This window comes from Carettochelys insculpta, chromosome 2 (genome assembly GCF_033958435.1).
Source record: "Carettochelys insculpta isolate YL-2023 chromosome 2, ASM3395843v1, whole genome shotgun sequence".
Lineage (NCBI taxonomy): Eukaryota > Metazoa > Chordata > Testudines > Carettochelyidae > Carettochelys > Carettochelys insculpta.
In genome coordinates this window covers 161,205,807-161,349,985 of record NC_134138.1, presented here as the reverse complement: position 1 = coordinate 161,349,985, position 144,179 = coordinate 161,205,807, and the positions used below count along the sequence as shown (strand labels likewise).

General features: G+C 45.5%; 1 protein-coding gene across 1 annotated transcript; it reads left to right on the top strand.

Moving 5' to 3' along the window:
* The first annotated feature begins 38,381 nt into the window (after nt 1-38,381).
* Nucleotides 38,382-129,315, top strand: SLC9A3 (solute carrier family 9 member A3). Its single transcript, XM_074987925.1, has 16 exons — nt 38,382-38,571; nt 83,961-84,263; nt 91,576-91,736; nt 93,487-93,565; nt 94,701-94,878; nt 96,805-97,025; nt 98,781-98,983; nt 99,883-99,972; nt 103,259-103,329; nt 108,852-108,981; nt 116,616-116,731; nt 121,331-121,460; nt 124,834-125,010; nt 125,685-125,760; nt 127,692-127,799; nt 129,068-129,315. The coding sequence occupies exons 1-16, from the start codon at nt 38,382-38,384 to the stop codon at nt 129,313-129,315; spliced, it is 2,481 nt and encodes an 826-aa protein (XP_074844026.1).
* The last annotated feature ends 14,864 nt before the right edge of the window (nt 129,316-144,179 follow it).

Genomic DNA, 144,179 nt, shown 5'->3' with positions numbered 1-144,179 from the left:
AGCTGAGCCAATAAGTGCCTTGTTTTACATTTATATTGCACTATGTTTCTTCGCACTGAATATTTGTTCACGCCTTAGCCTTCATTTTACAGTACCACCTTCCAACGGTCGGTCCTCTCAGGTACCCACATAGCCAGCACTAAATCAATGTTCAAAAACAACAAGAATTCCTGTGGCACCTTATAGACTACCAGATATTTTGGAGCATAAGCTTTCCTGGGCAAAGACCCACTTCATCAGCTGCAGGAGTAGGGGGAGGGGTTCAGAGGAGGATTTAAAGAGGGCGGTCTCAGTCAAGGGGAGGGCCAGAGCTGGCTAGGTCTATTCAGTCTAGGAGGATGCGGCCCATTGTCAGCAGTGGATGTGGCGCTGTGAATATCAAGAGAGGAGAAAACAAGTCAGTGCAGTCAGAGGGGATGTGGCCCATTGTCAGGTGCTAATGTGGAGGTGTGACTATGGAGAGCGGAGAAACTGCTTTTGTAATGGGCCAGCCACTCCCAGTCTCTGTTCAATCCTGGGTTGATGGAGTCAAATTTGCAATTGAATTGCAGCTCAGAAATTTCTCTCTCCATTTTATTTCTGAAATTTCTTTGCTGCAGAACTGCTACTTTTAAATCTGTTACTGAGTGTCCAGGGAGATTGAAACCAATGCTGGTTTCTTCCTAGCTCATAGACAAGGTTTTGCAGGTCAGTGCAGATGTGAAGGCAGCTAATTGCACAAACCCCACCTGACACCCTTGTCCCGTGCTCCACCCATCCCCGCCCTGATGCTTCGCTTTCTACTCATTCCATTTCCCCTCCCTCCATTGCTCACTCTCCTGCGCCCTCCCTCACTTTCACCGGGATGAGGCAGGGGATTGGTGTGCAGGAGAGGGTGAAGGGTGCACAGCTTTGGGTGAGAAGCTGGGCAGGGTGCTCCCTCAGGGTTCCTGCTCGAAGCTATGCACTCTGGCAGCCACCCAGGTGAGATTCGGGTGCCCCCCAGCTGATTAGCAGCGCACCCACAGCCAGCAGCGTGTGTTTCTATGGGTGGTGCACATCTGTACCTGACTTGGTGCACAGAACAAAAGTTATTCTGCACACAGATGGAAAATATTAGCGGGAACATGGGTGCCCTGGGCTGGGGTAAGGGAGCGGGGAGGCAGGCTGGGGGCTCACGGTTGGGGTAGAAGTGCGGGGTCTGGACGAGAGTTTGGGTGCAGGGGAGTGGGGCTCAGAAGACGGTGTGTTGTGTGAGCTCTGGGGGCATCAGGGCTCAGGCAGGGACTGGGGTGCAGTAGGGGATGTGGGGTGTGGACTCTGGGAGGAGGGCTTATGGCCGGGCCGGGGTGGAGGATGTAGGAGGGAGTTTGGGTGTGAGGGGGGACTCCAGGCTGGGGATCTGAACCAGGAGGTGGCGTGGGATCGCGGGAGGTCAGGGCTGGGGCAGAGTGTTGGGATGCAGGGCTGGGGGCGAGTGGTGGGGGTGGCAGCTCCCACCAGGCAGCACTTCACTCAGGCAGCTCTGAGTCCCAGTTGGTGGCACAGCACGGTTACGACAGTCTCTCTTCCTCCCCTAGCCCCACACTGCTCCCAGGAGCAGCCAGCACATCCCTGCGGCACCTAGACAGGGAGGCCAGGACGTGCTGTACACTGCCTCTGCCTGCAGTCACTCCCCCACAGATCCCATTGGTCACAGCTCCCCGCCAATGGGAGCTACAGAGTTGTCACTTGCAGCAGGAGCAGGACCCTGTCTTACCCCTGCTGGGCGGGTGGCGTCTTAGTGACCAATCTCCCGGGCTGGCTTCAGGCACCTCCAGAAGATCGAAACCAGTTCTGGGAGACTCCTGGCAAAACCAGAAGGGTGGACAACACTGTTACATGCAGTTAAGTTGCATGTGTACTCTGGTTCATTGCCATGAAGAATGAATACTCCCCAGCTGTTACGAACATGCGGTCGGGGATACACACAGATTTTGTCCCCATATCATTTTGTGGGGTGGAGCTGCAGTGTTTTTTATTGATGTAGTTACAACCCTTCACGTGGGCTCAGTCCTAGAGGTGTAAAGGTGCCTTATATTGACGTAGCATATTCCCCTTCCCATATATAGCTTTGAGTACCTTTAGCCCCCCATATGACTGAGTCTGCACTACAAGGAGTGGTAGTGGGATAACCAGATCAATAAAGAAACCCACAGCCCTACAGCTATGCCAAAATAATGAAATCACTACAACTCTTGTGTCAACAAGGCATAACTCAACATGCTACATTTTTATCATGCACGATCCAATCTACTCGTATGTGTGCTCTGTTGCTTGGTAATTGACAAAATTCAGGAGCTTGCAAACTAGACCCCACTGCTTATTATTAATGAGCTAGAATTCATTGTAGTTGTACTGCTGGAGGAAAGTAACACAATGCTCTTGAAATATTTTGGCGTAAGAATGAATGTGCTAGGAGCCTGCATTACCATCTATGTCCGATGCGTAAAGTGTACCGTACATCTATGGGCGCCATCTACTGGTGAGAAATGTGGAAATGATCAGTATCAGAGAGGTAGCCGAGTGAGTCTGTGTCTTCAAAAACAAGAAGTCCGGTGGCACCGTATAGACTAACAGATATTTTGAAGCATAAGCTTTCATTACTGCAGTGCTGCAGAATGCTTATGTAGGCATCACACTTTCGGGACAAAACTAAGAAAATGTCTCTGCCCTGAAATGTTTTCAGTGTAAAACTCCAGTAGCAGTTTCGGCCAGAGAAGAAAGAGAGGAAAGCTACCTGTCCATGCCCCAAAAATGAGCTGAAATCCTTTGTTGGGTGATACCACCCTCTAGCCCACCAACAGAGTGGGGAAGGGGAACAGGAGCAGTTGCCCTGGGCCCTGGTGATGCAAAAGGGCCTGGGGTTCCCAGCAGTGGCTGGAGCACCACACAGCACACTCTGGGCTGCTCTGAGGGCTGCAAGGGGTGGGCGGGGGACAGTGGCATGACGCATTCCAGGCATTCCAACTCTGCCCCTTCCACCCAGTGCCCTGCCCCTTCTGGGAGCTGAGAGTCAGGCCCCCTCCCCTCCACTTGCCCCGGGGCCTAACAAATCTGTCCCCTCCCAACCCCCACCCATCACCACCCTCAGGATCTTGTTGTTGCTGTGGGAAACGTGTAGGTGCACTCAGGTGAACGCCAAACCTCTTCTCTCCGCAAATTCCACTCTCCAGCAGAAGAATGATCTGAAACTCTGTGTGGGTTGAAACAAGAGACACACCGGAGCATTTGGCCCTAATGTTAGAATATGTCAGACATTGAAAATAATTAACAGGGATCCTCCTTTCTCCATAACCTTTACCGGTCATTGAAGAGGTGTTCAGGAAAAAAAAAAACATGTCAAAAGCTCCAAAATGGTAACAGTCTGACTACACAACACTTACCTGGTCACTTTTCACCTTCTTGGCTGTTACGGTATCACAGTTTCACTCACTTCCTGCCCAGCCTCGAGTGTTGCACAGTAGACAAGACCTGAATTTCTAATGTGAAAATAAAAAAAAAAAAGGCGGGTAAATAAACCTAACAAAAGACTTACAGTCTCTCTTCCCACACCATAATGGAGTAAAACAAAGGGCACCGGCCCATTTCCACCTCGTTAGGTTCTCACATGCAACCCATCTAAAGTTTCTCAGTATTGATTGTCACACCCTGATTTCAATGCTGAGATTGCGCCTGGGGCTGTGCACCACAGTGAGGGGTAAGGAGGAATATGAATTTCCTTATGCTTTATAACCCTCCACAGTCTCCCTGGACCTGGAGTTGGGGCTCACAGAAGCAACCTACAGTTACCCAGGCTTGTAGAGCATGTGCAGGCCTGCCATGGGTTGGCTTCAAAGGGGGTAAGTGCACCGGTGTCCGGCATTTCAAAGGGGCCCAGAGCTCCGACTACCACCACTGCTACTTTGGTTGTGACCAGAGCTCTGGAGCCCGTTGAAGCGCCAGGGCAGCGCTGGTCCACAGCTCCACGCAGCTCTGAGGAGGCGCCTGCACCTCTGCCCTAGGCCCCACCCCTTTCAGGGGCACAGAGCCAGGCCTCCCTCCCACCTTGCCCCAGGGCCTGCAGTGCCTGTTGGCCCTGCTGAGCATCTGGACGCAGAAGCAGCAGCGCCTCAGTTTCTGCAGTGGGGCAGCTGGCACTGCAGAACAGGGGTCAGAGGTCTAGGTCTGGAGCCGATTACAAGCCCTCTCTCCCTAGAAGCACAGAAGGAACTGTGTCACGCAGGAGCGTGTTGCAGGCACACTATCTCGCAGCATGACCGGAGCATAGCCAACATCCCTCCCTCAGAGCCTGGCCTGAGCACCACCTCTTGCAGTCAGACCACGGCTGGAGGCCCAGACCTGGCAAAGTAGGGGTTCTGGCATCCCAGCTGTGAAATGCCGGTCACCCGCACACAATGGGACAGCAATTCTCCTCTGCTATCTGAGAGCGCCACAGTCAGCAACACACACAGCACTGTCGCGTTCTGACCACCTCAGCTCGAAAAGAGCTCCAGCCCCTCTGCTTTGACTAAACAGGGAATTTAGGAGAAAAGAAATCACCCAAACTGAGCTGCTTTCTCAAGCCGGCCTTCTCGTCAAGCACCTACCAAAGACCATGAACCAAAAACCTGAATGGTAACAGGAATGAGGAAAGAGTGCAGCTAAAAAAACAAGCAAAGAACTTCTAATCCAAGCAGAAAGTTTCTATGGCCTTAAAAGTTAATGAACCCGCATGTTATGGGGAGAAGGAGCTCCATTCAGATGGGGTCAGAGCTGGCCCAGTGGGGCTGGGCCAGTGGGCAAGGCCCAAGGTGGCACACTGACAGTGGGGCCCAACTGGTGCGTGGTGGATGTTCTAGCCAACAGGAGCGTGGGGTCCTGGAGGCCTGGGCCCCTGGCAACTGCCTTACTCGCCTTGCCCTAAGGCCAGGCCTGGATGGGGCAGAATATGCAAATCCACACTATTTAGAATTAGTCAGTGATACAAAAAAAACAATGGTGAAATTCTTCCCCTTCTCCATTGTTAAAATCAACAGCAGCCCCCCCACCCCCACCGCATCCCCACTACCTGCCATAAGGCCAAGATTTCACCCAGCATGCAATTCAGAGCTGATACCTAGACAGCTCCAGTGAAGGTGGTGTTTCAGAGTGGTAGGCCTGATATGCTAGAGTCTGATGCTGCTCAGAACTGGTTCCTTCAGTCGTGTTGGGAAAGACCTGGTCCCTGAAGTCTACTTTCATGTCAATAAGTGAAATTAAAACATTCTTTGAACATGACTTACTCTGGGTAGATGGGATTAAACCAACAAACCTATGCTAGAAATCAGATTTAAATATTGTTTTGAGGTCTGTTAATGGCTCAGGTTTCTGAGGCTTGGTCTGCACACTAGGGAGTTAAGTCAACTGCAGACACAATATTCTAGCTACGGCAATTGTGTAGCTAGAGTCAACTTATCTACAATCGACTTACCTGGCCATCTCCCATCGACCTCCTTTAATCCTCGTGATATCGAAGAGTGCAGGGGTTGACCACCAACCCCACACAGTTTGATTTTGCCTATCTTTACCAGGTGTGCAAAATTGAACTCTGGGAGATTGACCCTGACCAAGTCAATCTTCCAGGGAGCGTAGACATATCCTTAGTTGCAACAAGTCTATAAGTTCCCACGCTATTTCATTGTATGCTCAGGCCCCACCCCTTTCAGGAGCACAGAGCCAGTCCTCCCTCCCACCTTGCTCCAGGGCCTGCAGTGCCTGTTGGCCCCGCTGAGCATATGGACGTAGCAGCTCAACTACCGTGAGTGAAGGTTTGTTACTTTGCAAGAGCCGTCTGTCCCTAGTGTTGTAGATGAAAGACAACCACTCACACTCGCGCACAATCCTACCAGGGTGTAACTGCACAGCAGAAGCATTTGCCATTGCCAGAGGATTGTGCTAGAAAGGGATGTTCCCCCCACTACTTCACACAGAGGTACTGTGGGGGTGGCATAAAGGGAAAGGGGAATTTCCCATTACACTTCTGTGGTAGCCTACCTGGCACGCACCTATAAATGGGAGCCGTGCAACTGCTCTTCTGTCACCATCCCGGAGCAGAGAGGAAATGGAGAGGAGACAGAACTTTGACTTTACGCCCTCCACGGCAGCGAGCAGAGCAGAGACAATGTGTGCGTAGGGTAGTGACTTGTTGCTGATAATACTCACTGGAACAATAAAATTATGGCTCGTGCCTCTGAATCAGCCGCCCCAGACTGCTGCTGGAGTGCAGGAGCTTACGCACCAGTCTTTGCTCAGGGCAGTGCCCTAAAGCACAGCCTAGGGCCGTGCGTGTGTAGGTGGAGTCAGCCATGGTGCTTACCTAAGAAGGCTTCATTTCCCGGAGGCCCTACCCTCGTCCATTGGTCCCAGATGGTGGTTTTGGGCAATTGCTCATCTGCCACACGATCGCTCACGTTCCACACGGCAGCGCTTTATGATTCCTTTTGTTCACGGTGTATTTAAAGCATCAGGCAGCAACGCTGAGGTGCTCTGGGCTCGTACCATCATCAGCGTGCAGCCATCATGCACCATCATGGCCCATTCTCCTCACTGACTCTGTTTTCCCACTGCCTGGCTGAGATTTGGCCTCGGACAAGGACAAACTAGCTGAACTTTAACCTGGCCAAGAAGGGAGTGATGTGCGTTCGTGTGTGCGCGTGGGGGAGTTCTCGAAAGTAAAGCAGGGTGCATCCTTTCCCTGTTATTTAGAAGATGCCACCTCTTTCAAAGAAGCCTTGATTTGGGGCTGCTTTTGGACTCTGTCTTTGCTTCTAGATTGGCAGGTGGCTTTGGTGGCTAGTTATGGGCTTTTGTGTCCGACTTTTCTGGTTTTCTCACAGATGTGAGTCTTGCCACTAATGCTGGCCACTAATACTGTTCTATAACCTCCTGAATACAGTCTAACAGTGCTAATTCATTACATAGGTTATTCAATAAAAGGGGAGGTTCTGGCATTCAACCTGCTCTCCTTTGCTATGTGTTTTGTAGCTTTTAAACTGGATCTCTGCAATGCCATTTGCATGGGACTCCCTGTTAGCCATGCAGAATGTGGCTGCTGACTTAAACGCAGCCTCAGCGGTAGCGCACTTATTGGGTCTGAACTGCACTGGTTCCCTGTTTGCTCCTGCAGCCATCGCATTTGGTCATTTTGATCTCCAGAACCCAGAATGGTTTGAGGCAATGTGAGAACGTGCCTCTCTCCTTTCTTTTCAGCAGCAGTTGTAATCAGTCGGAGCTCTTCGGCTGGAAGTCACTACAGACAACTGTGTGGAGGGAGGGAGATGGCTGGTCATCCACTGAGCAGAGTCTTGGAGGGGTAGCCGTGTTAGTCTGGATCTGTAACAGCAACGAAGGGTCCTGTGGCACCTTATAGACTAACAGAAAAGTTTTGAGCATGAGCTTTCGTGAGCAGAGACTCACTGCATCTGATGAAGTGAGTCTGTGCTCATGAAAGCTCATGCTCAAAACTTCTGTTAGTCTATAAGGTGCCACAGGACCCTTCGTTGCTGAGCAGAGTCTGTGATTCTGCAATTTGCATTTCCCCGTTGGTCTGAAGGTGGTGGCTGGTAGCAGGGCCCAGCAGGGCGGGGTGAGTTCACAGCCATCTATCTCAATGAAATGTGTCTGTGATTCACTCAGATGTACTTAGGACCTTGCTCTGTGTTTAACAGAAGGAAACAGGTTTGGGGAGCAGCCGTAACTCCGATGACCCCGGGTGTGGGTCACCTGTGCTACTCCGTATCCCCAGGAGGCAGCTGTCCAAGCAGTCAGAGTAACATTCAGATTTTAAAGCACTTAGAAAGGTTGAGTTTTAAAGCTCATAAAATGTCAGGAGTCAATGGAAACCTTCTGCTGTTCTTCTGTAATTTGCCAGCCCCGGTGGGGGTGGTGAAGTTGTGGGACCCTAGCTCCTGGTACTGTGGGGAGGGGAAGCCCAAAGCTGGACCCTGCTGCTGGACAGCTGAAAAGGCAAGGAAGTGGGTAATAACAGCTGCCCTTGCAGCCTGGAGCCTGGTGGAAAGGATCCCCCCCAACACACACTCACACACACAGTGCTGGGAGAGGGGAGAAAGGGCAGTGGAAGGCGGAGGTGTGGGGCACTGGGAGACACCAGTTTGGGGCTGCAGTCAAGGGGCCCTGATGGAGACTGCAGATCCCCCGTACTGGTGGAGAGTCCCACTGCCATAAAAGGGAAGGGTCCATCCCTCCAACTCTGCCCTGTGCAGGCTGCTAGAGTGGCACTAGGACGGTGGAGCAGTAGGAACCTTTGGCAGCCAGCAGGCAACTTCCGCAGCTGGAACTACAGAGAATTGCTAACTGAGCTGCTTGAGCCTGGGGGCTGGGGGCAGAAAAACAAAATAAATGGAGGGGGGGAGAAGGGGCTGACCCCTGCTGCCAGCACCAGCCCCTCACTGCCCCGCTCATACCCCTGGAGCACAGGGCCCCCAAGGCACAGGGCCTGGGGTGATTGCCCCACTTCGTCCTATGGGCAGGACAGCTCTGTTGGACCTCTGGGCCAGGTGTGGGGGTCGTTGCAAACCCCTGGGGCCTCAGGGAGGAGCAAGGCGGGGCTAGCACACCTGCAATTTAAAGGACTGGGGGCCCTGGCCATTGCCACAGCCATGCAAGTGGGGGGCAGCCAGAACCCCTGGGCCTTTTTAAATCACTGGGCCCAGGGACGGTTGCCCCATTTGCCCCTCTCTCATCAGCAGGCCTGATCTATGGGACGCAGTGCGAGAGAGATCTCTTCTCCTCAGGCTTTTTCTTGAAAAGGTGGGGAGCCGGGGAGTCAGTTGCTGTTTGTTTTATCTTGGGGGAGCAGCTTTTCAAATCGAGCATAGTTCATTAAGGTGTATTTACCTTCCAAACAGTAGGTGGGTACATTTTAGAAAGCAAATCACCATGATTAAGGAAAGAGTAGAGGCCATATAGCTTCCTGAAAATGGTAACTACCTCTCCTGCCCATGCACACTACTTTCAGAGATTCCCAGGGGGACAAAAAGACCTAAGCTGTGAAATAGCACTTTGACCTCCCTAGTAGATGACATACTGGCCTTCAATCCATGTCTCCATGGGAATAATCAATGGAAATATCAATACCTTGAGTTCCGAAAAAAACAAAAGGTAATGAAGCGTTGAAACGTTATGTACAGTAGCACATGATAGTCCAAGTGAATGAAACGTGTGCCATGAACTTATTCATGCAACATAAACTAGTCTGCTAAGTAACAGAGAGTAAGCCGTGCTAGTCTATATACTATCAAAACAAAAAAGCAGTAAAGTATCACTTTAAAGACTAACAAAATAGTTTATTAGGTGAGCTTTCGTGGGACAGACCCACTTCTTCAGATCATAGCCAGACCAGAACAGACTCAATATTTAAGGCATAGATAACCAAATTTGATTACTATTTTTGGTCCTCTGTGCCTTAAATATTGAGTCTGTTCTGGTATGGCTATGATCTGAAGAAGTGGGTCTGTCCCATGAAAGTTCATCCATCATCTAATAAATTATTTCGTCAGTCTTTAAAGTGCTGCTGGACTGCTTTTTTGTTTTGATAGTCTGCTAAGGCAGGTACTGGGCACATTTCCCATTCTTTAGTTTCAGGTATGGTTATTAACATCCCAATTCCTTCGGGGATGATTCTCACTAACTCAGAAACCCATCACTGCAACAAACCCCGCTGCCAGGTCTGCCCATATATCTACTCATACAACATCATTAGAGGACCTAACCACATCACCCACACTACTGGGGGCTTTCTCACCTGCATGTCTAATAATGTGATATGTACCCTCATGTTCCAGCAGTGACCCTCTGCCATTGGCCAAATCAGACAGCGGAAGAATACATGGACACAAATCAGACATTAAATGGTAACATACAAAAACCTGTAGGAGAACACTTCAGTCTCCCTGGACACGCAGGAACAGATTTGAAAGTGGCTAGCCTTCAACAAAACTTCAAAAAACAAACTTCAAAGAGAAACTGCAGAGTTGCAATTTATTTGGGCCGTGGCCACACTAGTCCCTCCTTTCGGAAGGGCTATGGTAATGTGGCACTATGGACTATGCTAATGAGGCATTTCCAGGAATATGCAGCACCTCATTAGCATAATGGGAGCTGTGTGTACTTCAAAACTGCTGATTTCAAAATGCACAGTGCCTATGTAGTTAGAGGGGGGCTTTTGAAATGACCCTCCTGCTTTTGAAAGCCCTTTCTTCCCAAAACCAGATGGGAAGAAGGGGCTTTCAAAATCAGGGAGCCGTTTCAAAAGGCCTCCGTCTACACAGGCACTGTGCATTTCAAAACGGGCAGTTTCCAAGCGTGTGAGGCTGCCATTATCCTAATGAAGTGCTGCATATTCATAACAGTGCCTCATTAGCATATTCCAAAGTGCCACATTACCATAGCCCTTCCAAAAGGAGGGGCTAGTGCGGCCACAGCCTTGCAGACTTGACACCATTAATTGGGTTTGAATGGAGACTGGAATTGGCCTGCCTCACTACAATAGCAATCTTCTTTCTCTTGGTATTCACACCTTATCAACTTGGGAGCGGGCCACATCCACCTTGACTGAATTGGCCTTGTTAGCACTGGTTGTCCACCTGGTAAGGTAACTCCCTCATTTCTATATCCTAGTATATTTATGCTTGTGTCTATATTTGCCTCTCCATGTATTTAGCAAAGTTGGTTTTTGCCTATGAAAGCTTAAGTCCAAATAAATCTGTTCGTCCTTAAGGTGCTACATGATGCCTTGTGGGTTTTTTTAGCATATCATTGTTATGTTAAGAATTACATGAGTCTCCAGAGAATTTGCCACCGATTCTTCAACTTCATAGATCTATATTAAATAAGCCACAGAGACTGAGTGAGGAATTATTTAAAATTAAAGGTCTGTACCATGACTGTTTGGCTCGTGTGCAAGTTTGTTCTCTGTATGGATAATATAGTAGGGTCTCAACATTCACCAGGGTTCTGGGTTCAGAACCCTTGCAAATGTTGATTTTCCCAAATGTGTGGGAGGAGTCGGGCTCCAAGACTCAGGAAGCAGCAGCCTGGGCGCCCCCTGCCCCGGAGCCCTGGGGAAGCCGTGGCAGCCGCCAGTGCTCCCAGCCCGGGGCCCCGGGGAAGCGAGGCCGCTTGCAAATAATTAAATTTGCAAATGTGGCTCTCGCGAATGGTGAGACCCTACTGTATATTGAATTGTCTGGAATATCAGATACAAGTATTTTCTGTGTATCTTCCAAATTGTGTCTGGCAGCTGCGTTTTATTCCAGGAGATATAATTCAAAGCATTGTCTGGCTCCCAATTCTTTTTAAGCTGGATAGCTTGGCTGGGGTGAGTGCTACCTGGAGTTCCTGTATGTTTGTTTGATGGTTGTACATTTTAACAATATGAAACTTATCATTGTAAAGTTTACCTAAGAATGGGCTGCCCCCTCTTACTGCTAATACACACCGTGGGCACACCTTTTATCAGGCCCTTTTACACTGGATTTAAGGGGCTTTATTATAAATGGAGGACCAAGCCCAGTGCGCTTTCAGCCATCTGCCTTTCATTAAGTCTAATGATGTTATTTTCAGTCATTTCCCTAAGACATGTAGTCAGATTAAAACATTCCCTTTACTCCCATGTCAGTTTGGTTTAGTTAAGATTTAAGAAACAAACTGTATTTTAAAACATTGCCTTAACAAACTGGTGCCTCAGATGAGTAAGAGAGCTAAAACTGCCACGGCTCGAGGGCAGGGGTTAGCAAACTTTATGTCAGGCCCCACTTTTTGTCTGTGTAATTAGCAGGGCCTCCCCAGCCTGTCTAATGTAATCCAAACCGATGGAAATTTCAGTTATGTTCATATGAAAAAAAAAAAAAAACAACAACAACAAAATGCTTTGGGCATATGTCAGAAAATAAGTCTGTACAATGTAAAAACTTTTTAAATTGGTATCTAAATGTGAATACACAGACCTAAAACCTGTAACGTATTTCAAAATTTCTAATGAGATGGATGAGTCTGAGACCCAGCAGCGGATCGTGCTGTGCCCCCTTATGAAATGTCATGTCATGCCCTCCTGTGAGGGTCCACCCCCACTGTGCACACCCCTGCTCTAGAGAGATCTGGGAATTCTCACAGAGGCATAGTCTGCCCTGGAAAAGCAGCAGTGCTAAAAAGGTTGTAACTAGGAAATAGAGCCTCAACGTGAAAAATTAGCAGATAAAAAAGAGAAGGTTGACAGGCAACAGGACTTAGGATTGTTGTGCTGGGAACGCACGCTTTGCCCACCCTCCAACATGCATCACTGAGAACAAGGGTGAGACTGGGCCATCTGTTCCTGAAAGGCCATGGAGCCTAACGTCCAGCCCTGCCCATCCCATGGCACGTCTACTTCAGAGCTGAAAGGTCTGATTATACGAACAAGGATGAGGGAGAGAGGAAGTGGTCGTGGGGAAATCCCATTACTGTTGTCTTAAGCCAGGCATTGGAGCCAAAAAGGGCCAGGCAAAGTTTTCCTCTTATCCAACCAATTGGGAATGAGCTGGGAGAAGGCGAACAGCGTAAAACTGCCTCTCTTCTCATACTAAGGGTGTGCCTACATTGCACCTGAGACTGGCTGGTGCCTGCTGACTTGGTCTGACAGGACTCAGGCTAGGGGGTTGTTTAACTGCTGTGGGGAAATTCAGGCTTGGGGTGGAGCCTGGGTTCCAGGACTTGTGAGGTGGGAGGGTCCCAGAACCTGGGATGCAGACAGAGCCCAAATGACTACACACACATAACTGTTCAACAGACTCTTATCCCAAGTCAGGCTGCCTAGCTGTAGTGTAGACATACCCCAGGACAGAGTTTCTCAGCCCGTGGTTTGGAAGTAACAATTGAATTGCAGGAATGTTTCCTGGGAGGCTTCACTCCCACTGCCCTGTGTAGCTGTGAAGTAATCTGAGGCCTTGAACAGATGAGGGACCTCTGGCCATGGCTTTCTCTGACCTCAAAGCCCAGATCTGTGCTACCCAGTGATTCATCTGTGGTGTTTAGGAAAAAGTGATGACAACCTCTCAACCCTAGTGATCAGTTTGCATCAATTTCCATTTTCAAGGCATTTCCCTCAGAAAAATGGCTAGTAATGTACCTGAACTAATCAGACAGCCAGGAGTCTCCTTTAAACTTTTAGGGCTTCCAGATCAGGGGAAGCTGTGGCTCTGAACTCTGATCTTTGAAGGGCAGTTCTGGGCACAACCTGTTAGGGCAGGCTATGATAAGTGGTCAGGGCTGAAGTTCACCTGGAGCTGTCTGGAGTGCAGCTCCAGGGAATATTTTCCATAACTGTCTCCAGCCTCAGGCTTTTGTAGTTTTCATCTGGGGGTCCGTGGCCCACTGTGGGGCTGTGAGCTGGTATCAGGGCACCTTCAGGGCTGAAGTTCTGAGTTCTGGCACCTCCTGCAGCAACTGAGGCATGGTGGGCTCCAGGAAATACTCTGAGAATTTAAGGCCTGTCAGCAGTAGTATTGTATACTTATTTCATTGTTGAGCAGTGACAATAACCAGTTATATCGGTAAAGCTGTGATATTTTAACTAGGAAGAGGTGGGAAACATCAACAGATTAAAGCTCTGCACAAATAAAACACATCTGTGTTTCAGCTACAGTACCGTCTCAAGATTTGCAAACTTAATGTTAGCAAATTCAATTATTCACAAGTGGCGGAGGGGCCGCTTCCTCCAGGGCTCTGGGCAGGAATGTCAGCAGCCGTTGCTTCCCTCCGCGGCCCCGGGCAGTACTGCAGCCAGCCGGGCTTCAGGTGGGAGCCATTTTTGTGAAATTCAACATTTGCAAGGGTTCTCAACATGGAACCTTCGCCGAATGTTGAGACCCTGCTGTATTCCTGTTATTGATCAGTGTCACTTCATTTACCTTGCTGCGCAATTCAGTTCACAATGGAATGGTATTGTCCTCTACTTTGCTCAATGAACCTTGCCAAATCCTTCTGTGTAATCTTTAATCAGTTTTTCTTGGAAGGACTTTGATTACTAGAAAGGAAGTTGGCACCAGGAAGTGCTCCTTAAGCCAAGTTATTCCTCTCCTCAAGATGCTGAGAAATGAACTGGAGAACAGCAAGGGGAACCAAGCCTGGATTTGTTTCTGAAACTAACTTAGCCAATTGATCAGGGCTGAAAGTTGGAAGTCATAGGAAAAAAGCAAGGATTACCTATTAGCAGACACCGCACGTGAGGGTCTGCCATCTCGCAGCTGACAAAACAGCAATCTCCAAATGAGGACTGTAATCACAATTTTTAAATGATGAAACTGAAACAATAATAATTCACACGGACCATCTTTCTCTGTATCATGTTCACCCACAGAGTCAAGAGGGAATCAATATATAGTAAACTCTTTCATGCCTGGCGTTCTATTATTCAGAATTCTCAAATAACCAGCAATGTAACCATAAGTAAATTTTAGTTACATTTTCCGTAAGTACAGTACAGTGAAGTAAATGCAAATAAATACAGCAAATACAGTATACGTGTACAGCATACAATACTACTGTTGCTGGTGAGCAAAGTACTCTGCATACATTTTTATTTCTTAATATCTAATCTTGTTTTGCTTTTGCATTATGCATTGCTATGTATGCCTCTCTATTATCCAGAGTATTTGAATATCCGGCAACCTCCCGGTCTTGGGGCTTCCAGATACAAAAGAGTTTGCTGTATTATCTGTATGGATGTCCTTTGTTTCTGCAGCATTGAATAAACCATATGAGGCCACACACTGCAAAACCACTTGGGATATCTTAGCATGGGTGAGGAGAAATGCCACTAAAACTTCTACAAAATCTCCAAAGAGGCAAAGGAACCTCGCTGCTCCCCAGTTGCCCACAATGGCAAGTGGATGAGGAGAACAAAGACATCCAGTCGTCAAAATTCACTTCTGCAGCCTCTTCAACATCATCCCGACTCAGGAAAAAATTAGCTGTAATACTCTGTTGTCATACGCCCCTGCTCATGTTTATTTACCTTCCCCAAAGCTCTTCCTCCTTATCAGCACCACTGTTATCACCACAGTGGTGATTATATGTTCTGAAACTGGAGAAAGATGTGAAAAGGAGGAAAAATTGTGAGCTGTAACTCAGGTCTCAGGTAGGAAAAGTTGTTCTGTGAGACTACAGCCGACTGACTACAACAGCAACCCAAAGGCCAACCCTTCCATATTTAGGAACTACCTCAGTGCTTTCTATCTACTGATGTGAGCAGGAGTTCTCATGGTGTGAAGCGGTACTCCTGGTTGTGTTTTCAGGTCCTGGCCCAGGCCCTGGGATGTCATTAGTTCTTAGTAAAGGAGATTTCTTATTAAGTGAAGAGAAAAGAAAGGAAGTCCAGTACTGTAAATGTAGAGTAAGCAATGTTGTAAGCAAAGGAAAGTGGGAAGAGAACATGACGTTGCTATTTCTTGGTTCTGAACAGACTGTTTCAGTTTGTGTCAACAAAGAGCAAGTGGAGTACAATTGCAGAACATTGGCATCCAGCAGAAACTGGTAGTACTGGGGACAAAATAAACCCAAGAACTTTCTAGTGTAATTAGTCAATTACACATGTCAATTACATGTGACTACCTGGAGCTGGACTTCCACTTTACATTACTTCCACTGGACTTCCACTTTACATTTCCATACATTTGCGATGGTTAGACTGGGTCACTTCAATGTGCTCTAGATAGAGCTACCCATGAAGACCCAGATGCTACAGCTGATCCAGAATATGGCTTCTGCCTGGCTTGGCGGCTTTAGGGGAACATATTGGGTATCTTCTCTGACAGCTGCATGGACTCCCTGCTGGCTTTCAGGGGTATACAGCTAGCCTCTACAACACAGGTACATAGTGCTGTTACTCTGTCCTTTCTTCTTCATTTGTTCTCACGTACTCATTGCATCTAGCCTTACCTGAAGGGTTGCCTACATAGTAAAGTTGCATCAGATTAGTTGAAATGTTTGTCTGGATTTATTCAGACTAGTTTGAATGCTTGGGAACAAATTTAAACTATAGCACAATTGGTCAGGCTTAAGCCGCAGAGTATCTGTCATGGCTCCTTCCCCACTCTAGCAAGACAAATGCAGAAGTGGGGGCCAGCAAAAGTACCTCCAAAACCTTATCTACCAAGTTTTGGTATAACCACCCCCCCCCAAAATCCTAAAAACCTTAGATTTTGGGGATAAAATTCGCTGCCACCACCCAAGTAATAATAAGGAAACCAGGGAGACACTACTTGGGAAATCTCAGCCCCAAAAGTGAAAATCCAGGACACAAACATTAACCAATACCAGGTTAATAAAAAGAAAAAGAGGGAACTTTTATTATTACAACAATATCCGTGTTGCAAGCCTCATGACTAGATGGAAGAGTCACAAAGTAAAACACATGGGGAGTCTCCACCATGGGCCTAGGACTTAGTTACAAGGAGAGTAAAAGAACATTTCTAAAAAGTGCACAGACATCAGATCCCACTTCCCAAACCATAAAACAATAAAGCCTAATGGATCTATCTAAACTTTACCCTACTTACAGAAGATTGGAGGGCCTGCTCTTGGCCGGAGATATTCTGTGTCTCTCTCCCTCATGGCTGGAAAAGAGAAGAAGCAACAGAGGACAGAAAAAGGGAGCAGCCAAAAAATTCAATTCTTACCTACATTCCTATAGGCCAACCCCACCTGGCTAAGGAGGTTAACCCTTTTACTCCCAGGCTGCTGGCTAACACTCATGATCATAACAGTATCCATGAAGGGTTTTAAAATGGCTTAACTAAACCAGCGCAGGTATGTGTGTAGACCCTGCCTCAGACTGAAAGCTCTTGGGAACACAGACCCTCCTTAACTGTAAATGTTTGCATGGCCCTTAGCACCACGAGGCCCTGAACTAACTGGGCTCTGCCCTAATACAAATAATAAAGTGCAGTTCAGAGCAGTGCCAAACAACTTTTCTTCCTCTCTTTTTCCCCCACCCCTGTGAGCCAACGGACATCCAAGCTGAGCTGCCAGTCCCCAGATTTCACACTTTGGGGACTGGTGGTTAGGTGCTTTCATCTGTCCCCTTGTTTGTCTGACTGCCTGTTAGGTCTTGCTTCTTGTCCTAAAAGATTGTCTTTTCCCCCAGGCCCGTGAATCAGGTGGGTTAGCTATGTTTCTTGGTGGGCAGTGCTGTCTACTTACCGTGGAGGAATTTCTTGGTTCATCTGTCCCAAGCAAGTGTTTTTAAAATAATGTGCTAGTGTCCTGCTGTAAACAACTGGTTGCATCTTGAATCTGAATTTCCTGACGATTTATACAGTCCCATATTTCTGAAAATACAGTTAGCAAACAGGAAAAGTGAATATAGCATGAACTTGAGCAGATGTGCCTTAAGTAAGAATAACAACAGTGCAAGGCATTGGTGCAAACTCTGCAATGGGATAAGTATAAAATAGAGCTTTATTTTTAAAATTAAAAAGAAAATGGGAAACATTTGCTATTTCCCAACACAAATGTAACATTAAGCCTTTTGGGGGGGGATGTCATTCATTGCTAGTCAGTTTCTCAGGAATTGGAAAGTAATCTTTTATTGCTAGTCATCTTTTATTTCATTGCAATGCCAGAGAAATTGACTAGCAATGAATGAAATGTAGTGAAAAAAATGCTTTGTGTTAATGTTGTGTTAGGAAATATTAAATGTTCCCATTTTCTTTTTAATTTAAAAATAAACCACTATATTTAGTTCTCCATAGCTGATTTTTCACATTAAGTGAATTTTATTCTACAACATTCTTTATAATGTATAAAGAAGCTCTGGAAGTTGTCTGTGATGTGTATGTTGCATGTGGGATATTTTTCTGATTCCTGTTTATGTCTTTAAAATACTAGGTATGTCAAATCTCCTCTGTCTTGGTTTGGGAATTATTAGCAGTCAGGCCTGATCTTTAACATAACACCCTTTCTTCCAAGTTTTCATTAGTCATTGGTATTAAACAGTCGTTAACAAAGACAAATATTTTTAAAGAGTTTGATTAAATCAAATCCCATCCCTGTTTATTTCTTCACCTGTCAGTTTCTTGAGATATCATAATTACAATTGCTGTAATCTCTACTCAACCAAAATTTGAATTTCTGATGTAAAAACTAGCAGGGATGGCAGGGAGAAGGCAAAAGCGAACTTTTTTTAGGTTAACTTTAAGATCTAGCTTAGACAATATATTAGCCCAACTATAAAATATGCGCTCATTTACCTCCCCTGACATAAAGCAATCATTTGTATTTTCCATGAACTATCAATCTGTATTAATCAAAAAAAAAAACCATCGTTCTGTGACAAATATTTAGGTGGCCACAGAGGAAAGTAGGCATATTTTCTGCCCTAAATTACATTAGTAAGGGTCATTTTCATAAAAAAGATGTAGCAGTTCAGTCTAGCCAACAAACACCTTCCAGAAGACGCGTGATAATACTGTACTCTTGTGAATAGAATTCTGCTGCTGTTGCCTGAATATTTCAAATATGCCAGATAACAATGTGATTACTAAAGCATAATACGTAGGAGGTAAAAAATGTTTCCTACAAGTATGGTGATCTCTTTGCCAAGTGTGCATTGCCCTTTAGTATCTTTGGAGAGTTAGTCACTGTATTCAATTTCTTAAATCAATACAATTTACAAAGACCCCCAAATGGGAAAGGAATGACTGAGATTATGTTTTGCCTCATATTTGATATCTGAGAAATGACTTCTGGCTTTAAAGAAGAAAAGCCCTTAGAAGTGGCTTTCTTGTTGTATTTATTAGCTTACCAAGATGAGAATTTGTTGATGTGTTATCAGCTTGAAAGATAAAGTAACACGTTGGTTGATCTTATTTTAAATATAACAAACAACATGTCATTTCCAATGAAAATACAAATACATTTTATATAACTGAGCAACAGCAGACATTTTTTTAAAAAATGTTATTCTGGAAACCCAAACCTTTAGCTAATAGTTTCCTGTTCTCAAATGAGTAAGGATCTGAGTCAAAGCCCATTGAATCAATGGGAAGCAGCCCATACTTTGACTCCTTAAAATAAGAGATTATCACTTTTTTGTTAAAGACGCGTAAAACTTCACAATTAACCTAATTATAGTGTTCTTCAAATTTTTCAAGTGACTGAGTTTACCCAAACTGAGAGAAGACAATGAGGAACTTCAGAGGGACTCACTTAACCAGACTAAACAAATGGGCAAGGTGATGACAAAGGAAGTTCAGCATTGATGGATGCAAAGTAATGCATGTTGGAGAGAGGGAGAAAAAATTCAGAACTCTCATACCCCTCTCTGGCTTTTACATTAATTCTGTCGTTGCAGGAAAGGTAATGAAGCATCACTGAGGACTAGTGTTCCCTGCAAACTGTGCACTTGGTGGCCACCCAGGAGAGAGTCACATGCCTTCCAGCTGATTAGCAGAGTGCCCACAGCCAACAGCATGTCTTTCTATTGGTGGTGCACATCCACACATGCCACTGTGCACATAACAAGAATTATTCTGCACAAAAAAATTAGAGGGAATTTTTTGAGCATTAGAGGGAATTGGTAGCTGCAGCCAAAAAAGCAAATGATGCTAAAATGTGTAAGGAGTGGCAGGATGACTAATACGGAGCATGTTATAGGACTACTGAATGAATACAGCTTCCTGTAAAATGATCTATGCAGCGCTGCTCACCTCATATCAACGAGCATATCGCAGAATTAGAGAAAGTTCAGAGAAAGGTCAGAATAATAATTAGGGGCCTGGGGAAAACACCCACAAGAAGAGAGTGGAAAGACTGGGACAGCTTATCTTAAGCAGAAGACAAGTCAGAGGGGTTGTGATAAAAGCGTATAAAATAATCTCTCTCTTCCAGAGCATACACGATGCTTTTGTGTTCACTCACTCTCATGGCAAAAGAGCAAGGGGATATTCAATGACTTTGAATGGCAGCAAATTCAAAGTAAATAAAAGGAAATACTTCTCCCACACAATGACTATGGAACTCAATGCCACAGAACATCACTTACCAGGATTCAAAGACAGAGTGGTCATTTATATAGCAAAGAAGTATATTAGTTAACGCTAATATATAGGTGCTCATAGATAACAAGTATATTAGTTTAGGCTAACAAGAGTATTAATAGGAAGAGAAATCCTTATGCTTCTCAGTTTAAACCCATCTCTAGTGATTAGAGATTACAAACACCCCTGCATTCCCAGACTCACCTCCTCTGCCTCAAACCTGCTCCCCCATTCCCAAACTTAACCCCTTTCAGCCCCAAACTCACCTCCCCATCCCCAGGATTAACCCACCGCAGCCCCAAACTGGTCCCTGGGGACTAACCCATCCATGGTGCTGGCTGGGGAGCTTATGCCAGGCAGCCACATTCACCCAGTGGAAGGAAGGCTGGCATGGAGTTGTTCCGCTGGCAGGGGTGAGCTGAGCCATGCCCACTGGAGGGGTGCAGCCATTTGGGTAGAGGGGCGAGTGAGGGGCTCACTGTGGCTCCCTGTCCTGCCGCCGCTGAAATAATGGAATTAAATTCAGTTGGTTTAATGTCCAGATACCCCACACCACCCTGCCGGCCATTAAACCAATTACATTTAGTTCTACTGTTTCGGCAGCAGTAGGGCAGGGAGCCACAGAGGAGTCAGCTCTTGTAATGGAATTTTCTTGTGAAACCCTGATTTTTATTTCATGAAACCCCAGGGTTCCACAGAACTCCATTTGGAAAACACTGCTCTGAGGCATCTCTCAACCCTGGGTCTGATCCACTATTGCGATCCCTGTATTCCTAGCTTATAAGAAAGCAAGCTTTTGAAATTGTTTCTTAAAAACACAAAGTGGATCAGTGGAATGGGGACATTTTTAAGAATGGGAGTGCTGACACCCTCCCTTCCCCCATCCTCCTCTTTTCCCCCAGCCTAGCTGAGGTTGGCAGCAAAGCCCTAGGATGTGGGGCCAGCAGCCAGGACCTGTGGCGTGGGGCTGAAATAGAGCTCTGGGCGCACAGTGCCAGCAGCAGAGGCCCAGATGCCCAGCAGCAGCTAGGGCCCTAGGGCGGAGTCAGCAGCAGAGCCCTCCAGTGCAGCGGGAGGCAGCTGTGATCCTGAGTGATAGGCCAGGACCCCAGAGGTGCTGCAGCAGCCCGCACTCCAAGTTCTCATGCCTCTTAAATGGATCACGGGAGAAAGTGGTACATGATAGCCCAGATCCTCAGCTAAATAAGCGCATAAAATTTTTTGAAAAGTTTTTAGCATGATGATTTAATCACAGACTCGGAGAAACTACAGCTGGGCACGGCAGTGGGATCATCTTGCCCATACTTCCCCACAGCTCGACTGTTCCCAAACAATGTCATATATTCCTGAGTGCTCTGTTCAGGAAACCTGTGCCCTGTTGCTTATGGATCATGGTGTCTTCCAGAAAGCTCCAGCCTTGTCCTTCACTGAATCTTGCTTATTTAGAGTTAGATCCCTCAAGATGCTGAGTTACCTCAATCCTATTGATTTTCTTAAATCTCACAAATTTACTTTCCAAAAACCTATTCTCATTGTGCTGCTGAAGTCTAGCAACTTATTCCCCCACATTCCATTCCAAAAAGTTTTGATTTTGAAAAGTTTAGAGTTTAGTTAGCCAGATGACCACTTATCATGGGTGTGGCCAAGTTTCCTGTGGTCCCAGAAAGTTTGTTTACAGCCACTAGTCTTGGCTCTGTGTTCTCTGCCCTTATTTAGCTCTAAGCTACCCCTAAATGTCTTCTCACAGACCAGTAAGCAGTGGAAGTGTTGGTAATGTGCTAGACAATATTGACCTCCCCTGGTCTGGCAAATTCTCTCTTTCAGAACCAATCAGGTCCCAAGGATGCCAGGCTAGAGAGATTCAAACTGTATTGTACTGTATACATTTAACAGGTGTGTTTTTCAATACCTTCATGATTATATTGCAAACTCTCAAAGTAATATGGTCCACGCATGGTGAGTTGAACTTCCTTCTTTGAATCTGAAAAATGTCATCAATGAACCTGAGGATGAGTTCTGATTTACCTGAAGAATTAGATTTGTGACATGTGGCTTGTATGCGCAGGGACACGTGCTATAGCCGAGATGCTGCATCCTTGGTACTCGCCACAATCTTTGCCAGACTGACACATAGACATATATTTAATGCAAAAATATTACGGCAATGTAATGTCATTGTAGAGGCGTTAAATACATGCAGTAAGTCATAAAATTCAAATTTCTCACACTAACTGCTAATTGGCCTTCCTGTACATAGAACTGTGATTCATTGTACTCTCTTGGTGGTCACCCAATAATGAGTAGAATGTCTTCATGTCACCCTCCCATTTGTGAGTTATTGTATTTGTATTGTACACGTATACTCTACTGCACAGCTCCATGTCTGAATCTGTATGTGCAATATGGCCGAGTGATGTGAGCACCATAAATTTACTTATTTTAGAGTACTTAAAACATCATCCGTAACCTTACAGCGGCATAGTTTGTTTCATTAAATGTCATTGGTATTCAGCAGGAAATTAAAACCAGGGAGGAAAATTTATGGGAAAGCAAAATAATGGTACCAATGCATTTCTTTGCACACAATTCAAATGTATCCCATTGTAGAATGTAGTGATCTCCTATTTGGAACAGGATGGTTTATTGCCACAACCAGTGGGGCCGACACCTGCCACTGTCTCAGAAGGCAAAGTGGAAGGGGGGCTCAGCTCTGTGCCAAGGGTAGAGGGGTGGGGCCAAGGGCAGTTATCTCTCAGCACCACGCCAACCACAGTGCTGGCCTCCCCCCCCCACTCCCTCACAGCTGCACACAGCTGGAGCTGCAATGCTGTGGTACTTCAAAGGGGCCCAGACCTGTGTATGCCACCACTTCCAAAGTAGCAGTGGTGGTGGTCATAGCTCTGGGCACCTTTGAAACACCAGGCCGGGGGACAACTGTCCCCATTGCTCTCCTCCCACCCTCCACCATATCTCTGCCCACAAATGCACCTATAAATATTGATTCACCTAATAAATTATTTTGTTAGGCTTTAAAGTGCAACTTCATTACCTATAAATACATGCTAGTCATGGAATAACATATTGATTTCAGAATTTAAGCATAGGTTTCCCCTGTTTGTCATTGGAAGACTCTTAGCTAAAACAAGCTCGGCTACAGTTCCTGCACTGGGCTTCCCCTGCATCCACAAAAAGGCTTTGTTGGAGGTACACCCTTTTTTTGTAGTGAGTATAGCACCAGCCCTCCTTACCGCTTACTCCTTACCGCTTGCATGCTGTGAGGACCTTGAGATTCTCATTAAGTCTCTCAGTTCAACATTTTATAATGGGGGACACAGAGTCCTAAGAAAGACCAAATACTAGGCATAGACTTCTGTAAAGAAATCTGTCTTCAGTTTTTCGGGGAGGAGGGAATTAATTAAAACACTAAATTCTTACAAGTCTGTGCCCTTAAAACAGAGGGAGAGTCTGCTTTCTTGTACTGCACCTTAAATGTGGTGGAGGCCATTTTCTTTTTCTTTTCAGATGCTGACTGATACAAAATGAGAACAACAAGAAGTCTTGTGGCACCTTAGAGACTAACAGATATTTTGCAGCATAAGCTTTCGCGGGCAAAGACACATCTGATGAAGCGGGTCTTTGCCCACGAAAGCTTATGCTCCAAATATCTGTTACTCTCTAAGGTGCCACAAGACTTCTAGTTGTTCTTGAAGCTACAGACCAACATGGCTACCTCTCTGATACTTGATACAAAATGATTCATTCTGCACTCTCTCTCTGTCTCCCTCTCTGCTTGCCCTCCACTCTGGAGAGTTTGTATTTGTTTTGTTCTTCGTTGCTTTTCTTTAACCTGAAGCAGTCGCCTGAATGTAATTATTAAAAATTTCTCTCTGTAGCTGTGAAACAACAAAGTGCTAGGACAAAACTAGGACTGTAAATCGCGCAAGAGTACAGAGAGAATAAGGAAGTCCTCTTACGTTTTCCAGTTAAAAAGAAGAACAGTACAATGGCAAAGTAGCGCTTTACGTAAATAGGGAAAGTTTTCAGTTTAGTTAAAAGAAGAAAATTATGAAGCATACAGAATGCTCAGAACAGTATTTTTATGCTAATGTTATCAAAGATAAGAGTGAGAGATCTTTCTGCAGAGCTCTAGCAGTCCAAGTGACAGATGCAGTTCTCAAGGCTGGTGTTTTCCAAGTAGGTGAGATGGAGTAGAAGGAGTGAACATGGGTGTCTAGCAAACATGGTGGACTAGAATGGGGTCTTTATCTTCTACAGCCATACAGCACCTACAGTCATTTACACCCAGATTTGCAAAGGGAGTACACAGTGCTACCAAGTTCCAGTGGTAATGTTGTATGCCCACTTTGCATAGCTGAAAGTACAAAGCAGTTGGGGATATACACCCAGATTTTCTAAGTGAATGATATGTTGCAAGCAAGGATCAAACTAGAAGGAGAAAATATGTCTGAATTTCTATCCTGACTTTAAAAAGGTTTCCAGTGCCTTTTTCGCTGCAATTTTTGGTACAAAAATTTGACATTTTGACATGTACGTTGCCATGTCACTAAGTCTATTCTCTCTATTACACCTTTAAATTTCAGAATCTTTTGTCTGTTAGAAGCAGGATACCATTTCTTGATTTTATTTCCAGATGAGATGTAGGTCAATACAGAGACTTTACTTTTGTTCCTTCTTGCAATTAAAGTCATCTAGTCTGAAATTCTGGGATTATTTATTGTGTTTGCGAAACATAAGAAAGAATTGTGGCAAGGAAGAAGATGAAGGGATCAGAAAGACAGGCAGGCAGGTAAAATGGTCAGTTGTACAAATATCAAAAGTTTCCAGTTTCATAAAGAAGGAGAAAGAATTTGGACCAAGTATTGTCTGAAAACTGAGCAATAAAATGCTATCAAAGACTTTGCTGCTGATCTCTCAGCTGCGTCTACATGTGCCCTTCCCTTTTGGAAGGGACATGTTAATGAAGCACTTTGGAACAGGTTAATGAGGCACTGACATGCATATGCAGTGCCTCATTAGCATAACATCATCCAGTCGCACTACGAAAGCGCTGCTTTCAAAACACAGACGGGCTATATAGATTCAGGCACTTCAAAATAATTGCCACACTTCTAAATCCCCTTATTCCCAAAACAAACTGGGAGCAAGGGAATTTTGAAGTGTGGGGTTTTTTCGAGGTGCCCACATCTATACAGCCAGTCTGCATTTTGAAAGCACCACTTTTGAAGGGCAACTGCCTGCCATTATGCTAATGAGGCACTGAATATGCATGTCATCACCTCATTAACCTGTTCCAAAGTGCCTCATTAGCATACCCCTTGCAAAAGGGAGGGGCATGTGTAGACACAGCCAGGGAAAAAAATACACAGTGCTCCTTAGTGAGGGCTGATGCTTCTTCCAGGTGGCCAGAAGTGAGACATATGGACAAACATTCTTGCTGATGATCAGACAGTTGAAGCATTGGGGAATATGCTTGCTGCTTATAGATTCCCTGTTTAGCATAATGGTCTTCAGTTTATTTCTGAAGCATTTAAAGCATTCCATAGGAAATATTAATGAAACAGACTAGACCAAATGCTTGTCTATACTAGAGCTACCATAAGGGTTAACCATAACACAGTAGAATCCACATATAAGAGTTTTTTGCTAAAATTCATGAATATACACTGGAGCTAGTTGGGAAAAGAGGTTTATTTACAGAAACATGGTGAAAAGGAAAAAAAAATCTAAATTTTCCATGGCAAGTCTTCATTTTCAGTAGAAACTCAAATATTTAACATCAATGCCAAAAACAAATATTTCAGCCAAAAATTTTCAGTTTAGAACTGATGCAATGTTTCTCCCATGATCTAGCTCTTTACAGGCCAAACTTGCTGGTTTTGCTATGTCTCCCATGATGTTTCACAAGAGATGTTAACTTGGAACAATGGTACATAACAGAAGAAGGGGGACAGGAGGCAATCAAACTATAACTCCTATGAAGTGCAAGGCAGAACTTCAAATAAAAATATTTCAGTTTTTGGTCAAAATATTTTTGTTTGCAGGCATTATTTAAATCAAATTCTCCATGGAAAGCAGATGCTTGACCAAAATTGTCATTTAATCAAAACTCTGATTTTCCACTGGAAGACAGTTTTGATGGGAAAAAATTGACTGTCTCTAGTATAGGTGTGACAACTGCTCTTTTTACTGATACACCGAGTCAGAACCAGGGACCTCCAGCGCCAAAACCAAGTACCACTTTAGCTAGTGTGGCTCCCGGCAACTATTTCAGTGAATCAGTATTGCGGGGTGTCTGTAGGACACCCTCAGCTGTGGTTTACAAAGGCACAACCTGGGAAAATTTGATTTCGAGTTGTTATGCTGATGTAAAATCAGGACTGGAGTGAAGTCCATGGATTTCAGGGGCATATAACTAGCTTAAGAGAGATCTGGCCCAGACACTTCTAACATGTGCATTTGTATTTGGTTTTGCTTGGTTTTAAATAGCTTACAGAGCTAAATACAGACTGTGAAGAAACAGTCAACCTGGGTTCTGTTGACCCTCGAAATCACATTGGGTTGACCCACCTGCTGTGGTGACAGAACCAATGCGCTGAGACTAAGCACAAATAAAATCCCAAACCTTTTCACAAATATAAATTAATTTCATACAACAAAATTGTTTGCTTTAGTTTTTCCTAACCCAGTGACTGGCAGCCTAGCTGGTGAGCGGGCTGCATGAGTGGCCCTCTTTTATCTCAGTGGGCTGCAAAATTGTCACAACCAAGACAGTCTCCTGGGATGAGGTAGTTTTGCTACCTGCACTTGTCTACCTAGAATTTGCAGTGTGCACCGACTGAACCATAGCAGCACTTTGACTGGTTGCATAAGGAGTGCATGGCTCTGACAGTTAATGTTGTGTGCAATCAGCACACGTCTTGCTTCATGTGTATCTTAGTAATACCAGAAGGAAAAACAAATTGTGAATGGAAATCAGTGAGATCTGGCAAGGCTGCCCCGAGCAATGGTAAACCAAATGTCTGGCAGGCCACACAGAGAACCCCGATGAGCCACCAAATTGTTACACAACCTGAGTTAGCTACTCCAAAATATAAGCTATGTTTAAACATAGTTTTTCAACATAGTCGACAGCCTTGTATGTAGAGGGCCAAAAATGGCAGAGGTATCCAATATTTCTTCTATCCCTTACTATTTGGCCGCTCAGTCTGACTTATTGGCAGAAGTGCCTAAACAAACTGTTTCTCTTGCAGAGAAGGAGCATTTCTTCAGCTCCAACATCAACCGTTATCACACGGCTCACAAGTAACTAAGCGGCAAGAAATTCTGCCTGATTGTACTACTTTATGCCTTACTGAGAGAACATTCCAAGCTCTTTCAAAGCGTGTACAGTGGGAAACCAACCCATTCACCCTGGTTTGCATAATCAATAGACCTGGAGGGACAGTGATGATTTCTCTGAGATAACCACATGGTAGAACTGGGAAATACATGAAACACAGCATCAGACATAAAAACAAAAACAAAACAAGCAGTCCTGTAGCAGCTTAAAGACAAATGATTTTATTTATTAGGTAATGAGCTTTCATGGGTAAGACCCACTTCATCAGATTTTCCTCACACACAGGCACCACTGCAGTCTGTACTGTCACTGGTTAGCTTGCAAGTGAGCATGGCCATTTCTAATAGACCATTCTTGCCCCTTTCAAGCATTCTTTGTACTTCTGTGTATTTTATTTTAATTTTAAGGCTGTTGGATGCATGAGGGACTTATTTGTACATGATATAGTTATTGGTGACCTCCTAGAGACAGACTGTGTCATGTTTCACCATTCATGGGTGTGCAAGGGGGCAAAGGTTGCTCAGGTCTAGGACCTGCAGGAGTGCAATAATCCCAGGTGGAAGGAAAAGGTTTGCCCCTTTGACACTTGACCATGACCCTGTGCCCCAGCCCTCTGCACTTTGGCCAACACAGCTGCCTCCATACGCTTGGGAACTCAAGCTACATGCTTTAACGGGGTGCAAAACACTGTTCTGGCTCCAACTGTCCCTTCCTGGAGCCATTGTTTCTACTGTACTCAGGCACTGCTCCAGAGCCCCCCTGAGCAGGTGTGTCCCTCTTCCTCCCCAGGCTGCTGAGCTGTGCCTTGAAGGCAGGTTCCAGTCAGTAAAGCTTAGAAAGGGTTTCAAAGTGGCTTCCTTATTGTGTGGGCGGGTTCTTGTTTTGATTGACCAGATTAAAAGAATAGCTGCTCTCTGGAATTTGTGGGGGCTATCTTGTTACCTCCCCCAAAATATAACCGGATGTGAGACAACAGATTAGAATACAAGATATTAACAAACCATGGTCTCTCAGCTCAGATGGGTACTGAGTCCTTTTGTAGGGCTGTATGACACGAGTGTTCTAATGAGTTTCAGCCTCATTGTCCCTGTAACATTAGTTTGATACAATCACTGCTTTTCTTCTCTTGCTGTTCCTTGGGTTCTAAAAATCATAAAAGTTAGGCAGTTTCCATTTTAATAGTAGCTCCAACCTGGCCTGGGTTCCGAGGACTGAAGAGTGTCCTGACAAACCAGATTGTTGAAGTTAATTATTAAAAAGGACACGGCCAAAGCTATTTTGCTGACTTTAAGGATCTGTTTTCTCATCCGTGGTTATTACAACCCCATGGAAAGGTGAGGCTGTTTATGGCTGAGAGGCTTACTAATGGGTTAGGTTGGTAATGTTATGTGGACATGTATTCCCACTATCTATGCCACAGCCCGCAGCGTTTGGAACTTCAGGGTGACAGCTGGAATGGAACAAAGACCCTCTTAAAGAGCAGTGTCAACTCTTGAATCAACATAAAAGAGTAATCACACATTTGCACTGCTGCTCTCCAGTAGAGGGTAGCAGTACACATACGCATACATTGATTTCTACTTTACAGAGGATCCGTAGCCATTCCTTAGTTGAGATGATATCTAGCTTCTTCTGGCAAGCGTAGGTGCAGATCCTGCACATATGGACATGATTAGCTTACTACTGTTGAGTGGCCCTGGAGATTTCTATGTAGTAGAGAAGCGAAGCATGTGCCTGTTTGCAGAATCAAAGTTTTAATGATCACTTTTAATCTAGCTTCCCAAAAAAGAAATTGCTTTCATTAAAACTTCACAAGTTACAGCCCACTTTAGCGTCTGGAAACTCTGGGATTGAAACAACAGAAAAGGGATTTTAAAGTTGTGGTGTTTTCAAAAAGTCCCTGCTGGATTATTTTGAAACATGCCTTATGGTTTTGTGTTCGATGTCTCTCCAAAACATGTTTGCTTACAGAGTCAAGCTTATGTTGTTGGCTTTGCTAAGAAATACTTTGTGGTGTTTTATTTTGTTTTTTGGGGAGGCGGGAGTGTATTGTGGAATTACAAAGATATATATTATAAAATCTTATGATGCATTATAATATATGCCACACTAAGAAAGGCACTAGCTAGTGACTTAACAGCACAGTAATATAAGGGGAGTCAGAGGAGATAGAGTTGAGGATGAAAAGAGAACTCCCTTTGATTGCCCAGCCAGGAAGCAAAATAAGGAAGCAACCAGGGCAGGAGTAGCTGGGAATTGATCATCTTGCTTACACTGGAACTAAACCCATTAATCTGCCTTTTTAAGTTAAGGGCTGTTTGTTTTACTGTGGCTAAAGCAAGTGATTGTTCTTTTGCTGTTTACTTCTTTTTCTTGGCCACTCTGGGCCTGACTTCTTCTACATTGGGCCAGCTTGGTGAGGTGCCTGCACAAAACTTGGGGGGCTTTTAAGTAGCAAGCTGTAGTATTTATTTTCCTCCAGGTTTGCAATTTTTATTGTGAACCTGTGGCTCTGGGTTTGGCCCCATGCTTGCACACCTCCTTAATTCAGAACAACAATTAATTTTTAAACTGTTATAAGTTTAATTTGATTCCCTACTGTCTCCAGACAGTGTTGGTGCTGTTAACTTGAGGCAGATACCAAAGGGGAAGCAAGGACGGCGGCAGGAGTTCATGGGGCAATGCAGAAAGGCAGCTGTTTGGAAGGATATACACACAAACACATCTTCTAGAACTGGAAGGACCTCAGGAGGTCATCTAGTCTAGTCCTCTGCCCTCCTGGCAGGACCAAGCACCATCCCTGACATCTATTTGCCCCAATCCCTAAATGGCCTCCTCAAGGATTGAGCTCACAACCCCAGGTTTAGCAGGCCACTGCTCAAACCACTGGATGTGGAGAGCTGGAATGAAGATGAAATGGGGTGGGGAGAGCACATGGAGGAATGTCCTATGTCTGTTCTCAGTACCCTCAGACTTGATGGGAAGGCAGGAGGAGCAGGAACATCAATCACAAGAGACTTGCAGGGCACAAAAATGGCCGGAGGGGAAGCAAACAATATGGAAACAGGATGGCATGGAAGGAAATGCCAGGAAATGGGGGAAAATGAAATATGCTGCAGATGACCTGGGGAGGGAAGCTGGAGGATGCAGGGTATCAGGGAACATGCGCCAGAGGACAGGGCAGGCAAGAGAGATGCTTGTGCTATAGGTACCTGGGGCAGGGACCATCTTTTTTTTTCTGTGTTTATACAGCACGTAGCACATTGCAGGGACTAATGTTCTAATGCAGGGGTCAGCAACCCCCAGCGCAGGTGCCAAGAGTGGCACACGAGCTGATTTTCATCGGCACATGAGGCAGAAGCTTAGCCCCCACCTCTCCTCCCCCATGCAGCCTGGAGCCTGTTCAAAGCCATGCCACCTGTGGATTAACCAAAGACCAGCTAATGCTACCAACAGCCACCTAAACGGTAACGCTCTGCCTCTTAATTTATTTATCAACAAAGCTGTTGTAAGAAGGACTGTTCGTGACTTTAAAAAATATCACCGGCATCAGACTGTACGCAGAGGTCAAAAGGTCAAATGTTGGCACTCCCCCTCGGAATGCTTGCTGAACCCATTCTAATGCATTTCAGCCTCACTTTCATGTAAAATTACCTGGATCACGACTGGGGGTCTACAGTGCCACCACGACCAGAAAAAATAATGTGGGTGGGAGGCGAGGGAAAGAGGAGTCCTTGAGACATGGTACCATTGTGTAAAGCCATTTTTTTTTAAATTAAAGTCTTGTAGCACTTGAAGAATTTGGTGCCATCAACAGCCTCCCTTCCTCCTTCCCCATGTCCCAGATACCCCATGAGTTATCAGTAAATGCTTTCATAGCCGGCATTCTGTTATCCAGAACTCTCAAATAACTGGCATTTTAACCATACGTAAGTTTTAGCTACATTTTCGATATAAGCACAGTACAATGAAAGTAAATACAAATAAATACAGCAAATGCAGTATAAGTTTATAGTGTACAATAATGCTGTAGTTGGTAAATAAAGTACTCTGTGTACATTGTTGTTTGTTTCTTAATATCTAATCTTTTTCTTTGGTGTTATGCATTGCTAGGTGTACTTCTCCGAAAAGTTGAATATCCAGCAACCTCCTGGTCCCGGGGCTGCCAAATATAAAAGAATTTCCTGTGATTTCTTATTTAGGAGGGAAATCCCCAGTCGGGAGACTCATATGGAAAGTAAGAGCAGGGCTCCCTCCTTAAATGCCAGGCTCACTCAAGCTTTGGTTGTTCATTAAGGCTATGGTCACACTATAGTTGCTATTTCAGGATACAAACGTATCCCGAAACACTAACTCTGCCGCTAAACACTGTACTCTAATAGCAGCCCTATTTCAAGTGCAGTATTCCACTTTTGCTACCCCTCATTGAACGCAGCTGCTTATTTCAAACTGCACTGCTGTTTGGATGGCACCAAGTTCGAAATACGTTAACTCAAAATAATTTATGCCATTTGCGCTGTGCAAATTGCATGTTATTTTGAGTTACGTCTACAATGTAGCCGTTGCCTTGCAAAAATCAGACAAAACACTACACAGAAATCAGAGGGGTAGCCGTGTTAGTCTGGATCTGCAAAAGCAATGAGGGGTCCTGTGGCACCTTATAGACTAACAGAAATGTACGAGCATAAGCTTTCATGGGCAAAGACCCACTTCGCCAGATGCAGGTGACCTGCATCTGATGAAGTGGGTCTTTGCCAACGAAAGCTTATGCTCGTACATTTCTGTTAGTCTATACGGTGCCACAGGATCCCTCGTTGCTTACACAGAAATGACCAACCACAAAAGCCTTTAATTTGTCAAAGGGAAAATTTAAAAGTAAGTTTCAGCACAGTGCAGCTAAAACTCCCCCACAGCTTTCTTGTAAAAAGCCATCAATGCCCTGAAAGGCAGAGGTAAAGAATCCAGTCAGTTTCTCACTGCTACATCCTCCTCCTCCCATTGTTTCCTCACTTGACTCTCACCTCTCATTCAACCTTAATTTTGCTCTCTAACCCTGGTAGAACTATATAAGCAAAGGTCAAAATAAGATATTACTAAGATTATAAAATAGTTATTTTAAGGAAGCCATAATTTGCAATGTTAAAGTAGAGCAGCAGCTCTGCTATAATTAAGGCTCAGCACTGTCCCGTTAACATACTGTAATATTACTCGTTGCAAACAAACCCGTCAGATTCTCTGCAAGCGTAAACTGAGGCAACTGACGGAGCTGTACCAACATACATGGGCAGAGACTGTAGCACATCCGGTTTATGTTGCTGCATAACATATTTTAAAATGACAAACCTGCCTGTGCTGCATTCGCTTCTCTATAGCTATCCCACACTAATGTTTCAGAACATCAAACGAGTCATTCGAGTTTTATTCTTCTATTCCGCTACATACCTCATCAGAACTTAGACATAACTCAGTGTACTCTGGGACTGTATTTCTTTTGAAATGTTTATCTTTTATTTGATGAGCATTATATAAAATAGTTTATTTCCATTCCACAATAGGAGTGTAAATTTAAGGCTAACGTGAGGTGCAAACCACGGCTGGTAATGATGAGTCGTGAAGGCGTATATTGCTACTGGAGACATTCCCAACCTCTTTAAAATGTGGGAGGTTTTGTATTTTTTTTCTGTTTGCTTTTAAATTTGGAGCATTGTCTGGCCTCGAAGGCATGAAAGGACACATACCCTGACCCCGGGTGGCACGGCCTACAGGACCGCCTCAGAGATTTATAGCCTTGCAGGACTGAGCCAGATGTAGAAACTTCACCATGTGATAGCAGGTGTAACGTCATCAGCTGCAGTTACTCTGGTTGGCGCATTGGTTCTCAGTAAAATGAAAATTTGATTTTGATGATTGGGACTCCACTGAAACACACTTTGAACTTAACTCCTCTGAATTATTTATTTGTTTATTTGGGAACAACAAATATAAAATGTTAGTCATTGTAATTTCTCTCTGAGGCCTGTGCAATTTTCTAATATTATAAAGCTCTTGTTTCTGGTGTGGCAGACTCAATAAATATCAGATCTTGCCTGGGAAGCTATTTTATGGCAAAGACGGTACTGGAAGGAATCTTACTGCTTGTTGATAACAAAGCATGTTACATGGATGTCGCTAGAGAGAGCCTTGCCCAAAGGGTCCCACAAGGATATATGTGCAAGGTTAACTCTGACCTTTCAAGACTTTAATGTTGCATAATTAAAACACATGCTTTTAGTGTTTTGTATCACTATTGTGTACACGCACGCACACATAACACATACATATTGAAAGGTGGAGTATGTTTACATGGGCTGTAAGTACTCACGTGCTTATTGAGTAATCCCCATACCCTGTCTGCTCCATTCTGTCTGGCAAGCATGCTAATAAAATGCACAAGAATCCTGTTCTCTGTGTATTTGCGAGAGCAGCTATCTTTTCTATTTTCATATCCCTTAGCTTAGAGGAACAGTCATAGAGAAGGGACCACTCTATCACAAACACACCTAGCCCCTGCCCTGAGTATGGTCATATTGCGTAGCGTGAACATTTTAACAATGCCATAAACCTTGTTTTGTGAATCTTCCAGGAGCTGGCAATTACATCATCATCATCATCATCATCAAAATCCCAATAACACTACATATTTCTCTAGCACTTTACCCCAAGGAGTTCAAAGACCCTGACAAACTCAAACTCTCACACCATCCCCCCACTCCTACTGCCCCTCTGCTCTTCTGATTTGCCCACCTTGATTACACTTTTTCTGATCTGTCTACCTTGATAACAATTTTTGGTTCTCGGTGCCTTAAATATTGAGTCTGTTCTGGTCTGGCGATGGTCTGAAGAAGTGGGTCTGTCCCACAAAAGCTCATCACCTAATAAATTATTTTATTAGTCTTTAAAGTGCTACTGGACTGCCTTTTTGTTTTGATAGACTATAGACTAACATGGCTATCTCTCAGTTACTATTCAACATCCCTTTAAGGTAGCTAAGTATATACTCATATTATAAATAGATAAACATGGAGCATTTCAACTAGTTTTCCTGGCTGCTATCATTGATTCAGCTCCACCAGTGTTAATCCCACAGGTACCCCTTCTGTGGCTTGCCAAATATCTGCTGCCACTGTTTTAAACACCATATTCTCTAATGCTGCTCACAGCAAGCCACAATGCTTAAACCACTAGTGGCAGTTTTTCTACGTGGCATTTATGCTACAGTGGCACAACTACAACAATACAGTGCCAAAACAACAAAATACATAGCACCACAGCATATAGACACTCGCCACAGTGATACAGTTTCTTTTACTCTTACTATAGTTATCCACCCCTCTGAGCAGTAGTTTAGGTGATGGAAGAACTCATTTATTGATACAGTGTGGTCTATGATGGGACTCAGGTTGGCTTAATGATGCCTCTCAGGGATGATCAATGGAGCTAGGACAACCTAACTTTAGATTTGGACTTTGCTGATACTGGTAAAGGCAAATTGATGTTAGCCAGTGGGAAAACTCTGAAAGATTTGCTTAGGGCAGGTCGGTTTGTGCTAAAAAGTTAAGTTGACACAGATAGGTGTCTCAGGAACGTGAAAAATCCACACCTACGAGGCACACAGGTAAACCGACCTAATTTCTGGTGCAGAGGACACTAGGTGGATGGAAGAATTCTTCTCTCAACTTAGATACTTCCTCTTGGGGTGATTGATTAACTATGGTAATGGGAGAACCCCTCCCATTGCTGTAGGGAGTGGCTATACTGCAGTAGCACAGCTGTAGCTGTGCCAGGGTAGTCACCTAAATTTAGACATTGCTTGAGCAGAGTGAAAATGTAGATGTTAAGCAACACTCCCAAAGTCACACAGTGAGTCAGTGCCAGAGCCAAGGAAGGACTCCTATCCACCAGTACTGGGCCTAAGCACTTAAGCAGCCCTTGCCTTTCATTACAGAGGTCGGTGTCTAACTGTAAAGGAAAATTTCTAGTGTGGGTGTGTTTTACAGAGTCAGAAAGTCCTTTTTGCAAACAATACTTATGCCACACCCCTCTTCCAAGAAATGGGTGTCTCAGAGTGGAAGGTTCTAATTTGCATTATATTGAAATGAAATGGTCTGTCTGCTAATGAGATTGCACAAGTCCTGCAGGGTTATTGACTTCCAGCTGTACAGTTACATCCCATAGAAAATGCTGGGGCACTTTCAGACCAATTTGGGCTGGACTTGGTCTAAAAAATCTTTCAGAGAACATTTTCAAGTTGCTGCTGGCCACATCTTCCACTAGCACATCCTCAAGCAGAGGCACATGATAAACGCTTCAGTCTTTGGCTAGGTCTACGCTGCACTTTCCTCAGTAAACCTTTTGTTGGTCAAGAATTTGAAGAAACACACCCCTGACTGACAAGTGTTACTGACAAAAAGAGCTGGTGTGGACAACTGTGTCAGCCAGAGCCACCCTCCTGCCAACACAGCAATATGTCTCCGTTGGGGCAGGGGGATTTCTTCTGTCAGCAGGAGAACTCTCTGTGCTGCTGTGTAGAGTGCAATGTAGACATAACTTTACCCTGATTTGTAGTTCAGAATGGTCCAGCTGTGGAAAATCTCACAACTATTTAATGGAGAGGTGAGGTGATATCAACATCTTTATTAATGACCTGGATGAGGGACAGGATTGCACCCTCAGCAAGTTTGCAGATAACACAAAACTAGGGGGAGAGGTAGATTCGTCGGAGGGTAGAGAGAGAATCCAGAGGGACCTGGATAAATTGGAGGACTGGGCCAAAAGAAATCTGATGCAGTTCAATAAGGAGAAGCGTAGAGTCCTGCACCTGGGGCAGAAGAATCCCAAGCATTGTCACAGGCTGGGGACCGACTGGCTCAGCAGCAGTACGATGGAAAGGGACTTAGGGGTTATGGTGGATGAAAGGCTGGATATGAGTAAACAGCGCGCCCTTGTAGCCAAGAAGGCTAATGGCATACTAGGGTGCATTAGGAGGAACATTTTGAGGTGATCTAGAGAAGTAGTTATTCCCCTCTATCCGGCACAGGTGAGGCCACATCTTGAATATTGTGTCCATTTTTGGGCCCCCCAGTATAAAAAGGATGTGGATTTGCTGGAGCAGGTTCAGCGAAGGGCAACAAAAATGATTAAGGGGCTGGAGCACAAGACCTATGAGGATAGGCTGAGGGATTTGGGCTTGTTTAGTTTACAGAAGAGAAGACTTAGAGGTGATTTAATAGCAGCCTTCAAACTTCCTGAAGGGGAGCCCTAAAAAGGAGTGTGAGAAACTGTTCTCAGTGGTGTCAGACAGCAGAACAAGGAGTAATGGTCTGAAGTTGAAGAGGGAGAGGTGTAGGTTAGCTATTAAGAAAAACTGCTTCACCAGGAGGGTGGTGAAGCACTGGAATGCGTTGCCTAGAGAGGTGATGGATTCTCCATCCCTTGAGGTTTTCTAAGTCCTGGCTGGACAAGGTCCTGGCTGGGATGACTTAGTGGGGGTTGATCCTGCTTGAAACAGGGGGCTGAACTAGATGACCTCCTGAGGTCCCTTCCAGCCCTGTGATTCTGTGATCTCATATCAAATGAATTCTCCTCCTTTGGGGGTGAGGCCCTGGGCAGCGCAAAGGCAGAGGAGCAACTTCCGCTATAAGGCTAACCTAAGCCTGCCTTTGTTGGAGGAAATACCTGAACTCAACCTAAGTGGTCTTTGGCCTGCAAGCTGTGATTTAAACTAAGCTGATTGTACCATAAAGAGGAGCCACACCCTTAAGTTATCACCAAACAGAAAAAAGTACATCCGTGTACCCGTGTGATTTTAATTAATCAACACACTGATCTACAGAGCATCTCGCTGGGCTGTTCCTTGTTTCCCGCGGTGCCCCAGCTGAACCTTGGTTTTAAGCCCGTTCCAATCAGCTCACTCCTTATCTCCTGGGCATTTCCCTCGGCGGCTTAGCACAGGCTTTAGTTCCCAGCGCAGCCCCTGCCGCGCGGAGAGCTCCAGGCCAGCACCGTGGCTCCACCCAGCGCTGCAGAGCGGCGTTTCAGTCGGCTCCAGGCGCACTGGAGCGGCCGCCAGGGCGGCAGAGCTGCGCTGAGACCCCGCCGCTCAGCGCACACGTGCTTTAATTGCAACCCCCGGGGCCGCGGCGCGATGCCGAGCCGGGCTTCCGGCGCAGGACGCACGGTCCGAGCCCTGGCGGGCGCGCTAGGGAGGCGCTTACGCGGCGCTCCCCCGGGGGCTGGCCCCGCAAGCCTTCGCCGTGTCCCATACGAGAGCCGGGCAGGAAGCGCCAGGGAGAGGGTTAGCCCAGCCCGGGCGGGCGGATCTAGGCCGGCGTAGGGTCCCCTCCCCCGCAGGCTGCGGGGTGTGCATGGGTGGGGGGGGGGCTCTGGGACTGCGATCGGCCCGTGGGGAACGAGCCGGCCCAGGCTCTTCTTCAAGGGGCTCGATTACGTCCCCTGCTGCGGCTCCAGGGGGCTCTCGCCCCGGTGCCCGGCGCCCGCCATGGGGCAGCGCCTGCAGCTCTGACGGGCGGGCGCCAGCCAGTCCGGGCCCCAAGTGCTCGGCGCTGCGCGGGGAGCGGCTGGCCCAGCGTCCCGGCTTGGCGGTGATCCCCGGCCCCGCCGTCGGTAGGCTCCGCGGGCGCGGCGCAGGAGAGGGGAGCGTAGCTCCGCCTCTGGCGGCCCGGGGCCAGCCCCATAAAGGCAGCTGCGGGCGGGCAGCGGGCCCCGAGCTGCAGCATCCGCCCGCGCGCCCCGCCTGTCCCGACCCCTGGCGGCCCGCAGCAGGGAGGCAGCGGCCGCCGCCCGCCCCCCGGGGGCGGGAGGTCACGGCGCCTGCACGCCGGGAGCCTTCCCCACCCGGGGCAAAGGCATCGGCGAGCGCTTGGCGCTGCCAGCCCTGGCCGTGCGCGGCGATGGGTCAGGTGCCCCCAGCCGAGGGGCTCCCGGCTCTGCCAGCCGCCCTGGCCCAGGGCAGGAGCTCGGGGGAGCTCGCAGCTGGCAGCGGGCCGCCCTCCTTTCAGGTGGTCTCCTTCAAGTGGCATCACGTGCAGGAGCCTTATATCATCGCGCTGTGGATCCTCGTGGCCAGCCTGGCCAAAATCGGTGAGTCCGGGGCGGCGCGGACGTCTGCCCCCTCCGATCTCCCCCGTTACGCGGCAGCGGTGCCTTTGCTATACCCGGGGGGCTGTGGCCTGTCGGCTTTGCCAGCCCCGGCTCGGAGCGGTGCCGTCCACCGCCTGCCGCAGCGCGGATCTGGCGAGACCTGCCGGCCGGGAGCTAGTTCATTCGTAACTGGCAGTCTGGGAGGTGCCGCGGGACTTCTCGCAGTTCGTTCCCCGGGACAAGACCACGGCGTTTGTATCCGATGGTTCCTGAACGCAGCCTGAGTGTCCCGGGTAACGGTTGCCAGAGGAAGGCACGTAGGGGATAGGGAATCAAATATGGTTATGTATAAAATGACTGCACTGGCTTATGATGATGTATCTTTCCTCCTCTGTGACTGCCAGCGATGTGCTAGAACGAAACTTCACATGAATATTGCAATGTATTATAGTCCTACCTGGAGGAGAATGCAGAAGTGCAACTCTTTAACTTATATAGGGGTCCGTTTGTTTCTTTTAGTTAAGTACCAGCTATTGCTGGCTTTTTTTTCCCCCGATCCATGTGATATTTCTGAAAGTTTAGGAATTTCTCTCTCCATATTATTATTTCTAATGTCTGAGCAATTATGCGTCTGCTAGTGAATGACTGGGTAGCTGAAATTAATGTAATAGTTTGATCCTTCTTGTCCAAAATGCCTCACAACAGATCTCCGTTTGTCCTGTAATCTTAAACATCCCACAGTGATGATTCACCTCCGAAAGAAACTGAATGGAAGGACCATTGGCTGGCTGAAGGCCATCACAATTTACGGAGGAATTTCCTTACTTCAGTTTAATAATGCAAACAATAGTAACAACTTATTATTAAAAAGTAAAAATATTTACAAATTATTATTATTATTATTATTAATAATAAGTAAAATATTTACAAATGTCTTTTTGGGCTACTTTCCTAGTAAAGCATTTCAGAGTTTGTGGGCTGTGTAGCTAGGAGCTGGCTTCTGTATACCTGTACCACTGCTCTCTGCTGCGTGGAGCCGGTGCTGTACAGCTGAATCACCTAAGTTCTGTACAGCCACTAGCTAGTGGGGATTCTCCATTGGTTTAGTTGTAAGGCACTTGTGGAGCATGAGTTCTATTTCAGCTTTCACCATGAAGTTCTGAGTAAATGTGCAGCATAGAGGTGTCCATTAAGTCTTTAGTGTCCTTGGATTTGTTCCAGTATCATTTTCAAGCGGAGGCAAATCATTCAGGATCTGCATCTGGCTCTGATTTGAAATGTTTGGAGCTCTCTTCAAGCCTCCTCCACGGATTCAGACCTGTTGCTGGTGGACAGGGATACAAGATGGTTCTCTTTCCCTCTGCCTGCTTTTGTAACTGTGTTTCACTCGGCACGGTCTCCGAAGAGGCACCGAGCAAGAACTATGCTGTGGAGCACTAGTAGCAGGGCTTGTGCTGGTTCAGCTGTTCCCACCAGCCTCCTGGCAGATGAGTGAAATGCAGAAGGAACCAATGCTGATTGGTGCAGACAGAGTAGTAGCAGCGAGGCGGCCGTGTTAGCCTGTATTCTATCAAAATAAACCAGCAGTCATGTGGCACTTTAAAGACTAACAAAATAATGTATTAGGTGATGAGCTTTTGTGGGACAGATCCACTGCAGACAGGGTGAAGTGGCTTAGAGGAGAGTGGAATAGAAAGGAGGAGCTTCCCCTGCCCCCAGCCAGACACGGTGAGTGAGGTAATATCTTTCATTGGCCCAGTTTCCGCTGGGGAGAGGGACAAGCTGTTGAGCCACACAGAGCTCATCTTCAGGTCTGGGAATAGCACTCAGAGGGTGAGAACTGAATACAAGCTGGAATAGGCTATTTAGCTAAATAGTTAACACATCTTCGAATGGTCCATTCACAGTTTGTGTGAGTTAGCTCAACTGCTGACTAAACAGGGTTGCTGGAAAAAAGGGGGGTAAAAAGGACATGAACGTGGTTGTGCAGGATTTAGGTGGGAGGGGAGGAGGGAGAAAAAGACTATAGGGGAACTCCCAGAGAGAGGAATCGAAGGAAAGAGGAAGAAAATGAAATGCAAGGCACAGAGGCAGACTTTCTGTCTCCCTTTGCTTCTTTGTTCATAGATAGTGCGAAGTCTGCACAGATTAACGACAGCCTCCTGGCTGAGGATACCTCAGAATGGTGGAGGTGTCCTCGTCCTCAGAATGGTTGAGTAATGAAGCATCTCTTGTGCCTGCCTGCTGGTGCAGTGGCAGTGTCCGGATGGGAGAAGCTTTTTGGGGGTGGGTAGAAACCAGGGTGACTGCTGCCTGAAAGGAGGTGGGAGAGAAGGCAATGAGGACCAACCTGAGAGGTGGAGGGCATATGGGGGCAGTGCCATTTCCCAATTAAAATTTTGGCAGAGGCATAAGGGGGCAGTGCATCTTCTGCTCCCACAAGGCACCTGTGGTAAATGCAGTGGCTGGAGTGCAACATGCTCCAGCAATCCCTGGATGGCAGATGATCCTTAGGGGCTGTTCTAACTTGTTTGGGGTTGGGGCTGGGAAGAGAAAGAGGGAGCTCTAACAGCCCCATCTGCTGTTCTGAGCACAGCAGAGAATCAGTCCCATGTTTTTAAATTGCTTGATCAACTGTCTGATACCAAAAGGTTGCTCTGAGTTTTGATTTTATTAAGGTGGTGCTAGTGCCTCCATAGTTACTCTGCTGATGAGACCTGCATGGATGGTGAGAATTAAATGAATTTGTATCTATGTAAAAATGCAATCAAACTACGTGATTTTGTAGGAGGTGGGTCCTTGGAAGTTAATGAATGGAATGTGGTCAAGTCAGTCTCCCTTTGCATGTGGAATTAACTGCCCATTTTATTTTCCCCCACGGTAGTGATAAGGGCTTTACATATATTTTTGTGCTTCTAATGGGTAAGTCCTGTGAGTGCATTTAGGACCTGGCCATTGTGATTTATATTTTTTGCAGAACAATTGGCAAATTATGCTAGTGCAGAACTTGCGGAGTATTTGCATATAGTTATTCTGTCTGAAGTGGGTTGCTCTTCAAAAATGCAGAAAATTACATGTGATGTTCCAGTTTTTGGGGAAGCAGCCACTTTCCCCATTGTCTTTCCTCTTGCTTTTGCTTTTTTTCCTGCATCAAGGATATTTCTCCCTCTTGCCCAAATTGGCATGATTGCCATTACGGGGGTGGGGTCAGCAGTTATCTGTCACCCTTCACTGTTTCCCACATGACATACCCTTTTCCTTGGATTGTCCGGGTCTGCGGACAGTGAGGTGAGAACTATGGGTATATTTACACTACAGAATTATTCTGGAAAAGCTTATTCCAGAGATATTATTCCAAAATAAGATATTCCAGAATAATGCATCCACACTACAGGGAAGCCCCAAGATAAGCAAAACTTATTCCAAAATAGTGTGTCCACACACAGGAGAGCCTATTTGGGATTAGAGCTCCTGGAAGCTTCCAGGAGCTCTAATCTGAAATACTATGTCTACACAGCAGCTTTATTTCAAACAAGCTATTCCAGAATAGTTTATTTCAAAATAGCCCCTATTTCAAAGTAGGCACTATTCCTCGTGGAATGAGGTTTACCAATTTTCAAATAAGCTGACCACTATTTCAAAATTATTTTGAAATAGTGGTTGTGTTGTGTAGATGCTCATGAAGTTATTTCAAAATACCTGCCATTATTTTGAAATAACTTGCTGTGTAGACATAGAGTAGACCCCTGACTTACGTGGAGGTTGCGTTCCTGTGCAACCCCACAGAAGTCAAATTTCGCATAACTCAGGGGAGCCAGGAAACTGATCAGCGCAACAGATCTGGACAGTTTCCCTGCTCCTGTGAGCAGTGGGGAGCCAGAGCCTGGCTCCTAGCTCCCTGCTGCTCACAAGAGACATGAAACTGATCAGCCTTGCTGGGCTGGTCAGTTTCCTATCTCCTGTCAGTGACAGCAGCCTGACTTTCTCTGCCCCTAACATGAGCGGGGAAACCACTCCTCTTAGGGATGGCAAGACTGAGGCTGCCACTCCTGACAGGAGCAGTTTCCTGCTTCTGTCAGTGGCGGCAGCCAAGAGTCAGACTATCATCTACCGCCACTGACAGGAGCAGGGAAACTGACCAGCTGCTGTGTTGGTCAGTTTCCCTCTTCTTGTGAGTGGTGGGAAGCTGGTGCCTGGCCCCCTGCTGCCAGCCACTGGTAGGAGTCGGGAAACTGACAGGCGGTGCTGCACTGGTCAGTTTCTCAGCTCCCTTCAGTGGTGTGGAGCCAGGTGCCAGCTCTCTGCCACTCAGAGTTGCATTTACCTGAGATTCATGCAACTTGAGTGTGCATATCTTGGGGTTCTACTGTACCTTATGTGATACAGCTGGGTGTGCTGTCACATATATCATACTTAATTGAGTTCTGTTCCTTTAGTAGGTTCCTGTTACGTGTTCTAGAGCAGTGTTTCTCAGCCAGGGGTACATCAAGGACTTCCAGGGGGTGCATCAACTCATGCAGATATTTACCTAGTTTTACAACAGGCTCCATAAAAACACTAGTAAAGTCACTACAATCTAAAAGTTCATTCAGCCAATAACTTGTTTCTACTGCTCCACAGGCCTTATACTGAAATGTCAGTATGCTATTTCTATTCCAATTCATTTATTTGGTAATAAGATGGTAGAAAGTCAGCAAGTTTTATGTGATATAAGTTTTGCGTGTTTCTGTATTTAAGTAGTTTTTAAGTGAGGTGTAACTTGCTGGTATGACAGACAAATCTGAGTCCTGAAAAGGTGCAGTTATCTGGAAAGATTGCGTGGCACTTGTTTCAAGACCTCAGATTATTTTAGGACCATGTTTCTCAACCAGTGGGTACTTATACTTTTTTATTTTAAAGGGGGTACTTTATAAAAAAAGGTTGAGAAACACTGTTCTAGAGTGCAAGATATTATCCTTTGGCCTATGCGATGTATTTCTCCTCATGAAATTTTCCTTAATGAATATCCTTAGGCAGGGAGACCAATAAATCTTAACATGAATAAAGTTAAACACATAAGACCATGTCTACATTAGAAAGGGGTTTCTGTTATAGCTGTGCTCATAAACCCTCCTAGTGGAGATGCATCTTATATCAGCAAAAATGTTATTTTGCCTGCATAACAGTTGTCAGACTAGGAATTCTAGTTTGTGCTGTGTATGGGGTGTGATTCTTTTCACACCCTTAATGGACATAACTATGCCAGGAAAATATTCAAGTGTCAGCCTGGCTTAAAATGAGAAGGGATACTCACTGCCTCTGATTCATACATCATTTTTTGGTGGTTTTTGTAAACGCACCTTCCATGACTCTTTGATTTGATAAAGAAACAAAATAAGCACACAATTTACCTCACTCCTTTAAAGACCAGAAAGTTAGAATAGCAGATACACGATGAGAGAGAGAGAGAGAGAAGAATATTATAAAAAACTCAAACGTAGGAAAGCATCCAAAATTTCATCCAAGGGAGCAGGTGAGGGAAGAAACAATAAGCTCAGGAGAAGAATGGAAACAAATTACTTTGTTTCCATGTAGAGAGAGTACATTGCTGATCTCTTTTGTGCTGCCATGCTAACAGTGACTATGTCATCACCACCAAAGAAAGGTAAGGATTTTGCTGCAGGGTAACTGATGTGCATTAGCCGTCTTGCAATAGATCCTAGTGGTGAAAAGATTCAGTCGTTCATACCATGTTCGTTGAGGCAGTCTCCTGCCCATGGTTTATTTCAGGGGTTCTCGGACTTCATTGCATTGCAACCCCCTTCTGACAACAAAAGTTGTTATACAACCCCAGTAGGTGGGACTAAAAGACAGAGTCTACCTGATTCCCACTGCCCTGGCTAAGGGAGCCCAAGTTCAAGCCCCACTGCCTTGGGTGGGGAAGGGGTCAAAGCCAAAGCCCACAAGCTTCAGTTCCAGGCAGAGGGCCTGTAACCTGAGCCCTCCCTCCAGGGGTGATAGATGGGGGTTCACAAGGGGTCACATGCACCCCCAGTGCCTCCCACACTTGCCATCAGTGCCGATCCAGGGGAGGGACAGGACCGCCCCCGGCACTCATCAGAATTAGTGCTTCAAGAGGAAGGCGCAGGGAGGAGAGAGGCAGGGATGAAGGGCAGGAGAGGGTTGTGGGGTGCTCTAGGGAGCACATGTAGTTGGTGACACTCCTGGAACCCCCATCACCAGTTGTGACTGCCTGCTGCCTAGGTCTGAATCCCTCAGGCTTCAACTTTGGCCCTGGGCAGTGGGGATCAGGCTCCAGCCCTGAGCCTCAGAGAGTTTAAGCCAGCCATGGCGACCCCATTAAAATAAGGTCATGACCCACTTTGGGGTCCCAGCCCACAGTTTGAGAACTGCTGGTTTATTCCAAGCTGAAAGCTATTGTGCCTCATCTTCATTAGACAGCAGGAAAGCAAATGTCCGTTAGTCACCCTGCAGTAAAAATCCCCCTGCTTTTGTGGGGGAGATGTAACCAGTGGCAATACTGCTGATTGCCTCGCTTACCTCAACCGTACGTGGCACAAGTGACCACTCTCACCTCTGCAGTCTTGTGTCTCAGTTTGCCACCCTCCTCAGGCTGGGCCTGTACTAGCAAAGGTTTGCCAGTATAGCTGTATCAGCAAACCCTCCCAGTTTATACCAGCAAAAACATGCTTTTACTGGTATACTTGCTATACTTACACTGGTTGCCTGAGCGCACACATACCCAGTGACAGCACTTTTATACCTATGTGAGTAGGTCAACACTAGGGCTCTTGCTAGAATAGAAATGTTGGCAAAAAGTCATCTCCCTAACCGACATTGCTACACCCGCGAACGTTTCTGGTGTAGAGCTGGCCTCGATCTCTGCTGTTGGCAACAGGAGAGGAGGGGGAGAAAACTCACCCCCACGTTCCCTTTGCTAGCACCCTGGGGCAATTGCCCGTGGCTGGCGCCCTGGATGGTGTGATGCCTGAGTGAAACAAGACTTTGCTTCCCACCTTTTCGAGCTGTCCTTTGGAAGAGTTTGGACGCTCCCTGTACAGCAGCGGTTTCCAACAGGAATTCAAAGATCGCCACACTGTGCTTGTCATCCTTCCATATTCACCGCATTTACCACCCACCCCCCTGCTCCAAATAAATGCCCTCCCCCTTCCCCACAGCCAGGCACCCCCATCCCCACCCATTCTAAATCAATGCCAGCAACTCACCAGAGCTGCCGGAGCTTCCAGGGCCACTGCTGCCACGTGCTGCTCCTGGGTGGGGGCATAGCCCTGAGCGGATGTATGACGCTCCCTGTATGCGGCTCTCGGGGGAGCCACGTTTAAAGGCTCTAAGAGCCACATTCACCACAACACAGTGCCCTATTCCCCACATGCGGTGGCTGGCAAATGTATTGGAGACCCCTGCCGTACAGAGAAAAAAGTTGCTGTTAAAGCAGAGCTCCTTCTGGGGACAGGATTCAGCATTGTCCCGGCCATGCTCTACCTGCTGCCTGAGGTCATTCAGCACCTGCCAGCAGAGGAGTCAGGGAAACAGGTGTCTTTCTGAAGGGATCATGGGTCATTCATTATGTCACCACACTAGCATAACACTAGTTATTTGGATTCACCTCTGGGCCTGCCGCAGCCCTGCCTTGGGGATTCATCCATAGGAGCCTGCTGCAGAAGGCAGTCTGGGTGATGTGATATCAAACCAGTGCATCTCAGCTGCTCTGGTCCCAGGTCCTTCCTAACTGGCTGTGATTTTTTTTTTCTTTGGATGTGTCAGTGAACTTTGTCTCCAGCAGAGCATGGGCTGTGGATATATAACTGTGTCTTTGTTTCAGGAAAACTTTCATTAGGCCTGGTAATCTGAATTGAGCCGGCTACTGCCAATGGAACCTATTTGACTTTAAACTACAACTTCAATTATTACGCATGCAAAAAAATGCTAAGTTAACTTTGGAATCTAGAATTCTGTTAAAAAGTAGGGGGAGGAGCTTATTAAGGAAGACATTTTTCTTGCCCAGCTTCTTCCCTTCCCTACATAATGTCCCCGTCCTGTAAACATTTAGGTCCTGTCTACAATGGCGACCTCAGAGAGATCTCCTGCTGTACTGTAGCTCTCCCAGTACAGCAGTGCCTCGGTTTCCACAAGAGTTGTGTTCCCACGCTCCCTCACATAACTCAAATTTAATGTAAGTTGCGGGGGGGAGGGCGGGCGCTTTGTCCCCCAGCAGAACACACGTTCTGTAGCCAGGGAAGCAGCAGGAACACCTGGAGCTTGGAAGGTGAGTCCTGGGGTGGGGGGTGGGGGTGGGGGGCGTTGGGGAAGGCTAAGCCTGGGGGTGGGTTGGGGCTGTGGGAGGGGAGAAGAGCAGGGGAATTGAGCTTGGGGTGGGTTAGGGCTGCTGGGGGTGGTGGGAGGATGGAGTTGAGCTGGAGCCGTGCATGTGGGGGTTTGAACCAGAGTGGGGGGTTGGGGTTAAGCTACAACCGCTCATGGGCGTGGTGAGCTGGAGCCGTGCTGAGGTGGTGAGCCGGGCTGCAGGGGGGTTTGAACCTGGGCTGTGCACGGGGGTTTAAACTGGGGCGGAGGGGGTTAAAGTGGAGCTGCCCGGGACGGGGGAGAAAGTTTGAGCCGGTGCTGTGTGCAGGGGGTGTGGTTGAATGGAGGGGTTGAGTTAGAGCCAAGTGCGGGGGTGGTGAGCCGCGCCGCAGGAGGGTTGGTGAGCTGGAGCCAGAGCCAGGCGCAGGGGTGGGGAGCAAACCAGAGTCGTGTGTGGATGTTCAACTGGGGCAGGGAGGTTGAGCCAGGGCTGTGGGGAGCAAGATTTTGAGTTGCGCTTAACTCGTGTTAATGCAGGTTAAGCGCAACTTGAACTCGCACATTTTAAGGGTTTATTGTACTTGCAAAGCGAGCCAGCTGCAGGTGTTTTTACTAAAAGGCTGTCTGGATCAACTGCGAGAGGGGGGGGAAAGGGCAGAGGAAGGTATTCTTAGATTGAGTGGTTAAAATTTTTAATACCGGAATTCCTGTGGAGAATTTCAACTAGTCAAGAGCTGGGCTAGGGATGAAGCTGTAAAATGCAAGAGTCCAACAGCTCTAACTATAGTGTAAATACCCAGACAATACCTTGATTGCAGGAGTAATTACTCATCCCATCAAGGTAAACAAAACCAAAATCTTTTCGCTCTAAGTTTTTCTTCTCGGCATTGTGGCATAAAGAAAATTAGTTTTAGTGGCATTAGTGAATTAGTTACCTAAAGGCCGTGTCTACACTAGCCCAAAACTTCGAAATGGCCAAGCAAATGGCCGTTTTGAAGTTGACTCACGAAGGGCTGAAATACATATTCAGCGCCTCATGAGCATGCCGGCAGCTGCGGCACTTCGAAATTGACGCGGCTCATCCAGATGGGGGGGCTCCTTTTCGATAGGACCCTGACAACTTTGAAATCCCCTTTTTCCTATCTGCTGTCAGGAATAAGGGGATTTCAAAGTTGTCGGGGTCCTATCAAAAAGGAGCCCCATCTGGACAAGCCGCACAGCGGCGAGCCGCATCAATTTCAAAGTGCCGTGGCTGCCCGCGTGCTAATGAGGCGCTGAATATGTATTTCAGCGCTTCATTAGTAAACTTTGAAATGGCCATTTGCATGGCCATTTTGAAGTTTTGGCCTAGTGTAGATGTAGCCAAAGTGTTTAAGTAAAGTGTAAAACCAAAACCCACGTCCCAGAGAATAACTATGGTGGCCATTTTCTTCCTTCTCAGTGCAGTGTCAGCAGCAGGCAGAAGGGTTGCGGGAAAAAGGACACGGTTAGCAGATGCATTTTAGGATCTGGGGGTGTGTAAGTTAAACAGGGAAGGAACTAATGAAGAGGACACTTCCAGATAGATACTGTGTAGCCATTGCCACAGCTGTGTCAGCCTTCATGTTTATAATGTGTTGTCTGTGAAAGAGCTGAGAAGGACTATGGTTAGAGAGATCATATCTCCCCGTTCCAAATACGAGACTGCAAGATATGGGATGGGGGGCACGTCCTGGCTCCATCAGGCCCTGGGGAGCTGGGAAGGAGGCAGCAGCTGCTGGCCCTCCCTGAGCCCTGGGGAAGTGGCAGCTCCCCACGCTGCTCTGGAGCCCCAGGGAAGCTGCAGCTGCTGGCCCTCCGCAAAGCCCCGGGGCAGCAGCAGGGCCGTGGCAGCCACCCCCATTCTCCCTGATTCCCTGAGGCTCAGGGAAGTGACTCCCACCAGCAGCTATGTCTGTGCAGCTGTTGGCAGAAAAGGTCAGAGGGGGATGGCCCAAATATGGGACAATAGCTGTGTCTACACGTGCACGCTACTTTGAAGTAGCGGCACTAACTTCGAAATAGCGCCCATCGCGGCTACACACGTCGGGCGCTATTTCGAAGTTAACTTCGACGTTAGGCGGCGAGACGTCGAAGTCGCTAACCTCATGAGGGGATCGGAATAGCGCCCTACTTCGATGTTCAACGTCGAAGTAGGGACCGTGTAGACGATCCGCGTCCCGCAACTTCGAAATTGTGGGGTCCTCCATGGCAGCCATCAGCTGGGGGGTTGAGAGACGCTGTCTCTCCAGCCCGTGCGGGGCTCTATGGTCACCGTGGGCAGCAGGCCTTAGCCCAGGGCTTCTGGCTGCTGCTGCTGCAGCGGGGGATTCATGCTGCATGCACAGGGTCTGCAACTCATTGTCGGCTCTGTGTATCTTGTGCTGTTTAGTGCAAGTGTGTCTGGGAGGGGCCCTTTAAGGGAGCGGCTGGCTGTTGAGTCCGCCCTGTGTCCCTGTCTGCAGCTGTGCCTGGCACCCTTATTTCGATGTGTGCTACTGTGGCGTGTAGACGTTCCCTCGCTGCGCCTATTTCGATGTGGTGCTGCGCAACGTCGATGTTGAACATCGACGTTGCCAGCCCTGGAGGACGTGTAGACGTTATTCATCGAAATAGCCTATTTTGATGTCGCCACATCGAAATAGGCTACTTCGATGTAGGCTTCATGTGTAGACGTAGCCAATAAGTCCCTTTTAAAAATGTCGGGATGCCTGTTTGGCTTCCCAAATACAGGACCGTTCCACCTAATACGGGACGGATGGTGACCCTAATTATGGCTTGTCTTGTAGCAAGTAAGGTGTGATTTTGCTCCTGTTGGGCAACATTGTTCCATCTCCCAACATTACCATCTTGGGAATGGCTAAAGAGGAGCAAATCTTTTGGTCTATATTTTCCCTCCAAAAGTGATAAACAGCTGCAGCTCCCTTACCAGGATCTGGAGCTGCTCAGCCCTTCTGTCAGTGAGGCTGCAAATAAGGTTTCACTCTGTCAGGGTCCTCCCTATCATCTCTCTAAGGATAGCCACATGGTTACCTAGAAATACTTAACCTTGGGATTTTTGTCTTCAGTTTGGTAGGTCACTGCTAGTTTCACGCAGCATAGAGTACTATCTTATCATTGTACACTGTAATAATTATTTCTTTTGCTATTTAGAGTAGATGCTTAGTCCTAAATGTAATAAATCTTTGGCTTTTGAAGAATTACCTCTGTATATGGCACATTCTGTATTTAAACCAAACTTTTTGAACCTTAGTTTAATAGGTCAGTGTCTCCAGTTCAAGGAACTATGTCTACAAGGCCCATGTTTTAGTTTACATACTGTAAATGGATGCCTGTGATCACGCTTTGTTTCCATCTGATTAATTTAATACATTCAGGAGGTGTCACTGAGACAACTTCCTTTTTCTTTTCTGCCTGTTCCTCCTCCCTCTGTACACAACAGCTTTGCAAATTACAAGTCTTAATTATTTACAGTAAGGGGCAGGATATCAAGGCAGTGTAGCTGTGCAGGATTCAGATTACATCCCACAGGTGACACAGCACATACAAAATAGTAACTTGTGCAAATTAAGTAAGGAAACAGTGTCATTTAAGGGTCTGCTCTGACCTGAATACAATTCCAGCCTGCATTCCTAAGATGAAATCTGTGCCATGTGTTACTTTCGGATTCCTGTACAGAAAGTGATTTGTGTCCTTTGCAGGATAACGGAATCCTTTTTTAATACTGTAGTTTTGGGATTACTGCAACCATAAATTTACTGTCTTCCGATCTGAAGCCACTTTTTCAGAGTGATCGGCAGATGCATGAATTGACTGTAGGTCTCTGGCACAGTGGTGTGGCAGACCACAGAGCTTCAGTAACTTTTCTCCAGATATTGCTCTGGGAGCCAGGCTTTTGAAAGGGTGAAGTTACAGAAGTATGTGGGTTTTCCTTTCATTGGCTCACCAAGCAATTCATCTTTGCGATTTGTTAGCATAGGAAGTGAGTGTTTGAGTTCGCTTTCCTTGGATTGGACACTGCAGACCTGTATCACCAAAACTGCAAAGAACCAAGAATGACAAAAGCCAGTGGGTTTCACTATAAAAAGCTATTTAATTGAATGGTCTGGATTTAAATTAGTATTCTTTACCTGTATTTTACCAATATTTCACTAGTACTATTATAGGGGCTGCTGATGCCTTGCTAAATGCTTTTCTGGCCTCTGCAAGTTCCTCTGTATCCTCCGATGATGAGCAAGGCTGGTGTTCTGCAACCCTTTTTTATAAAGTACTCCTTTTAAAAAATATAAGTACCCCCATACTTCTCTCACATACCCCCCCGTTGAGAAACATTTTCCTAACGTAATCTGAGGCCTTGAATCAGGAGCCACACAACTTTTCCAGATTGCTGTATCCTTGTCAGGAGTCAGACTTGTTTTGCATACCAGCGAGTTACACCTCCCTTAAAAACATGCAAAAATGTCACAGAAGATTACTACTGAAAACTTGCTGTCTTTCTACCATCTTATCATGTAAATCAGTGGAATAGAAATAGCGTACTTACATTTCAGCATAAGGCCTACAAAGCAGTAGAAACAAGTCATTGTCTGAATGAACTTTTAGATTGTACTGACTTTACTAGTGTTTTTATGTAGCCTGTTACAAAACTAGGCAAATATCTAGATGAGTTGATGGACCTCCTGGATGACCTCAGTGTACCCCCAAGGGCACATGTACCCCTGGTTGAGAAACTCTGGGCTAGGCTTCTCAGAGGAATACTCTGAGTGTTGAGTATTCCTTTACCTTGTACAGCAGAACTAGTGTGGTTTGTGGCCCTTTCTCCGCTGCTTTGCTCTTGTGAACGAAAATTAAAGGTAAAAATGATCTCACAAATAGCAAAGCCAGGGCTGTGTATTAAGCTGGGTTGTTTGTTTGTTTGTTTTTTACTATTTTAAATCAGTTTATAATGATACTTGTGAAATGTTCATCCCAGTGAAAGCTGTAACTTGATGGTACAATTGTCTGCAAGGTAAAAGCATTATAAATACTGAAACTGTGATCTCTCAAGGATGAGCTAAGATGGAATGCAAGATAGCAAGGGGAAACATTTTTAACTAAAGCACAAATATTTAAATAATATTCAAGGAGAAGGGAAATTGGATAATTTTAGAAGGGCAAATTCCATCAGCCAGTTTTGAAGTAGGTGGGCCTAATAGTGGAAGGGCCCAAAGTGTTTTCCACCATGGTTATGTTGAAGTTGCTCCATCTATTTAGGCCATCCAGTTTCTGTTCACTGGCTGCACTTACAGGCTGAGGCCATGTGGACAAAGTGGGGTTAGTTACAAGATGGTGATTATAAACAAGGCTTGGAAAATCCACTGGCTCAGAAATATTTCCTTGAGGCAGTGCCATCAAATTCTGTGTTCATTAACCAAAGGGAAAAAACTCCTAGCCTTTATGCAGAATTCCAACCCGAAGAATGAAAAAAATTGTAAGTCAGGCCTCATGGTGATAATTGTGAGGTTCTAGTAAGTGGAAGATGGAGGGAACAGATGTCCCAGACAGAGGAGCGGGAGAAGTGGCACTTCTCCTTGGCTAGTTAGGTGCAGACTCCCTTGCTTGTTTCTATACACTTAAACCATTGCCCAATATTAACCAATCTGCGGGGGGTGGCAAAAATTGAGAAGTGTGTAGTGAGAAGGGATATTAAGTGGGGGCTCAGAATTCATGCCCAAACAGCAGACACCTGAGCAGCAAAGGCACGTATAGTTCTGGAAGGCGTGTTAGGAAAATTTCTCAGGTCTTAATTATGAGTAGTTAGCACAGTGGTAAATCAATGGACTAGGAAACAGAGAGCTGGCTATAAGCCCCAATGCTGCCATTAACCTGATGAATGACTGGGCATGTCTTCCCTCTGTCTCAGTTTCACCATATGGAATATAATTTCATTTAAAAAATCTCGATTAGTAACCATTTGGGGTTACTTAGGAGGATGCATCCTCAGTCATGGCAAAGCTAGGAAGTTGAGACCTTGCAGTCTGGCCATGGTTTTATCTCCTCATGTTCTTTCTTCCCTCCACCGTGCAACAGAACATGCAACTTTTAACTCTGGTCAGGTGGAGCAGTTGGGAATTGCTGGATTGCTATTGAGTTGAATGAAGAAGATGATTAGTGTGTGAGGGGCTGATTTTCCAGGCAATGGTTATCAATTAAAATTAGCTGTGCTAGATGATTATTAGTGAGGTATGGGGGTTTTGTAGAAGTCGGACTGGTTTGTAGTCCTCTTCATTTGTGAGCAAGTGCTACTTCTGTGCACAACTAGCCTATCTGCCATTGGAGAGAAGTAGTTAGGAATGTATGTTTATTTCAATGAGCATTTATGCAATGCTTTATTCCTGCCATGGCAGGTGTTGTGGGAACATGCAACTTTTAAATTTTACCAACAGACTTATAAACTGCCATGCTTGTTTCAGTGGCATGCACTATCTTTCAAACACTGGGGCTGTGTCAACACTTGCATTCCTCTTTTGAAAGAGGCATGCAAATGAGGGAAATCGAAAATGCAAAATGAGGTGCAGATTTACATATCTGACACCTCATTTACATATTCTTATTTCAAAATAGCCTCTTTTGAAAGGAGAAAGCTAGTGTAGCACTGCTCTTTCGAAAGTAAACCCCATCTTCGAAAGAATCCTTCCCTTTTTTAAAGGGAAGAAGGATTCTTTTGAAGATGGGGTTTGCTTTTGAAAGAGCAGTGTCTACACTAGTTTTCTTCTTTCAAAAGAAGCTATTTTGAAATAAGAATATACAAATGAGGTATCAGATATGTAAATCTGCACCTCATTTGCATTTTCGACTTCCCTTATTCGCATGCCTCTTTTGAAAGAGGAATGCAAGTGTCGACACAGCCTGGGTGTCCAGATGTATAAAGTACTGCACAATCAAATAAAACCAATTGCGTCAATTTGGATGTGTTGATCAACAGGAGAGAAGGGGTAGCAGCTGGGGGAGGGAGAGGGAAGGAAGGGATACGTGAAAGGACTTGTTCTATTGTACATGTCATGAAATGTATACACATCAATAAAAATTGTGCTCTGAGGATATCTGAGAGAAGGAAGAGTGAATGGAGAGCAGTATTTGAATCTTATTTTCTTTAAACTCAGGATCCTTGGAAATATAGTTCATATTTTTTTCACCAAAAGCTTTATATAATAGTTTATGCCCTTAAACTGCTAATAGAAGAAGAGGGACATGTTGGCCTCAGTCATTAACATTTCTACAGTTTACCAAAAGGACCTTACCATAAATCTCTCTGCGCGACATCTGTAAATATGACTATGAATTATGAACTATTGCAAGATTTCTACCTTGTGGTCTATAGCATGGTTTCCCAAACTGGGGGGACATGCCACATGGTGGGTGCATGAAGAAATTCCGGGGGGGGGGGGATGCAAGGTGACCTGGCCCCCCTGCATCATCGTCCCTACCTGCAGAAAGAGCCAGCATTTGCTTCTGGCTCTCAGCCCCTCCCATTTTATGTGGGTGACCCGGTGCAGCCACTATAAAAAGCAGGCAGCTGGTGAAGACCCATGTGCAAAGGTGAGTGAGTGTGGAGGAGGATAGGGTTAGATGTGGGGTTGAGTGTGTCTTGTTTGGTAGAGGGGGATGGGGTAAGAGTGGGGGGGCTGGTAGTGCCTGACTTTGTGGGAGGGGAGGGGCTCGGGTGGGTGGCTTGTGGGGCTTATAGGGCTTGGGCGGCCGTATGGCTTGTGGGAGTTGCACGGCTTGTGCAGTTGGCTCAGGCAGCTTGGGCTGGCGGGCGGGTGGCTGGCCCCAGCAGTGTGGGGCTCAAGCAGCTGACCTTGGCAGTGTCGGGCTTGGGTGGGAGGCTCAGGCAGCTGGCTCGTAGCTGGTGGGTGGCTGGTTCCCGGCAGCATGGGGCTCAGGTGAGCAGGCAGACTTCTGGCCTCAGTGGCTGGCGGGTGGGCAAGTGTCTGGCCCCGGTGGTGCAGGGCTTGAGAAGGTGGCTGGCACAGGGCTCAGGCAGCTGGCCAGCTGGGGCTGCACCAGGCACTTACCAGGGCCACGAAAACTACTTGTGCTTATTTTTAATTTCACATAACTTTTATATCAAGTTTTTGTGTTTATTTTAAATAACAAATTGAATTTTTTGTTAAACGGGGTCGGATGATGGTAAGAAGAGGTGGGGGGAGCGTATGGATTTCTCACAAATCAAAAGGGGGGTGTGATGCCGAAAAGTTTGGGAACCACTGCTCTGTAAGGTATTGAAAAGGCAGGCCAGTTTCTATGCCAGTTTGGCCTGAAGGGGGCACAAACGGTGCCCAGGCTGGTGTGCTGTGCTATGACACGTGCGAGTCAGGAGTGCTTGCAGCTGCTTTTTGAAAGGAGGGGGAAAAAGTGTGCCTGGCATTTTGCCTCTGCCTGCAGTGGGCTAGTCTCCCTGCTTCCTGGACCACACAAGCAGTCAGCATCTCTCATTCCTTCTAATGCTGTTGCTGGGGATTGCTGCAAAGCAGGAAGCTGCTTTTCCCCCACGGTCACTATCAGCTTTATTTTAGTTTGATGGTTTTAGGGGATGATATTTTTCATCGCTTTGGGTATAGTTGTGTGAATAAGCAGGATGACATCACAAGAGAGAAAACAACCCCAAGAGCCACTCTGAGGTATATCCTTAGTGGCTGGGAGTTGAATTTGAGGAGTGTAATTTGTTTTCATTTCGTCTGTGTGTTCTGACAGAAAGCTTTTAATGCAGCACGCTAAGGGCTGATCTACCTTGAGAAGTTCCACTGGCACAGCTACGCCTCTCTGCGGTGAGAAGAATCCACAGTCTGGAGAGAACAAGTCCCCTTAAACTGTCTACCAGTTGGGTAGGGGTCTTTGCTAAATTCAGTGATGGGAGAACCCTGCCTTTCCTTGTAGTTAAGTATCTGCACTGAAGCACTACAGCTGCTGTGACATATAGCATTTCAGTAGAGACATAGACGTAGAAGACCCAAGATTTTTTTAAGACAAATACAAGTGATTTCCTATAAAACCGGGAAGATGACAGCTACCCACCCCAATTGTCTTGGTGGTCCTGGGACGTGCTGCCCCATAGTGGGGACTGATACTTGTTCCTTTGCGTGCAGGAATCTGAACTGGTGACCTAGTATAAAAGACTGGGTAGAGAGGGTAGTTATCGTTCCATGTATGGGAAAACAACACATGGAGAAAGGCCTGAAATCCTTCCAGTACTTTATTAGAAAAACTTTAAATAACATGGCAAACTCCGAACCAGGTTAGTGGACACCAAAACAAGCTTGACAGTAGATAAATATCTGCTACCTGCAGTTAAATGAATCATCTTTCAACCGTGCTATACTTCTGTGTACGGATGGGAACACTGTGGCCTGATGGAAGAGGGTGTTACTTTTCAGTTCTTGCATGTATTAGTCCTATAAAAGGGCTGCCCACGTTTGCCATATCTCTTGGTTTTCATTACTACGCACTAGTTGGATCCTGTTGGCAATCCTTGTGTTCCCAAGCCTTTCAGAAATATAAGTACATCTTGTTTTCATACCTAGAATTTTTGTACTGTAGAAAAAGGTAATTAAGTGAAAAGCTATACCGTTCTCTGAGCCAGAGCTGTTCATTTCAAGCACATGGGAGCCAAGATAAGCCATTTTAATTCTTCACTCTGTCTTTCAGAATATAATATGTGTTTTCCTTCTCTCAAAAGCATTGTCTTCAGGTGTGTTCTCCTTCTTCATGCTTTCTGGTGTGCCATCATGAGGGCACAAGGATTCCAAAGCAGCTGGGAGAAGCTGGAAGCTTCCTTTTCTTTATGCCTTCTTTAGAAGGAAGCTATTCAAAATAAACTGCTGCCACTGAACTTTGAGCCTCTGCTGTGCCTAGGTACCAAAGCATCAATGTTGCCTGAGCCTGGCATTGAAGTGGATAAGAATCTTGGCTTCTCTCTTTTCTTTTGGTAAAACTCCTACCTTGGTGCAGCCCTGCTAGAGATAGCCACATTAGGGCCGTGTCTACACGTGCCCCAAACTTCGAAATGGCCATGCAAATGGCCATTTCGAAGTTTACTAATGAAGCGCTGAAATGCATATTCAGCGCTTCATTAGCATGCGGGCGGCAGCCGCGCTTCGAAATTGACACTCCTTGCCGCCGCGCGGCGCGTCCAGACGGGGCTCCTTTTCGAAAGGACGCCACCTACTTCGAAGTCCCCTTATTCCCATGAGCTCATGGGAATAAGGGGACTTCGAAGTAGGCAGCATCCTTTCGAAAAGGAGTTCCGTCTGGACGCGCCGCGCGGCGGCAAGGAGCGTCAATTTCGAAGCGCGGCTGCCGCCCGCATGCTAATGAAGCGCTGAATATGCATTTCAGCGCTTCATTAGTAAACTTCGAAATGGCCATTTGCATGGCCATTTCGAAGTTTGGGGCACGTGTAGACGTAGCCTAGGAGTGCTGACAGGTTGTTTTAAACACCACAACACGTAGGCCTTGTTGAGTTTTCGGTTAACCAGGCCTCCATACGCAGAGAAATATTTACATATGCTGTATGGATTAACACAAGCTGATTGTATTGCTGTAGTACAAATAAATTCAAGGGATGTAGCCACCTATCAGTAAAATATATTCCCATTGTCATGTAACCTCACTTAAAGCCAAATTCCCCACGTGTTTCTGTGCACACAATTCCCACTGACCTCTGTGGACCTTGGTATTTTTAAGACAAAATAAGATCCTTTTTCTCTGCATAAAATACCCAAACAGGGAACCTACCTTAAAGGTGGGGGAGAAGGAGGAGGCAGTCAGGTAGGTACGATAACGGTTTGCTTGTTGTCGTTGGTGCTAGTAGGGGTGAGGCTTTGGCAATCCAAGTGGCCTTCTGACCATGCAGCTTCATTAGGAAATTCACCCCAAGCCCTTCAGAGCTCTTGACCTTTGTTCACTTTTCATTCCCCTGTGCCAGTACTGGCAGCATAGTCAGGCTTTAGTATTTCAAGCAATCAGCGGAAATGGTAGTACTGTATTACAAGAAAAGTGAATGTGGTGGTTGTTCTGAACATTTTCTGTAGCAGAAGGGCAAAGTCTCCTACATGCTTTTAATCTAGACGGGAGCTTGTCACAGTGTCTCAGTCCAGTTCTTTCTGTCTAGGACTATGACTATTTCCAAATCTTTCAGAGCTCATTCTGGCCTTTACCTGTGTGTGAAACTGGTACAACACTGAATGGAGAACTAAGAGCAGTTATGAGCGTTTCAGATCTGATTTCCCTTGGTATAAGTTAGCTGCCTTTACGAAAATAATGCCATTTACACACCAGTGCAAATCAAAAGAGAAGCAGCCCTTTTCTTTAGCAGTCCTCCTGCAAATTCAAGTTGTTTGTAGTAGAAGGATCATATCAAACCCTTACTGCTCCAAACTAAAAATCTTTTATAAGTTAAAATGAAATTCCTGTATTTCCCTGAAATCAGCTGAACATATTTAATGTCCCTCATCCCATATAGGTACAGAACGGGGTTGCCAACTCTGACAGAAGCTTTTACAGATTTCTTTTCCCCCAGCCTGATGTAATTTTCTTAAAATAGCCCATTAAAATTTCTAGAATTGCTTTCAGTTGTCACTGGGAGGTTGATGCTGATTCTGAGAGACTCCAGGTTTGGCAACCCTAGTACTGAATCTACTTTTCCTGCATTTTGGCTAAGTAATACGTTCTAATATTGTATAACTTTATACTGTGTAATGATTTTTGTGCCACGCAAAAAGCTTTGTGGGGCATTGTCCCTTCGTTAAGATAAGACTTGTCTTGTATTTTTCATTCTTTTGTATTTCATTTCATTGAACCGGATGGGTGCTGTACTCTGAATTCTAGTTAGCTCTCTCTTTCTCAAAACTAACCTTAACCAGAAGGCTGGAGCTGTAAGCAGCTTCAAATCCAGCTTTGGTCAGTTTTTCTTTTTTCCTTCACACTGACAGATAAACTTAAGTTTATCTCCTCGTCCGCTTCCTATTGTGTACATTGTGAAGTTAACCTTTCTCATCTCCCAAATACGTGCACTAGGAAATAAGTACCCGAGCTCCAAGGCTGTGTCTCTATTACAGACATCATACTTACGTATATGCCTGCAGCAGATCTATGCTGGCATAACCTTGTAGTGTAGATGCAGCCTTCACCAATAGAAAAGGTTTTCTCGTAAGGATAGTATCACCATTTCACAATGTGTTAGAAGTTAGGTCAAAGGAAGTTTTCTACTGTTGACAGAGGTGTGTCTAAACCGGAGATTAGGTCAACCCAGCTATGTCGGTAAAGGGTGTGGTTCAAAGTGGTCATGCCAGCCTAACTTTTAAATGTAGTCTAAGCCAAAGTAAATAAGCCCCTATCCATCACCTTCTCTCCCCCACCTTGAAACCCCATTGTTATTTTCTATGTGCTTTATTAATTTTTGCAACGTAACGTCATTACTCAACTTTACTGTCCTTCCTGCTATTGTGTCTGTGTTCTTCACCTTTTGGTGTAAGACAGTGAAGGCGAGGTAAGGGTTAAGTTAATAAATTACCTCATAAGAACAGCCAGAAGCAAGAAACTGCAATGTTCAAGGGCATTCAAGAATAGCATTGTCTTGGAAATATTTGGAACGAGAGTTAGAAGAGCACTATTAAGTGGGCCACACTGCCTTGCTTCAGCCTGCAGAAAAGTAAGACATGCAACTGTGGCATCCCCTCTTCACGAGGGAGGATGCAGACCAGCCAGTCAGGGCAGCAGATCTTCATGATATGCAGAGGCTAGGTCCACGTTTTCCAGGTCCTCGCCACATATCGTTCTCTCCTTTCCTCAGCTGTTGGCAGGTGTTCTAAAATTGGAAGCTGACACCCAAACAGGGTCACGACCAGGCCCATTGACAGAGTGGGAGGGCAAAGAGGACAATTGCCTTGGGGCCTGGCAATTCAAAAGGGCTGTGGCGGCAGCAGAAGTGCCTGGAGCCCCAGGCCCTTTAAATCATCAGTGAAGCACCGCGCAGAGTGCTCCATGCAGCTCTGAGGGCTGGCAGTCCAAGGAGGAGGGGCATAGTGTGAAGTGGTCCATGCAGTGTAGGGGGCTGGCTGTCCTATGCCTCTTCGTCCCAAGACCCCACTCTTAGGCATGTGGAGCCACGCCCCTCCGCACTTTGCCCAAGGACCTGGCAAGTCTTTTGGCCCCTTTGGTCACAACCCCATTTTAATGGGGTTGCCCAGGCTGGTTTTAGACTTGCTGGGGCCTAGCACTGAGTCTGAAGCCAAAACCCAAGCCCTGCCACACAGGCCTGAAGCCTGAGCCTCACCATTCAGCAGCGAAGCCTGAAAGCTGCAGACCTGGGAAGAGGGGGAGGGGGCTGTGATTACATGCCCCCTGCCCAGTCAGAAGCCCCTGGGCTCCAGCTGTGTCCTCACCTCCGCCTGCAGTGGGGAGCTGGGGTGGGCTCAGTTTTCAGGTACAGTTGGTGAACAACTGAGCTGTCCACCAGCATTTGCTCCAAGGAGGATTCTGCTCATCTTAAGGAGGCCCGCTTCCCGTTTCCTGAGGGCATTGTGGAATACCAGCCTTTACGTGGAGTGACGTCCACGGTCCCTGGAGCTACATGGGAGTGGCATGCAAAGACTCGTGACTCCTGTTTGGGGGCCTATTTTGTTTGTCACTCTGCACAGCATGTGGTGGTGGGGGGAGGGCGTGGCCCCCACCAAGTTTGAACATGAGACGATCGTTTCACCTCAGCCATCAAAAGCGGATCAGGTGCACACTGTGTTGGATCACCAGCTCAGGGCTCTGAAGTGGCCATTTGAAAATACAGTCATTTGGGATAATGGTGTTGCCTGACACGGAGAAGGCACAATTGCAAACAGTCTGTGGGGGGTTCTGAAGGCTGGTGACAATGGGCTTGCTAATGCTCACGCTAGGTAGGTTCAAGGCGCGCAAGTTTTCTTCAGTTCTCTTATATCAGACTAATCAAAATAACTTGTGCTAGAGCCGTTGATGGGCGGGTTCGGGGTTTGGTTGGAATGAGCACGCATTACACGTTTATCCCAACTGTGGCTGCTCTTTTCAGAACTCTGGCGTGTGCAAAACTAAGTTGGCTGTTTCATGAGAGCAGGCTTTCCTGCAGTATTTTTGTGTTCGGCTACGTCTGCGCTACATTCCCCTTTTGAAAGGGGAATGCAAATGAGCAAGATCACAAATGCAAATGAGGCATGGGTTTACATATCTTGCTCCTCATTTGCATATTGTCACAAGATCTCGTTTCTGGAAGAGCCTTTCTCCAAATCAGAAAAAGAGTTCTTTCAAAAATGGGGTTTGTTTTCAAGGGAACCCTGTTACATGGCTGGTTTTGCTTCTGGAAAAGGTTCTTCAGGAAGCGAGATCTCACAAGAATATGCAAATAAGGTGAGAGATGTGTAAGTCCATGCCCCATTTGCATTTCTGATCTCAGTCATTTGCATTCACCTTTTGAAAGGGGAATGTAGGGTAGACATAGCTTTTCTGTTTGGGTCGGAAGTGCCACAGGAACAAAGGCTCTTACATCTGCTTCCCATGAGTGAGAGGAAGTCTGGAGATGTGTTAAAGTGAAAAGTAGCTATGGGAGAGGTTATCTGACTTTGTTTAAAAACTGAAAGGATGGTTTTTGATTTTGAGCAATAGTGACATGACATCGGTTGGTTTCTTGTGCTCCCTGCAACTAAAGTTGATGAGGCTGATGCTGATTTCACTGTTGTGGCTGTAAATCAGGAATAACTCCATTATATTCAATGGAATTAAACTTTGGCTCATACTTTAGAAGGCAGTTTTCTCCAAATGGCATTATGACTTCTGTGCCTTCAAATGAAGTACTCTCTAGGTCCTTGAGCTCTCTTGCAAGGAATTGAGGTGATTTGTAAACTAATGCACTGATAGTACTTGTAAGCACATTTAATTTTTAATTATCACACATCAGACTACTCAAGGCTGACCAGATCTTCTCCAGGACAAACCAGAGGAGTTGGATTTATCTCTGGAGAGTTACACTGATGCTGGAGTGGGCGGAAATGCTGTCCCACCCAGCATTTCCTCTCTTTATTTTCCATCCGTGGGTGGAATAAATTTTGTCACATGCACCAAAGCATGCGTGGGTGCGCACCACTAGTTGAAACACATGCTGCTGGCTGTGGACATTCTGCTACGCATCTGGGCAGTGCCCGAATCCCTCCTGGATGGCTGCCCCAGTGGTTGGCTTACAGGGAACGCTGGCTCCATCTTGTGCCTCGGAGCAGCATTATGGTCAGTTGGTGGTGCTGCCCTGAGGCTTCAGTAGTAATAGTTCCTGCTGCTTCTGCACTCTCAGTCACCGCAGGCAATGGAATTGAATGGTAGTAGCTCCTCATGCTGCCCTGCAAGCCCCAGGCCAGTGGAGTCCCGTAGCAAAGCACAGATCTTCACATTTGTGGTTGTTATCCTGGCATATTCCCTCCCCCTGCTCTAAATCAATGCACACCCCCAGAGCCAGGCTCCCCTAGCCTGCCCTCCTGGTCTAAATGCCCCTTCTCCCCCAGAGCCAGGCACCCCAGCCCACTCCACCCCCACCCCTCTATATTCCACCTGACGCACCAGAGTTGACACCACTGGATCTAGAGCTGCCAGGGTTGCAGGTGCTGTGGCAGCAAGAGCTGCACCGGGGCTGAAGGAATCATGTGGCTCCCAGCTGGTGCAGCAGGGGCTGCCTCCGCCACTGTTGCCGTGCCCACCGTGTGGTGGGGTGCATGCACGGAGTGGCCGGAGGGGCGCCCCATGGGCGTGGCTTTCCTGAGCCACAGTTCAGCATGCTCTGCTGCCCTGTTCGCCCCATGGAGCCAATGGACAGTTGGCCCTAGGCTATCGGGAAGAACAGAGCAGTTCCACACAGGGTTGTGATAAGTGGTACACTCAGGGTGGCCAGATTTTCTGCATTTTTGTGTTAGGGCTTAGGGGATTCTTTATTAGGTTATACAACTTGTCTTTACATTAGAAAAGCAGCTTTTGTACCTGACCTAGTAACTGGTTTCCATGCAAATCCTTATTTAAAGTAACAAAAGCAAGGACACCTCTAAGTTAAAACATACATGGGGTGGGCCACCAGTCACCTTCCTAGAATGTACGCAGAATGGAGTGGGTTAACTCTGAATTTCTTTGCATTTTTTATTTTAATTGCCCCCTTTCAATATTATTTAAATGTAGTTTAATGGGTTTCTTAAAGATAAAGCTAGAAAAATTGCTATTTAAAGTGATTCAACTCAATGTACAAGTTAGTTCAAATGATAATTTGAAGCCAAAGGGGTTGCTGCATATAACTTTAACAGAATAAGTTTCACTTTGTCTTAATGTACCTGAATGCCATTTTAATTTGTATTGTAAGATCAGCTGATGCATTTTTATGGCGACCTCAGGCAATCATTGTAGATGAAATAGCCTTGCTGCTGATGCTTTTACCACTAATAATGCATAGTTATTGCAAACCTTTTAACATTAATTAGAAAGGTTTGTAATAAAATCAAAGGCTTTTGTTATCCACTGGCACAGCACATGAGCTATAGCACATAATGCTATTTAGCTTTAATTTTCTTCTTTATTACAGGAGCTTCCGGATTGTGATTTAAACGCTAGTGATCAGGACAAACATTAACTTGAGCAAAAATACTTGTCTGCATTCCTAACACCTTTGTTTTAGAACTGAAAACTGGCTGTTAATTTTGTGCCCCTAGTGCCTTGAATAGTTGAGCCTCACCCCGGGTGTAACAGTAAGGATGATGACAGAATTCTTCCATCAACTCTAGCTACCACCCTTTTGGGAGGGCGATTGCTTGCATCAACAGAAAAACCGCTTTTGCCAATGCAGGCTGCATCTGTACCATAGCATTGCTGTGCTGGGGTAGCATCTGTGGTGTAGACGTGACTTTGATCTAGTGTCTCATTACAACAGGACAGCTCATTCAGTGAGGAACTACTCACAATAAAGAATCTGTCCCAGGCTGCTTAAACTTCATCGTAACCTTGAACGTTAATAGGGATGATGGTTGCCTGGTCACACAGTCCATTGGCATTTGTCTTGGGGGTAAAATGCACACGTGGCCTTCAAGACAAGTCTGACGGGGCACTTGACCTGCTAACCCGAAAAGGTTTGGTCGCATTTTAATTGTTAATGTATTTTGTTAATTTGTTCACCCACAGAGATCAGTGACCCAAATCTTTGATGTAATGAGCTTATTACAATGCTGTATGCATTTTAAATCATGATCAAAAGCATATGGCAGAGCCCTGATAAGATGGATGAAACCAAACTCTAACCAGGTCACATAAACGAGTTTACTACAGGGACCTCGTATCTCACTGCCATAAATCCCGTGAGTACTAAGGTAGAAGGGGTCAAGATTTAGGATTGATATTTATTATTTGTCATATATATTATAGTACAGGTTGAATCTCTCGAGTCTGGAACTCTCTGGTCTGGCAAGCTCCATAACACTGCATGATTTTAGTTAACTGTAAAACTCCTTATGCCATGTGGCCAAGTTTTCTGTGGTCCCATAAAGCATGTTTAGAGCCATCAGTCTTGGATCTCCGTGGTCTGTGTGGTTGTTTAGCTGTAATTTACCCCAAATGTCTTCTAAGAGCCCAGTAAGCAGCGAAAGTGTGAGTAATGTGGTAGACAATATTGACCATCCATCGTCCAGCAAATTCTCTCATCTGGCACTGGTCAGGTCCCGAAAGTGCCAGGTGAGAGAGGTTCAACTTGTAGTATCCCATAATCAAAATCAAAATTAGGATCCCTGTGTACTGGCTGCTGAACTAAAACATGAGAATGCACAAATCCTGCCCCCAAAAGACTAGGATCTAAAATTTTCATTTTTTTTATTACTTTAAGTAAAAGTGTAACCTACTTGTTAAACAACTAAACTCATGTGAAAGACTATTGATTAGAATGAATCAGCAATATGATTTTTCTTCAAGGAAATTGTCTATAAGCCTACAGGAAGGTCAGATCGGTTCATGGAGATGGGGAAAATAGCAACAAAAGATTGCACTTAATCTAAATGAAAAAAAAAAAATGAGAGGACTATAGAGTAATATCTGTGTAAATTCAGTTCATATATATCACAAGGTGTACGTGATAAGAGTCCAAAGATACCAGAAGAATTATACTACCAGCTTCCTGGTCAGGAAATAAGATGCTGAATGTACAATGCCGAGCAAGATTAAAGAGGTAACTAAATCTAATAAAGTAGTCAATAATGGGTAACTTCAGTGACGCACGTATAAACTGCTCGTATGTCTCCCGGAGGCACACTTTATAGAAGCAGTTTCTGAAGACCTTAAATCTTTGCTTTTTTTAAACAGCTAATTCTAAGGCGCACAAGAGAAGAAGTTGTTCCTGACTTCATCCTAAATATACCATGTATAAGTTGTTTCAAGGGATCACTATAGTTGAGCTATAACAGTGATCACGATAAAATTAAATTGGCCATCCTTGTGGAGAGGGAGAGCCCCGTACACTAGCGCTGTGATGTTAAGCTATCGAGGACAGGAATTGTGAATAATGTAAGGCGCTAATCATAAAAGTCCTAATGTCAAAACTGCAGAAATTAAAATCCTGAGATCCTTGGGAAATAAGACGTGATGGTGAAGAAACCTTGTGGTCAATGACTCCAGTCCCTTGCTAGGGCAGCACCCCCATCGTCCGGTCCCATTCATAAACTTCTCAAACACCATCGTACAACTAATTAGCCGATTAGTTTGCCCTCCCTACTGCTATTGGAAGGCTGTTCCAGAACAACACTGCTTGCTGATGGTTCTAAAACTTATTCCTGGCCCTTTTCTACCTAATTGTTCTTGTGCCAGCAGGGCCTGTTAGCTTAAATAGCTGTTCCCCTCCCTTGTGTTTGCCCTCTTGTGTATTTATAAAAAGCAATCATCTGCTGTAAGGCCTGGTCTACATTGCAAAATTAGGTCAACATAAGATGCCTTGCATTGACCTACTTGTGTCTCCCATTGATGTAAATACCCCACTAAAGCATCATAGCACCGCCTCCCCGGTAACACTGAGTCATTGTCTACATATTGAGATCAGTGCATCCTAAGTGTTGATACCGAGTTACGTATGTTGACGCTAATCGTTCTTCAGCAGCTTTCCCATAATGCTGACACTGACCGCTCTGGTCACAACTGAACTCCACTGCCCAGGGTTAGCGGAGACTGGACAGCTTAGCTTTCTCCATAAAGCCCCACAATTTTTTGTAATGTCTTTTCCTGATTCTCCAGTTAAGCGTGCACCCCTAGCAGTTCTCCATTGTTACGGTTAGCTGCCCACACCAGCTACACACTCCAGGCATGCTCCAGCTTGGAGCAGACAGATGTTGGATCTTCTGGCTCTGTGGGGAGCTGCTGTACAAACAAAGCTGTAGAAGCAAGATCATCTACAAGCAGACTGTACAGGGGATGCAGGAGAAGGGGTACGACAGGGACTCTCAGGAAAGTCATAAGAAAACAAAAGGACCACATCAAGCATCTCAGGAGGCCAGCGAGGCCAAAATCTGGTGCTGAGCCACAGACTTAGCAGGGCAACAAAGACCTACATGCCATACTTGGCAGAGACCCTACTGCCAACCTGCAGATCACCATGGATGCCTCTGAGGATTCCAAGCTGAAGGCCCCTGGTGAACAGCGAGGATGAGGTGTAAGAGGAGGATGAGGAACATGCAATCTGGGGGTTCAGCTCTGCCACGCCAGGACCTGTCTGAGACTCCATCACAGACCAGTCAGTCCCAGCAGCTGAGCACAGGAGAGCCTGATGCAGGGAAAGGAACCTCGGGTAAGTTTTGTAGTTACAATCCCCTTTTACATTGATGTACTGATGGTGCCACCAACCACGGTCACAGCAATATGCTTTTCGTTAACTTACCGTCACAGGAAGAAGTAGTAGTTGTGCCAAAGTGAGAGGTAGTTCTGTTGTCTGCTTTTCATTTTCCCCGTGGTGTTAGATGGGAGGGCCATGTGGAGACATTGCTTATGGACTCAGGGTTGCCCCTTGATCCTTCTGAGAGATCCTGATGAAACTCCCATGGAGGTGCTCTACAGTCCTTGCCTGAAGGTTTCCGGGGGTGGCAGCCTTATTCTTTTCCTCCACAGTATGACATATTCTCAAACTGGTCAGCAATAACTTATGCTGGCACCACTGGAGTACATAGGCTAGTGGCCTATGGGCCCGGCTGGCTTTCGAACATAAACAGCAGCTGTGTTCTATTTGCCATCATCACCCTCAGGAGTGAGTTATCAGCTAAAATCACCACCCCCTGTGGAAAATGATGCCAGTTTTAGCACCACTGGCCTATACTTATAGTCCCACGCAACTAACCAATTCCTCATTTTCCTCAACGCCAGCCAGTTATATGCACCACAGCTTTAGGAGAGCCAGGGCGGGGAGTTCTGAATCTTTACTTTGACTTTCCATTGTACCTAGACTAACATTGGTATCTTTGCATGTTTTGTCGGCAGCAGGTGCCTTTGTGGTCTTGAGCAGGTCCCCGCTGCATCCATGGAACTCCTGAGCCAGATGAGGGGGACAAAGAAGATGGCACGGGCTGACATTTTCACTGGGATCCTGCCAGCCCGTGCTGCATCCAGCCGTGAGCAAAGAGCCCGGGAGGATTAACGCTGCAGACAGCCTGGAGAAGGAAAGAGCTGACAGGAGAGAGACCCAGGAGTCCCAGCAGGAAAAGGGCAGAGATCGGGCCCATACATAGGAATTTCTGGGTGGAAGAGAGGGAGGCTACTTTTTTCTTGTATATGTGGACTGCCCCCAACCCCTGCCTCCCACTCCAGCCACCTTCAGTTTGGCCCCTCCACCCCATCCCCAAACAACCTCCCACCCTATTCCAGCTAGCCCAAAGACACCCCCGTCCCCCCGACTCTCCACTCAGACCTACTCCCAGCTGGGGAACATACGCTGATCTGTGAAAGTCAAAATTCCTGTATGTGTGCGTAAAATGGACTTGAATATTCTTGTTAAATTGGTTCCATTTATGCAGAAAGTTTTTAATATACTGGCTTTTAAAAGTGCACAGATTTTTATTATTTTTTTGCACTGGTTTTGTTACCAAATAAAATTATGACTTGGAAAATAATTCATCATTGTTTGTTCAGAGCATATGCTACAGAGTGCTTACCACTTCAGAAAGCACCTGCTTACTTATTACTGGACAGGGTGAGACCACTCACAGGATCAGCGACAAAGTAATAATCATAAATGTACAGCAAGCACTACACAATTAATAACAGGCCCCAGACGCGGGGCCAGGCAGAGCATAGTCCACCACAATTGCATTACTGCGGCTCACTGTTAAATTGCTCTTTCAAAGCTTCCCTGAGCTCTATCACTCTGCGTAGAGCTCTTCTAATAGCCCTTGTGTCTGGTTTCATAGAATAAGAGAATGCTAGGACTGGAAGAGACCTTGAGAGGTCATCGAGTCCAGCCCCCTGCCCTCATGGCAAGACCAAGTACAACTGAGTCGGTATAATTAATTACTATAGAATCAATAATTAATTATAATCAATGTAATGAATCAGTATATAAGTGTGAATATATATACACATAAAAACAGTAGCATATTCCAAAGTTTTTAATGCAACGGGGAGTGTTTCTCCAGCCCTCCCAGGCAAAGTTAAATGAAAGAACAAAGCAAAAGATCAATATAACGGCACTTGCAGAGGGGGAAGCCTGAACTCTCTGGTGAAGCAGGACAAAGGGACTATCCCGGTAAAAGCTCACATCTCTTACCCCACTCAGCTGCCTGTGCCACATGTGCCTCCGAGGTTGCTCAGGCTGGAAGACTCAGGTAATGTGTCCAGGAGACCAGAAATGATTCCAGCGCTCCTGGGGATGGTGGACTCCCAGAGGGTAGGAGGACTGGCAGCACAGGTCAGCCCTGCCTAGAGAAGCTGTATGGAGGCTGCAGAGGCCCCCCGGGGGCAGGGGTGGAAATGAAGCTAGCCCTCTGCTGATGGCAGCAACTGCAGGGCCAGGGAGGCAGGCAGTGCTTCACAGGGCAGCAGAGGGCCCCCGAGGGGGGAGCTGATTGTGCTGCGCCCCCTTTTGTAAATTTCACACCCCCCAGTTTGCACACCCCTGATCTAGACCAGTGTGTGCACTTGCTGCCCGAGGACCGCATGTGGCCAATTGGTGTTCTGTTTCTGACCCATGAGACATTTTGTACCATTGCCCATGCACAGGGGTTGCCAGATTATGCTGGTTTTTGTGTGCATGGTTTTAGTCCTGTTAGTATTACAGAAGTAGCATGCACTTAAAGCAAAAGCACGTGGAGTGAGGTGCGTGCTGATTATATACAATGTTGTGAGAGCTATGCATTCCCTCTGTGTCCAATCGAAGCGCTTCTCTGGTTCAATCTGCACACCCTGCAAATTCTACGTATGCAAACACAGTTAGCAAAACTACCCCATCCTGGGAGGTCATTGAAGTTATGACAATCTTGCAGCCCACTGAGCTGAAGGAGGGCCACTCATTTGGCCCATTCACTAGCCTAGGTTGCCCCTCACTGCACAGTTTGTGCATCATTGAGCTATATGAGGAGATTTCATACAAGACTTTTGCATCAGAGTCTGACCAGGAAAGTAGATGACCCTATCAGAGGAAAAGCTTGCTCTCTATTTAGAGTATTTAGGCCCTGGTCCTTTACCCAAGAAATGTAATGGCAATTTTGCCAGTGGTATGAGCCAGAAAACAATAAATATTATTATAGAGCCAACTCATCCAAAACTTTTGTTTAATGAGTGAAAACTATGGCAGTCGTTAAATACAGTTTTGTTAGATAAAGATGGTTTTGGATGAAAATGCCTATTGCTGTGGCTCCCAAACTTTTCAGCATCATGCCCCCTCCTTTTGATTTTTGAGAAACCCTCACACCCCCACCTCTTCTTTACCTCATCCAATCCCCCCTTTACAATTCACTTTGTAATTTAAACACAGAAATTAAAAAGAGGTACAAATATTTTTTCTTGGCCTCTTGCGGGTGCCTGGTGCAGCCCCAGCTGGCCAGCTGCCCATGCCAGCTGCCACCCACCAGAGCTGTCTGTGCCAACCACCTGAGGTCTGCGCTGCCAGAGCCCCCCGCCCACCCACCTGACCACCGCCGCGGCCAGGTGCCCACCCACCAGCTTCCCCAGCCATGGGCCAGCCACCCAAGCTGCCTGCGCTGCCAGGGCCAGCCGCCCACCTGCCAGCTACCCAAGCCACCCGTCTGAGTCCCACACTGCCAGGGCCAGCCGCTCACCTACCAGCCTGAGCCACCCAATCCCCACGCTGCCGGGGCCAGCCGCCCGCCTGCCAGCCACCCATGCCACCTGCTGCCAGAACCAGCCCTTCACCTACCAGCTTGAGCCACCCAAGCCCCATGCTGCGAGAGCTAGCTGCCCAAGCCCCACGGTGCCAGGACCAACTGCCTGCCTGCCAGCCCAAGTCACCCAGACACCACGATGTCAGGGCCAGCCATCCAAGCCCCACGAGCCCTGCAAGCCAGCTGCCAAACCTCCCCCCCCGCCCAAGGCCCTCCCCTCCTCCAAAGCCAGGTACCACTAGCCTCCCCCGCCCAATGCCATCCTCCTTTCCCACCACTCCCCAACCCACACACAGTCACCTTTGCAGGAGGCAGCTAGCTCCATGTGGATCTTCGCCGGCTGTCTGCTTTCTGTAGCAGCTATGCTGGGTCACCCATGTAAAATGGCAGGAGCTGAGAGCCAAAAGCAAGGACAGGCTTTTTCTTTGGGTGGGGCAAATGATGGGAGGGGGCTGGGTTGCCTCATGCCCCCACCTGGAATTTCTTCATGCCCCCCACCCAGTTTGGGAAACCATGCTTGACTGGGAAGGTTTATTCTTAAAGAAACTTTTATTTGCATGTCAAGGAAAAATAATACTGATTGAAATGGGCAGGAGTTGAATATCAGCTCCTCTTTAGCTATTTTGTTCTTTAACTGAGTCCTCTGAGATATAATTAAATCAAAGAAAAATGTTAACATGTTAAATTTTCATTTTAGTAAGTGAATGGAATGAATAAAAGAATTAGTGTGAGTGATCTGCTAGAAAACCATTGAAAATTATCTGAGGGAGCAGAGAACAGCTTGTTAAATGTTAATTTCCTTTAGAAGTCACCAGCTGTATGCCGCATTCTTAGAGTATCATTACAAATAACTAGTCAGCATAGCCTTAGGAAGTTCTTCCTCAAAGTAATTTACTTTCTTTAGTGAGCTTGGAGAAACTGGACTCACCTAGAATTTATTACTGTTTGTTTGTTTAAGTTTTGCCAACTAATTTAAATTTCACAGTCCCTTTCTTCAGATCTCCAAGGAGTCTGCAGGGAAAGCAGTAACTCTGAATTTGCTCTGCGAGGTGGTCTGTAGATTTTTCTTTCTAAAACGGTCCTTTTTTCTCTGCTGCACAACATACACTGAAATACAGTTTAAACACTAGCTGGTCAAACCCTGTTTAAGCTGACTTAGGCCACAGTGGTTTAAAAGTCGATGTTTAACTAGTTCAGCAAATACCATTTCTGGGCAAGTGTAGATACGACCTAAATTGTCAACATGAAAATTTTAGGAAATCTCAATAGTGCCAAGTGTATTGTGGTGTCTCCCATGCTAGGGACCTGGCTACTGTATGGGAGTTCTTGAGCCCCTACCCATGCACCCTTAAAATATTTGAATTTTTGTGCCCCAAATCTAGTTTGGTGCCAGGTTTCGTCACATGAAAGGCATTACCATAGTGGAGCTGGGGGCACATTTACGTTGTAGGTGCTACAGTGGAACAAAAATGCCATTGCATCTTTGCTGCTGTAGCCCCATAGTGTAGAAGGTACAGTGATGAAAGACAGGATTCCATTGACGTGGGTAGTTTACCTCCTTGAGTAGCAGCAGCTAAGTCAATGGAAGAATTCTTCAGTTGACTCAATAGCGTTGAAGTAGGAGCTAGATTGACTTAACTGTGACACTCAGGGAGGTGTATTTTTTCAGACCCCTGCGTGCTGTATCTGTGTCAAAATAATTTTAAAGCATAGGTCAAGTTTGGACAGAAGTTACCCAGTATAGAGGAGGCCTAAAAATAGTCACTTCTTTTGAGAGGGAAAGAAAGGGCTCAAACGTGGAATGTTTCTGCAATTACTGAAAGACACAGGCCAGGAATAGATAAAGCAATGAGACAGAGTAGTTTGCTAGTGTGAGGTTAGACAAATCAGTTTTCCACAGAATAAAAACGCACATGTATGCTAGCATTTAAACCAATACTTCAAAACAATTTGCTTTCATTTTATGATATTCTACCTGCGACTTTAAATTCATTTCTTTTTCTAATTGGTTATTAAGATTAAGGAGGTACTACTCATTCTTCTTTAAAAAGTGTAAGCATAAATTTGCAAAGCAGCACAGAGGATATTAGCTTTATTGTGAATCTCATGGCTAATGATCTGTGCAACATTTTGAATATTTGTTAACTAGTGTTTACTATTTTAGTTTCTTTCACTAGAGAGACATTTCCAATATGTACAGTATACTTGAAACTAGCCCTGGGTTTAAGCAGTCTTTGTACAAAGTTGTGTGTGCAGTAGACTATAATTTGTGTGTTAATACTAAAATGTGAAGATACGATAAAAGTAATTTTCCATCACTTTGGCATAACTGAGAGCTGGTTTATTCTAGAAAGTTTTGTCAGCATAGCTGTCAGGATTGTGAAAAATTCCCACCCCTAACTAGTTTAGTTATACTGTCAAAAACCCTATCTGGCACAATTATTCTATTTTGGGAAATTATATATGGCTGTGCCGGCAAAGCTTTCCAAGTATAGACAAGGTCAGAGCTTTTGTGTTCATGAAAGTGACAGAACAGAGGTTAACACTAAGCACAAGCTAACCTACAGAGATCTGTTGATGCATCACAATACTTGACTTTAGTTCAGTTGTTGACCTGCTGCAGAATGTCTACACAGGGTTTTCTTTGTGCATGAACTGAAGCGTGTGTGATGGGTTTCTGTGTACTGCAGACTTAGGCCTGGTCTGCCCTGGGTTGTAATCCAAGATGTGATCAGTAACAGACAGAACCAAACCACATTTCTAATAGACTGTGACACTCTCCTGTGATAACCTACTGCCATTGGGTGACTTAAGCAAGCAGTGCTTCACAGCCTCTTGAAGTGAAGCTGAGCATGATGTGGATGGAGGATGGAGGAAGAGAAAGTGAGACATGCCTCTGGCAGAAATCCGACTCAAACCAGAACACCACCCACTCATTGCTTCCTTCTTTGACCCAAGTCCCACAAGTCTTAGCAGTGCTAAGGGTGTTGTGTTAAAGTTGACTGCTGTCATTTTTTACCACCATGTTGCCCATACTTCTCTGAAAAGTTTTTGATTGGAAGTAACACTATAGGCCATGTACAGAAGTGACCAGATGAATTCACGTTTATACTCAGGAGTTCAGAGGTGGGGCGGGGAAAAACCCTACTCTGTTACTTGGGTGTCCCCAGCCACCTGTTTCCAGAATAGTTACAGGTGCATAATTAGAATAAGCAGAAATAATTTCACTATACAATTTTTGTAGAGTTATTGGTCTATGGAGAACTGCTGTAATTCTTGCCTACCAGTAGCTTCAAATGCAAACTGTTGTCCACAATTGTTGACTGGAAGTTCACCATTCAGGACTTGCAGCTTACACATGCTAGTTGTTAAGAGTATCTAGATCTCCAGTTCAGTTTAAGAGAGCAATTCTGTTACTTTTACTGGTGGTGAATAGCACCTCTATCAATGAGTGCTCCCATTGACTTCAGCGGACTACCACCGAAGTACGATATGACTCCGTGTGAGTAGGGCTGTCAGACTGGCTCTGTGAAATGTATTCCTGTTAGCTCAAGTTGCAATAGATCCAGACGTGTTGCTAGGGAAACATGTTTCGGAGGAGTAAGGTATTAAAATTGTCTGATATTTCTTGACTAAACTCCAGAGCGTGAGGTGAGGCTTGTGGACAATTGTTTCTCTGATGGCCTGAAAAATGCAGTAAGGGTCCAGAAGTGCATAGCCTGAAGTGTGGTGTTCTTTTGATGGAATTTGTACAGAGAGAAAAGCTGAGGCCTTACCGGTGTGAGTGTGAACATGGGCAGTGTAGCTAAGGTCCGGTTGGAAAGTCTAAAACTGTTACATGATATTGGAATTCTTGTGGCAGTTTCCTCTTGTGCACTGAGAAGGTTGCATAGGTCTTAACTTGACTCAGTCTTAATCAGATTGAATAGTATCTTCCGTTCCTATGGAAGTAGTCTGTGGGGTTTCTTGGGTAGTAAAGTACTATTTCCATGAATAAGTGGGTACAGCTTCGTCCCTTGATAGATTTTCTCTTGGCCTGTATGTCAGTGCAGACGAATAAAAGGGGAGTAAGACACTTCCCTTGTGCCTCCTTTACACCTTTGCTTTGGCTATGCATCCCATGTTGTTGTGCATACAGAAACTGTTGTGCGTACTGACTACAACCCTTATTACGCCCGTCAGCACCACTGAGGTGATGAGGAGGAGGTAGTAATCTACTACTGGCATTGGCACGGTGTGGCATAGGCTTACAGTTGCCAATCCTATTTCCAGAGTCTGGAGTGAAATGTGGCCCTGTGAGCTCACTTCTGTCCCTGCCCGCTTTTTGAGGCACTGCGGCAATGTGGCACCAGCATGAACCTTTGGAGAGGGTCAGCATGCCATTGGAGACAGACTTTTCTACTGGCCGAGGAAAGTCTCAGCTGCTGTAAAAAAATATTGTTGCTTTGGGGGCAAGCTGTTCCTGGATGGTAGATGTTAGAATTCTATAGAACAGTGAGTATCTAGCATGAAGTGGTTACTTCACAATATCAGGTTTTCAGATGTCTTCAAAATTCTTATTCCACACTTTTAATGTGGGGCTGTGCAGTCACGCTTCTGTTTGAAAACAGAGGGAATCCTGACCCAAGCAAGTCTGGCTCAGCAAAATTCATTTTCAGGGATAAAGAATGTAATCCTTTCTCCTTAAGGTGATAAAGTGGTTGATAATTTACTGACTGGAAATACAAGGAAAGGAGGGAATAGCCACCAAAAAAGACCTTTGAAAACTTGAATGCCATGGTTTGTAAACATAGAACGGTGTTTTTCAGGGTCTCGTAACAACCCATGAGGCAGTGCAACCTCAAGAGCAAAGAGAAGATGGTAGCAAGAAGGTGGTTGTAGGACACTGTTTTTTTTATTGGATTACAGTACTCAGGTTGTTGAATTAATTAATTATTATCATCATTATAATAATATTACTAATTCTTGTTGAATTAATGTTATCGTATTACAGTACTTTCCAGCTGTTGAATTAATAGGCCAAATTCTCCTCAAAACCAATTGTCTTCTTCCCTCAATGTTGTCACCTTAATCCAGTTGTAATGCATTTTGGAGTCATCTACACAGGCAGAAACGAAATGTTACTACTTATTAGTTAATGTCATGGGTCTTGTCTAATCTATAAACTTTGGGGACCACTGCCATTATTGCACTAGTGCTGTTGCATCTACACTCGTGCTAGCCGTGGTGGGGTCATTGGTATAGGCTGGTGGCTGTCATTGTTACAATCATGTCATCAATCCCAGTATACCTCTCCGTGGTGATGGGGGAAGACTTTTCAATACACATGAGCTACGTCTACACGTGAACGCTACATTGAAGTAGCTTATTTCGATGTAGCGACATCGAAATAGGCTATTTCAATGAATAATGTCTACACGTCCTCCAGGGCTGGCAACGTCGATGTTCAACGTCGACATTGCGCAGCACCACATCGAAATAGGCGCTGCGAGGGAACGTTTACACACCAAAGTAGCACACATTGAAATAAGGGTACCAGGAACAGCTGCAGACAGGATCACAGGGCGGACTAGCGCTTCCGGGGCAACAGCTAGCCGCTCCCTTAAAGGGCCCCTCCCAGACACTTGCAGCCTGCACAGCACGCGGTCTGCAGAGCCATAGGCACGCACACCTCGAGCGACGCAGTCATGGACCCCCAAGAGCAGCAGCAGCAGCAGCAGCAACAGCAGCAGCAGCCAGAAGTCCACACAGCCGCCCCTGCAGAAGCGGTGCTCGCCCTGCTCGATGCCATGCAGGAGGCGGCTGAGCACCTCCTTGCCACAGAGGAGGAGCTGCCCGCAGGGGAGAAGGACTCAACCCCGCACCCTGCAGCACCCCGCCGCCCCCCCGCCGCACACGCCGCCGGCTGTGGAGCTACCCCACCAGCACCGACTGGTGGGAGCGGCTGGTGCTCGGAGAGTGGGACAATGACTGCTGGCTCCAGAACTTTCGGATGAGCCGGCAGACATTTCTGGAGCTATGCCAGTGGCTCACCCCTGCACTGAGGCACCAGGACACCTCCATGCGGTGTGCCCTCAGCGTGGAGAAACAGGTCAGCATCGCTGTCTCAAAGCTGGCCACTCCAGACAGCTACCAATCCGTGGGCCAGCAGTTTGGCGTCGGCAAGGCCACCATCGGGGCTGTCCTCATGGAGGTAAGAGGACCCATGGGGGGAGGGGGAGGCAGCCCTGGCAGAGGAGGGGAGGGGAGAGGAAGGGAGAGGAGGCAGCCCTGGCAGGGGAGGGGGTCCCTGGCAGGGGAGGGCCACACACACCCTGCACACCCCTCATTGGTGCTCTCCCATGTGCTTCCCCTGCAGGTCGTCCGCGCCATCAATGCCCTGCTCCTCCACAGGCTCGTGAGGCTTCGGGACCTGGATGCCGCCATCGCGGGCTTTGCCACCCTGGGCTTCCCCAATTGCTTCGGCGCTCTGGATGGGACTCACATCCCCATCCGCACCCCGGAACACAGTGGAGGATGCTACATAAACAGGAAGGGCTACCACTCAGTGGTCCTCCAGGCCTTGGTGGACAGCCGGGGCTGTTTCCTGGACATTTATGTGGGCTGGCCTGGCAGCACCCACGACGCCCAGGTATTCCGGAACTTGGGCCTGTGCCGCTGGCTGGAGGCGGGGACCTACATGCCCCAGCGGGAGATCCCTGTGGGGGACACCACCATGCCCCTCTGCATCGTCGCAGATGCGGCATACCCCCTCCAGCCCTGGCTCATGCACCCGTACACGGGCCATCTGTCTGCCAGCCAGGAGCGCTTCAACCAGCGCCTGAACCACGCGCGCCAGGTGGTGGAGCGCACATTTGGCTGCCTCAAAGGGCGCTGGAGGTGTCTCCTCACCCGCCTTGATGCGGGCCTCACCAACATCCCCCAGATTGTGGGTGCGTGCAGTGCCCTCCACAACCTGGTGGAGAGCAAGGGGGAGGCCTTCTTTCAGGGCTGGGCTGTGGAGGCCGGCAGGGCCAACGTGCAGCCACCTGCTGCCCCCAGTCGCCAGGTGGACCCCAAAGGGACCCAGGTCCGGGAGGCCCTGCAGGCCCAGTTCGATGAGGCCACGGGGTGAACGCTGGCAGGCCCCCCACTGCCCTCCCATCCTCCACAACACTCCCTGCTCCTACGCCCACACCACAGAGCACCCAAGAGCACCCCCCCCACTTTTCTTGTCAAAATAAAAGCAGACAGTTGTTTGTCAACTCAAACATCTTTAGTAGACCTCATTATTGTTATTATTATTATTATTATTATTACTATTATTATTATGAACAAGACTAACTATGTACAGGGGAAATCTATCTGATAAATATATATACATTATAAAAAAAGGGATAACATGAAAGGGGAAGACAAGGAAGGGGAGAACTATTTACATGGGGGGGTAAGGGTCAGCATAGTAACGGGTCAAATATACAAACTATTTACAAGAAAATAACAATAAACTGGGGGGAATATATACAAAGGGGGGGGGCCACGTCCTGGGCCCCACGCCCCTACAGTCCAGTGCTGGGGGTGGGCGGCCGGGATCCCCACCTCGGCCACAGCCCTGGCCGGGGCTGGCTGGGGGCCAGGTGGACCAGGAGATACGGCCGGCGAGTGTCAGCTGGCCGCAGGTCCCCCTCGGCAGAATGGCCCTTGGTGGCGGGTGGCGGTGAGACGGCGGACGGTGCAGCGGGTGGCGCAGCAGGTGGAGCAGGCAGGGCGGCCGGTGCGGTCTGGGGGGCCAGGGAGTCCGCGATGCAGTTGAGGGTCTGCATGTACGCCCCCCATGCCTCCTGGCGCCAGGCCAGCGCCCGCTCCTGCAGCTGGAGGCGGCGTTCCTCCACCTGCAGCTGCTGCTCGGTGACCTCCAGCTGCCGACGGTGGAGGGCCAGCAGCTGGGGGTCCGTCGCTGGCGGCTGCTGGTGCTGGGTCCGCCATCTTCCCCGCCGTGGGGCTGGTCGGTACTCCACTGAGGGGCTGGCCTGGAGTGATGGCCCCGGAGGGCTTTCCGGGACCACTGACTCCTCGCCGGCACTCTCTGGTCCTTCCGATGGTGCAGCTGCGGAACACAGGAGTGGGGGAAGAAGAGTGGAGACAGCCACTAGTGTGGGCCCCGAGCCGTGGCCCTTGTCCCCCCACCCCTGTGCTGCAGGTTCCCCATCCCCATCCCCGGGAGATGCTGCTGTGATGGGGTTCAGGGGTCCCCCTGCACTGCACCCCGTCCCCTTGCGGGAGTGACTCTCACTTCACTCAACAGGTACGACAGGAGGTTTATTAGGCAACACATGCCCAGTTTCTCCCAGAAGCGACAGTACAGCAGTCAGAGACGGTCCTTCCAACCCGTCCTGGGGAGAAGACCCTGAGGGGTGCCCCTCTGGGGTGTAGCTTTCCCCCTCCTCAGGCTGGCTGCCTTCTAGCTCTCCCTTCCCCTAGCCTCTAACTGCGGCCCCCGATTCAAACCCAGCTTGGCTCCTGCCTCCTCTTTGTTCAGGGCAGAGGTGTAACCTGTCAGTTGTAGCCCCAGGATCATCCTTAGCCACTGGGAGCTATTCAGCTTGTTTCTCATATCTAGCCTGAGTCTCGCATTTGCACTCCCCCCACTCCATCACATGCTGCTGCTGCTGCTGCTGGGTGTCCCACCCCCTCCCACCGGGGGACCCTAGAGGTTCCGCTCCCCGCAGCCCCAGGGATGGGGCATGGTACTGTCGTGCTGCGGGGGGGCAGGGGCTGATGCAGTCCTGTGAGGGACATGCCACTGCTGTCCTTGGGGCCCTGGTCATCTGGGCGTGTGGAGGGCCCTGGCCATATCTATTACCCCTGCCCCTCAACCCCGGGGGTGTGCACCGGGGGGGTACATACCTGATAGTCCACTCCCATGGTCGGGGGACACCCGGGGGGCGGACGCCCGGCTGGAGCTCCTGGATGGGAGGATGATGTGGAGGCTGGCGTCACTCGAGGAGGACTCCCTCTCCTCCTCCTCCTCCTCCTCCGGTGCCCCGGGGGTGGGCTCCTGGGGGGTCCCCTGGGGTGCGGGGCTTGCCTCCGGGGCAGACTCCGCCTCTTGGGCCTGCTGGGGCTCCTCGGCCGAGGTATCAAGAGTGGCTGGAGGGGAGGAGGTGTGCCGGGGGCCCAGGATGTCCTTGAGCTCCCTGTAAAAGGGGCAAGTGACGGGGGCAGCCCCAGATCGGCCGGCCGCATCCCAGGCCCAGGCGTAACCCTGCCGCAGCTCCTTCACTTTACTCCAGACATGATCCGGAGTGCGGGCAGGGTGACCCCGGGTAGCCAGGCCCTTGGCCAGCCGAGCGAACGCATCCGCGTTCCGCCTCTTGCTCCCCATTACCTGGAGCACCTCCTCCTCACTCCAGAGCCCCAGCAGGTCCCGAAGCTCGGCCTCCGTCCAGGAGGGGCCCTGCTGCCGCTTCCCCACCTGGCTGCTGGGCTGGGAGCCCTGGCTCCCCCTGGGGGGGGTCCCCTGGGGGTGCTTGGGGGGCTGCCGTGTGGCCATCGCAGCTGGGGTGGGTGTCTGTGCTGGCTGAGGGACGTGCAGTCTGGCCGCGTGTCTGGGCTGCTGCCTGCACGTTCTCTCAGCTTCCTGCACAGAAAGGGAGGGGGCGGGGAGCTTTAAGGGGCCGCTCCACGCGGCCACCATTGAGCTCAGGGGCTGGAGAGAGCGTCTCTCAACCCCTCAGCTGATGGCCGCCATGGAGGACCCCGCAATTTCGATGTTGCAGGACGCGCAACGACTACACGTTCCCTACTTCGATGTTGAACGTCGAAGTAGGGTGCTATTCCCATCCCCTCATGGGGTTAGCGACTTCGACATCTCGCCGCCTAACGTCGATTTAACTTTGAAATAGCGCCCAAGACGTGTTGCCGTGACGGGCGCTATTTCGAAGTTGGCGCCGCTACTTCGAAGTAGCGTGCACGTGTAGACGTGGCTAAGGAGTCCTGCCTTTCACTGTTGGACTAATTTTCACAAAACTTGGGCCTCGTTGTGTGTGAATTGAGCAGAATTATAGGCTCTTATTAAAACAATGGGAAACATAGTGGCTCTGATTGAGTTTCAGATGGAAGTGAAGTTCAGCCTTTCAGTGCAAAACTGTTTATGAGCTCCTGGTGGTCAGCCAGTGTTAGGATCACAAGTAGTCAAGCCTAGACTCAGATCAGCAAAGCCACACTTCAACCAAACTGAAGCCAAGCTTCGCAGAAACCTTTGCGGTGTTTAAATCACTATGGGCTAATCTGTACCTACCTGAAGATCAACCACGGGAAGTTTGATCATATGGAGTTCAATTTTGCCATGTCAGCTAAGACATGGGAAAATCAACCTCTCTGGGCTCAGCCATCGACCCCTGTACTCCAAGCTGTCATGTATAGTAAGAGACCCAGACTACACTAGGCAAGAAAGTCGATTCTGATACAGCAATTCTAGCTACGCTAATGGTGAATTGTGGATCTGAAATCAACTTATTTCCTTAGTATAGATCTACCCTAAGATTCCCTTAACAGCACCTTATTGCCAAATACTTTAGTGCCTCTCATTTGTCTTGCTTCATCCTAGCTCAGATGTCTGGTCTTGTTCTCCCCATCTCTTAGTGCCTTTGTTATGTAACACCTCTCTCTTCTCTATCCTTCCCCACAGTCTTCCTACTGTTTGTGCTTTTGCCCTCTAAAACAGCCACCTTGTATCTTTCCACCTAGCACTGCGTTTTCCCAACCTTTTTGAGACGGCGACCCATTTTGACAAGTCAGTAAGACTTTGTGACCCAGGGCAATTCAAAACCCTGGGGGTGGGGGAAGAAGGACGGTTCTCCCTTGGGAATTTTTTTTATAAAACTTTATTTCTCCCCCTTTCCCACCCCCAGGCTTAAACCCCTCGCAGCTCCAAAATGACCCCCCTCACTTACCTCACATGAGCGCCGCTGCTGCCCCCCATTGTCCCTTTGCTGGGCCGCCACCTCCGCCCCCTCTGCACAGCTCCCCGCAGCCCTCCTACTCCCTTCTCCTACCTGCAGTGCGGGCAGTTCCCCTGCACTGCCACGCTGAAATGGGACTCAATTTAATTGGTTTAACAGCCAGATCCTTCCTGCTGGCTGCTAAAGCAATTGAACGGAGTTTCTTCTCAGTGCGGCAGGGCAGAGACTGGGAGCTGGAGGAGTGAGGAGCGGCAGCAACAGGAGCTGCAAATGGCTCCTTAAAGAGCCATACGGGACTTGAAGCTGCTCATCCGGAACCTTTAGAAAACCTAATCCATGTTTGGGTCCTGACCCAGGGGTTGAGAATCCCTGAGTCCTAGCACCTCTTCTTCCCTTTCAAATCTTGTCTCCAAATGTCATGCTCTTTCTCTAGTTACTGGTCTTGTTGCTGGTTACTTTAATTATCAAACAATATCTTTACACAGTTTTGTAAATAATTCACACTGTATGTGGTTTGTCTGCTTGGGTTACTGAACTTGGCATAGCATTTGGGGCCATGTTTTTTTATGGCATAATCTACGCAAAAGAAAATTGTACAGGCCTCACCTCCCTCATCCAGCATGTTCGAGACTGACAGGTCTTCGGAAAGAAAATTAGAAGGAGGAAAGAGGATCCAGGGCTTCTGCAATCAGACAGTCTTGTGTTCTGGGGCTGCTGCAGCCTCAGCCTCCCTCCCCTCGGACTCTCTCTGGGGCCCAGGCTCTCAGGGGCTGCCATGGGGCTCCAGACAGCCCCTGCCCTGCTGTACAGCAGGAGAGCTCCAGCTCACAGCTGCACAGAAGCCTCCCGGTCCCCACTGCTATACTATTTACTAACAAACTTCAGTGCTTAAGTAGTAAGCCCCTTGGGACAGGGTCCAGTTTTCTGTGCTGAGTTTGTACTGTTTCTAAAACAATGGGGTTCTGGTCCATGAGTAAAACTTGTGGGCATTATGGTGGTGGTAATAATAATAATAATAATAATAATAATAAAGAGCAGAAGATGCTAATGTGACTGTTCAGATCCTAATTCTTTTTGAGTGTGGGACTTTAACAGGGCTCACAAAAGAACTAGATAAATTCATGGAGGTTAGATCTATCAGTGGCTATTAGCCAGGATGGGTGTGGACGGTGTCCCTAGCCTCTGTTTGTCAGAGACTGGAAATGGATGCCAGGAGAGGATCACTTGATAATTCCCTGTTCCGTTCACTCCGTCTGGGGCATCTGTCATTGACCACTGTCAGAAGACAGGAGACTGGGTTAAATGGTCTATTGGTCTGACACAGTACGGCCGTTCTTATGTTCTAAATCCTTAAGGGAAAACTCCCTTTTAAAATCAGATGTTATCTAGAAACATCAGTATTTTCTTCTGTACAAAAAGAAATACAGTTAAAACCAATGTTTTCATATTTCTATGGTGGATGGCTTTGTTCACGCATTATTAAGGGTGCCATCTTTCCTACAAACAGATCTGAGATGGAAAGATAATCCAATGGGAAAACAATAAGTAGTATTTAAAGTAAGTTTCACCGTGAATTAAAAATGATTAGTGAGTAGATGTTGTTTTTCTTAAAATCACTTTGGTTTTGTTTATTTTATAGGCAGTTGGGATCCAGAATTGCTTTATATGCAACTGGTGATCCCCAAGACCTACTTTTCTTGTCGAATATTTGCTCTTTACCCGTTCTCTCTCCAGGACTAGGGGGTCCAGACGAGTGGCATTTTTCCTTGTCAATGAGCTCTTCTGGCTTCATTCTGACTTCAACCATGGCATGGAAAGTTCCCAAGAACTTAGTGCACAAGAGAACTGGAACATTCAGATTGTTAGACTAAAGAGAGTGGCAACCTGGCAGGGGAACCGCCTATCTCACCAGGACCCACAGTTTTGTTCATAACCCCTGGGACCTGAAGGAGTGTGGGGGAGGGAATATGTAGGCAATCAGAAAGTATCTCAGAAAAGCACCACTTCTCAAGAGGAAAGGATCATTAATGCTAGGATTTTGTCATGGATCCTTTTTATAAAGGTCATGGGCAATTTGAGAGACAATCATGGAAGTCTGTGATTTGTCTATGACTTTTACTAAAAAATATCCATGGCAAAATGGGAAGCTCACCTGTGGTGTCCCCATACTGCACATAGTGACTAGGCTGCTGCAGGGGTGCCGCTGGGAGATTCAGGGCCTCCCACTGCCTGTGAGGACTCAAAGCTCCAGGAGGCCACCACCATCCATGGCTGCTAGAAGTAATGGGAGGACTGTACAGCTCCTGGCCACGGCAGTCTGAAGTCATGGAGATTACTGGAAGTCACAGATTCTGTAGCTTCTGTGAAAAAAACATTGTCTTACCTGTCATCTCTACTTATAAAAGTCACGGACCAGAACTGCTCCATTTAACTTTTAAGTGAACAAAACCAAGTTAATTTAAAATTCCCACCACATTGCACTTCCATTGAGTACATGATTGTAAGCTATATGAGACAGAGGCCACTCATTAGACGTGTCTGTTGTGTACCCAGGTCCAATATAAGTAACACTGCTGGTTTTCATATTCTGTGGACAGCCCCTGAAATTCATGTGCAGGCAAAACTCCCATTGATTAGAATGAGCCCTACTAGCAGCTGTTGTAATGGCAATGAAATTATGTTTGCACGTTGATCCCTTCAAGTTTTTTCTCTTTCTTTGCAGTTTTCCACTTGTCCCACAAAGTCACCCGTGTGGTTCCAGAAAGTGCTCTGCTGATTGTCCTGGGCCTCTTCCTGGGGGGCATCGTGTGGGCAGCAGACCACATTGCCTCCTTCACCCTTACACCAAATGTATTTTTTTTCTACCTGCTGCCACCCATTGTCTTAGACGCTGGATACTTCATGCCAAACAAATTGTTTTTTGGAAACCTGGGTACCATCCTTTTGTATGCTGTAATCGGGACGGTATGGAACGCCGCCACTACAGGCCTGTCTCTCTATGGTGTCTACCTGAGTGGAATCATGGGTAAGCCCGATTCTCTAGAAAGTTACTTCTGTGTAACATGGGAACTGTCTGATAAATTTGTGGTGCATTACACATAACTCTTTCTCACAATCCCTTTGCGCCCCTGCCCCCCACCAAAGGTTTATCTAGAGTTGGTTGGAACATATTTCGGGTAGATGAAACTTCAGAGTGGACAGAGCAGGAGGAACAAATCACCCTACTTACCGATACATCTCGCCAGACGGAAAACACATTCTGGTGCAATTCTGTGTTAACAAAACTATTCCAGAAAGCAGTCAAGTAGCACTTTCAAGACTAACAAAATAATTTCTTAGGTGAGCTTTCGTGGGACAGACCCACTTCTTCAGACCATAGGGTCTGTCCCATGAAAGCTCATCACCTAATAAATTATTTTGTTAGTCTTGAAAGTGCTACTTGACTGCTTTTTTGTTTTGATAGTATACAGACTAGCACGGCTCCCTCTCTGTTACTATTCCAGAAAGGTTTGTTTTTGTTCCAGTGCAGAATAAATCTGAAAAGTTGCTGTGAAGCAGCATTGTCCTTCAGTCAACTCTAGTACTAACTAAGCAAGGGCCCTTTCTGTTTATGTAAGTAACAGGTCATTGTTTCAGCATTTAATGCTAGTAACCGTCCTGAGGAATTCAAGTCCTGTGGTACCAGGTGGCATTTATGTGTTGAATGTGTAAGCTCTCTGAGGGGATATGAGAAGCATTCGTAGCAGCAGCTGTTGCACATTTTTGTGGGGTGTAGTAGCATCAAGTTCACACTGTTAGCAACTCCACGCGAGCAGATCAAACCACGGTGGGGTCCCTTCCAAGGCATGGAGTGCATCAGGCTGCACCTTCTGGTCTGGCGCTCTTGGGACCTAAGTGGACCTGGACCAGGGATTTTGCCGGACTAGTGGAGGTCAGTGTCCCCTGCTGGCCGCCAGCCCTGCTCTCAGCTGTGGGCCTTTTCCCAGCCCCAAACCACAGCTACTTCCCAGCCACCACACAGCTGCCAACATTCTGGCCTGGGCCACAGATTCCTGCCCCTGGCTATTTCCAGCCTCGCACCACTCAGCCGCAACCTGTGCTCCTCAGCTGTGGGCTTCCCAGCTCCCCAGGTATGAGGCAGTGCTCCCTGGCCCCGATGGTGTCTCCCTGGCCACTGCCAGCTTCACAAGTCCCCCTGTCACCAGCCTGGCCTGACTCTCACCTAGCCCTCACTCAGGGCCACTGGGGCTCTGTGGTCCAGTAACATCCGTGGTCCTGTCAGACCATGGATGTTGCCGGACCACAGAGTACCAGATTTCAGAAGTGCAACCTACATCTGTTCTATGACTGCCATGTACCTACTACTCATGGACCTTGAGCTCCATGATTCTAGATGGCTTTTGCAGTGGGTGGGGAGTGGGAATTTCCTTATGCAGCCCCACACAGGAGCACACAGGGGTAGTCTGGCCCAATATTTTTACTCCATTAAATAACTTCTAAACCTGCCATGAGGGGGCAGACCATACCCCAAAGGTTTCTCCCACCATCCTTTAAAGGCAAATAACAACAGAATTTTGGTATTCAGATTTTATTTTTAAAGTAGTGTGTGGGATTTCGCTACTTATTTTCCTTTAAATTTACTGGAAAATTGTGTCTTAGTTGCCTACATTGCTTTGAAAAAGCCCATCTAGTGGTCTTAAGAAATTAAGGAGCTACATGTTGAAATTTTGTTTATAGTTTATCGGCACAATTGATTGAATCAATGATTTTGCACCTGCAAAATTTGAGCATTTGGCTTTTTTTTTAAATTTGGCCCAGTTATAGTTGATTAAACACGGTAAGGCAAGTTATGAAATATGTGTGCCTTTCAAGGTTTTTAAATTTGGTCAGGATCTGCTTTGTCTGATTTCTTTAGTGAAACTATTGTGTTTTTGGTGCTTATCACTATGGTGTCACAGTGCCAAAAGTGATAGTTTCTTCAGCAAGAAAGTCCGTTTTAAAGAACAGGCTGACAGTTTTGATTGTTTGGAAGAATGCATTTTTGCTCACCTCAGGGCCTTCGCTTTGTACAGCAGAGGTAAGCAGAGGGCAAATGAACACAAGAAAACTTCCATTGTTTGAGCTACAAGCAAGAAAAATTCCAAAGCAGGTCCACAGGACATCTGTATGTTGACCTAACAAGCTCTGAGAAAAAGATGTTCCTTCCAAAGGAGAGCTGGAAGGAAGGAATTTGTGGCCTCTAAGGATCTGGTTCCATGTATTTATTCAAAAATTGGATTATCATTCTGACAGATTTACAGTGGCATCTGAGGTTACAGTAAATCTAGGCAGCCATGTTGCTAGGATTTATAAGCCTGTTGACCATTTCTCCCTTGCCTAGTATTGTTCTGGGTGTGTGTGCTAAGATTCCATTCTGCTGCTCTAAAAAGGCATTGTGAAGTTAAATGGCTGAGATCACCTTACCTTGTTTGGCGGTAGACCTGCACTCCCACATAAACAAAATTGGCTTATTTTTGCACTAGAAGATAGCTGGTGGGGGTAACACACTGGCTAGCACATCAGAGACCTTATAGCTGTATGGGATAGAATGTGACTTGATCTGGTCCCATAAGTATTTGCGATATAATTACTCTTTAAGGGGTGGAGGCCTATAAATGGGATGTACAGTAGACCCCTGACTTATGTGGAGGTTGCATTCTTGGCAACCTCTGCATAAGCTGAATTTTTGCATAACTCAGGGGAGCCATCTTCTTTGAGTGGCAGGGAGATGTGAGCCAGGCTCCAGCTCCCCACAGCTCACAGGAGACAGCAAACTGACCAGCACTGGAACTGGTCAGTTTCCCAGCTCCCCTCAGCTTCAGAGAGCTGGGAAACTGACCAGCAGCAGAGCTGTTCAATTTCCTGGCTCCCACAGTGAGGCAGGGAGCTGGGAACCAGGCAGCAGCTGCAGGTGCCAGGGAGAATCCACACGTCTGCGGCTGCCAGCATGGCTTCTCCCAGCTGGGGAAAGCCAGGAAACAGACAGCCGCGGAGGCTTCAAGTTGTGCTTAACTCGCAGTAATGCAAATTAAGCGTAACTTCAAGTCGTGCGTTTTGGGGGTTTACTGCATATTGAACAGCAGTCAGACCTTCGGCCTCCAGGTTACATGTGGCCCAGTTAATGCATTTATGTATCTTTTGGGGCATATATTCAGAGACTAAAGAATCTTGGCTTACCTTTCTCTTTTTCCAGACTACAAAGTTTTTAAATCTCCTTGATTGTGCATGATTCCAAGGTGAACAGAAAATCACCCAGGCAGCGTTGTCTTCCCACGTTTATAGATGGCCTGAAGCAATGACTCAAAAGCTGTGAAATACCCCATTGCCCTCCATGAGCCTCAGTGAGATGTAATCCCCTATAAAGTGTAATGATGATATTTTCCATGCCATAATTATGTGATGGATGCTCATTTTAGCAGCTGGGATGATTAAGGTGTTGGGGTTTGAAGTCCACACCATGATGGGAATGGGGGAGCTACTCCAGAGAAGGAAATGCTGAGAGAACAGAAGACACACACAAAGACAGTAGAGAGAATTAAAAACAACAAGAGAAGGGCCGGGAACAAAATGAAGCAAAGGGCAGAAATGCTTGTACAGTAATCGTACTTATCAGGATATTTTTCAATGAGTGATGCTGAATAGGACAATAAGATGATGATTAAATAAAAAGTACAATTGATAACTGGAACTAGTAATTTTGTTACAGATCATTAAACATTCTATTTTCTAGGGCTTTCACAGACCAGTTAAGTAAAATTCCTGACATTTTTAATCAAATTTGTTTTGGAAATGTTATCAAAATGACTTGGCTAATGAAGAATTTGGATAAATGTTCTGCAAATTCAATTAAAAATATGGAAAATTTTGGGAAAAAGGAAATACTTAAAACCAGTTTGTTTTAAATAAAATGCCATTTTCAACACCTTTCTTTTCTTTCCCGGGATTTAGAAGTTGCCGGGGTCCTTTCGAAAAGGAGCCCCATCTGGATGAGCCACATGGCGGCAAGCCGCCTCAATTTTGAAGTGCCATGGCTGCCGGCTTTCTAATGAGGTGCTGAATATGTATTTCAGTGCTTCATTAGTAAACTTTGAAATGGCCATTTGCATGGCCATTTTGAAGTTTTGGGCTAGTGTACAGACAGCCAATAAGAGTGAAAAGTGTGGGTACGGTACTTACTGAGAAACCCAGCTCACCCCGTTCAGCTGCTGGGGTAGGAAGAGTACCAGGATTCTTATTATTAGGCCTGGGCTACACTAGGGAACAAAGTTGACTCCACATACGCAATTCTAACTATGCCACTAGCATAGCTAGAATTGATGTATTAGAATTGATGTACTGCCCAAGTGTAAATCGGGGCTGTTCAGGCTCACACTGATATCCCTTACTCCACATGATAGCATGGAGTACCAGAGTTGATGGCTGAGCCCAGAGAGATTGATTTTGCCATTACAAAATTGAATTCTGGAAGATCGATCACAGCATATCGAATCCCCGGTAAGCATAGACATACCCTAAGTCCTTGGAACCAGTTTGAGAATTTTACCTTTCATGTCAACACCTGGAAAATAGGTGTCGGGGGGTATTTGGGGGTTGTTATTGTATTTACCTCACATTTTATTATTCAGGTGAACAAAGATGAAAGTTTAATATTGTGCCACTGAATGTCTGGATGTGTATCCGTTGAAGGCGTAATTGTGATAAAAACAACAGAAAACAGATTATATGTTTTTTCCCAACTTGGGTGACAGATGGAACTAGTAACTGATTAACTCTAATCTAGTCCCCAGTAGGAGAGCAGTTCTCCTAAAGTAGATTCCATAAATTTCCACTTAAATGAGTGGAAACACTTGTTAAACAATGATATTTGGCATCCTTCATTAGAATTTGTACAATTGGCAAAAAGATAAGTATAGAACAAAGGCAAGAAGCGCAAAACAATAATAATGAAAAGAAAATGCTACGTTAAAAGCTTGTTTGGAAGAAACATAATTTAAATATTAAACTAGTGCTCATTGTCATCCTTCCATACACACAAGGGAAAAAAGGAAAATCAGTCCCATTTCTCCTCCCCACCCATCTGCCATAAAACTAGTTTTCACACTGTTGCTACTTCTGGTGGAACTAAACATTGAGTGAATTCCTGTTTAGTTAATTCCAGTTCTGAAGCAGCAACGTAGACGAGCTTAGTTTCCAGGTGACTTCCAGAGTGAAGAGTGTTCTGCAATTCTTTAGTGACAGTGCATTGAACTGGAGCGTAGGGATGGGAGGTTCGGCAACCTAAGCACAACTCAGGTTTAGCAATCCCACCTCTCTTGACACGGTTTTGTAATAGTTGTAGATGTTCTCTAATCTTCCCATCAGTATTTGCTCTCTAGCTTTTGCAAGTTCTTGAAGAATGTAGCAGTGATCATAATTGGTAACATATAAAAAAGATAAGAGATGAAGGCAGGGGCCATCTCAGAATTTTCTGTAAGGCCTGAAAATATATTGCCACTGAGGCTACCCTGTTACCCAGCTACTTACCCTGCATGCCTCCCCACCAAAAAGCATAGCCTCTGACCGCCCCCACACGGCCACTCTGTACCAATATGAATGAAGATGTCTCAGTGTTCTATTTATATGCTTCTGAAAGCCAGGAATGTCTCTGTTCCCTTAATCCTCTGCTTTACAGGAAATGACATTACCCTTTTTGTAGGTGATGGGATGGAGAGAGATGGTCTCTATTCCTCACTCACCTTATTGGCTTCTACCTAAGGGTGGGGCAGGTGGTTTCTGGTACTCTCTCCAGCCACCAGTCTGGGGTCATCCTGCTAGGTGTATAGGTCCAGGCGTTTTGTAGTAAACATTTGAAAGTCCGTTCCTCCTTCACTTAGCTGCCAATCCCAAAATACTCTGGATTTGAAAATTACTTCCACATATATACACCAAAAGGATCAAGCCTCTGAGTCCAGGAGAAAGGAGGCTGCACCACCATGCTACAAACAATGTTACACCAGCGTCATAGCTCTTCATTGTTCACTCCCAAACCAAATAACTTCTGATGTTCAGATACATCAGGTAATAAAATAGGGCCTCTTCATTGTGCCCGCCAGTAAATGGATTCTGGGCTCTGCCCCACTTCCCTTCCCTTCATGAATTTTGGAGTTCCAGCATTTAATACTGTTGTCCCCCCTACCCCCGACTCCCATTAGATTAGTTCAGATGTCTTTCTCTGCCCATTAATGAAGGCTGAGGTAAATGAGTGGGATTCCACATCCGTTTATAAAACATCTGTAGAGATGCAGGATTCTGGGATGTGCCAGGAGACTCTTAACAGGAATATCAGCTTCCCTACCCAGCTCTCTTCTCCCGTCCTCTTTAAGGGAAAATGGTTGTTTAGCTTTTTCCTGCTTCTCTCCTACCATCTGCAAAGAGCAGTTGGCTCTGCCTCTCCGTATTCTGCCTCCCTCTCTCCCCTCCTGAAAAAGAAGAGTGCTTTCAGGAACTCCTCTGCCTTCTGCTCACCCTCCCACTCCCACCCCCTTACTTCCTACTGCAGTAAAGAAAGCAATCGTTTGTCAGTCCCCTCACCTGAGCTACATTGCCAGTCTCTCTAGTCAAGCAGGCCACTTGGCTTTTTAAATACTAAGAGTCATCAAATGCAACAGAGGGGGGAATTGACTCCCTGCATATATGAGATCTTAGTGATGTCATCGATAACGTTCTGACCTCACAGCTTGACAAGTAAGTGGAGGAGGAAATTTTTTTTAATATTTCTCTTTTTTTAAAATGAATGTAGATGTAATTTCCAAGAGTTTCCTGTGTTTTGATGACCTTCTCATTTGAGATGCTTGCGTTGCTGTTCCCTGTCCTGTGGATACACTCAGAGGCTGTCTGCTCGCGGGTCTGACCATCTTTGTTCAGCATGAAATTAAATTGCTTTGACAGAAGAACTAAATCAATTTAATTTCCTAGGAGAGAACAAAAACATTAAAATAAAGGTAGAGTTAGTCGTCTGATTATCATAATCAATTTTCTTGAGGGTGCCCAAGCATCTGCTGCCAATGCAAACAAAATTATCTTTTGCTTCACTGGGTGTTGTGTCTGAATCAGGAGTCCAGAAAAGTGCATTGAGGACAAATTCTGCACTTAATTATACAGGTGCAACTCCCTAGAGTTGATTCTAAGTGAGAGCAGAATTTGGCCTGTAACATAAAGGGTGTGCAGCTAATGTAGGGCTAGTTGCTGCAGGACCAAAAGGAGATTAATCTTGCTGGGGTTGTTACATATTTGTAAGCTTTTTGCTTTTGTTTCCATAGGCCCACTCAAAACTGGACTGCTGGACTTTCTTTTATTTGGCAGTCTGATAGCTGCAGTGGACCCTGTGGCAGTCCTGGCTGTGTTTGAAGAAGTTCACGTCAATGAAGTTCTGTTTATCATTGTTTTTGGAGAATCCCTGCTGAACGACGCCGTAACTGTGGTAAGAGGATTTCATATCCAAGAGTTACTCCAGTTCTGGAGGGTTTATTCTGAGTTAATTACCATGGAATAAAATGGCATGTCGTCTGTGGCTGTCAGCTCGTGTGTCAGCTACAATGCACAGCTTCTGCTAATATAGCTTGCCTTCCATGTTTGCAGACTTTTTTTTGCAGGAACTAATTATCTGAATGCCAAGAGAGCTCATAGGTCACACAGTATGTTGCTATTCGCTAGTTGGATAAGTATAACTCTTAAAATTGGGTTTCTGGTGCACATACTTCACTTGCCATCATGACTATCATGATTTACTAAAATTATTTCCAGAGGTTTGGGGATAATCTCTGCTAATTATTTGAACTGCTTATATTCATTTTATCCATTTTGGCATCTGCTCTTAATCTATGTATGCCTCTCAGAAACTTTCCCAGTTCTTTGTTTATATTATCCTGGCCTTTCCAACTTCCATCACTATTTATCTGATGGCTTCTATGGTCATTACTGAACATGTTGCTTCTGAGTGACATGCATTTATCACAGATGACAAAAATTGCAGTGTTACCAGCTCTTCTGATTTTATTGCATTAGTCTTTCAAGATGAGGTGTTTTTCTTAAAGCCCCAGCTCTGGAAATCCTGAGAATCCCCACTGTTCCAATATAAAAACTCAACTTTCATTTTTAAAAAAGTTTCTAGATCTGATGGTTTCAGGGAAAAGTTTAGGAGAGTTAGTCTGATACCATAATCAATTTTCTTCAGGGTGTTCATCTGTTACAAAGACTCAGACACCAAAAAGCAAATAAAGGGAACCTCAAATGCATTGTGTTTAAAAATCATGATTCCCCAAATATTAGCCTCAATTTCCAGTTTTTGCCTGGAGACCCATTTGGTCCATCTTGCATTTTAATTAAATAAATGCTAGATTGAAGAGCTGAAGTGATAATCAGATTATTTTGCTATTGATTTCTTACCTATGTGGTCCCTTTTGGATACACAAAACCCAAAATATTAATTTCTTTAACTCCACTAAAACCCAAGGCCCCAGTCACCCTCTGTGCTGGAATGATGATTAGTTAGTTAAACCCGTGAACCCCAAGTGGGGCATAGGTCATCCACAAGGCTCCTCCACCTGGTTCTATCTTGGGCAATGGCTTCAATCTGGCCCCATGAATATCCCAGTTCTTGTGCTTCCGTGACTGTAGATCTCCTCCATGTTATTCGGGGTCTTCCTCGGCTGCGTTTCCCCTGAGGATTCCATTTTAGAGCATGTTGAACAATGCTGGATGGGGGTTTCCTCAAAGTATGTCCCAGCCATCCCCATTTTCTCCTTTTTATTTGGATCCCCACTGGCTCTTGGCCTGTTCGTGTCCACAGATGTTCATTCATGATTTTTGTCTTGCTGTCTTATTTGTAGTAATGATGATTATAATGCATTAAAGTGCAGCATTTAGCATGATTAAAAAACTTCAAAAGCATCCATCAAGCCCTTACTTGCTACAGTGATAGGCTCTGTAGGAGACCCTGGGACACGCAGGCAAACAGCCCATTCTCCAGATAGATATATTGTACAGATTTCTTTTTGACCATATTTTTGCCTCCTGCAATTTGAGCACATATTCTCCAAACAGTTTGCTGCTTCATGGATTTGTTTATCTCAGTCTAATGCAATTTCAGGATTTTCCAACCCCATACATGGGACGATTTGGATTGTCTTGTTTCTGAAACAGTTGCTAAGAGCAGCTACTTTGCCTTTTAGGTGCTGTACAATGTGTTTGACTCTTTCGTTGCAATGGGAGCTGATAATGTGACTGGGGTGGACTGCGTAAAAGGCATTGGTACGTAGAATTTAATTGTAGGTTACATCTTTGATATAAATCTGCCAGACTGTAATAATAAATCACCATAACCCTGTCACCTGATGGCCTTTTCAGACCCTTTTCCTTCCATCTCGCCCTGAGGTTCTGTAGCATGCCCTGGCAGAAGAAACCCACCCTTAAATCTCCTCAATATTTGAGAACTCTAGCAGAAGAATTTTCCTTCTGCGAAGATGCAATGAGTATTAGGCTTGGCTTCTGAAATCTAAATAGTAATTTAGTTAGACGGTTAAGACTACCGGGCTTGACAAATCTACGTAAGTTCTTCATGATTTTTGCTTTCTCAGCCCTACCATTTTGCAGCCCTTTCAGCAGAATAGCTCTAACCTGCTCCTCTGTGGTGCCAACAGCTGCTGTGGGCCTGGGGGGTAGCGGGGAGGCAGGGCTGGGGCGGAGCCGAGAGTGGAAGGGACAGGGTTTAGGGCAGTCAGCCCTGGGGTCTTGTGTGTTCCGCGGCATTTCCTAGGGACCCAGCTCTCCAACCACTGCTGCTACCCCCTTTCACCCCCACCAGCTTCCTTTCAGTAGGAGGGCTTTTGTAGCCACAAAATTGTAGTGAAAGGGTTGGATTGTATACAGAGAGAGAGAGAGATTCCCCATCTGTTGTATATAATCAGGATTTGACAATGGTTACCAATCAATGTTGTTGTCTCAGAAGTTGCAATTCTTTCTCCTCCTAAGCATAGGGAAACCTGGCATCATTTTATGTACCGTTGTGTCAATGGTGACAGAAGCACACAAGCATATAATTTGCTATGTGGTTTGGGAAAATTTGTCTTCTGTGGAATAAAGGGGGAAATTTTGTTTGCTCAAAATGCAAGAGTTTGTCCCGGTCTTACAGTGCTGACCACTGACAATAAATGACCCAGTGTTTCCCTAAAAACATTGGGAATACCAAATACATACAAAGCACTCAAAAGCGGTAAAAATGAGTTCAGTTTTTTTTTCAGAAACATAGGGTTCTAGCACCATCCCCAATATCATTAGCCCTTCGATGGGAAAGCCAGTCAAAATTAAACCAGTTACCTTGCATTGTTTTTTTTTGTTTGTTTGTTTTTTTAAAAATCAATACAATTTGCATTTGTCCTTGTTTCAGTGTCTTTCTTTGTGGTGAGCCTGGGTGGAACGTTTGTTGGCATTGTCTTTGCGTTCCTGCTCTCGCTGGTCACTCGCTTCACCAAGCATGTCAGAATCATTGAACCTGGATTTGTGTTTGTGATCTCATACCTGTCCTACCTCACCGCAGAGATGCTTTCTCTTTCTGCCATCCTTGCGTAAGTCTTTTATTGTATTGTTCTCCCTGGCCGCGCTGGAGGTGGTGTGTGGTTTTTCACATAAGTGACATGTTAAGAGTCAAAGCACTGAGGGCAACTGGAGAAGACCACGAGTGAAAAAAAAACAAAGACCTCTTCTTAAAATCATGATCATGAGTAAGCAGTGGGGCCAACAGCCACCATGGGCACCAGGGCATAGTGGGAGAGAATCACAGAATCATAGAATACTAGGACTCGAAGGGACCTCGAGAGGTCATCAAGTCCAGTTCCCTGCCCTCAAGTACTGTCTAGACCATCCCTGATAGACATTTATCTAACCTGTTCTTAAATATCTCCAGAGATGGAGATTCTACAACCTTGCTAGGCAATTCATTCCAGTGTTTGACCACCCTGACAGTTAGGAACTGTTTCCTAATGTCCAATCTAAACCTCCCTCTCTGCAGTTTAAGCCCATTGCTCCTTGTTCTACCCTTAGAGGCCAAGAAGAACAAGTTTTCTCCCTCCTCCTTATGACGCCTTCTAGATACCTGAAAACCGCTGTCATGTCCCCCCCTCAATCTTCTCTTTTCCAAACTGAACAAGCCCAATTCTTTCAGCTTTTCTTCATAGGTAGAGGGGTTGTCTCCAAGCCCCCAGAAGGGGTGGGGCCAAGGGCAGAAGGGACGGGGCCTCAGAGCATGGCACTGGGGCTCCGCAACTCTCCCCCAGGGTTGCACAGAGCTGTGCTGCTGCGGTTTGTCAAAGGGGCCTGGAGCTCCATCCACCACCTCTGCAGAAGTAACAGCATCGGTGGCTGGAGCTCTGGCCCCCTTTGAAACACCAGGCCTTGGGCAACTGTGCCCTTTATCCCCTGCCCCCCACTATAAGCAGAGGGTTACACATCAAAAGTGCCATTGCCCATCAGCCTTGAAAAGGAAAGAAGTTTCCAGAGTCTACTTTGTATTATGAGGGCCCTTACTGTATGTGGGGGGAGGGATAGCTCAGTGGTTTGAGCGTTGGCCTGCTAAACCCAAGGTTGTAGGCTCAACCCTTGAGGAGGCCATTTAGGGATTAGGGCAAATACATGCCAGGGATGGTGCTTGGTCTTGCCAAGAGGGCAGGGGCCTGGACCAGATGACCTCTCAAGGTACCTTCCAGTTCTAGGAGATGTGTATCTCCAATTATATATAGAGAATATGCTTATTTGTTGGTTCCATATGTGAATGTTAATGCTTTGATTGTAACTGCAGAGAATTTCAAATGTTCATTCTGTCACAGAATTTGCAATAATAACATTTTCTGAAGCATCAGACAGAGTGTGATGATGATCCACTGCACTCCCTGCTTACGAATTTAAAACTGCCAACTTTTATATTATTTTTTTTTAAACTTCCTCCACATAACCAGTTCCTGGCAGGAGACAGTCAGGACAGGCAGGGTAAACTTTGCCTACTGTGTTGAATCCCAATGTGATCTTCTCCACTGCTGTAGGTTGGTTCTGAGCATACCCTCCATCTCAATTTTACCTATCCACTTTCATTCGTTTTTAGCCTCTACTATTTCACATGCTCTCAGCCATAGCAACACCATAGTCAATACTTTCAAGATCTGAAGAACCTACTGCAAATGTCAACTTGGTTTTATATCTAATCTAAGCTTTAAAGTATTGACTGTGAAATGACACGGAAACCTGAAAGGCAGAGGAAGCTGGAGTCTTCTATGGTCTAATTAAACATTATCTTCAAACTTTTAGTGGGAGTGGATGTTAGTCATATGTTTTCTTCACAGTTCAAACTCTACAGTATTCATTTAAATACATTTATTTATTTCAAGAATTCTTATAAATTACTGATTGGAAGGTTTTTGTCTGTAGCTGGCAGCTGAAGTAGAGAGAGAACAATATGTTGCAACAAATATTATTCAAAGAAATGATGAACTTCTTTTCAGGATAACTTTCTGTGGTGTCTGCTGCCAAAAATACGTCAAGGCTAATATTTGTGAGCAGTCTTCTACCACGGTGAGGTACACCATGAAAATGTTGGCAAGTGGATGTGAAACTATTATATTCATGTTCCTGGGAATTTCGGCTGTAAATCCAGCCATCTGGACTTGGAACACAGCTTTTATACTATTGACTTTGGTCTTCATCTCAGTGTACAGAGTCATTGGTAAGAAAAACTGTCATTCAATTTTTGCAGCGTTGGTGGATAATGTACTTTCATGCTCTATGGGATCATGACACTTAAGGGCTTGTCCTTTTTGGTAGGCATCCATAGTTCTCAGTAATCTTCGTTGAAGTTATTACTACTCATGGTGGGAAGGAAAATAGATTCTTTAGTAAGCTTCATCAGTTGTTGAAATCATAGACAGTTTTAATCAGATGTGTGAGAGAGCACACCTGAGTTGCTCAAGGTCTAATTTCCTGGATTTTGCTGGCACTAGCAAATCTCTAGATCGAATGGACTTTATGCTAGAACTTCTCCCTGAACAAAAGACCTGCACTTTTGGTCAGTCATCTCTTTATTCCTCCCTTTTCCCTTAGCTCTTTTAAGCCGTGTCTACACGTGCACGCTACTTCGAAGTAGCGGCACTAACTTCAAAATAGCGCCCGTCACGGCTACACGCGCCGGGCGCTATTTCGAAGTTAACTTCGACGTTAGGCGGCGAGACGTCGAAGTCGCTAACCCCATGAGGGGATAGGAATAGCGCCCTACTTTGACGTTCAACGTCGAAGTAGGGACCGTGTAGTCGTTGCGCGTCCCACAACTTCGAAATAGCGGGGTCCGCCATGGGGGCCATCAGCTGAGGGGTTGAGAGATGCTCTCTCTCCAGCCCCTGCGGGGCTGTATGGTCACCGTGGGCAGCAGCCCTTAGCCCAGGGCTTCTGGCTGCTGCTGCGGCAGCTGGGGATCCATGCTGCAGGCACAGGGTCTGCAACCAGTTGTCGGCTCTGTGGATCTTGTGTTGTTTAGTGCAACTGTGTCTGGGAGGGGCCCTTTAAGGGTGCGGCTTGCTGTTGAGTCTGCCCTGTGACCCTGTCTGCAGCTGTGCCTGGCACCCTTATTTCGATGTGTGCTACTGTGGCGTGTAGACATTCCCTCGCAGCGCCTATTTCGATGTGGTGCTGCGCAACGTCGAAGTTGAACATCGACGTTGCCAGCCCTGGAGGGCGTGTAGATGTTACTCATCGAAATAGCCTATTTCGATGTTGCTATGTTGGCTTCACGTGTAGACGTAGCCTTAATTCTATAATTGAGAGATTAAGTTAATTTTATGCCTGGCTTCAAGGTTGAGACGTGTAGATGTGAAACTGTACACAATTATAGCTCATAGTCACTGGCGTAAGGTATAGGTGGTTTCTAATGACTGGTGAGAAACACCCATTCAGTGCACTGCAAAGTAACAGGGGGTTGATTAGCTATTGTTTTATTGGCACTATATAGATGATACACTTTCAAATATATAAAATTTCAAATTATGTATGAGAATTTGCTGGGGGTGTAACGTATGTTCCAGTCTGTACTATTTAATCATTGCTTTATTAAGTGGCAAAAAAATAGCTCAGAGTACTCCTTGAGCAGAATATGCACGCACACATTCACTGACACCCAGGAAAGATTTAAACAAAACTAGCTCATGTAGGCTTCAGATATCTCAGTTCAATGACAATACAAATAAAACCCCACAGCTGGATGGCTGCTCTTGCCATTGTGGTTGCAGCATCCTGGCACATTGAGTGGGAAGGAGCTAACTCTATATCCTTTCATGGTTTGGAAGCGAGGGGGAAGGTCACAAGGATGTAGGACCTTAGACTGTACTGAAAGGAAGAAAGGAATACATGTAAGAGAGAGTTTGTTTTTAATGGAAGATGATTAACTGATTTCTCTTACACTTCGCTGAGCCGGTCGTCTTTGTTTTTATAGGTGTAGTGATACAGACATGGATTCTAAACCACTACAGAGTGGTCCAGCTGGAAATAATAGACCAAGTGGTAATGTCATATGGCGGACTACGAGGAGCTGTTGCTTTTGCTCTTGTTGTACTTCTGGATGAGAAAAAAGTGCAAGAGAAAAACCTGTTTGTCAGCACAACTATCATTGTTGTGTTTTTCACTGTAATATTCCAGGTAATTCACTTACTTGATTCCACTTCTTACAAAGAGGAGGAGGTTGAGAAGATAAGGACATGCCCCACTGTTTAAAGTACTTCTCAATGGCACATGTGAGGTACCATTTCAGTGAGGGTATGACTCCACTATGCGGAAGATCGATGCTGCCACGGTCGATCTTCTGGAGTTCGATTTAGCTCGTCTGGTAGGGAGTTGTTAAATAGAACTGATAGGGTGCCCCCACTGGTGCTGGTACTCCTGCTCCTCATGAGAAGTAAGCAAAGTCGATGGGAGCGCTTGTTCCAGTCAGCCTCCCCCAGTGGAGACAGCACAGAAGCTTGAGTTAAGGTATGTCCACTCCAGCTACGTAATTAAAATAGCTGGATTTGCGTACGTTAATTTGACCTTCTCCTTTAGTGTAGACCTGGCCAGAGCCAAAAACATAATTAGCTTTATAATGTTACTAACAAAGATCCCATTTTATGTTTTCACGTGGCACCATATGGGACAAAACACAATTTCCTGTGTGCTAAAAATATTCAGCCTAAACTGCTGTGTATTAATAGACTCAGGTTAATAGGTGAGCAGGTATCTTTCTCATCAGTTGAATAACCAAGGGAAGCAGTTTTTTACTCGGTCATTACAGATATTAAACAGCTTTACCATATTCACTCTGAGGCAAGCTTTTAAAAGCTATAAAAAAGCAAAGGAAAAAACATGATTCTTCATGAGATCACAGTTTCTGGTAAATAAATCAATATTTACATAAGTGGAGCTAAATTGACTGACACCAGCTGAGGGTCTGGCTCAGCTAGATCATAATGTTCATAATATATCAGAATTCCAGAACAGACTGAGAGTGTATTTGCAGTCTCCCAAGATTCCTTGGAAATGTTTATTAATGTTTTCTCACCTAGGGTTTGACAATCAAGCCTTTGGTCCAGTGGCTAAAAGTGAAGAAAAGTGAGCACAGAGAGCCCAAACTGAATGAGAAACTACATGGCAGAGTAAGACTGTAACAACAATATCTTGGGGGCGGGGAGGAGGGTTGTGATTGTAATAGAAATTGCTGGAGCCGAACTAAAATGTCAAGAAACATTATGAAACAATTTCCCTTTTTGAGGAAAACAAATTTCAGCCCTGTAAATTAACAGATGCTTTACAGGGGTCTATGGGATGCCCACCTGGCAAAGTTTTCACTTCTTCAACCTTCTGGGGCTGAGAGTCCGGTGAATACACCCTGCTCAGCTCCATGTGGCAGTGGTGCCGATTATCCTTCACCTGAAGGAATTAGTGGTTGGGATGGAGGGGCTTGACCACGGGCAGGTGGGTTGAACATCTGAGAATAAGTTTAAGAACAAATCATACATATTTGATACTGGTTTATCTGTAGGAAGGACAATTACCAGGTACAGGTAGCCAATTATGAGCATATATATCTTGCCGATTACATAAACAGTAGTGTATAATCCAGACACATCCCTTACTGAGATTGAATGTTATACACATGTGTATATCTTGCACATTTGCAATCCTAGAAGTTGAAGGACTCTTTACCTACAGCTGTCTTGAAATTCACCTTTAGGATAAGGCCCTAACACACCTTTTATATAACTCCTTCCTGCACTGAATATTTTCCTAACATTCAAACCCAGAAAGGACCATTAGGTCATCTGGTCTGACCTCCAGTATACCGCAGGTTATACGTTTTATCCAGTTACCCCCATATTGAACCCAATACTGAATGCTATCTTGACTGCTACCTGGTGTGAATTAGTAACACTCAACAATTTTTATATTGCAACAGTGAACAAGTTATACCTGAGGGGGAGTTAACCACTTAAGCATGTTAAAAGTTCAGCTCAAGAACTCACGATTTATCAGTGTCTGGAAATTTAGTGAAAACAAAAACTCTGGATGTGCTCTTATGTTTTTCCATGTAGACAGAGTGCCGAGACTGACAGTTGTGTCCCATCCTAGAGTAGGGTGACCAGATAGCAAGAGTGAAAAATCATGGTAATAGAAGCCTATCTATGACAAAGCCCCAAATATCAGGACTGTCCCTATAAAATGGGGACATGTAGTCACCCTGTCCTCAACACCTCTTCCTCATTGGAAAGCCCTGGGATTGATGTGGTCCCCTGATGGATCCTTACGTTTCAGTGGACTTCCAGTTCAAACTGCTGCTGAATACATCTGGCCTATGTCTACGGTACAGCGATCTGTCAACAGAAGTTACAGTCTGAAGAGATCTTCCAACAAAACTTCTGTCGACAGATTGCAGTCACACTCAAACGCAGATCGCTGTCAATCCACTCTGTTGACAGAGAGCGGCCGGACTGTCCGGCTGCCCTCTCGACAGAATGGCCAACCAGAAGCACAGCAGAATGGGCTGCCTGGTGACCCAGAAGCCCAGTCTGTTGACAGAGGACCCCCTGGAGCATCCACACGGCTTTTTGTTGACAAATTCTGTCAAGAAAGGTGTTCTGCCTCAAGGGGGAGAGGCAGAAGCCTGTCGTCAAAAGTGCTTCATTCTGTCGACAGAACACATCCTTAGTGTGGACACACCACGGGTTTTGTTGATAAAATGGGGGCTTTCTTGACAAAGCTCTAGTGTAGACGCAGGCCTGATGTTGAGCCTTTTCTTGCTTCTCAGCTTAAATGATGGTAGTTCTTAAGAGAGATGACAGGAAAGCTTGCAAACTACTCATAACAAAGGCAAAGAAGGAAAAAGGTACAGCCCTGCATATTTTGTTTTTTCAATGTTTTCTGCCACATAAAAGGTATCTTCCAGCTGTGTTTTTGTAATGTATCTTTGGAGTCTGAGTAATAAACTGAGGGCTTTGTTATGGCATTAGCCATAGTGCTTCTTAAGGTGCAGTGCACAATTGCATCATTACAATGAGAGTCCGAGAAGGGATTGTGTCTCATGGAAACATCATGTTTCCTGGAGTTCCTAGCGAGCCTGGCCACTGCACCCCTCTTCCAGGAAGCCTAGTGTCCATTCCCAACCTGTGGCAACAAGGTGCCTGATTTATATAGTACCTTATTCTCAGCACACTCCTAACTCTCTGCTGAATCTATCTGGCGAGGTGATACTGAGCACCAGGTGTATATTATATTCAGTAATAATGGTGATCAAGCTTATCAGTCACAGTGTGCACCAGTCTAAATCTATTGTGCCAGAGCTCTGCGAGCAATCAGCCAGATGGTTGGAGTAAAGATCTAGAAGACATAGAAACAAAAAGTCAAATGCTCCTCTCGATGATACTGGTGTAAATCTGGAGTGGCACTAATTCCATGGAGTAGGGTTATACCAATGTAAATAAGGAACAATTGAGAACAAAGACTTGCCCAAGGTGTTGAGTGTTTTACAGTGATCATAAAAGAAGACTGGTACTCATACTACTCTCAGTGAAATACTCATTCTCAGAGACTATGGCTACACTAGTGCGTTTTTATCAACAAAGCCAGAGTTTTGTTGACAAAACTCACCACACGTCCACACACAAAATGTGTCTTGTCAACTATCGACAAAACTTGGCACTTCCACTGACAATCTTCTGCCTCTTCCTACCTTTGTCGACAGGTTCTGTCAACGAAAAAAGCACTGTGAATGCTCTGGGGGGTCTTCTGTTGACAGACAGGTCTTCCAAGATTCTGGGCAGCCCTTTTGTTCTGTGTTTCTGTATGCCTGTTTTGTCAAGAGAGCAGCCAGGCAGTCTGGCCACTCTGTCGACAAAGCAAGATCACTCTTCCAATCCGCTTTAGTGGATGGCCACACTCTCTACAGAGGTTTTGGAGGAATATCTCTTCCACAGAAACATGTATGGACAGATGCTTCTTGTGTAGCTGTAGCCAGAAAGTATAGCAAGGATCTAGAAGCAACAATGAGAAAGCAACATTCAGATGACTTAGAAGAGGCATATGGCTCATGCACTTGTGATAGCAAAAAGGAAGGAGATGCAAAAGTGGGAGAAGACAAAGGAGCAATGAAAGCGAGATTTAACAAAAAGAGGTTTGATTCTGCTCCTGCTTAGGCTCGTGTAAGTCAGGAGTAGTCAGTGGACTGCTCTGTTCTAGAACCAACAGATATGAGAGGAGAATAAGGGTTTGGATCTGGAGGAAGCTGAGATGTTAATCTCCGTGCGCTCATGGAAAGAGAAAGTAATCCAATAGGTAATCGGAACATTGTTCTGGATATACACCAAATCTGACCCTATGTAAATTAAGCTACTTTATAGCAATGCCTTTAATTTCAACCCACTATTAATTGCACATTTATTTTCATAGGCTTTTGATCACATTCTTTCTGCTGTTGAAGACATATCTGGACAAATTGGACATAATTATCTGAGAGACAAGTAAGTGGTGTTAGCTGCCCTTATTCTGCTGAACTGGAATATTTAAGGAAATGGGAATATATTAAGATGGATTGGTTTTGCTTACATCTGTCTGACCAGCAAAATGGTATTTAAGAACTAAAGGGTTGGAGATGGCTTGGGTGATACTGGTCCCTGCCTTCCTTCGCTTCCCACTTCCTGAATTTCTGCAGTTTATCACAATAAATAAAAACTAGAGTGTTGCTTTCATAAAAAAGAAAGAAAAGAAAAAAACGACAGTGGGGGGCGTTGCTTGTGCAGTTGCTAACAATTTGAACAAGGAAGGGTTTTAAATTCTTATTTTCTTCTCAGCGTTGATGCAGTTTGGTTACATTTTTACCTTCTATTCATTTTGGAAAATGAAACTACTTTGGCTATTTTCATTGGTTTCATCACTGTAAGCAAAACAACAAGGAGATCGGTGACGCCTTAAAGACTAGCAATTTATTATGGCATAAACTTCCATGAGTTGCAACTCGCTTCGTCAGATGCGTACCACTGGACACTTTGTTTTTGCTGAAACGGACTAGCACTGCTACCCGTGTAACCTGCGGAAAAGACTCTTAAGGGCAACTCACAGATTAAACACCACTGCCCTCCTCTGCTTCAATTATTTCTAGTGAACCAGTTTTGTACCTTTTGGATAGGAAACCCCTCCTTGTAAACAAGAACTTTTAAGTCTTTGAGGCTGTTCAAGCGAATGCCCTGGGATGCTGGCACCTGCTTTTCATCTTATAACACTCTGTGGGCTCAGCATCGCTGAGGCAGGAGTCAGAGTCGTTCTCTTGAGGTCAGAGGGTACATGCACCGGACTTTGCAGGAGCTGTTGTGGGGTCTTCTGCCTCCCCGGTCCTGGAGGATGGTAGGACCCTCCAGCAGCTGCTCCACTGGGTGGCCAAGGCTTAGGGGTGCAGGTGGAGGAAGTGAAAGGTGAAGCCATTACAATGACAGATATTTTGTCCTCATCAGAGCCCCCTAGGGTGGCACTGCCTCTCATTAAGACCATCACAGAAACGGCCAAGGTGGTGTGCCAGACCCCAGCATCAGCCCAACTCACACTAAAGAAAAATGAGAGGAGATACTTTGTCCCCTCTAAGGGGCATGACCTTCTCTTTACCCAGCCCTTACCTGACTCCCTGGTTGTGGATGCCATAGGGAGAGACTGGGGGCCCGGGGCCCTCACACAAAAATAGAGAGGCAAAATGCTTGGACCTGTACAGTAGGAAAGTTTAATCAACCAGGGGCTATAGTTGCACATATCTAATCAACCAGCCCCTGTGAGTAGATACTCCTATAATACAGCTTCCTACCTTTCCAAGTTCATGGAGCTGATCCCCCCTCAGATGCCAAGCCCTGTTGTATGGCCTTGGTGGAGGAGAACAAGCTGATTTCATGTGAGACTTTGCAGGTCACCCTGGATGCTGCCGACTCAGCATCAAAGGTCGTGGCCTTATGTACGACCATGAGAAGGGGTGCATGGCTCCAGGTCTCTGGCCTCCACTATGGAGTACAGCAGTCTGTTCTGGATTTGCCCTTCAAGGGGCTGACCCTGTTCTTGGAGAAAGCTGATAAAAGGCTCCATAGCTTTAAAGACTCCAGGGCCACCCTGAGGTCACTGGGCCTCCCTAGCTCCTGTGATGTAACGCAGGCATTTTACTCTCCACCCTCCTCCCAGACAATTCCCTCACCAGCCTATAGATCAGACTCAGTGGAGAGGTCAGAGCAGCAGGAGATACGCCCACCCACCTGCCTGGCCAAGGCCAAGGCCAGCAGAAGTCCTCTCCGGGCCTAAGTCCAACGTCTGAAGGTGCAGTTGAGAGCGCCATGCCACCCCCCGTTACGGATGCAGTACACCTTATGTTTTTGTCTGCCTATCCCTGTTCTACCCTGCTGGGTGCTGTGTAACATTGGACCACAGCGTCTGTTGCACAGTAGAAAGGGGATATGCTATCCAATTCAGTTCTTATCACCCTTTCAATCCTTCTTCCCTGTCCCTCTTCAGGGACCCCTCTCACAAGCGTCTCCTTAGGCAGGAGGTTCAGTTGCTCCTCGACTGGGGAGCGATAGAGGAGGTTCCCCCACAATTCAGGGGCCAGAGGTATTATTCTCATTCTTTCCTAATCCCAAAGTTGAAAGGGGGAATGAGGTACATCATGGATGTGCTAGGTCTGAACACGTTTGTAAGAAAGATCATGTTTTGCATGGTTTCTCTGGTGCTCGTTATTCCCCTTTCTAGATTCGGTGGACTGGTTTGTCACTCTCGACTTACAGGATGCGTACTTTCACATTGTGACCTATCTTCCTCACAGGAGGTTCCTCAGGTTTGTGGTGCATGGGGATGCTATCAATTCACAGTCCTTCCTTCTGGCCTGTCGACGGAACCAAGGGTTTTCACCAAATGCATGGCGGTGGTTGCAGCCTTCCTCCAGAGGCAGAATATCCAGTTGTTGCCATAGCTGGATGACTGGTTACACAAAAGGAGATCATAGCCCAGGTTCATCAATACATAAAATTCATTCTCTAAACCTTCGACACTTGGCCTCCTGATAAATGAGGCAAAGTCAATGCTTGTCCACACTCAAAGAGTTTGTGGAGGTCCTCCTGGACTCGGTGCTCGCCTGGGCCTCCCTGCCAGAGAGCAGGTTTCAGGCTATGGCCAGCATTATAAATGACATGATCACGTTCCCCACCATGACAGCCAGGTGTTGCATGAAGCTCCTGGGACATATGGCAGCTTGTTTGTTCATGGTACTACACACCAGACTTTGACTATGTCCTCTTCTCCCCTCACGTCAGTGTACTGCCCTGTAAGGGGCAATATACCAAATTAGTGATGTTACCACAGCAGGTGTTGCAGAGCCTGCACTGGTGGTTGGACGCTTGGATGGTATGTGTGGTGGTACCTTCAGCCTCCCCAACCTTCCCTGTCCCTGATAACCAATGTGTCAGATTTAGGCTGTGGTGCACATCTGAGGAAGTGCTGTACTCAAGGTCTCTGGGGCACTTCAGACATTGAGATTCGCATCAATGTGAGAGAGCTCAGGGCAATCAGGTTGGCGTGCAAGGTGTTTTGGGACAGCCAAGCCAGGCATTGCATGTCTGTGAGCACAGAACACGACAGCAGCGTATTATATCAACAGACAGGAGGTGCACGCTGCTCCCCCTGCATCACAAGGCCCTCGGCCTGTAGGAGTTCTGCATTCAGCACAAAATCCTCCTGGAGGCCCACTCCCTATCTGGAGTCTACAGTACCATAGTGGACCACCTCAGCAGATCCTTCATGAACCACAAGTGGTCCATTTACTTGGACATGCTGCAATCAGTTTTCCAAATTTGGGACTATTCCCAGGTGGACCTGTTTGCCATGTGCCTCAGTTCAAAGCGCCAAACATTTTGTTCTTACTGGAACTGCAATCCAGGGTCCTGGGCAGATGCGTTCAACGTGTCGTGGATATGCCCTCTGCTGTATGCATTCCCTCCGGCTTCTCTCGTCCACAGGATCCTCTTCAAAATAGGAGCAGACCAGGCTTCAGTAATCTTGGTGGCTCCAGCGTGGGTCAGACATCATTGGTACTCAGTCCAGTTGGACCTGTCAGTGTACAATCCAGTAACACTCCCATTACTCCCGGACCCAATGATACAGGAGGAAGAGTGGCTTCAGCACCCCAATCTCCTGTCCCTTCATCTCGTGGCATGGAAGCTTTGTGGTTGAGTGCCATGGAACTTTCCTGGTCAGACCCAGTGAGGGAGGTACTTTTAAATAGTAAGAAACCTTCTACAAAGGCCACTTACTTGGCAAAGTGGAAAAAGTTTGCAGTTTGGACATCCCGGAAGAGGTTGTCTCCCTTGCAGGTCACAATCCTCTCAATTCTGGATTGTTCGGGGCACCTAAACCAGTTGGGGCTGTCCCTGTCTTCTATTAAAGTACAACTGGCGGCCATGTCTGCCTTTCATCCCAGGCCAGGCCTTTTGTCGATCTTCCCGGACCCTGTGATCAAGAGATTCATGAAGGGCTTGGAAAGGGTTAGGCCACCGGTGCCTTACCCCTGACCTGCCTGGGAGCTTAGTTTGGTTATGGCCAGGCATATGGAGCCCCCCTTTTGAGCGCCTTGCTCCCCGCTCCCTGCTCCCCGCTCCCCACTCCCTGCTCCCTGCTCCCTGCTGTTTGTAACTTACAAAGCAGCCTTTCTGGTGCCCATCACATTGGCCAGAAAGGTGTCTGAGTTTAGGGCCCTCTCAGCGGGCCCACCATGTACTGTGTTCCATAAGGAGAAGCTTAGACTGAGACCCCGTCTGGCTTTCCTGCTGAAGGTGGGTCTCCTCTGTCCGTGTCAATCAAGATTTTTTTATTGTTCTTGTGGGGTTTTTTTTTTAATTATTGTTTTTTACCCTAAGCCTCATGCTGTCCCAAGGGAGCAGAGTTTACATACCTGTGATGTCTGTAGAGCCTTGGCTTTTTACAGGGACAGGACCAAGCCCCAAGCCCCAAGCCGTTCAGAGAGTCACAGCAAGCCTTTGGGGTTTTGGCTGAGAGGATGAAGGCCCCCCCACCCCTCGTTTTTGTCCCAGAGGATTTCCTTCTGGTTAATAGCATGTACTAAGGGATGCTGCGAGCCATCAGGGGTTCCCTCTCCTCTGATCAGGGCTCACCCTACAAGAGCGCAGGCCTCTTCAGCAACATTCCTAACCCGTCTGTAGGGTGGCCACCTGGTCTTCCATTCACACATTTTCAGCCCATTACACAGTTACGCAGCACACTAGGGAGGACATTGCAGTGGGCACGGGTGTACTACACTCCTTCTGATGCTCTGACCCCAACTCCTAACGTCAGCTGGCAGTCACCCTCATTGGAGTGCACGTGAACAATCACTTGAAGAAGAACAGACAGTTACGTACCTTCGTAACTGGCGTTCTTCAGGGTGTGTTGCTCATGTCCATTCCAAAGCCCTCCCGCCTTCCCTACTGTCAAAGTAGCCATCAAGAAGGAACTGAGTGGGGTTGGGTCAGGCAGTGCTATATCGGTGCCATTCCAGGGGGCACCACACCAACCTGACGGCTACAGGCTAGGGAAACTTTTTCCGACAAATGAGCACTCACACGCACACGTATGTTGGAATGGACATGAACAACACATCTCAAAGAACACCAGTTACGGGGGTAAGCAACTGTCTTTTGTCACAATTCTCTGGTATTGGACATGCCCTTTTGATCTGGAAACTAGAAACATTTTGTATACTCTAATGGATAACCTCTTACTGCTGTTATTCTGTAGTAGCTGTGCCTGGTGGCTGCACCTCTCAAAAGAGTGTTGTGATTTGTGTAACTCCAGATATAAGTCTTTTCTAAATGTGCTTTAGCTGTTCTTTACAGAAATAAAGCAACAAAACACACCTCACTGTATTTATTATCTGGCAAGGTGTCTAACAATGCTTACTTCAAAGGAACTAAGTCAAACTAAGATGCTATACATTGATGCTCTCAAAATTGTTCGTTTAAATCACTAGGTGGTCCAATTTTGATCGAAAAATGCTCAGTAAAGTACTGATGAGAAGGTCTGCTCAAAAATCAAGAGACCAGATTCTTAATATTTTCCATGAGCTCAACCTGAAGGATGCCATCAGCTACGTGGCTGAGGTATTTTTGCATGTCTTATCTTGTACCTTGTAACATCATATGTCTTTATTTTAAATATTGCAGCATAGCTTTACTTCAATGTATTAGGAAAGCAGAACCAACAGCAAACCTTTTATGGTGAAATGGTATTTGAAGTATATTTTGTCCCATCACCACCTGTTTATGTGATTGTGGTACTTTGCTTTAGCACTAATTCCACAGGACCACTAGTTCTGGCGGTATACTTATTTCATAGAGCTGGAAGCGACCTCAAGAGGTCATCCAATCTAATTCCCATGCACTCACAGCAGGACCTATCACCATCCCTGACAGAATTTTTTTTAAAAAGAAGAATGTCTGTTTGCCCCAGGCACCCTAAACATACCATCATCATCATGAATAACTGTGGACTCAGTGCCTGTGGGTGTCTGATGCCTCTCACTATTTCCTTCCATCTTTCCCTATCCAGTGCAGAGTGGATTAGTTTCTGTAGACTAGCTCCACACCAATCTACCACATCATCTATCCATTCTCCGTGAGGTCTGCTTCTTCTGTTCAAACCATCCATTATGCCAAATACCAGCGTCTTGATTTTTCGTTCATTGTTCATTTTGCAAATATGTCCAAATAGTTGTAGCTTGTGTTTTATAACCTTCTGCAGCAGTTTTTCTTTCAGCTGTATCTTCCTATATAATTCCTCATTGGTGACCTTCTGCATCCGTCCTATTCTCAGAATCTTTCTATAACACCTCCTTTCAAATGCCAATAGTCTTCTTTTCAAATCTTTTATCACCCATGTCTCACATCCGTACAACATGCTGCTGAATGCACACATTTTCAAGACAGCCAGCTTTGTTCTTAAGCTAATTGCTTTGCTTTTCCATCACCTTCAAATTTGCTCTTGCTATTCCCTTTTTACAGTCTAGATGATATGTTATGTTGCTCCCCAGATATGTGAACTTTTCTACATTTTCTAGTTCAATACCATCGACACTGATCTTCCTCCCTATTTCCTTATCTCCAAATACCATTGTTTTAATCAATGTTCATAATCAGTCTGTACTGCTTCCCTTCTTAGTTTAACACCTGCACCATTTTTGCTAGCTTCTCCTCATCTTCCTCGAGGATAACTATATCCTCTGCAAACCTCAAGTTGTTAATTCATACCCTCAAGGACTGAGCTCACAAACCTGGGTTTACAAGGCTGATGTTCTAACCATTGGGCCATCCCTCACCTGCTGTAGGTTGCTGTATATTCCTGTGTATATCAATGTTTTGTTCTACCAGGTTTCATTCAGACATTTGGCTTCTGCTTCCTCATGCATTAAGTATTCCCCTGGTTTCACTGGAGCTACTCAAGTGAACATGTATTGGTCAGCATGTGTAAAGGTGGTGTCTTTTGGCTCTCTGTGCATAATTAAACAAGTTGCAGCTGAAGCACTAGTATAGTTTCCAGTGATGGCCTGTTCAGACATTAGAATTAGGGCAGGTAATGCAGATGGCACTTGCAAGCTAAGTGCATCCCGGGACTAGCCTCGAGGTGTTGTTTCTTCTTGTCCCTAAATGAGCTACCAGCTTGATAAAGAGCTTTTCTGTTTTTTTTGCTCATCAGTTTCCTAAAGAAAAACTAACACCAAAATACGAAACATTGTTGCCTCACCAGCAAATTCAGTGTTACTCACTAGTAGAATCCAAAACCTTTTGCAATGGTTCTCAAGCTTTTTTATTTTGTGAGCCATGTCATAAGAGAACATTCTTCTCTGGGACCAAATCTTCCTGATCTCTGAACTGTTGGTTGGTTCTGTAATGGTTCAATTCAGTGGAACACCAGGCAGGACTCCAGACACCATATCTGAAAACAGCTGACCACTCAAATTCCTGCCAATCTCTGGATGCTAGCAGGCTAGAAAATCTCCTTGTTATTCTCAACAGCCTATCCCTGGAGCCTGTCTCTTGCTGATTTACACTCCCCTCCTGCATATAAGCAGTCTTCAAATAATAGCTAAAACTGCATCTAGACTGAGAGCTTAGGTCTAAGGATCTTACCTAGTTATCACACACAGAATGGGTTCCAGAAATACACATGCAAATAAATGTCCACAAAGGATATTTTTACCTGTGACCAGAAATTTTGGTAGCCCCATTTCATGTGTTTCAGTGATGTGGGTGTCATTTAAAAAACATTTCATGCTTCAATCAGTAATAGTTCTAGCAGTAATGTAATTGTGAACCTCACATTCCTGTGCCTTACAGATCTGATTTCCATTTTACTTTAATTGGTATGTAGGTATTTCTATTTTTATATGTCCCAGTGATTTTTCTACTGCCATTGAACTGTTCCAAATGACTTAAAACACAGATTAGTATAAATTACACATAGAGATCGTACTGCAGGGAATATAGGGTTTCTCCATTATTGTCACAGGCAGGTCTCTTGAGTGTCCTTTCCAGCCTCAGTATCTGACCACAGCCACTCCAGGTCTGCTGAATCACCACCATGCTCTATTCTATGTTATATTTATAGTCAGTAGGCAGCTGTCCCATTTGCTGCCACAAAAGATTACATAATAGTACGCACAGCAGCCCGTCCTGCCTGTCTTCTGTCAGGTACCTTCCTCTCCCCCGGGCCTCCCTCTCTGCATAGCTGCTGGGGACACTTCCACCCTAGTAGCCCCTCAGCTGTGTGGTCACTCGGTTAACTGGCCTCCTCTACCAACTGGTGGTTTTTCAGTCAGAGCTCAAGTAATAAAAGTTGGTGGGGATATGAATGACAGAGTTAGCCTCTGGCGCAGCATACCCTATTAGAACCATGCTTAAGCTTTCTCCATTCCTTTACTGTGCCTGGATATGTAAAATGGGAGCAGGGGTAGCTCAGTGGTATGAGCACTGGCCTGCTAAACCCAGGGTTGTGAGCTCAATCCTTAGGGAAGCCATTCAGAGATTGGAGCAAATAGACATCAGGGATGGTGCTTGGTTCTGCCAAGAGGGTGGGGGACTGGACTAGATGACCTCCCAAGGTCCCTTCCAGTTCACAGCAGAAAGGGATTTAGGGGTCATAGTGGACCACAAGCTAAATAGGAGCCAACAGTGCGATGCTGTTGCAAAAAAAGCAAACATGATTCTGGGCTGCATTAACAGGCATGTTGTGAGCAAGACACAAGAAGTCATTCTTCTGCTCTACTCTGCACTGGTTAGGCCTCAGCTGGAGTATTGTGCCCAGTTCTGGGCACCACAGTTCAAGAAAGATGTGGAGAAATTAGAGAGGGTCCAGAAAAGAGTGACAAGAATGATTAAAGATCTAGAGAATATGACCTACAAAGAAAGGCTGAAAGAATGGGGTTTGTTTAGTTTGGAAAAGAGAAGACTGAGTGGAACATGATAGTAGTTTTCAGGTATCTGAAAGGGTGTCTTAAGGAGGAAAGAGAAAACTTGTCCTTTCTGGCCTTTGAGGATAGAACAAGAGTCAGTGGACTCTAAACTGCAGCAAGGGAGGTTTAGGTTGGACATTAGGAAAAAGTTCCTAACTGTCAGGGTGGTCAAACAGTGGAATAAATTGCCAAGGGAGGTTGTGGAATCTCCATCGCTGGAGATATTTAAGAACTGGTTAGATAGATGTCTATCAGGGATGGTTTAGACAGTACTTGGTCCTGCCATTGGGGCAGGGGGCTGGACTTGATGGCCTCTCAAGGTCCCTTCCAGTCCTAGTGTTCTATTCTAAATAGGCATGATAGAGCTATAGCTTACAAAATCACAGTACATTGGCTTTGGTCTTAAGGGTAACGTACTTCTGGGAGTCCGGGAAATACTGTTCCACAGGTGTTCCATTCACCGCTCATTAAAGCACAGAGTCTGATCCAAGAGCTCTGTGCTGCAGTTCAAAGCCACAGATGGAATTTCCCTTTACTATCTGAGAAAGTCCTCGCCTTTTGGCAGCCCGACTTCACTCAATAGCTCCAGTCCACTAGAACAATGACAGTGTGAGGCCACGGGGAACAAGGGGTGAAAAATGGAAACAAAAGTTTGACAGGAATCCACTTGTGTATCACCACCTGCAGAACTGAAAGTAAAACTCACCTTTGCAATTCAGCTTTAGTTCCTCATGCGTGTATATACATACAGTTAATGATTTACCAAACATTTGCCTCTTTCCTTCTGGGAAAGAAAACAGAACTATTACTGTCATATCTTGGGAGGTATTCCGTTCGCAGAGATATGGGTCCCAATATAAGTACCTGGATAGATAGATGTCTGCAGATGTCTGGCAAGGTGTTAGATGAAAAATGACATCCATTATTGAAATCATAGAATCATAGAAGAGTAGGACTGGAAGGGACCTCGAGAGTCCATCGAGTCCAGCCCCCTGCCCTCATGGCAGGACCAAGCATTTTCTAGACCATCCCTGAAAGCCATCTATCTAACCTCTTCTTAAATATCTCCAGTGATGGAGATTCTACCACCTCCCTTGGCAATTCGTTCTAGTGTTTGGTCACCCTGACAGTTAGGAGTTTTTTCCTAATGTCCAACCTGAACCTCCCCTACTGCAATTTCAGTCCATTGCCTCTTGTTCTATCCTCGGAGGCAAGGAAGAACAAGTTCCCTTCCTCTGCCTTATGACACCCTTTTAGATACCTGAAAAGTGCTATCACGTCCCCCCTCAATCTTCTCTTTTCCAAACTAAACAAGCCCAATTCTTTCAGCCTTTCTTCATAGGTCATGTTCTCTAGACCTTTGATCATTCTCATTGCTCTCCTCTGGACCCTCTCCAATTTCTCCACATCCTTCCTGTACTGCAGTGCCCAGAACTGGACACAATACTCCAGCTGAGGCCTAACCAGCGCAGAGTGGAGCGGGAGAATGACTTCTCGTGTCTTGTTCACAACACACCTGTTAATGCATCCTAGAATCATGTTTGCCTTTTTCGCAACAGCATCACACTGTTGACTCATATTTAGCTTGTGGTCCACTATAACCCCCAGATCCCTTTCTGCTGTACTCATTCCTAGGCAGGCCTTTCCCATTCTGTATGTGTGACACTGATTGTTTCTTCCTAAGTGGAGCACTTTGCATTTGTCCTTATTAAACTTCATCCTGTTTATCTCAGCCCATTTCTCCAGTTTATCCAGATCCTTTTGAATTATGACCCTATCCTCCAAAGAAGTTGCAACCCCTCCCAGCTTGGTATCATCTGCAAACTTAATAAGTGTACTTTCTATGTCAATATCTAAAGCGTTAATGAAGATATTGAACAGAACCGGTCCTAAAACAGACCCCTGCGGAACCCCACTAGTTATACTTTTCCAGCCGGATTGAAAACCATTAATAACTACCCTCTGGGTACGGTTATCCAGCCAGTTGTTCACCCACCTTATAGTAGCCCCATCTAAGTTGTATTTGCATAGTTTATTGATAAGTATATTATGTGAGACCGTGCCAAATGCTTTACTGAAGTCTAGGTATATCACATCCACCACTTCTCCCTTATCCACAAGACTCGTTATTCTATCAAAGAAAGCTGTTAGATTGGTTTGACATGATCTGTTTTTAACAAAGCCATGCTGGCTGTTCCCTAGCACCGTACCACCTTCCAAATGCTTGCAGATGATTTCTTTAATTACCTGCTCCATTATCTTTCCTGGCGCAGAAGTTAAGCTGACTGGCCTGTAGTTTCCCGGGTTATTCTTGTTCCCCTTTTTATAAATGGGTATTATATTTGCCCTTTTCCAGTCTTCTGGAATCTCTCCTGTCTCCCACGATTTACCAAAAATGATTGCTAAAGGCTCAGATACCTCTTCTATCAGCTCCTTGAGGATTCTAGGATGCATTTCATCAGGCCCTGGTGATTTGCAGACATCTAATTTTTCTAAGTAAATTTTAATTTGCTCTTTTCTTATTTCAACTTCTAAGCCTACCCCTTTTTCACTAGCATTCTCTATGTCAGGCATTCCTTCAGATTTCTCAGTGAAGACCGAAACAAAGAAATCATTAAACATCTCTGCCATTTCCAAATTCCCTGTTACTGTTCCTCCCTCCTCACTGACCAATGGCCCTACCCTCTCCTTGGTCTTCCTCTTGTTACCAATGTATTTGTAAAAAGCCTTTTTGTTTCCCTTTATGCTTGTAGCTAGTTTGAGCTCATTTTGTGCCTTAGCCTTTCTAATCTTGCTCCTGCACGCTCGTGTTGTTTGCCTATATTCATCCTTTGTAATTTGTCCTAGTTTCCATTTCTTATATGATTCCTTTTTTAGTTTGAGATCATGCAAGATCTCCTGGTTAAGCCAAGGCAGTCTTTCACCATGTTTTCTATCTTTCCTACACAGCGGGATAGCTTGCTTTTGGGCCCTTAATAATGTCCCTTTGAAAAACTGCCAACTCTCCTCAGCCGTTTTTCCCCTCAGTTTAGCTTCCCATGGGACCTTACCTACCAGCTGCCTGAGTTTACCAAAATCTGCCTTCCTGAAATCCATTATCTCTATTGTACTGTTTTCCCTTCTACCCTTCCTTAGAACTGCGAACTCTATGATTTCATGATCACTTTCACCCAAGCATCCTTCCACTTTGAAATTCTCAATAATTTCCTCCCTATTTGTTAAAATTAAATCTAGAACAGCTTCCCCTCTGGTAGCTTTTTCAACCTTTTGGAATAAAAAGTTGTCTGCAATGCAATCCAAGAATTTATTGGACAGTCTGTCCCCTGCTGTATTAGTTTCCCAACATATACTTGGATAGTTGAAGTCCCCCATCACCACCAAATTCTGGGCCCTGGATGATTTTGTTAGCTGTTTAAAGAAAGCCTCATCCACCTCTTCCACCTGGGTAGGGGGCCTGTAGTAGACTCCTAGTAGGACCTCATCCTTGTTTTTTACTCCTCTGAGTCTAACCCAGAGACTTTCAACCCGTCCATCTCCTACATCCATCTCCACCTCTGTCCAAGTGTGTACATTTTTAATATACAAGGCAACACCTCCTCCCTTCTTTCCCTGTCTGTCCTTCCTAAGCAGGCTGTACCCTTCAATACCAACATTCCAATCATGTGTATTATCCCACCAAGTTTCTGTGATGCCAACGATATCATAGTTGTATTCATTTATTAGTACTTCCAATTCTTCTTGCTTATTTCCCATACTTCTTGCATTTGTATATAGGCATCTCAGACATTGATTTGGTCTTGCCTCCCAGTTTTGCCCTGGCCCTCTTTTTACTCTCCCAGTGTAGCCCATACTCCCTCCCATTTCAAAGTAACCTTTTATATAGTGGAAAGGGGAATTCAAACTTTTGGTGACTCTCGCCAAGGGTTTTTAAAGGTGCAGGGATGCCATTTGCAGAAAATAAGGAGAAGGCCTGTAAAATCACATTGTCTTCAAATTAGCGCTGTGAAGTGTTACATAAATGGAATGGCTTTGGGCTGGCCTCTGTACTAGCTTGAACTTTCTCCCAGGGAAATAAGCAGCATGGGAAAAATAGAGAGACAGTCTTTATTCTTGTTACAACTTTCCCCAGTTCTTTTGTATTTGTGTCATTTGCCTATGGAAGCTTCAAAAATGAACCCATCTTTTCTTATATTGTACAACTTAGCCTTGGGTGTACCTGTGTTAACATCATACACTCTTTAACTAAAAACCTTACCGCTAATGCAGCTCGTTGCTTTCTGTGAACAGGGAGAGCGTAGAGGTTCACTGGCTTTCATTCGTTCTTCGAGTACGGACAACATGGTCAACGTGGACTTCAACACTCCTCGATCAAGTACTGTGGAGGCCTCTGTCTCCTGTTTACTGTGAGTTACTTTTCTAGGGGGCCATTTTTATTTCTGATTGATATATGATTAAATACAAAAAAAAAAAAAAAAAGTTATTACCCCAGTACAAAATGGGTGCAGAATGCTCCCGTTCTAACTTGGCTGCTTTCTTGTCAGAGACTGAGAATGGAGTGACTATCAGCCATGACAGGCACCTCAGACTGTTCTTTGTACACAAGCCTATTTTAATCTTCAGATAAAAAGCACTCCGGAGAAAACATATTAAAAAGAATAAAAGACCTGCACACGTGCCAATAAGGGTTCAACCCCCCGCCCCTGAACCTGGCCTCTGTCGGGATCAGTCCTTTAACCCCACCTAAGTGGATTTCTTGTGGTTACAAGCTCACCACAGCTTCAGCTCAGAACAGGCCACCAGTCTTATGAGGCCTCAGTAGGTCTCGTCCATCCTACTCTTAGCCCAAAAGGCTGGGTGAGGCTTTGATGGGTCGGGAAGAAGGCGCGGAGAGAGTTTACAGCCAGGTTATTTATCCAAAAATCCTTTGTTTGTCTTTTATTGGTTCATGAAGAATCCAGTTTGAGCTCGCCTGTGCACCCCTCTTCAGGAGGTGGCTTCAAAGCCTGATATAACAAAGGAATACATTAGCATCCTGCTAGAGCAGAGGGGAGCAAACTATGGCCCACAGACCACATCTGGCCCACAGGATCCTTCTCTCTGGCCTCCAGGCTCCCCCCGCAGAAGGTTGGCCCCTAGCCCCTGTTGCCTCCCTCCCCTTCTGCAGCTCACCACGCTGCCAGCACTGACGTTCCAGGCGGCACTGCTGCGATCTCTGGCCAAGTGGCGCAGCTGCAGTGCTGCCTGCCCGGTGGTCTGGATGGGGATCAGAGGGGTTAGATGCTGGGGTTGGACAAGGGGCAAGGGATCCCAGGGGCATGGTCAGGAGGTGGGGAGCAGGGAGAGTTTAATAGGGGTGAGGCGTTCTGGGGGCAGTCAGGGCTAGGGAGGGTAGATTACCCATGGCAGGACGTGGGCAGTGGAAGTGGGTGGCAGCAGGATCAGGGTGTCACCTGCCCATGGTCCTTTCCCGCACTCACCACGCAATGGCAGCCTGCTCAGCGGGGCTGCCGCTCGCACCGCATGGTGAGTGTGGGGTGAGAGGAGGTGACCCTCTGCCGCTGCCTCCATCACTTACAGCCCGCCCCAGGTAATCCTTCTCCCTTCTGTCCATAGGATGGCGGCGGCAGCTGCTGCAGGGCCCCAAAAAACACTGGGCCTGGGGCAGCCACTCCATCTCTCCCTATTGAGAGGACAGCTCTGAGCTCTGCTTCAGTGAGGTTTAACCTCATGCAGTAAAGTTTGTCTTAGTTTCTTAAGGTTTGTCCAGGTTATCACAAGACATTGTCAGTTCCTTTCTTCTTAGGGTTAAGGCATGACAGAGAAGATACAAAAGCCATGAAAGTTCCTGTGTGCATGAGAACAGCTTGCCAGAGGTCACCCACGGGTGTTGTGGGCCCTGCTACACCAAAGGTTGCTCTGCCTTACCTCTCCCTTGTACTGAGGACCATGTGTGTTTCCTGAAAGAAAAGAAGGCCCTGTGTTAGTTCAGACTCAGCCTTTTTAGTCCCAAAGCTCCTTCTTTGTTTGGGTCTCTGGGAAACCTAGTTTGAACCAGTATATGCAAACAGCCTAGGGGACAGAGTTTCTCTGAAGTTTTTTACAGTCCCCAGGGTGATCACCCCCTAGTGTTTTTTAAGTTATTGGAAGAGCTGTGGTAACTCTCCCCTGTGGAGCAGACACAATCAGACATACATAATTCATAAATTGAACACGATGCTGTAAAATCGGTTACAATCCATACCTTGTTTCATGCATAGACCCACCAATTTCACTGTGTCTACTCAAAGGCTGTGTCTACACTTGCCCCCAATTTCGAAGGGGGGATGGTAATCAGGGCTGCGGGAGATTACTAATGAAGTGCTGCGGTGAATACGCAGCATTTCATTAGGCTAATTTTCCCCCACGGCAACTTCAAAGCATCAAACTTCAAAGTGCTGGCATGCATGTAGCCCGCACTACTTTGAAGGCCCTTTACTCTTCAAAATTGGTCTGAAAAAGGATGGTAGAACTTGGTCTTTTCTGACCTTTTACCCGCTGCCAAAACCTTTACTTCCCCTCTGACAGCATGTACCCAAACATCTGCAGCATATGAAAAACTTAGAGGCAACTTAAAGGAATAACACTAATATAGACCACACAGACAAGACCATACCGATTGTATTATCCTTTGCATATTTAGTTCAAGAAAAATCTCCTCATTTGACTATTCCTGGAATTGGCAACAAATTTCCCATCTGCTGCACAGGCATGCGACAAAAACTATAGTCAGCATAATGTTGGTCCAGCTTGTTTTAGAGTCCATGGGTCTTGTCTACAATATTTGCAAAGAGGCAAATTTCAGAGGTTTAACCATAAGTCACTTTTTAACTTTTTAGGAAAAAAAAGTACAGAGATTTGAGAAACAAATATTGCATAAAATCTATTGGGATAAATTAACTGTGATGAAAACAAACAATGGCATTGGCAACTTATTCTGATCACAGTTGTAAATTATCAAGTACTACTCACTTTGGTATTCTGTGGGTAGGAAACTGATTGTGACTAATAGCATGGTAATGGATGACCTAAATAAGTGGTTCCCATGATGTTTCTTCCAGGGATCCCTTTCACATCAGACTAAGGGTATGTCTACACAGCAACCCGATTCTGAAATAAGCTATTCCAGAATAGCTTACTTTGAAATAACACTGCTACCCACTAAACTACATCTCAAAATAGCACTTAGTTATTTCAAAATAGAGCATTCTACTCTCATAGACTACGTCTACACTAGTACAAATCTTCGAAATGGCCATGCAAATAGCCATTTCAAAGATTACTAATGAGGTGCTGAAATGCAGCTCTTTGAAATTGCCGTGTTTCCCTCCCGTGCAGCTCATCCAGACGGAGGTCCTTTTCGAGAGGACCCCGGGAATTTCGAAATCCCCTTATTCCTATCAACAGGGGACTTCAAAGTTTCCGGGGTCCTTTCGAAAAGGATCCCCAACTGGACAAGCCGTGCTGGAGTGAAATGTGGCAGTTTCGAAGAGCCGCGGCCTGCAGCATGCTAATGAGGTGCTGACTATGCATTTCAGCGCCTCATTAGTAATCTTTGAAGTGGCCATTTGCATGGGCATATCGAAGATTTGTGCTAGTGTAGACACGACCATAGCGTCTATTTTGAAACAGGGCCATTGGCTGCACTATGGTATATTTCAAAATAAGCTCTGTTCCCTGTCTTAACAGCACCTATTTCAAAATCGATATTTTGAAATAGGCACTATTCCTCATACAGGCCGTGGCTACGCTAACCCTCCCTTTTAGAAGGGGCATGTAAATTATGGCCATTCAAAATTTTTGGGAAGAAGAAGGTGCTTTTGAAATTAGGGCACACTTTCAAAGGAGCCCCAGCTAGATGGCTATTTTTAGTTCTAAATCAGCACTTTCAACAGGGGGGGTGGCCATCGTCATGCAAATGAGGCATTGAATATTCATGTAAGCACCTCATTTGCATTTTCAAACAGCCATAATTTACATGCCCCTTCCCAAAGGGAGGTGTAGGGTCGCCATGGCCAGAATGGGGTTTACCAATTTTGAAATAAGCCAGCTGCTATTTCAAAATTATTTCGGAATCGTGGTTGTGTTGTGTAGACACTAGGATAGTTATTTTGAAATAACTGTGCTGTGTAAACCTACACTAAATGTCCCTGACCCCTTTCATTTTTTATACCAAAATTTCATGCCATTATTATTCTGTTAGTTTGGTTAGTTGTAATATCTCTAAAAATACACATGCGTGGAGTTCAGTTCAGTGGTCTCAAGATTCTGGAAGTTCAGGTCCCAGCTTTGCTGTAGAGTCCTATACATATCCCTTCATCTGCATTTCTCTTTCTCCTAAATGGGTCTGTTACTTGTGAATGTTGTGAATCTTGACATTTATGGCAGAAAAAGTACTACTCAACCCGTGCAGGGAGTGTGTTGTTTCGAATGGGGAAGTACTAGAACCGCTAGAATATCCCCAGCAGCATGAATGGTTGTGCACAGTGAGTGACAGAATTGCCATCCTCTATGCAGTGAAATTTCCAGAATACCATTCTAGTGGGTTCTGGCCCTGTCTTGAGAACATAGTGGATCACCTGGTGGTCTGGAGACACCTCTGTATGGGAACTACTGAGCTAGACTGGTACAACTTCCATTCTGCAGGTGTAGAAGGACAGGATGTAGCAGGAAAAGAAGCAAATAAGCTGAAGTTTATAAGACAAAGCAGGTGATCCAGTCAATGCTGAGTAGTTGCAAGTTTGTCATTTTGTCTGGCCAAATTACACCATCACTGAAGTCATTGCTGAATCTGCTCAGGGGCCTGCACTTGTGCCCACTCAATCTAGACTACATTTAACCCATGATGATGTTTACTTGTCTTTAATCCCATCCACAGTTTCTTTCCTGTTTAAACACATTGCAGTGCATGCTTTTTCCACCTGTCAATGATCCAAAAAAGTATGTATTTTCATATTATGCTGTAGGAGAGAAAAAGCCAGCTCCGTTTGTCTTGATATGCAAGCCTTAGAGCAGAGGAGAAAAAGCATACGAGATACAGAGGATACAGTCACTCACCACACACTGCAGCAGTATCTTTACAAACCTAGACAAGAGGTAAGATACGAGTTGTAGCCATGACCATGTTTTCATTTGAGAGCCAGAAGCAACTGAATGGGGAATATTCTTTGGAAACTCAAAACAGAAGGACAAAGCTGCAAAATCAGTCGCTAACTGAAGATGGGCTCTGACCCTGCAAACCATTAGTCATGGGAGCAGTCCTTACAAGACAAGTACTGTAGTCTCATTGACTTCAGAGGCACTACTCATAGAATCATAGAACACTAGAACTGGAAGGGACCTCGATAGGTCATCAAATCCAGGCCCCGGCCTTCACTGCAAGACCAAACACCATCTAGACCATCCCTGATAGATGTCTGTCTAACTTGCCCTTAAATAGCTCCAGTGATGGAGATTCCACAACATCCCTAGGCAGTTTATTCCAGTGTTTAACCACCCTGACAGTTAGGAAGTTTTTCTTAATGTCCAAGCTAAACCTCCCTTGCTGCAGTTTAAGTCCATTGCTCCTTGTCCTATCTTCGGAGGCCAAGGAGAACAAGTTTTCTCCCCCTTCCTTCTAAGCCGCTTTGAGGAACTTAAAAACCACTATCACATCCCCTCTAAGTCTTCTCTCTTCTAAACTAAACAAGTCCAGTTTTTTCTGTATTCCCTCATACCTCATGTTCTCTAGACCTTTAATCATTCTTGTTGCTCTTCTCTGGACCTTCTCCAATTTCTTCACATCTTTCTTGAAATGCAGTGCCCAGAACTGGACACAATACTCCAGTTGAGGCCTAAGGAGTGCTGAGTAGAGTGAAAGAATGACTTCCCATGTCTTGCTCTCAGTGCTCCTGTTCATGCATCCCAGAATCATATTTGCTTTTTTGCAACAGTACTGTTGACTCATATTTAACTTGTGGTCCCCTCTGACCACTAAATCCCTCTCCACAGTACTCCTTCCTAGACACTTGCTTCCCATTGTGTATGTATGAAGCTGATTGTTCCTTCCTAAGGGGAGTACTTTGCATTTGTCCTTATTAAACTTCATCCTGTTTACCTCAGACCATTTCTCCAGTTTGTCCAGATCATTTTGAATTCTGACCCTATCCTCCAAAGCAGTTGCAACCCCTACGAGCTTGGTATCATCTACAAACTTAATAAACATACCCTCTATACCAGTATCTAAGTTGTTGATGAAGATATTGAATAGAACTGGTTCCAGACCAGACCCTTGCAGAGCCCCACTTGTTATGCCCTTCCAGCATGACTGCAAACCATTAATAACTAGTCTCTGAGAATGGTTATCTGGCCAGTTATGCACCCACCTTATAGTAACCCCATCTAAGTTGTATTTGCCTAGTTTATTGATTAGAAGATCATGTGAGACCATTTCAGATGCCTTACTGAAGACTAAGTATACCACATCCATGGCTTCTCCCTTATCCACAAGACTTGTTATCTATAAAAGAAATCTGTTAGATTGGTCTGGCATGATTTGTTCTTCATCAGTCCATGCTGGATGTTACATATCACCTTATTTTCTTCCAGGTGTTTGCAGATAAATTCCTTAATTACTTGCTCCATTATCTTTCCCAGTACAGAAGTTAAACTGACTGGTCTATAGTTTCCTGGGTTGTTCTTTTTTCCCTTTTCATAGATGGGCACTATATTTGCCCATTCACTGTCTTCTGGAATCTCTCCTGACTTCCAAGACATTCCAAAGTTGAAAGTTAAAGGTTCCAATACCTCCTCTATCAGCTTCTTGAGTATTCTAGGATGTATTTCATTAGGCCCTGGTGACTTACAGACACCTAATTTTTCTAAGTAATTTTTAACTTGTTCCTTTTTTATTTTAGCCTCTAAACCTGCCCCCTTCTCATTAGCATTCACCATGTTAGGCATTTGTCCATCAGACTTCTTGATGAAGACTAAAACAAAGAAGTCATTAAGCACCTCTGCCATTTCCAAATTTCCCGATATTGTTTCTCCCTCCTCACTGAGTAGTGGGCCTAGCCTGTCCTTGGTCTTCCTCTTGGTTCTAATATATTTATACGTCTTCTTGTTACCCTTTATGTCTCTAACTAGCTTGAGCTTGTTTTTCACCTTTGCCTTTCTAATCTTGCCCCTGCATACACTTAGGCTGTGTCTACACTGAGCCCTACTGTTGACAGTTTAAGGCAAATAAGCAGTCTTGAAAATGTAAAATGGAGGTCCACTGGCATATTTGTGTGACTAATGTACATATGCATGAGGCTGATTTGCATACCATGGCAAAAACCCAGCCATGTAGACATGGTTCTGGCAATAAAAACCCCTTTGTCTGCAGCTACTTACACCTGGGAAAAAAATCAGGCATAAGAGGCTGCTGACAAAGTGTGTTTTTGCTGGCAGAACCATGTCGACATGGCTCGATTTCTGTCTGGATATGCAAAGTATCCTTATGAATATGCACGTTTACTGTGAGAATATGCAAATGTGCCACCCTATTGCATTTTCAAGACTGCTTATTTGCGTCAAACTTTTGGCACTAGGGCTCAGTGTAGACACAGCCATATTGTTTGCTTATATTCATCCTTTGTAATTTCTCGTAATTTCCACTGTTTATATCATTCCTTTTTGATTTTGAGATCATGCAATGTCTCCTGGTTAAGCTAAGGTAGTTATTCACCATGCTTTATATCTTTCTGACACAGCAGAATAGCTTGCTTTGGGCCCTTAATAATGTCCTTTGGTAAACTGCCAACTCTCTTCAGTTGTTTTTCCTCTTAGCCTTACTTCCCATGGGACCTTACCTACCAGGTCTCTGAGTTTATCAAAGTCTGCCTTCCTGCAATCCATTGTTTCTATTTTGATGTTCTCCCTTTTGCCATTTCTTAGAATCTTGAACTCTATGATTTCATGGTCACTTTCTCCCAAGCTGTCTTCCGCTTTCAGACTATCGACCAGTTCATCCCTGTTTGTTAAAATCAGATCTAGGACTGCTTTCCCTCCCAGTAACTTTTTTCCACCTTCTGAAATAAAAAATTGTCGTCAGTGCAATCCAAGAACTTTCTGGATGGTCTGTGCCTTGCTATGTTAGTTTGAGAGCAGCTAGTGGAATTGGGCCCCAAATCTGTTCTGCTGGTTGGTTGTTGTAGGTCTGCAAGTGAACATGGGAGTGAGGGAGGGTGAAATAAAACATGTAACCTTAGGAAGTCTGAGCTGTTTGAGCACGACCTGTTCTAGCTAGTGTGTTTAATCTGAATGACTTTTAATCAATATTTTTCAAATTACTGTACTTATCGGTAAGAAGAAAATAATTAACTACCTGGGAACATGTTGACTCATAATTAATTGCTTTTTGTAATTGATTGGTGTGGGCAGTTGCCTTGGTGTTGGGCCCCGGTTTATTTTTGTGTATGTAAATATTCTCTTCTCTTCCTGGCTAAAGCACCGACATCCATACAGTCGGCACGAGATTATTCAGAATGAAGACGACAAACAAGACAAGGAGATTTTCCACAGGACAATGAGGAAGCGCTTGGAATCTTTCAAGAGTACCAAACTGGGAATCAACCAACCCAAAAAGATCAACAAAAACCACAAGAGAGACCGGGGACAAAAAAGGGTAAGAGTCCTGCATGTGGGACCAGGTCTTATCTGCCACTTACCCAGACAATGGGCCTGGTGCTTTAGAGGATCCATTCCTGAGGAGGCATAGTGTAATTTCAGTTCCCATGAATCTATTCCACGTGAAAGTTCCTCTGAGGGAGGATTGTCCAGTAAGACCCAAGCAAGGGGAGAGGTGTGTCAAGTGGCGACTCTGGAGGTGGCATTGCACCCTCAGAAATCTTGTGGCATGCATTCACTAGATCTCTCTGTCCTGTGGGACCCTTTCTTTGGGTATGAGGGGATTCCAGGTTCAACAAACATGGTTCCAGAAGGGATGGCTTTTGTCTCCATGGAAGTTGTATTGAACTCGGGAGCTGATGGTTTGAGATGAAACTTCAGCTTCTCCTGCTTAGAGGAAGGAAGGACAACCGCAAAAAGGAATTGGAAACTGCCACCAGCCATTGATAAAGTTGTGTGTGTGCATTAATATCAGGGCCTTAATCTCTTTGCAAAGACTAATACAAAAATAAGTTTAAATACCTAGGCGTGACCACCACTGCTATTCTTGTATTATGTTGGTGAGTTCCAAATCCCTGGCTGAAAGCTTGAAAAATGAAGCTCTCTGTAGCTACAATGAGTACTGCACAGCTATCTTTGTCTAAAGTCACTTGAAATGTTTTATTTTTTCAGAAAACTAATAATTCCATACCAAATGGAAAAATACCTTCAGAAAATTCAGTGCAAGATTTTACTTCGAAGGAAAAAGGTAATTGTGCTATCCAGCAACGGTTGCTAAACAGATGTTTTAATCGGCTTGTATTTTGTTGAAGAAACAGTGTTCTTCTGAAATTTCATGTCAAGAAGACAAATCACGTATCATTAATAAATTACTACTTTGCCCTATTACTGCTGCCCATATCAGATTTTCCCCCCTTCTGGCTTAAAATGGAAGCATTTAGGAAGAAGTCACGAGCATTTCAAAATAAATATATTTTCATAGACATAAAACCAATTGGAGGCCACCATAAAGAAGGCCACAACATTGATCAGATCTCAGCTTCTGAATCATGACATGCCAGAGGTAACTCTGATAATGTCTTTCTTTGTGATCCGAGATGGCATGTACTTGTGCCCATCACGTCTTGCCTAGGCATCTTGTAACATCGGTACTTTTTCTGAATGCAGAGCAGGCAAACTGGAACAAGAGAATAGCATAACACGTACATGAATGGAAACTCAACAGGCAAATATTGTGCTGACTTCTACCCTAAATGCAGCTCCAAGCATCCTAGCACATCTAACTGTAGGCCAACGAACCCTGGGAGTGTCCCGAACAAAAGAAGGAAAGAAAAAAAAACCCTGTACTTTAAATTCTGCATTTAAAGGAAAAGAGCCTTTCATCCAAGTTTCATCTGTTTCTTTGCAGTTTTTGTCTGATGCCACCTGCCATGCAGATTATTATATGTGATATAAAAGGCATTGAACTAAATTCTCCCTCACTTACCCATGCAACCTCAGTAATTTTACAGAGGGCTGTGAACTAGGGCAGGGCTGGAGGGGTCAGAATTTCCCCTGGGCTTTCAGAAAGGAATGGCGTGGGTATGGGGAGGTTAACAATCACTGTCTGCGGAAACTCTGAGTGCAGGTATTTGCTGTCTATCAGTTTGATAGCATTTATTTTTATTGCCAGCAACAATGAACTGGCTGAATAGCAATTATACTTCTATAGCACCTTTGATCTTTACGTGTTTCACAAATATTAACTAATTAGCCCTTCCACCACTCCTGTGTTAAGGGATTTACCAGAGAGGAGTCGATAAGGGATATAATGGACAGCAGTCTTTTCACCAGCCACTGATATGGAGCTGCCTTGGGGCAAAACCCAGCAGGTGTTTAACCACCTACAACAGTGTTACATGCTGGTTTGGGTTGAAAGGCAGAAAAGGACATCATTGCCAAGTAAACTGCAGGGGGAGCTGAAATTGGCAGGAGCTAATTAACCAAGTTTACATTTATTCAGAACATTGCGTTTTCGTAACTGTGTGAATATCAGGCTTGGTCTATGTAGCTGGAATCGACTTATCTGCAATTGACTTACCTGGCCGTCTTCATAGAGGGAGGTCAATAGGAGAAACCCTCCTGTCGACCTCCCTTACTCCCCGCAGTATCAAGGTGTACAGGAGTCGACTGCCAACTCCAGATAGTTTGATTTCATGCGTCTCTTTACCAGGCGCCCAAAATCAAACTCCAGAAGATGGACCCTGACTGGGTCAGTCTTCCACATAGCATAGATGTACCCTTAGGCTTTCCTTCAGTGCAGGGTAAGCTGGAAAAATGCCACCGTACTTTCTGCAGTTTGTAAGCTTTCCCTGCGTGTCTCCATGTCAGGTACTCATCTCGCCCAATCCCCTTTAGCTGGTGAAGGCTGATACAGCTACGGCCCAAGACACTGTTGCAGGAGTGAGCCAGGAATCTAATATTAGTGACCTGATAAGCTGTACGTTAGATGTGTAGAACATTTAGTTACCAAGATAGCATTGCTTTGAAAAAGTGCCTTTACCCAGGCTTATATTAAAGGTTTACTATAATTATCTTAGATAACTATATGAGCATAAAGAAGCCAGCGGATAACACTTGTGTCAAATCTTATATGAATAACTATCACACACAAATGTTGTTATATTTATTTTCTTCCAGATGTAGAATTTTCTGATCCAGAAGAAAATTATGAATCCTTGCATATGGACAAAGGAGTTGACTTTTTAGCAAATGTCACCAAGCAGAATTCCATAGATGCTACTACTGGTAAGAAAATAGATCATAAATGCAGAATTTCCTTCAAATACAAAGCAGTTCATTGGATTTTTTTTTGTTAATACTTACCGTATAACCTGGCTGTAAAATAACTAATCACTTCTAGAGACAGAAGAAAAAATATTCTGGAGGAATTTTTAAAGTCATCTGCTATTTAGTCATTTTGACTTTTGCTTTGTCAGGAATACATCTATCAACTTGACTCCAGTGTGTTTTTGTTGTTCCCCCCCCCCATGTCTCTCCCTAAAATTACAGTGCCCTGGGGCCCAGAATGGTCAGTAGTTAGCCCTGGACCAGTGTATGTTTAAGTTCCATCTAATGTCATTCTAGTGATCCTCAAGGGCTAGAAACAGGGGTTTTCCATCTCTGGAAAAGAGAGATTCCCAGTTGGTACACAGCTCTTGCTTCTGGCCCTAGAGAGTTCAAAGTCATCAGATTTTAAAACTGTGACGTGTTTATGTCTAGCAGTAGCTATTTCAGGTAATGTTTAAGGTGTCAAAATGTGTTAATTTTCCCTCACTCTATTCCCTGTCCACTTGGACTCATAGCATAGTTAGTTTTCTGTACTGTGTGGTGTGCATAGATGTGGTGTAGGATAATGCATCTATCGGCTTTCATTTGAATATAACCAAGCTCAAAGGTACTTTTGAGTGTGTTGTCCCTTTTCTCCTCTCACATATATTTTATATTAATGTAAATCCACTGACTTACTGATTTGCAGCGTTGTCAGAGGAAAATCAGATCAGAACTCTTCACTATTTCGGCTTACACTGTAAATTCTAGAGGACTGGGGAGTCAAATTCACCACTATGCTCTGACTTCTTTGCTGATGTAGTGATGCCAAAAAGGTATAAACCTATCTTATAATCCAGGCTTGCAGATCTTGTCCATTACTGGATGATGCAAAACAGCCCAGTCGTGCTGGTGAATCTAGCCCTGTGTCTCAATCTTTCAGATACGAACTAGTCACATTTGGTGTGATTGATTTAAATCCAGTCAGTTCATTTGGATAAACTGTGCATTTGGGGTTTTCTGTCTGCAGACCCTTCAACCATAACTGCCAATTACAATCAGTTTTGTTTGCTTTTCAATCAACCCAGACTTCTAAAACAGCAAAATGACCAGTAGTAGCCAGGCATGTGAGCAGAAAGCTTAAAAGCTATATCTGTTTATGTGTTATTTCACTATGGGTCAAACATGCTGTTTGCTAACAATTATTTTATTTTCAAACTGAATTTATAACTCATAAACTTTTGTAGGAATTGATAACCCAGTATTTTCAGCTGATGAGGATCAAACTACCTACATGACGTTCCCGCCGTGGTTATCTAATGAAGATACCGTAGTACCCTCACAAAGGGCCCGAGTGCAGTTACCGTATTCTCCAGACAACTTCCGACGGCTTGCCCCTTTTCGCCTCAGCAATAAATCTGTAGATTCCTTTTTGCTAGCAGATGGCCCAGCGGAGCGACCCAGAGCGTTCCTCCCAGAAACAACGCATATGTAATATTTTAAAATTGACCTTCAATTTAATTTCCAATCAACCTCTCTGCTGCTCTGGCTACCTGACAGCTTTCCTGGTCTCTTTGCCTGTTCAAGTATTGTTCTCTTCCTTGCTTCTTCTGCAGCTGAACATCTGCTATACTCATCTTTAAATTTTTAGGGCCAAACCCCTTATTGGTAGAAGTAATCGCAGTTGCCTGGTCTACGCCAGACCTCAGTTTGGGTTTGACCCTTCTGTGATATTTTAAAAAAAACAAAACCATTTCATGCACTTGTAGGTTATATACCGTTTGTTTTCCCTAGTTTGACTCTGTTGAATGAGCTAAAGAAACTACAGGCTGAACCTTTCGAGTCCAACACCCTCGGGACCAGACCGGTGCTGAATGAGAGAATTTGCTTCACCATGGGAAGTCAATGTTGTTTAGCAGCATTACCAAAACTTCCACCTCTTATTGGGCTCTTAGAAGACATTTAGGAGAAAATAACCCCACAGAACAGAGCAACACTGAGAGCCAGGACTGGGGGCTGGAAAAAAACTTTACGGGGACACAGGAAGCATGGCCGCACCCACGATAAGTGGCTACCAAGCTAACTAAGACCATGCTGGATTACAGACGTTGCCGGATGAGAGAGTGCTTGACTAGAGATGTTCAATCTGTATTTATATTGTTGGCCCAATTCTGCCCTCTGCTACAGGTGTGAAACACCCCCAAAGTCACTTCACATGAGACTGAATTCAGATATAACCTGCTGTCTCCTAAAGCGATAAGCTGTTGACTCCAGTAATTTCAAGCAGGCTTCATCTTGTAATGTGTTTGTACTGTGCCTAGCCCAATGAGGGCATTCAGGCACTACTGTGGTACAACTAATAAAGAATACTAATAGCCACATCAGTGTATTACTTAAAGTATAAAAATGAGGCACAGCTTCCTATAGACTTTGCATTTACTTTGTACAGCTAGAGATGACTGCCTAAGGGGGCAACACCTCAGGGAAATTTAGAGCCCCAATTTTTATTCAAGCCCCAACATTCATTTTGCCATAAGGATGGCCATACTGGATCAGATCTGTGGTCCATCTAATCCAATATTGTCTCTTCTGACAGCAGCCAATGCCAAATATTCCAGCCAGAATGAACATACTAGGCAATCCTTGAGTGAGCCATTCCCTGTCACCCAGTCCCTGCATCTGGCAGTCAGAGATTAGGGACACCCGGAGCATGGAGTTGCATCCCTGATCCATCTTGCCTAATAGGTCCATCAGTGATACCCCCTGGGCAATGAGTTCCACTGGTTGACTGAGCACTGTGTGAAGAGGCGCTGCCTTTTGTTTTTGAAATGAGGCCAGGCCTACACTAGGGGGCAAAGACAAATTAAGTTAGATAACTCCAGCCATATATATATATATATATATATATATATATATATATATGTATATTATATATAAGCCTTTACCTTATTTGCAAACGTAATTGCTCAATACAGTAAGCTTTTGCCTCTATAAGTTATCAGTTCAAATGTGAATTCAGTCACATGTATAAAGAATATTTCAGTCTCGCTTCAGTTTCCCAACACACAATTAGACCACAGTTGGATACATTTCTGTAAATGGCACAGTCATTGCTGTAAATGAGATACTTCAGACGCAAAACCTAGGGCAATGCAGATAGCTAGCACGAAAATAAAACAAAGAAGCACATTTTCTATGGTGTAATGATTAAGCACAAAGACAAGACTTAGTGTCATTTCTGAACTAGCAATTTAATGAGTTAGATAACTTGAGGATGCTTCCAAATGAGAAGGCAAGAACTATATTAAAATAAAGTGCTCAGGGTTTCTTCAGCTGAGGTCATGACTGTTAGAAACTGAGCAGAAAACACCCTCCTATTAAGATTAGCCTGAAAACTGTGTGTAAATGTTTAGAGCCTGACTGGCATGTGCATTTACTCTAATTTTATGCCTTTGGAAGTGATTACTAGCCACCTGAGCCATAAAGAAACACAGAATCCAAGATGTCCCATGTTCTGAGCAGCACGGCATCCTGACTGCAATGGAGTTTCACAGTAATCTGAAATGAAGTAAAAAGCGAAAGGTGTATTCCCCATTTATCTTGGTTCCTGTCTTCTGAAGGACAGTGAGGCCTTTAGTTAGTTGCAGATAGTGAAGTATGATGTGTCATTTCACCAGTAGAGTTCAGCTGTCTTTTGATCGTGTTTAGGGTTTAGCCAACTTACAATTATAAATCTTTTTATTATTTAAAAAAATAATAATTTAGAATTATTGCTAGATGAATGAAATAGTACCGAAGCTACTGTGTGGAGTAAATGTATCCTAAATGGTATCCCAAAATGTAAACACATCTTGGACACTCTCAGCACTTGTCCAAATTGAATGTACTGGTTGAACATCTCTAGACCGGCACACTCTCATCCAGCAACATTTGTAATCCATCTGATTTTAATTACCTGGATGACCACTTATTGTGGGTGTGGCCAAGTTTCCCATGGCCCCATAAAGCTTGTTTCCAGCCACAAGTGCTGGCTCTCAGTTTTCTGTGCTGTTATTTAGCTGTAATTTATCCCTAAATGTCTTCTCAGAGCCCAGTAAGCAGCGGGAGAGTTGGTAATGCTGATAGACAATATTGACCACCCAGGGTCCGGCAAATTCTATTGTTTGGCACCAGTCAGGTGCCGAACGAGAGAGGTTCAATCTGTGCTTGAAACTTTCTTTTTTACTAGAAATATTTACATATATTGTACGATATTAACTTCTGTCTCTTATGACTTGCTGAACTTTAATTAACCTTTGTGCTTTTCCCCATTCTGTTGTCTTGATTGGTACTGATTTTATTATTTAGAATAGCTCAATGGTATGTAACAGCTTCTTATACAGATAAATGTGTGGGGTCTCTTTACTGTCACTGCTGGCTAAAAATAAGTCGTCAAAGGGGTTAAAACAAGTTTTAAAAAAGTGTAAGCCCAAGTGGCCTCAGCTTTATTGTAAAGACCTTACAATAATTCCTTTAAATGCATTTTATACAGTAAAGCATTCCGAGGTAAAAATAACACTGGAATCCAACTTTTTTGGAACTCCTTATTTGATTCTTACGACTCAATAGTCTAGGGCAGGCGTGTCCAGCCCGTGGGCCGCATGCGGCCCTGGACAGCTAGTAATGCAGCCCCACAAGATCGTAAATTTTTAACATTATGTGATTTATATACATTAACTATATTATATATTTTATATGCGGCCCAAGACAATTCCTCTTCACTCAATGCGGCCCAGGCAAGCCAAAAGGTTGGACACCCATGGTGTAGGGCAAGATTGCACATGAAAATAAATACATGTAAATGGCCACATGATGGCTCCGTCACCTATGAATTTGACTTCTAGCTTGGGCAATTCCATTGGCTTCACTAGGGTTGTGTCCAGTGGGCATGGGGGCAGGGTTTAGCCCACTGACCCTCAGAACAGATTTATGTTCCTAAAGATATGTTATCTTCAGCAAAATAGCACCAGCAAAGGGATGGCTCAGACACCAGTGTTTCAAATGAAAATCAAGTTTGCACAAGAAGTGGACATTTACATATTTCTGTGTTTGATGTTGCCCATGTAGGTGATGACAGCCATAGCACTGCAGCGACAGGATATTCATCTTCGGACGAGAAACAGCCACCTTGGAAACCTGACCAAGCAAAACAAAATGCCTCTGTTTCAGAGAAACCCCTGCACTTCATTCCATCTTGCCTTCAAAGGCCGTGGGCACAAAGCTGTTCTTCATTGGAAACCCAAGGAAATACGTTTCTTTCAACTGTCTCAGAGCACATCCCTTCTTACGACACAAACCTAACCGAAGTCTATTGGAAAGCAATCTCTGACACGAATAACAAAACCTCTTTGAATTCAGGCTATTGCTCTGAAACCAGTTGTGAGCTGGTGAGTTCACAAGAAGACCATTCTGTAGCGATGCAAGACAGGCAAGAGGAACCTGACCCAAAGGTGAGCCAAGAGAAGAAAACACTGCTTAACGCACAAGCCCACTACAGATCTGCTGCTGCCAGGCGGGTCCAAAGCCGCCGCTCTTTTCACAGACCAAAGCCTTTGCAACATCCCAAACTTCAGAAGTTAGCCTCTCTTCCATCCTCTTGTCACATCCCTCCCCATTCTCTTGAACAAGAAGAAACACAGCTTTGAGCCTTGACTTACCTAAGGGGAAAAAGGCGTAGCGACAGAGGACAAAGTCTTTGGAAGAAGAGAGGGTGAGTAAAACTCGAAGCAAGGAGACTTTTTCTAGGACCCTTTCTTGAAAGAAAGAGGAAAAAACCCATCAGAAACAATGGGGTCTACTTTTCTGCTGGATATGCACCAGTAATTCCTCATTTACGCTATAGGGACTTAGGTGGTTGAATCAAGTTGATAAGTATACTTCCTATTCTCATCTAGACTGTTACAAAGATAAATCTGTTTTCTGGGGGCTTTTCAATATGGAAACTGTTCGACGTTGCTTTCCAAATGAAGAATAGCTTTATTCTGCTGTGCATTTCCAGAAACCACCATTAAGGCAATACACTGCAGCCCTAGGGTTAATAAGGCAGCTCAGTATTCATGCTGCATGAAATACCTACACATGAGGCCAATGGTTAAATCTCTGGCTCCGTGAAGCTATTCTGGCTGAAATAGATGAGTGCCTCTTTATTAGATGTGAAAGCTAAAGATGAAATATTGGCCTATGGTTGAATTTTTGTATCATTGTGAAAAGCTAATTTAATCGTGGAATTTTGACTATGTGTTGTAAATTCTCAGGATGACATCTTGCTCCCACTGAAATGAATAGGAGTTATGCTGTGCATTTGGTGGGGCCCAAGATTTCACCCTGTGGTGCTGAGAAGAAAATACAGAAGATTAATTAGAATTCTAATTTACGTGGTCCGAAATGTCTCGTTTATATTAATTAAGCTGCTCTTTTTTCAAATAGCCTCAGTCACACCAAAGTGAAGCCAGTGCTGATTTATTTGGGTACTCATGCACCTTCCAAAATATCTGTTAAATCTTCCTATTTATACACAATTTTTGGCACAGTGATTTTTCTCAAATACTGCCATCTTCTGTGTCCTTTGACACATCGCTTTGGTGCCATGATGACTCAGGATGTTGCTCTTTCTAAGTACTGTACACTGACGTTTTGGCTATGCTGTATGTATATATTTGTAGAGGTTCAGAATTTGAGTTTTTATTTTCCATTTTTATGCTAAATTGTGATCAGTGAGATTATACCAGTTCTCCGCTCCTTCCAAGCCCGATCTAGCCTCCCACTGAAAGTTGTGTTAGTCCGTGTATGAAAATGAAAACCAGTGAAAGGCTCTAAGGATTTTATATTCCCATGCAAGACTTGAATTAACACTGCACGTCAGGCAGCTCCTGCTTCGTTTTGCAGCTCCATATATAATTTGTTCCCCTGTGGTGATGCTGTCTTCAGTATAGCCCCAATTAAAAATCCCATTAGGCAGCTAGCTATATCTTGAGGCATCTAAATGCGTTTAAAAATGTGCTGTACATGCCTAATTATGGGACTTGGTCTCCTAAATCACTTTGGCACTTTATATTGTTTTACCTTATTGCTACAGTTCAGATGTTACTTCAGAGTCTAGGGCCCAAATTTTTAAAAGTGGTGTCTACCTGGGGGTGCCTCCCTGCTTGGGTGTCAAAGGACATGTCTATACTTATGAGAAGATTGATGCTCTGGAAGCTGATTTTTTTTTGGGGGGTTCAATTTAGCATGTCTACAAAGGATGCACTAAATCGAATGTTGAGGGTGCTCCTGTCGACTCTGGTACTCCTTGCTGTCACGAGGTGTAAGGGAAGTGAATGGCAGCTTGTCTCCCATCGACTTCCAACAATGGGGCCATTCCAGAAATACAACTTAAGGTACATCGACTCCAGCTACGCAATTCTCATAGGTGGAGTTGCATATCTTAAGTCGAATGTCTGTCGTAATGTAGGCCTGCCCTAACTTCGGGTACACTGAACACCCAAACAACAAAATCAGTACATGTGGAAATGTGGGCCCTGGACCTTTTCCATCTGTGACCCCTTAGCAAAGCCTGACATGTGCTAGTGATGATGCTCAGCCACCACAATGGTGGACATGGTATAGAAGCCTAGAGAGATAAGTAACCTCCTCTATAGGCAATGGATTCCCTTCTCTATCTCATGAAACTTAAATCAGGAAGTAGTTCATTGCTTTCTTTCAGTCCTCCTGAAGCCTAACATTGGCCACCTAGCCAACCATTCTGGAAATAAGACGTTGCTTGGAATAAAGTCCTTAGAAACTATAGGCACTCTAGCACCAAGTTGTGTGATTTGACGTCAAAGCAATTTTTTTGCGAACTGAGCAAATAAGGGTGGATTTTTGTTATTGTTTGGTTAAAGGAAAATATTTTGTAACCATAGTTTGGAGCTTATCATCATTTTAGGAGTGATTACTTGGAAGTTTACTCATCCCCGTGATGAGATATGTGGATCCTAATTGAAAGCCACATTTTGACTGGCCCATTATATAGCAGATGAAAAACCCTGTGGGTCGGATTCACCAGTGCTTTGCACCTAAAATAATCAATTACATCCATGTTAGGATCAAATCTTATCCCTAGTTAACCAAGTGGAGAATCTGGATTTCACAGGCTGGGTCTACACTTGCCCCCAGCTTTGAAGGGAGCATGCTAATCAGGGTGACGGGAGATTACTAATAAAGTGCTGTGATGAATATGCAGCACTTCATTAGGCTAATTCTCCCTCACAGCAACTTTGAAGTGTCAAACTTCGAAGTGCCGACGTGCGTGTAGTGGTGGGCATTTTGAAGTCCCTTTACTCCCTTTGACGCTTCGAAGCTGCCGTGGGGGAGAATTAACCTAATGAAGTGCTGCATATTCACCGCAGCACTTCATTAGTTATCTCCCATCACCCTGATCAACATGCCCCCTTCAAATTTTGGGCCAAGGATAGGCAAGCCCCTAGTGTTTTGTTTCTGCTTTGCCCAGGTGTAAGTGACTATGCAAAAAGCTGAGCAATGGAGAATCAGTTCTTTAGTCTGAGTATTTGTGAGCTGCTTAGCACGGCTCTGCTGATGTTAAGAGCAACCAGACTGGCCAGTTTCAGGCAGCCTGGTGGTGGTTTATATCACTGGAATGGCACAAAGCCACCAAAGCAGTCTAAGGTATTTTTCCTAGTCGAGAAGGGCAGCAATCGTATCATATCCCAACATAATGCCTAAGCACAAACAACATAAGAAGGCAGATTCCATTTCCAGATGCCAGATTCCTATGATAAGATCCTTTTGCTGTTACTGTTGTGCAAATGTCCTTGATGTGTTGTAACAGTAAGGAATGGGGTATCGCACACAGAAACTTTGAGGAGGCATGGACTACAGGCTATGTTTTCAAAAGTGCTTGCAGATGATCTGCACACACATAAATGTCTGCCCCTGCTTGCACCTGATTTGTCTGTTGGTGCTTATGCTAGTGTGAGAACTATTGAACAGGTAGTCTTACAAAGTCATGTTGTCGTGTCCTGTTTTAGCAAATTGCTGCAGTGCACAGCCTGGGTAAACAAAACTCTCTATAAAAATACAGCAGTAACTGAAAAAAATAGGTGTCTGTAAGCTCTGATGAGTGTTGCAGGCTGTATTCCCAAAATTGTTTGCTGTTATATTTTAAAAAAGTAGTCAACAGAATTTTATGGACAGAAATCACAGAAAGACATTTATGCAAAACGATCTGAATTCTCCTTTCTCTTTACGTGTATTTATAAGGGGCTGTTGGCATAGCTGTAGCTGTACAGGCAAAACCCTCTTAGGCTACGTCTACATTACCCAGAAGATTGGCCTGCTCAAGGTCTGATACTGATGCACGAAACTGACCTGTCAGGGTTACAGTCGACCCCTGTACACCTCACTACTGCAAGGAGTAAAGGAGGTCGACAGGAGAAACTCTCCCATCAGCTTCCTCTGTGAGGATGGACAGGTAAACCTATTTCAGTGAAGTTGATTCTAGCTACGCAACTGCTGTAGCTAGACTTGTGTATCTGAAATTGACTTATTTCCCTAGTGTGGACCTGGCCTTAGTGTCAGTGCAGATAGTAGCCTTTGTACAGGTGTAACTGTGTCTACATAGATTTTTTTTCACACAGCTAATGGACACCGCTCTACAAAAAAAAAAACCTTCCAAGTGCAGACCAAGAATTATTCTTCTGGAACTTCACTGACTTCCATGGACGTAGTCATGATTTACCCCAATACAGTAAACCTTAGACATACACGGCGTCAAGTTGCACGTAACTCACTTTAACACAAGTTAAGCCAGTTTGACACTGTTTTGCAGCCCCTTCTCCCTGTCTTCTCCCAGCCGCCTGGCTGTCAGCCTGACAGCCACCCTGCTGGGGGGGCGGGGGGGGGGGAGCGGAGCGGAGCTGGGAACCAAGCGGCAGCTTGGCTACCATCTCCCCTTTGACTTGTGCGAAAATTTGAGTTATGTGGAGGTTGCAGGAACACAATCCCCGTGTAACTCAAGGGTTTACTGTTTAAGTGAGAAGAGAAATAGGCCCAAAGAGTCTAGAGGCTGCCTCATTTCAGCGCTATACCTTTCTTGTGCACTTTTGAGTTGCAAAATATATCCGTTTGGTGCAGATGTTGACTCAGATCTTCAGCAGATATAAATTGATGTGGTGCCAGTTGCTTCTGTTCAGCTACGCAAATGTATACCAGCTACCGATCTGGGCTTACACATTATGAGTTGTATTTTCCTAGTTCTTTTCACTTTAATTTTATAATTTAACCTTCACAATTTAAGCAAATATTTAACCTATATAGTATAAATAATAAGCCTGATGACTTGTACCTGGTCTAGTCAGTTTCCCCTGAGCAAAGCAAGTGTAAAATACTGCCAAGTTGGGATGGATTTTATATAGTAATAGTGACTTCTCAAAGTGCAAAGCAGTGCCAGGTTGTAAAGACCATCTTTTCAGCTGGCAAATCCTCATCGGTTGAAATTAACAGAGCTGTTGAAATTAATGGAGCTTCCTCGGTCCACACCAGCTGATAATTTGGCCCTTATGAATGTATTTGTTCATAGAAATACGTATACTTTGTAGTCTGTGACGAATTACACAGATGCTATTTATTGTGTGTGTGTGTGTCTATGGCCTACTTTGTTGTACAAAGATAGAATCCATAAATATTTGATATCTTTTCTACAAATTTTGCTCCCCAGAGATTGTTTTATGCTTATTATGCTGCACTCTTAAACATTAACCTATGAATGTTAAAATATAAGAAGACTGTAGTCTGCATTAAGCTGTTTTCTGCCTCAATGAACTGTGAAGATACTTGTATGAAATGCTATTTTACAAATATATGATCTAATCATTTTGTGTAATACAAGTTGGAAAATGATGTGCCTTAAAAAGTCACTCTCTGGACAGTTCCTGTTTGGAGATCTTGTGTGCAATTTCCAAACAGTATTCTTCCTTATATTTTGTAGTAAATTTGCTCTATTAAAATGCCTTTGTAGAAATGTTTTAAAAGCACATGATGATGAGAACTTTGGCAATAAACCGTATGACTTTGGTGTAATCACGCTACAGTGGCAAAACTGATTTATTTAGCAAGCCCAGCGCTGACAAATATTTACAAGAACATACCAGCATTAAGGGTAATTTACTGAAACACAGTTTCATTGTGCTGGCTATTTTAAAGCTTGTACTTTGCATGCACTATTGGTGAGACGACTGTGGCTACAGCTATATAGGCAGGCAAAAATTGTGTATCTGATTTTGCTCAGACCTTTTTATCTAATGCATGAGAATGAATGGATTCACAGATCTAAAAATAGTCTATTCTGTTTCAGAAACAGTGGGCACATGAACAGCGCTTCAGTTTGGCAGTGGGGGGTGGGGGGTGTCACTTTTTCCTAAAGGCTGTGGTGCAACTCTTTTTATACCTACGGGTCTCTTCTGTTTAAAATGCTGTACAATTAGAGTATGATAAATTGATCGTTATTTCTATCCCTGAACCAAACTATTTTGTTTCAAAAAAAAAAACAAAAACCACCCACTTACAACTTCAAAATGGAGGGCAATGACTCAGCAGTAGTTAGAGAGCATCAGAAATAGAATATGAGTCGGTAATGTGATCTGGTTGCAAAAGAGGCTAACAACATTCTGGGCTATATTAACAGGAATGTCACATGTATGACACAGCGTAGGGCCTGCAGGTGCATGCTGGCCCCTGCTTGAAGCTGCATGGGGCTAGGGCAGGCGGGAAGGGAGTCTGCCTTAGGCCAGGTCTACACTAGACCAAAAAGTCAATACATAATTCCAGCTATGGCAGTTGCATAGCTGAGGGGAGGGATAGCTCAAGAGTTTGAACATTGGCCTACTAAACCTACAGTTGCCAATACAATTCTTGTGGAGGCCATTTAGGGGTCTGGGGCAAATAGATTTAAAAAAAAAAAAATCTGTTGGGGTAATGCTTGGTCCTGCCAAGAACGCAGGGGACTGGACTCCATGACCTCCTGCTGTCCCTTCCAGTTCTATGAGATGTGCATCTCCATTTATTATTATCATTGAACATCTCCTAGATTGATTTGTATGGCCTTCAGCACAGCAGGCGGTCAACAGGAGAAACTCTCCCTCTCAACCTCCCTTACTCCTTGTGAGAATGAGGACTAGCAGGGCCCATTGCAGAGACCTAATGATTCGATTTAGCAGGTCCCCACCAAGCACACTAAATCAAACCCGGGAAGATGGACCTGGAAGGCGGACCTGGAAGGCGCTGATCTGCCAGTAAGTGTAACTATACCCTTCGCTGCACTGAGGTGCGAAATTTTAGTGATTGAAAATCCCCGACTGGTTCAAATAACCTCAGAGATTAAACCCAGTTCCGGGGACTCCCGGTGAAGTCTGGAAAGTTGCTTCCCCTATGTTGTAGTAAGGAGGTCAGCATTTCTTAAAGTCCAAATGGGACCAACAGCACAAAAACACTGACAGAAAGACCAATGGGCCTGTCAAGCTCAGCTTCCATATACCAGTCTCCCCTTCCCTGCACCATGCTGAGGGTGCTAGGGAAAGTTGAAATCCGCCCATAGCCTTCCTTATTTCTTTTCACCGATGTGCTGTGTCAGAGGACTCTCGCCTTCATATGCAAAGCTGGTTTTAGTGTTTGTGAAGGAAGGCGTTGTACTGCCCCTTTAAGGGCCAGGCTGGCATCTACAACAAAGTAGCTGGCATATAATCAAGGAAGCTCCTTGCCCAATGGGGGGCTGATTGGCTCTTTTAACAGGAAAAGGAAACTGAGCAGGAGAGTGGGTGTTAGAAATCATGAAAGTAGTAGGCTCTTGTCTCCCTCAGAGTCCAGTAGTAGCTGGAGACCAGGGCTACGCTACAGCCCCTTGTCGATTTAACCTACACAACATCAGCTGCAGGAATAGCATCGCTGACCTTGACCTCCTTACCATGGTGTCTTCCACGCAGTAAGGTCAGCCAGGGCTGCTCTCCCACTGAAGCCAGTTATTCTTCGCACCCTGGTGGATTACCCACGTTGATGGGCGAGGGCTTGGAGGGCGATTCAGTCATGATAAATCAACTGTCAGTGGATCAATTGCTACAGCATCAATCACCATTTAGTGTAGACAAGTCCCAGATTTGGGGGGGGGGGGGGGGGGCCTAAACCAGGGCCGTAATGTAAGGTCTTGTGAACTTGTAAGACTCCTCCTTCTCTGAGAGTTTCTTAACAATAACGGTGGTTTTGTTACTCTGGTTTGGCTTCCCCTTACTCAGCTCTATTACATTAACGATTCCTTGTCACGGCACTCAGGTGCTCTCTGGTTAATCTGCCCCCCCCCCCCCAGTGAAAATGGTGTCTAATGGAAACTCTTTGGCAGGCCATAACATTTTTTTCAGCCATAGCTACAAAGCACAGGGTTAGTGTTATTTGCTTCACTTTACAGTTGTCAAAGTGCAATGGATCCATTCCTGGCCCTAGGCATGTCAAGGCCACAAATGGCCAGTAATGCCTCTGGCAGAGCCATTTGACTGGTCTCCTCACTGAAAATAGACACTGCGTGCAAGTACCCTCCCTTAATGGGAGGGGGGGGCGGGGCATGTGCTGCAGGCAGAATCACATTACCGGAGCCTGTAGTTGCCTTTCACCTTTGACAAGTAGCGTGGGCTCTGCTTGATTGTCCGTTAAAATATTCTTGGATTCCCACCCCCCCATTGTCTTCACTGATAGAAAAATCATACTTAGTATTCAAGTGGTATCAATGTCTCAGCTGCTCTGCTATTTCTGGCCCTGACGATGAATGAATGCCTAGCTCTGCCTGCTTTGATATAATATGACTTTGCAGAAATGGAAGGATGCGGGGGGGGGGGGGGGGGGGGGGCGGGGGAACAACCACCATTGAGCAGGCCGGGCCGGGTCTTCATACCCTGGTGGAAAAGGTTTTGGGGGCATGAAGCAGCAGCTGTACTGAAAGGCAACAGGCGCAGCTAGAGGCTTCAGGACGGGCTCTGCAAGCAGCTGTGACTGAGCCACAGGAAGAATTTGGGGATACTGCACAAGAGCAGGGTTGCCTCCTAATTCTGGTGAGTGAGCTGGCAGGGGAGCTGGTGACACTGAGTGCCTGGGCTATGCAAGCACCACCCACTGACAGCAATGAGCTGGCAAAGGCTGAAGCTGGGACAAGAGCAGAACATGGCCCTATTGTGGGCCAGATTTTAAAGAGGATAATATATAACAGCATGGCTTAGTCTGTGGGTCATAAAGGCCGGGGGGCGGGGTTAAATGGATTACAGAGTGAGCCCCACCTGAAGGGAATCCAGGGGAAACAGCAGTAAAAGTACAGGAGACCTAGCTGTTCAGTGCAGGGTCTTCTAGTAGAACCTAAAGTCCAGGCTAGGACTGGGTTCTTCCAAGCGCCACAAGGAAGGGGATGCACAAGGGCACAGAAAGGGTTACCAAGCCCAGCAGGGGCAGGCTCAGCCGAAGTCATGTGGCAGAAAAGCCCATGATGGGGGTGGAAAGCTTTGTCTCTGTTAAAGACATTTTTGGACTTTTCATTTGGGATGAGCGCAGCCCAGCCAGGAACAGACTAAAGAACGGTCACCTGGGTAGAGGTCTGAGCTCCCAGCCAAGAAAATGCAGGCATGCCAGCGCAACTATTGGGGAAGGAAGAAAAACTGAGACACCAGGCTTGGCCAGGAAGGGGCGTGTAGTGGTGAGTGAACGCTGTTACAAATCTGATGTAGGAGAGCAATGTGGAGAATAGGGGAGATGGGGGGGGGGGGCGGATTGCTGAGGAAGCTGTGAGGCAGGGAAGGGTTAGAGATGGGGCCCAGCTTGTGGGTGGGATCCTACTGGTTGTGCCTGGAGCATGGTGTAGCCATTGGGCTATCCTTGGTTATGGCAGTCAGTCCAAGGCAAAGGTGGGGCCTTTTCTCCTGCAGGGACAGAGGCAAGACTCTGTCTGGTCTAGTGAGTGCTAACTCCAAGCTCTAGGCCAACTTGGGGAGTGAAAGTATCAGACCCCTGCCCTCTGAGCCCCAGGAGAAGGGCCTCAGAGATCTTAAGGTCTTAATCTTCAGATGCAATGACCCAGGAAGCTGATGGCTTAGTAGCGAGAATTCTCTGAAGGAGTACCGGTAAATCTGTCTCACCCCTTTTTATGTACTCTGGGTATGAAAGCCTGACAACCAGAAGGAAAGCAGCTTCCTGCAAGACATTTACGACATGTAAAACAGTTGTCTAATACTGAGAAGACAGCTGGGCACGACACGCATCTCTTGAAATCCATATTTTTCTCCCTCCGTTCTGCCATCTCATAGTTAAGTCCCAAGTAGATTGCAAAGAGCTGTGAAACGATCTCTCAGAATAGTGTGACTGGGCAACAAAATGGCAGATGAAGCTGTGCCTCCCCCAGCTCAAGCCAGAGCTGTGCCTCTCCCCTCCCCCTCCTTCGCTCCACAGCTTCACCCAGAGCTGGGGCTGTGTCCTCATCACAGCTGCAGCAGAAGTCTGTGATGTCTCCCAATCCCGCCCCAGAATGGGGGTTGAGCTCTCAATACGCCCTCATGATGGGTCTCCAGCCATCATTCCTCCCTGCTCCAACCCCTCATCCCATTATTTTTGATAAAAGCGACAGGTGGGTTACTGCTCCTGTGATGTTGTTTATTGCTTGTGGCCTGTCTATACAACTTATACAAAAATAGCCATGACAAAATCTTAACCTTAAGAAGGGGTCCTTGTGTGTGTTTTATCTGAAGCTACTGCCATCGCAGTCATGAAACGCCTGAACCAAATAAGGATCAGAAAGAAAAGGACTCATTGATACATTGATCAAGCTTGTAAGCCAGTACTGCATCAGACCTTGAACAGAGGGCCTGGAGATGTAAAGAGGGAACGGGAGCAAGCACCAGGAGTCTCAGTAGGAATGGGAGAGGGAGATGCATCAGGATATAATGGAGCTTCTTAGCAGCAAAAACAAATGCTGCAGTCTCTTGTTGACCTACAGGTTCAAAAATCCCACGTTTGCTTCCCATCGCAATCCATGGAGAATTCGGGTAGAGCACCTCCCTATACTTTCTGTGCCAACATGCCACTTGGTTTCAGAGATCACTTGCCTAATCCTATCACGTCACACTTGGGGACATTAAACTTCTCATACACAAACCTGTAAAAGCCATAGAAGATGTATGTGTAGCTAAAAGAAGCAAGAATGTCCCCTCCCCTTCTTTAAACTGTTATATGAAAAGCTTAAATTTATGGTCATTTTCAGCCTGCATACAAATTTTTGAAGCGTTTTAATTAGTCAAACTCTAT

What these genes read in the sequence shown, in the direction of transcription:
- SLC9A3 (XM_074987925.1), top strand. Translation starts at nt 38,382, where the DNA reads ATGGGTCAGGTGCCCCCAGCCGAGGGGCTCCCGGCTCTGCCAGCCGCC. An exon ending in TCTCTTTCTGCCATCCTTGC is followed by an intron (nt 94,879 to 96,804) that starts GTAAGTCTTTTA and finishes ACTTCTTTTCAG; the next exon opens with GATAACTTTCTGTGGTGTCT. An exon ending in GCCTCTGTCTCCTGTTTACT is followed by an intron (nt 116,732 to 121,330) that starts GTGAGTTACTTT and finishes ATTATGCTGTAG; the next exon opens with GAGAGAAAAAGCCAGCTCCG.